At 42.5% G+C, this 144,179-nt stretch overlaps 4 protein-coding genes across 4 annotated transcripts; all 4 read right to left on the bottom strand.

The window, feature by feature from the left end:
- Positions 1-37,950: 37,950 nt before the first annotated feature.
- On the bottom strand, positions 37,951-101,778 carry LOC148314767 (uncharacterized). Its single transcript, XM_088287615.1, has 3 exons — positions 101,116-101,778; positions 89,084-89,513; positions 37,951-38,912 (listed from the first exon to the last, which is right to left on the bottom strand). Exons 1-3 carry the CDS (start codon positions 101,776-101,778, stop codon positions 37,951-37,953), a joined length of 2,055 nt encoding a protein of 684 aa, XP_088143741.1.
- A 3,287-nt stretch (positions 101,779-105,065) lies between these two features.
- Positions 105,066-109,104, bottom strand: LOC148314766 (uncharacterized). The gene is made up of 2 exons (XM_088287614.1): positions 109,101-109,104; positions 105,066-106,552 (listed from the first exon to the last, which is right to left on the bottom strand). Exons 1-2 carry the CDS (start codon positions 109,102-109,104, stop codon positions 105,408-105,410), a joined length of 1,149 nt encoding a protein of 382 aa, XP_088143740.1. The 3' UTR covers positions 105,066-105,407.
- A 2,794-nt stretch (positions 109,105-111,898) lies between these two features.
- Positions 111,899-143,192, bottom strand: LOC148314764 (uncharacterized; the record flags this gene model as incomplete). The annotated part of the gene is made up of 5 exons (XM_088287613.1): positions 111,899-113,385; positions 120,817-121,854; positions 127,920-128,061; positions 142,175-142,321; positions 142,658-143,192. Coding segments are annotated over 5 exons (3,007 nt in total), but the record flags the coding sequence as incomplete, so codon positions are not given.
- On the bottom strand, positions 126,593-127,829 carry LOC148314765 (uncharacterized). The gene is made up of 2 exons (XM_088287617.1): positions 127,807-127,829; positions 126,593-127,756 (listed from the first exon to the last, which is right to left on the bottom strand). The coding sequence occupies exons 1-2, from the start codon at positions 127,827-127,829 to the stop codon at positions 126,718-126,720; spliced, it is 1,062 nt and encodes a 353-aa protein (XP_088143743.1). The 3' UTR covers positions 126,593-126,717.
- Positions 143,193-144,179: the final 987 nt, after the last annotated feature.

Here is a 144,179-nt window from a genome sequence, read left to right as displayed (position 1 = left end):
TGAGGAGGAACAGGAGGAGTCTTCTGAAGGTTCCCGGGGACTAGTGATGGTTCCAGCGACACTGAGGCGTCGATGCGCGCGCCGAGCTTCCAGGGCAAACCCGTGTCAGTGAGCGTACTGCTTTAAGAAAGTCACGTGACCACTACCGGAATCGTGTCGACACGGCGGTCGCGCACCAAACTGTGTTTATAAGGAAGCGCATCTGTCAACAGGATGGACGCTCAAAACAAGCATCGAGTTATTGGCGCGTTACTCTGCGTTAAATATCTGCAAGATGGAAGACGTCACTGTTGATGCGCACTCAGAGGTGCAGCGCTATATGTCAGCAGGACACGTTGCACGTACGGAAGACCCGCTCTTATACTGGAAGTCCATGGAGGCAACGTTCCCTCATCTATTTCTATTAGCCACACAGGCGTTGTGCACACCGGCCTCTTCAGTGCCTTGTGAGAGGATTTTCTCAAAGGCGGGGGAAATTGCCTCAAAAAAAGAAATAGACTGAATAACAAAACGCTGGAGAAACTAATTTTTTTTAATAAAAATCTTTAATTCTAATGAGTCCATTGTCATTCACAACACTTTTACTTCGGCATTTAGACAGATTTTCACTTAATTTATCAACTGCGTCTCGAATATCAACGATTTTTTTTATGAAAGTATGTATATGTAAAAATAATGTGAATGCAAATGCCTAATCAATGGAATTGGATAAAATTAGTTTGACAGATCAGAGTCTGATGACCCGGTCAAATTTTTCCTGCAAGTCCACCAGGTGTCAGTATTCAGCCACACAGTGTCAACACAGTGTCAATACAATGTGTTACTGTGTCAAAACGATACAGGATGCCTCAACTACCCATCACTACCGAGGACTGCAAGAAATCTTCTGATAAGGCTGAGGCTGCAAAGCAGGCGGATACATCGAAGGAGCACAGACCTCAACCACCAGCAATTTCTGGGATTACTGAACCTCTTCGAAGATCAACAAGAGTTAGACGACAACCGGACAGGCTGATTGAAAATGTTTAATGTTGTGTTATTGTTGCTAAAATTGTTGTAGAGATGCTTGTTGTCATAAAAAAATGGATAGATATTGATAAGAAGTGAAAATAATTGATAACAAAACAAAAATATAATAAGAATAAAATAATAATAATAATTATTTAAAAAAGGCATAGGCATTGTTTAACCTTTGAAAGGGAGATGTAATGATAGCAGTTATATCATTAGTCACTAGTTGGCAGTATTGCCTGACGTGTGTTTGGTTACCAGACGAACAAGTGTGTACGCACATAGACGAGAATGCAAGTCAATAAATAAAGAGACACAAGCCTGCAGCATCACTGTACCAGCGTGACTTCTTAAGATAGAAGACGGAACATTACAGTAACCATTAAAAAAAAACGTATAGTAACCATAAAATTATTTTTAAAAAAACGTATCGTAAACATACTAAAGCTGTTGCTTTATGTTATTTACAAAGAATTTTTGTTTAAAATCCCCCTGGCTCTTCTTTTTGTCTTTTCTCTATTATGTACGTATTAGTAGCTGACCTTCCCACAACTCCCTGGCAGAAGGTAGGCACTGATTTTTTTTCATATAAGAGAACATTATCAGATTCCCAAGCGTGAAGAAGTCCTGAGTGACATGGCAGGTGCTAAGTACTTCAAATTAGATACATCGCATGGATTTTGGTATTAATAACTGTGTTTGGTTTGCTTTTGTGAATAGTCAAGTCAAGTCAAGTCAATTTTATTTGTATAGCCCTTAATCACAGACAGTCTCAAAGGGCTTTACATAGCCACAATCGACATCCCCGATCTTAACCCCCAGGAGGGCAAGGAAAAACTCACAAAACCTCATTAGGGGAAAAGTGAGAAACCTTGAGAAGGGACCACAGATGGTGGAATCCCCCTTCCAGGAGGACCAGGCTGCAATGGATGCCAACTGGGCAACATTTGACACATACAATGATGCTATGCGATAATAGATGAGATAATATAAGAGTCAATTGAATGAAGTGCTGCAGGAAGATGACTTCAGTGGAGTGGGTCCTCATCCAGGGCCGTAATATCCATGGCAGCATATCCGAAGATGAGCCTTCGATCTTGTACCGGTCAGTTGGTGTAAATAAAGTGAATAAAGATTTTACAAAAAACGTTTGAGTAAATATTTATCATCTCATCAATATTTGCACAACAGAGTACTGAGTTTCGAGATCCTCACAATAATAATTCTCAAAATTATATTTCTTAGCAATTTAGCTTAGTTAAGGGATATTTTATTGACAATCTAACATCACTATACAAAGACAGAAAAAAATGGTGGGGGGGGGGCGCGAATCTTTTTTTCTTCTTGGTAGGGGCGGGCGTGAAATAATTGAGAGGCATTGCTAGTATATGCAGACATTATATTCATACAATCTCGCAGCCCGAGTGAAACACAGCATTGTTGCAAGTTCGGGAGGAGAAACTTTAACGTCCCACTACTCTTGCAGCAGCGGCTTCTCGGGGCAAAGGCGGAAGTGACGTCACAGTTTACTCGCCAATGTGGCGTTATTTTAGTTATTTTGTTAATTTTTTTTATCAACCGAATTAAAATATTATATAAAATATATATTAAAATAGAACAGACATGGGTAAAAACAAACACAGAGGCAAAGAAATATATTTGAAAAATACGTGCTTAAAGCATGACGTCATAAGCAAGCGCGCAGCTTCCGAAGGACCTCGACCACATCCACACCGGAACAAAAACAGTCCACCGCTAAATTCTTCTGATTTAGTGTGGAACTAACTGTAAATTTCTCACAGAATGTCCAGTGCTACTCTAAAGGACTACGACATAATTCATTAAGTCTTTGTGTCCCGATAACCTCATCTTCGCGCGTTGATGCTTTTCGGCGTAGTTAGCTTAACTTGTTAGCTTGCTAGCCGCTAACGAAAAGAGGCACATGACTCATCGCCAAGCAGAGATCAAGTGCGGATTTTTTGGAATTATCATTTGAAAATGTGTGAAAGAACGACACCCAAGTACAAAGAGGAACTATGTGGAATAAAAGAAGAGAACGAGCAACATCTTCAACTGCTGGACGAAGTTTGCAACCAGCCTCGTGTTGTGCCAATCAAAGCAGGTTTGTACACGTCTTACTCTCATTTGCTTTGTAAAGAACGACTTTCTATCGTTAAAAATATACATCACAACATTAAGTTTTTGGGGGAAATCGTTCAAGGTTATTGCCGTTTTATTTTTAAATATTGCCTTTTACTATCCGGTTCGCTGAACATTTGTTTATGGCAAATGAAATCAGTGCAGAAAATAAATGCCAATAACCATTAGCTGGGGGTAAACTCCGTGTTTTTTTTCTCAGTTTAAAATTTGAACTGATTATTTAACATTTTACTTATTCCGGTTTTTAAATGTTGTGAAAGAAATTAAGTTTGTCATGTCATCATGTTTCAAAACTATGCTGACAAATGTAGTGTATGTTTATATCCACTGTTGAAGTTGAGCCACCGAGAAAATGAGAAACATTTAGTGAATGAATCTTCAAAGCCAAACTTACTCCAATGCGTGTTCGTTTTTTGTACTCAAGAAGAAAAGGGCCAAATAAAGACTCAACAACAGCTGATTAGGGTTGCGATATTTTAGTTTCTTCGATTTCTGGAGTTCAGGAAATAGTATCTGGGCGGCTTTTTCTTATTCTGACGAGAAACTGTACTCAGACGAGTACTATCGAAAAATGGCGCGCTGATCTCAGCCCAGCCTCACATTTTATAGGTTTCCTATGTCAAGGGTCATGTAGGTTGAATCGGTCGTCCTTGCTCCCTCCCCCGGTCCACGTCCAAGGCTGACCTTCTCGGGCAGTCTCTCCGTCTCTCCTGCTCACATTCCCCTGCAATCTCGTCAGTGTACAGATTGTGTGGTGTATGTTTTCCCAGATCAGATTATATTTTTGGGTCTTCTTGATAGCATCGCTGTGACGTCCTCCCCGGCCCAACTTGATATGTTTGTATCTTCTATGGCCTATGTGGAGAATGTGCTTTGAAGTATTTGTCCATGAAGTGCTATCTGGGGTGTCATCAGTTTGACCTGAGCAGACTGAATTTGTTTGTTCTGAATGAGAGTGTGGGTCATGAAAATACTATGTGTGTAATTTTGAGGTCTTACATTTAAACTTAGTCATACAAATTTAGCATATGAATGCATCAGTAAACACCATGACTACAATCCCAGTCAATCTTATCGATGCACTGTACTTCTACTTTCATTTGATAAATGATTTTTGTTTAATCAATGTTTAACATATTCAGTAAATATGAACCTGCTCAATTAAATAATTGACCTTCTGTCCCGTAAGTGTTTAAAATAATGCCAGCAATCATAATACAATCCTTCAATATTCATGTCAGGTGTGGCCATTCCCGATAAGAAGGGAAGGCCGGAGAGAGGGGACACCTTTCCCTTTTTGCTTTTTGGGGAGACTTCTTTTGACATCAGCGCGTGACAAAAATAACCAAAATGGCTGTGTCAGAGAATTTTTTTCCATCACCAATTCTGCCATGCTCGGCGACCTGTCCGGAGGGAAGCTGAGCCAGACCCACACATCAACAACAAAATATACCCCATTTTTGGCGTCACAAACAGGATTCTTGCTCCATTGATGGTCTCAAGGGTGCTGGGGCGCAGGCGTTCAACAGCCGGCCGGCTGAACTTTAGGTGAGATGCTTTTACTCACAATGGGTGTTGTGCGCCTGTGTCCAAGCGGTCGGGGCTTTTGGGGTCGTGAAAGAAAGCTTGTGCGTGTGGGTCTGCTGGCTGATTGGTCGTGGAAAATGTCCCTGTGTTAGTTTCAATTATTGTTTTAACAAGAGGCCTCTATAATGATTGATTAAGACATTAAAAGATGTCAAAGTAACCGCACTGTGAAAGAACATACGGAAATGTATAAAAAAATAAATAAATCAATGAAAAAAAATAATGATAGGAACTATGTAAATGGGGACTAGCGCGGGAGAAATGTGCAGAGGATAAAGAAAAGAAAGGTCTAGTGGTTAAAGAGATGAGAAATAAGAAGTGTAAAATTATAGCTATAAACAACATAGTTGTGAATAAGCTCAGTTTGAGCACAGACCCTGGCCAGGGTGTAAATTTTAGCGGGAAAATTATAAGCTGGAAATAGAAATAATGAAGAGAAGCACACTTCCACGTATCGTATTGGGCACTTTGTGGCATGGAACACAGTAAGGATCGAGACGTACCGTTGTGTGGAGAGCCTGGGGCTGAGCCGACAGTTTCGCTGGTACGTAGCAAGAGATACGCTGTTCAGATACGTACCCTGTGATTACTCGTGTTCTGGTCGGATAATTCTGTCAGGGTCTTGCCAGCGAAACGCTGGGAAGAAGGTGGCAGGACTCTCCAAACGCGGACACAGGAAAATCAGTTTAACAAAGAGTGTTTATTGATTCACAATAGTGGAAGTCCAATCATCAATTAAGGCAAATATATCTATCTTAGCATTACATCCGTCGATAAATCAGGAGAAAACACAAAGCGCTGGCGGAGAAAAACTCACACCAGGAAGGAGATAAACGACGGAACGAAAAGCGCTTGCACCGGCGAGGAAAAGGAAAAACGATCAACATAAATAGCTTGCCAAAAGGGCAAGAGGGAAAACCAATTGGAGAAAACGAGGAACAAAAAGAGACCGAGCAATAGCTGGCAAAACGTGGAACACAAAGAGATCGCAAGAGCAAAAATGCATGAACAAGAGAACAATCGATACCAGGGTCATGAACGTGAGCAGTGCAGGAAAATTATCCGACGCCGGGCAGTCAGTGTAGGTGACTTAAATAGTGTGTGTAATTAGTCAGTGGATGGATGTCAGGTGCGGCGCCGGTGGGCTGGTCTCCCGCTCGTGATGACGCGGGCGGAGTCGGTCGTCGGAGGAGACGCCCCTGCTCAGCTGAGAAACATAAACAAAAGTGCACATGGCAGGGAGGTGACGAAAACAACAACAAAACAGGCGTGACCGGCACGGGTCACGACAACCGGGGGAAGCAGTTAATCCAGCAGCCGACGCATGCAGCTCCCATTGCGTCTGCTCTTGCCATTTCCGCTGCTCCTGGGCCAGGTTCTGGTGACAGTGCCACAGCAGGTTTGTTGTCCGCACCTGCCGGTCAACAAGGTTACGTAACAGAAGTAGGGGTGGTTATAAACGTGGGTTGTGAGTGGGACGTGCTTTTGCTGTGGGTTGTGGGATTACTGGGTGATGAGTGGTCCAAACCGAGCCACTTCCTGAAATGTGTCAGCCTGTGGTCCAGCGCCATGCCTGACACAAAGAGCTCCTCTAGCACGGGGGCGCCACCGCTACCCCCTCCTCCGACAACGCTTCTATGGCTTCCAAATGCACACTTGACGCCTCAACCCGATTGGGACCACATTCCACGATAGGGGTGCCCGTGGAGCCTCTGCATTCAACGACCGGCAGGTCTTGGCATTCCGGTGACGATTGATGGACAACAGTTTTTGATGGTGGAACAAGATGTTCCACGCTTTGCAAGCTTGATGAGCAACAATGAGCAACAACACTGTCACCCTTGTGGGACTCTTGAGATTGGCCGAGTCCCTGCCCTGGACCAAACCCGCACCTGTGAAACACTGGAATTCAAGTGGGACTGAATTTCCAGAAGGGACTGAATTTGACTGTGCACTTCCGCCGGGGGAAGCATATGTTGTCCTCCGTTCCAGCAGATTAGGCAGCTCTGAGACCAGGGTGGTGTTTCAGCACCCATTACGAATTCCTCTGTTATGGAACATTTTCCGAATTTCTCAGCACTGTGGTAGACAATGAATGGGTCACTCTGAAGCGAAAGCTCTGTTTGCGTCTCTGCCAGAGGGGTCGTGGACCCGGGGTCTCACTGACGTTGTGCTCTGCTCCACAGCGTCTCCAATTTGTTTTTGCTATATCTGCGCCTTCCCCATTTGACAGAGTTAATGCCGGCACAGCTTGGGGGCAAAGGGGGGCATTCCGGCCATAATGGCTGGGATGAGGACTGCACTGCTCTTGGTGCCCTCCACATCCTGGAATGGACTCTTTCCTGTGGAAAATGGATTTCATTGGCATCTCTGGTGCTCAATTTTTGTGTGGAGTGTGTCTGCTTGTTGTATTTCAGGTGAAGTGTAGATGGAGTTGGATGCAGACTGGAATCTCACTTGGAGCAAGCGACGAGGAGGACTCCTATGAGGGTCATAAGATGTGGACGTGATAATCTGAAACAATACTGTTTGCAAGAGCTCGTCGGTGACGAGGGCTTGGCAGCTCTCGAGCGAGACGATGCCATGGGATTCTCACGCTGGAGCGTGGCCTCAACTATGTTTTTGCATATCATTTGACTCGTGTTTGTGTTTTGTATGTTAATGTGTCTTGTCCTATCATGCTTTTATTACGCTGTGGATTTATTCTGTTCTGTAACGGTGTTCCTTCATCCTACTTGCCTTGTGGATGCAGGTTCACTATAAAGTGTTAGCAAGGATCTCCCTCTTTCCCCCCACTCTTTCGAAGGGGGTTGGGGGGGGGGGGGGGTTCACCCGAGGTTTGGAGAAGCTTTGATGCCTCCATATGGACTGCACTGGAAATTGTTAGTCTGACTGCCGGTTTGCTTAAAGATCTATCATTGCGGGGGGATCTCCTTCGTGACCGAGGTGGTTGATTTGGGATTTTTTGGAATTATTGCTGGATTTATGTGTGGTCTTGCAGGAGGTGTTAGAGTGACACCAGGGAGCAATTTAAGATAAGATAAGATAAGATGTCCTTTATTAGTCCCACAATGGGGAAATTTGAGGTGTTACAGCAGCAAAGATATAGATCACACAGAGTCGGCGGCGTAATGTAGCCGTTAATGTATAACATTAGCAGCAGACATTCAGAAAAAGCATGCAAATATACACAGTATAAACGTATCTAGTGTAAGGAAACACTCCTAATGTCTGTCCATTATACAGAGGGGGAAACATTGTAATGATACAAACTACTGAATGATTGAAAATACTGCAATCATAAAAATGTTGCAATGATAAAAGTACTGTAATGGTAAGAGTACTGAAATGATAGAAAAGTACTGCATGATAGAAAATACTGCAAAGGTAAAAGTACTGTAATAGTAAAAGTACTGCAACGATAGAAAAATACTGCAATGATGAAAGTACTGCAATGATAAAAGTACTGTAATAGTGAACATCCTGCAGTGGTAGAAATACTACAGTGATAGAAGTATTGTAATAAGAATACTGTAATGGTAAACAAAATACATCATTGGTCAATATTTAAGTACACCCTTGGCTGAAAGTACAGTAGTAGTTAATATTGCATCCTAGGACTGCACAATTGCACTAATGCCCTCCCGTTTGTAGGCCTGACCCAATGTTCTTGTTAAAAAGTCTGACAGCAGTTGGCAGGAAGGAGCGGCGAAATCTCTCTTTGGTACAGCGAGGGTGTAAAAGTCTGTCACTGAAGGAGCTGTAAAGTGTTCTCAGAGTGTCATTGAATGGGTGGGCTGGTTTGTCCAGCATTGATGACAGTTTTGCCGTCATCCTCCTGCCCCCCACTGAGTCCACAGAGTCCAGGGAGCAGCACAGGACAGAGCTGGCCCTCCTCACTAGTTTGTCCAGTCTCTTTTTGTCTCGGCCCGAGATGCCTCCTGCCCAGGAGACCACTCCATAGAAGATGACTGATGAAACCACCGAGTCATAGAAGTTCCTGAGGAGTGTTCCCCGAACGCCAAAGGACCTCAGCCGCCTGAGTAGGAAGAGTCTGCTCTGACCCTTCCTATAGAGAGCGTCTGTGTTGTCGCTCCAGTCCAGTTTATTGTTCAGATGAACACCCAGGTACTTGTAAGTTGAGACCCTCTCAACGTCTGTTCCCTGGATATTCACTGGTGCAGGTGGAGAGTGCCGACGCTTGCGGAAATCCACCACCAGCTCTTTGGATTTCCCAGCGTTGATTTGGAGGCGGTTCTGCTGACACCAGTCCACGAACCCCTGCGTAACCCCTCTGTACTCCCGATCGTCATCGTCAGTGATGAGGCCGACAATCGCAGAGTCATCAGAGAACTTCTGCAGGTGACAGGTTGTGGAATTGTATTTGAAGTCCGAGGTGTAGAGGGTGAACAGGAAGGGAGCCAGCACAGTTCCCTGCGGCGCTCCCGTGCTGCAGAGGAGCACGTCAGACACACAGTCCTGTGTTCTCACGTACTGTGGCCGGTTTGTGAGGTAGTTGTGAATCCATGTGATGAGGTGGTGGGCCACTCCCGCCTGCTCCAGCTTGTCTCCCAATAAGGCGGGCTGGATGGTGTTGAAAGCACTTGAGAAATCAAAGAACATGATCCTCACCGTGCCCCCCGCCTTCTCCAGGTGGAAGAGTGAAGTGTGGAGCAGGTAGATGATGGCATCATCCACACTGATGCCAGGCTGGTATGCAAACTGGAGTGGGTCCATTGAGGAGCTGACCAGGGGGCGCAGATGGACGAGGACCAGTCTCTCCAGGGTCTTCATCAGATGAGACGTCAGCGCCACTGGTCTGAAGTTGTTGAGCTCCTTCGGATGGGGTGTCTTTGGAACCGGAACCAGGCAGGATGTTTTCCACAGCTGGGGGACTCTGCCCAGCTTCAAGCTCAGGTTGAACATGTGCTGGACGATTCCACACAGCTGGTCTGCGCAGGATTTGAGGAGCTGGGAGCTGATCCCATCTGGGCCTGCCGCCTTCCTCGCCTTCATCTTCCTCAGCTGGTTCTTCACCTGAGATGTTGTGAGGAACAAAGCTGAGCAGGAGGAAGTGGTGGTTGTCTGATGAGGCTGGGAACTGGAGCTTGTGGAGAGAGAGAGGGGCGAGAGAGGGGGAGAGAGGGTCTTGTTCGCAGTGGCAGGAGGGGTGGGTGGGGGCTGCATCAGGGAAGCCTGAGCGGGGTCAGACATTTGATCAAACCTATTGAAAAATAGGTTCAACTCATTTGCCCACTGAAGCCCCCCCCCTTCCGGGTCTTACCTGCTTGTCCGTGGCCTGAGATGGTCTTCAGGCCCCTCCAGACATCCCTGGCATTGTTCCGCTGCAGTTGTTCTTCCATCCGCATCCTGTAGGACTTTTTCCCCTCTCGGATCCTCCTTCTCAGCTGACGCTGCACTCTCTTCAGCTCGTCCTTGTCGCCTGAAACAAAAGCCCTCTTTTTCTCCTTCAGGAGAGCTTTAATGTCCGGTGTGATCCAGGGTTTGTTGTTGGAGAAACATCTTACAGTCCTGGTGGGAATGGTGTTCTCCATGCAGAAGTTAATATAGTCTGTAACTGTGTCTGTTAGACCATTAATGTCCTCACCGTGAGCTTCGCTGAATACCTCCCACACAGTTGTGTTGAAACAGTCCTTCAAGGCCTCCTCGGCTTCTCCGGACCATCGCTGAACTGTGCGTTTCACAGCTGGCTGCCTGCGGACGAGAGGTTTGTACACAGGCAGGAGAGCAACCAAGTTGTGGTCAGCTTTGCCCAGCGGGGGGAGGGGCAGTGACGTGTACGCCTCCTTGGTGTTGGCATAGAAGAGGTCCAATATTTTATTGTCTCTGGTTTGGCATGTTACATATTGTGTGAATGAAGGCAGAGAGGAGGAAGGAGAAGCATGATTGAAGTCACCAGAGATAAGGAACAAGGCATTTGGGTGCTGTGTTTGTAGCCTGCTCACAGCTGCATTCAGTACATCACAGGCTGTCTCACCGTTAGCAGAGGGAGGCACGTACGCCGCCACCGCGATCACATGACTGAACTCTCGCGGTAAATAGACCGGACGCATGCTAACAGCTATCATCTCAATGTCCCGACTGCAAAGTTGATCCTTAACAGTTATATGCCCAGGGTTACACCATCTATCATTAACAAACACAGCCAGCCCTCCCCCTTTTCTCTTACCGCTCTCCAGTGTCCTGTCCGCGCGTAGTATTTGGAAGCCGTCCAATTCCACGACGGCGTCCGGCGTTAGCTCTGTTAGCCACGACTCCGTGAACACCAGCAAACTAGCCTCCCGGACAATCCTCTCGTGCCGGGTTAGCGCTGTTAGCTCGTCCATTTTGTTGGAGAGGGATCGAACATTCCCCATAATAACGGACGGGAGGACGGGGTGATATCGTCTCCTCCTTGCCTGGCGTTTAGCCCCCGCACGACATCCCCGTCTCTTCCTCCTCAGCTCGCGGGGAATATCGGGTCTCGCTCCGGGAGCCCACGCGGGGTTAGCACGGAGTGCTAACAGCTGATCTCTTGTGTACACGATCGATCCGTAGCTCCGAGTTTCGTCTCCGGACACGATCGCGCAAAAAACAGCCCCCAACAGTAGTAAAACCACCGCAAGTTGGATGTCCATTGCTGAGGTGAGGTAAAAATAAAATAAAAAAGGGTAAAGGGAAAAAACACACGAAAAAGGCTCAATAGTGAGCCACGCTGCTGTAAACAGGCAGCCACTCGCGCGGCGCCGGAACCGGAAACGATGGAACCCGAACTTTTCTTCATTTTATTTCACTTTTTAGTTTATTTCCATTTTGTTCTTGAGGAGAGGAGGATCACGCTTTCCCATCGCAGAGTTGTCCTTTATCGAAGGAATGAAGTAAATTCCAAAAACGTCTATCAGCATATTCACACTATTACCAACATTGACAGGTCAATAGGATTATAACGTGATGGTTACAGATGAGCTAAAAACATCAGTAGTACATGTGTTAGCTTCATAATGGAACGAATATTGAATGGAAATGATATAATTATATACATTCTGAAACAGTTTTTATGAATTTAGATACTTGTGACGGCTTTATTGTCCCCGTGATGAGTTTGTACATATGGCAAAACACCAGAATACCACTAGAGAGTTTAGGGCCAGAGTTATTAAAATTAAGTTGGTGATACTGTAGGAATGATGCAAGCAAACGAAACAAGTACAATAATTAATGTGTTCATGTTTTTTTATTTTTATTCAAAACATTAACAGCCAAGAAGTCCATACTGCAGGATAAACCTGGGTGTGCCAGTGTTGGATCGTTTTTTCAATGGAGAGGATCTCCAAACAGACTTTCGCCTGAGCAGGGACTTATTCAGAGTGTTGCTGAACCTCCTGGACCAAGACCGACGACATGGATGGGGTGTCGAGATAGAGGTCCTTGTCTTTCTCTTCTGGCTGGCGAGTGGGGCATCATATCGGGTGGTGGCACGAGCATTTGGGATGCCGCGGTCCACTGCCCACTACATCATCCACCGGGTCACTGGGGAAGTGGTGGCTCTTCGCCACAGAGTCATCCACTTCCCCAACACTGCAGGAGACCTTCAGGCAGTGACCCAGGGATTTGCAGGGCTGGCGAAGCACCATGCATTTGCAAGAGCTGCTGGAGCAATAGATGGTTGTCATGTCCGAATCAAGCCTCCAAGTGGCCCTGATGGTCATGACTACAAGAACCGCAAGCTTTTCAGCAGCATAATCATGCAAGCTGTGTGTGACCATCAGAGTCGCTTTCTGGACATCTACATGGGCTGGCCTGGATCAGTCCACGACTCCAGGGTCCTCCGCCACAGCCCCCTTTACCAAAGAGGGCTGTATCCTCCTCCAGGGCACTTCATATTGGCAGATGGAGGGTACCCGTACCACACGACCACTCCCCGTCATCACTCCTTACAAGCGGCCGGTGCAGGGTGTGTGGGCCCGGCGCTTCAGAATGATGAAGGTGAGATTCCGGGCCATCTTTTTCCACACCCTGGAGGTGCAACACACCTTTGGCACAAAATAATCTTTAACTGAATCATCAAAGAGCACAGACACACAAACATGGCAAAATATGAGAAGATGGAAAAATAGATTCATATACAATGTAATGAATGGTTAATAAATCTATCCCATCTTTTGTAGTGACATGGCAGCCATCCCTGCAAACCCCCACGTAACGGATGATGTAGTGGACACTGCAACCGGTATGATGCCCCACTTCAAGTCACGAGAGGAAGATCAGGACTCCTCATTGTGCCCCATCCATGTCATGGGTCCTGGAAGAAAGGTTCCATCCATGCTCCAAATGAGTCCCTGCTCAGGCGAGAATTGGCAAAACAGCACTGACACACTCAGGTTTATCCTGCAACAGTTATGAACTGGGGAATGCTTTTTATTTACTGTGAATAGTTACTGTGAGTTATGATGTACTTAATTCATGCCTTGTTTGCCCACCAGTTTTTCAATGAATTAATAGTTTGTAAGCAAAACAGACATGGTGGAGTCTTCATATTATTGTAAAGGTTTTGGTCTTTCACAAACCTGGGCTTTTTCACTTTTGTCTGAAGAAGCTGATCTCAAGGTGTGACTGGGATACAAACTAGTTCATCTGTTTTGAAAGTACCCCGGTTTTTGTTTAATTTTAAATGAATGTTATCTAAATTTTAGTCTTGAACACCAAGCATTGATTTTTATTTTGATCAATCATTTTTTCCATTAAACTGAAAAACCTTCGTCTCCCTCCTCTCAGTTGCCCTTCCCTCCTCTGCCAACCTCTGTCTCTCCAATTCCTGTCTCCGCATTGCTAAATCGAGTCTGTAAAGTCTGATAATTTCATCCTCTCTCCTTCGCTTTCTCCCTCTCTGTCGTTGCTCTGGCTGTTGGCCTCGCTCTTCTTCTTCTTCTACTTCTTCTTCTTCTTCTTCTTCTTCTTCTTCCTCCTCCTCCTCCGCCTCTTGCATCACCCTGGCCTGACTTGGCCCTGGTATTTCCTCAGGGATGGAGGCAATTAGGACAGGGGGGGTGATGGACTCTGTCCGAGCACTCCATCCATAAGTTCGAACCAGGGCCAAGTATCGGCAGTAGCTCTCCCTGCCACCCTTCGCCAGTCCCTGGGTTTTTGCAATCCTTTATATGAAAAAAGATAAAACAATCATATCTTCATTTTCACACACAAGAAAAAAAAATGTGGACTTCCATACTTTATACTTCATTTTTAAATTACCCCATTTTTTTTTGCCTGCAGGGGCGTCACTTTGCCCTGCAGCTCAAGTTTTTTCACGATGGTCCTGTATTAAATAAATAAAAATGCATGCAAAAATAAAGGATGAAAAAAAGGATAAAAAAAGATGCAAACATTAGTCAGAAATCCTGGTGTTATGGGTAACATGCAGATTATATTATTCATTAATATCAGTAATTGGGGAGCACATTGTCGGGGGTACATGGAATTTATACAGGGCACATTCTGTGCTAGAATAAACAGCTGCGTGTTAGCGCAAATCTAATTCAAACACAAATGGCTGATGAATGGAATAAAATTGCTATAGTGGGTCTCGCCATTCTTATGCGTTTTCTTTTTGATATTTTGAGTTTAAATGGATGGAAATAAATAAGACAATAACCCGTCAAATATTTTTCCCGCTAGAAATTGTATTTTTGCCTCCATGCTGTGGCTGCGGAGAACTTGGCCCCTGTAAAGAGGCTGTCGTACTCCCCGCACAGCTTGATCAGCGCGGTCATCTCCTTGCTCCCTAAAACATAAGGAAAAGATTAAATAAAATAATGCTAACATGCAGAAATAAGGCAATTCAAATGTTTCAGCCGTACCTCCTATGCAATAGTTCTTAGAGCTACCTTAGTTATCTTTGGCCGATATCGCAACTAATTAAATTATCTTAATCTGGAGCTAAATATCCAAACATTGCTGCCCAATATTTCTCATGAGTGCTGTCTTAATATTACATGTAAATAACTGGTACTTACATCTGAAAGTGCACTCGGATGAGGCGGAACACGTGGCTTTGGTAGTTTGCATCTTGCGAGTGTAGAACGGCGTAGAGGAAGAGCGAGGATTTTATAGGGGCAATTTAGAGTGTTCAATCGGCCTGCCATGCATGTTTTTGGAATGTGGGAGAAAACCGGAGTACCCGGAGGAAACCCACGCAGGCACGGGGGGACATGCAAACTCCACACAGGATGGCCGGAGCCAGGATTGAACCCACGCCCGATGATGTCTCTCACTGTGAGGCCATCGCGCTAACCAGTCGGCCACCGTGCCGCACTGTAGAAACAATATAAGACAAAGTCGCTGCATGAGCTTTGACTTGATCAAACCAAATTTGTCTTTTTGTGTCCTGCAGACGTCAGTGAAAAATATCTCCGTTCTGTGAAAGAGGTGCCAGACCTGACTCGCATCAAAAAGGAGGGGGAGCAGATCAACAAGTCACCAGTGAACGTTGTCCCTATAAAGACTGACGATGAAAACAAGGATGAGAGTGAGGACAAGAGAGGGGCGGAGCCTCCAAGCAACAGTTCAAGTCATCACGTGACAACAGAAGGTGATGAAGACCACTGGGGGCCATCACAAGCACATAGTGAGGACACATTATCAGATGCTCATGACGATGATGATGATGGGCAAGCCAAAGGTGAAAGGGCATGTCACACTGACTCATTCACTTCAAAGCTGTCTTTAAAAGGGCACAGAAAAACACACAGTGGTGAAAAACCTTTTTCTTGTTCAGTTTGTGGAAAATGCTTCTCTCAAAAGGGAAATTTAACAGAACACACAAGAACACACAGTGGAGAAAAACCTTTTTCCTGCTCAGTTTGTGGCAAGAGTTTCTCTCAAAAGACAAATTTAACAACCCACACAAGAACACACAGTGGAGAAAAACCTTTTTCCTGCTCAGTTTGTGGCAAGAGTTTCTCTCAAAAGACAAATTTAACAATCCACACAAGAGCGCACAGTGGAGAAAAACCTTTTTCCTGCTCAGTTTGTGGAAAATGCTTCTCTCAAAAGCCAAGTTTAAAAGCACACACAAGAACACACAGTGGTGAAAACCCTTTTTCTTGCTCAGTTTGTGGTAAAAGCTATTCTCAAAAGTCAAATTTAACAAGTCACACAAGAATGCACAGTGGAGAAAACCCTTTTTCCTGCTCAGTTTGTGGAAAATGCTTCTATGTAAAGTCAAATTTAACAAGTCACACAAGAACACACACTGGAGAAAATCCTTTTTCTTGCTCAGTTTGTGGTAAATGCTTCTCTCAAAAGTCAAATTTAACAAGTCACACAAGAATGCACAGTGGAGAAAACCCTTTTTCCTGCTCAGTTTGTGCCAAGAGGTTCTCTCAAAAGTCGCATTTACGAAGCCACACAAGAACACACAGTGGAGAAAAGCCATTCAGTTGCAGCGTTTGTGCTAAAAAATTCTTTTCTAAAAAGGGTGCTGCGAGACACAATTGTGCTGGTGACAAAAGCAGCGATCCTTGAAGCTTAAAAAAAAGACAACAAAAAACTGAAGGAATTGACTCTTTGTGGTAAGATGTAAATGTGATTTTGAATGAAATATGATAAATTCAATTTTGCAAAGCTCTTTTATTGACATTAAGCCAATGTGATGAGTGTCAGAAGAACCAACGTGTCTGAGTGATGATCTTTTTTTTGTTTTCATATCAAACATGATTAATGAAATTAATTGTCTTTGCCTGGAACAACATTTGTTAACGTTATGCTTTTCAGTTGTCTTTTTAATCGTACCTAATGGAAAAGGTGTGAGAAGAAACTGTGCTTATGAAATCGGTGCCTTCCACAATCATCAATAAAATCACGTGTTCCACTTGCTCAACTGGCCTTCATTACGCTGTGTGAAAAGGTGAAAAACTGAACTAGAAGTTGAACTATAAAAAGAACCAGAAAGAGAAACGCAAATCGGCTCAGTTTCTCTCAAAGGTTTTGGTATGTCAGGAGTTGGCAACTTGATGGCGACTGGAGTCAGCGCTGGTTTTCTCGTTGTGTTTGGCTGGCTCGTATATGTATGGTCCATTGAAAAAAACTCACACTCTTCAAATATCCCCTCACATACATTTAATATTTCGCTTTCTGAATAAATTTCTGACGAGCTAAAACCTCTTTCTAGGTTGAGCTCTATCAAGTGTTTGGGGTTTGTTGCAAAGCAGAATCTCACTTTGGAAAAACTATAATTTTCTCAAATATACCAAATATTTTTTTCCCATGCTATATTATATTTTTTATACATTGGATTATTTATATAATGAAATAGGGAAATATTAAAATTGGCACTCACAGACCTAATTTAATTAATAAGAAATATAAAACATTTTATAAATATTGAACTCATTGAGAAGAGTCCTGATCTTGAAATAAATATTGAATTATAAAAAATACTAAAAAATTAATTCAATAACCCAACCCTGGATGAGCGGCAGAAAATGGCTGGATGGATGGAATAATTTAAATTGCATACATATTCAAATGAACAAATTTGTTCAGAAATATTCAAGAGTCAAATAAAACGGTTTAAATTAATATTGATATAATTTAACATTAAAATAATTTAATAAATATTGTGTTATTACATAAACAAGCTTAAATATAAATTCTAATAAATAAAAAAAAAAGTTGTGTATTTTTAAATGGCCTAATATAGATATGGGAAGTAATTCTCTTCATGAAACTATGAAGGGACTGGAGCTCACAGAAGTGACCAGTCTTGGTTCTGAAGTTCCGATGTAACCAGATACTGCCCTGAGAGAAAATAGGCCTGAGCATTGTTTATGGTGGGGGCAATTCTCTCGCCAGGTCAGTGACCTTCCAGGGTATGAGAGTAATTTAAGGTGGTCACGAGTAGACTGGTCGTATCAACGGGGAGACGCATCTGCTCTCCCTCTGGGGGACTTTTGGAGGGAAATCCCGAAGACTAGCGGGATGGGAATGCATATGCAACAAGGGAAAATTAGATATTCATGTCCTATTTGGGCATTCCCTGTAAGAAGGGAATGTCTGAGAGGGGGCTCGCACGTTTTTGGGGAGACTTCTTTTGACATCAGCATGTGACGAGAATAAAATCTTTTTTGAACCAGTTCTTTTCCATCACCAATCCAGCCTTGCTCGGCTGCCTCTCCGGAAGGCAGCAAGGACCCACACTTCAAAGACAAAATATACTACATATTGAAAGAAAAATAATACTCAAATATTGAAATAAGTATAGAATTGAATGAATTAACAACAAAGAAATAAATACCTCCTGGAAAATATAATTATTTTCAACATTTGTCAAAGCACAACATTTCGATCAGATTGAGTTCTTGCTTGCACATTCTTAATCGTATTTTTTTTACTTTTAACTTTTAAGTTACCGCAGTCATAGGACGCGCTGCCTCAAAGGGCGCAACACCTGTTGAGGGTGCTATTTCTGTCTTCGAAGCACACACTGGGGGCGCCGCCTTACAAGGCCGCTAGCTCAGCTGCTTTTAGCATAGCAATAGCTCGGCTGCTCGCGCTGACTCAGCCCATGGCAATTCACCTTGCCTCAATACCATAAGCAATCGCCACATTTCAAAGAGAGTTGCCATGATACCATTGACAATTACTACCATTAACAATGACTCTAACCAATAATAGGTATCATGGCAATAGTCTACGAGACTACGTCAGGGGAGGGACTTCACTGGTCACGACACTCCTTAGAGTCACGGTTTCAAAAAAAAAAAAAAAAAAACTCAGCATACAAGCAAACAATGAAACTAAGAAATAAGATTAACACAAAACGTATCTCTCATGCCATCAATATACCCAAAAGAAATAAAAATAACACAAAATGATTAGAGCAATGCCTTCTGGGAGCCACTCAGACTCAGCCAAATCACATGGCTGTTTAGAGAGATGTGCTGTTATGCTTTGGGCTTTTTGTCTGTTGTCTAAATCTGGGACGTTTCTTGCTTGCAATCACATAAATGATAAGACAGACTACAACATTGTGGACAGCCCTTTTGTCCAGCTTTCTCCCACACCATCACCCAAACACCATAGTCACATAATGTTCCGGTTCCGGCGCCGCGCGAGTGGCTGCCTGTTTACAGCAGCGTGGCTCACTATTGAGCCTTTTTCGTGTGTTTTTTCCCTTTACCCTTTTTATTTTATTTTTACCTCACCTCAGCAATGGACATCCAACTTGCGGTGGTTTTACTACTGTTGGGGGCTGTTTTTTGCGCGATCGTGTCCGGAGACGAAACTCGGAGCTACGGATCGATCGTGTACACAAGAGATCAGCTGTTAGCACTCCGTGCTAACCCCGCGTGTGCTCCCGGAGCGAGACCCGATATTCCCCGCGAGCTGAGGAGGAAGAGACGGGGATGTCGTGCGGGGGCTAAACGCCAGGCAAGGAGGAGACGATATCACCCCGTCCTCCCGTCCGTTATTATGGGGAATGTTCGATCCCTCCCCAACAAAATGGACGAGCTAACAGCGCTAACCCGGCACGAGAGGATTGTCCGGGAGGCTAGCTTGCTGGTGTTCACGGAGTCGTGGCTAACAGAGCTAACGCCGGACGCCGTCGTGGAATTGGACGGCTTCCAAATCCTACGTGCGGACAGGACACTGGAGAGCGGTAAGAGAAAAGGGGGAGGGCTGGCTGTGTTTGTTAATGATAGATGGTGTAACCCTGGGCATATAACTGTTAAGGATCAACTTTGCAGTCGGGACATTGAGATGATAGCTGTTAGCATGCGTCCGGTCTATTTACCGCGAGAGTTCAGTCATGTGATCGCGGTGGCGGCGTACGTGCCTCCCTCTGCTAACGGTGAGACAGCCTGTGATGTACTGAATGCAGCTGTGAGCAGGCTACAAACACAGCACCCAAATGCCTTGTTCCTTATCTCTGGTGACTTCAATCATGCTTCTCCTTCCTCCTCTCTGCCTTCATTCACACAATATGTAACATGCCAAACCAGAGACAATAAAATATTGGACCTCTTCTATGCCAACACCAAGGAGGCGTACACGTCACTGCCCCTCCCCTCGCTGGGCAAAGCTGACCACAACTTGGTTGCTCTCCTGCCTGTGTACAAACCTCTCGTCCGCAGGCAGCCAGCTGTGACACGCACAGCTCAGCGATGGTCCGGAGAAGCCGAGGAGGCCTTGAAGGACTGTTTCAACACAACTGTGTGGGAGGTATTCAGCGAAGCTCACGGTGAGGACATTAATGGTCTAACAGACACAGTTACAGACTATATTAACTTCTGCATGGAGAACACCATTCCCACCAGGACTGTAAGATGTTTCTCCAACAACAAACCCTGGATCACACCGGACATTAAAGCTCTCCTGAAGGAGAAAAAGAGGGCTTTTGTTTCAGGCGACAAGGACGAGCTGAAGAGAGTGCAGCGTCAGCTGAGAAGGAGGATCCGAGAGGGGAAAAAGTCCTACAGGATGCGGATGGAAGAACAACTGCAGCGGAACAATGCCAGGGATGTCTGGAGGGGCCTGAAGACCATCTCAGGCCACGGACAAGCAGGTAAGACCCAGAAGGGGGGGGGGGCTTCAGTGGGCAAATGAGTTGAACCTATTTTTCAATAGGTTTGATCAAATGTCTGACCCCGCTCAGGCTTCCCTGATGCAGCCCCCACCCACCCCTCCTGCCACTGCGAACAAGACCCTCTCTCCCCCTCTCTCGCCCCTCTCTCTCTCCACAGGCTCCAGTTCCCAGCCACATCAGACAACCACCACTTCCTCCTGCTCAGCCTTGTTCCTCACAACATCTCAGGTGAAGAACCAGCTGAGGAAGATGAAGGCGAGGAAGGCGGCAGGCCCAGATGGGATCAGCTCCCAGCTCCTCAAATCCTGCGCAGACCAGCTGTGTGGAATCGTCCAGCACATGTTCAACCTGAGCTTGAAGCTGGGCAGAGTCCCCCAGCTGTGGAAAACATCCTGCCTGGTTCCGGTTCCAAAGACACCCCATCCGAAGGAGCTCAACAACTTCAGACCAGTGGCGCTGACGTCTCATCTGATGAAGACCCTGGAGAGACTGGTCCTCGTCCATCTGCGCCCCCTGGTCAGCTCCTCAATGGACCCACTCCAGTTTGCATACCAGCCTGGCATCAGTGTGGATGATGCCATCATCTACCTGCTCCACACTTCACTCTCCCACCTGGAGAAGGCGGGGGGCACGGTGAGGATCATGTTCTTTGACTTCTCAAGTGCTTTCAACACCATCCAGCCCGCCTTATTGGGAGACAAGCTGGAGCAGGCGGGAGTGGCCCACCACCTCATCACATGGATTCACAACTACCTCACAAACCGGCCACAGTACGTGAGAACACAGGACTGTGTGTCTGACGTGCTCCTCTGCAGCACGGGAGCGCCGCAGGGAACTGTGCTGGCTCCCTTCCTGTTCACCCTCTACACCTCGGACTACAAATACAATTCCACAACCTGTCACCTGCAGAAGTTCTCTGATGACTCTGCGATTGTCGGCCTCATCACTGACGATGACGATCAGGAGTACAGAGGGGTTACGCAGGGGTTCGTGGACTGGTGTCAGCAGAACCGCCTCCAAATCAACGCTGGGAAATCCAAAGAGCTGGTGGTGGATTTCCGCAAGCGTCGGCACTCTCCACCTGCACCAGTGAATATCCAGGGAACAGACGTTGAGAGGGTCTCAACTTACAAGTACCTGAGTGTTCATCTGAACAATAAACTGGACTGGAGCGACAACACAGACGCTCTCTATAGGAAGGGTCAGAGCAGACTCTTCCTACTCAGGCGGCTGAGGTCCTTTGGCGTTCGGGGAACACTCCTCAGGAACTTCTATGACTCGGTGGTTTCATCAGTCATCTTCTATGGAGTGGTCTCCTGGGCAGGAGGCATCTCGGGCCGAGACAAAAAGAGACTGGACAAACTGGTGAGGAGGGCCAGCTCTGTCCTGGGCTGCTCCCTGGACTCTGTGGACTCAGTGGGGGGCAGGAGGATGACGGCAAAACTGTCATCAATGCTGGACAAACCAGCCCACCCATTCAATGACACTCTGAGAACACTTTACAGCTCCTTCAGTGACAGACTTTTACACCCTCGCTGTACCAAAGAGAGATTTCGCCGCTCCTTCCTGCCAACTGCTGTCAGACTTTTTAACAAGAACATTGGGTCAGGCCTACAAACGGGAGGGCATTAGTGCAATTGTGCAGTCCTAGGATGTAATATTAACTACTACTGTACTTTCAGCCAAGGGTGTACTTAAATATTGACCAATGATGTATTTTGTTTACCATTACAGTATTCTTATTACAATACTTCTATCACTGTAGTATTTCTACCACTGCAGGATGTTCACTACTACAGTACTTTTATCATTGCAGTACTTTTATCATTGCAGTATTTTTCTATCATTGCGGTACTTTTACTATTACAGTACTTTTACCATTGCAGTACTTTTACCATTGCAGTACTTTCATCATTGCAGTATTTTTCTATCGTTGCAGTACTTTTACTATTACAGTACTTTTACCATTGCAGTATTTTCTATCATGCAGTACTTTTCTATCATTTCAGTACTCTTACCATTACAGTACTTTTATCATTGCAATATTTTTATGATTGCAGTATTTTCAATCATTCAGTAGTTTTTATCATTACAGCGTTTCCCCCTCCGTATAATGGACAAACATTAGGAGTGTTTCCTTACACTTAGATACGTTTATACTGTGTATATTTGCATGCTTTTTCTGAATGTCTGCTGCTAATGTTATACATTAACGGCTACATTACGCCGCCGACTCTGTGTGATCTATATCTTTGCTGCTGTAACACCTCAAATTTCCCCATTGTGGGACTAATAAAGGACATCTTATCTTATCTTATCTTATCTTGTATAGTCTTGGTCACTTTGAAGCATAGATGACTCACACTTTGTCCAGCAGGATGTGCTAACATGCACTCCGAACAGCCCAATGAGTAAAAGGGTTGATGGTCGCGAGTGATACTTTGTCCATATAATGAGCGCAGTCGCCTTACAAGGCGCTTTGTTAGTTTAGGGGAAGATTTGGGACTTTTAAGTGCGCCTTATGACTGCGAAAATATGGTACTTCAGTGCATTTCACACCTGTGCCTTCAAAGAAGTCCTACTTCGTCCTACTTGAATGAATCCACATCAAAATACCATCATTTATGACACCACGGCTGGACAAATAATATCCAGAAACACACTCCCGCACCACTGAGTGAGTGTTGGACGATATAGCTTCTCTTGAAAGGTCCGACTTGAAAATGTCCTTGCAAGTGTATCTGAAATTAAATCCACACTTTTCCCTCCTTCGACCATTGTGGTTTAAAAAAAAGCAAGAATATATTTTAGATTTTCGAACGGTCGCCAATTACGACTTTCAATGTGTTGATTCGGCATAGTGCTGCCCCCTCACAAGTGAGTATCCAATCACAAAACGCGTTCATCACCCTCAGCATAAGGCCAGCGAGAAGGCTCACTGTAACCAACTCGTGATCTGATTGGCTATCGCAACCATCGAACAAATATGAAAGCTCATTGACTTTGACAGAAGAGATGCTCGCACAATTGCATATTCAGGCCTCGGAACGCATAATGCCCGCTCCCCGTATTGTGAAACCTGCCCGGCAACACGAGCGAGCGGAATTCTGATTGGATTCAAAACTCTCACCTAAAAATACAACGCTCAGCTATAATATGACATCAATGCGATGATTATGATCATTTTTTTTTATTGATTTTGTTCGGCCAACAGAGAAGGCCTTGAAGGCCCACCACTGAGTTACTTAATAGCCTAAATTAAACTTTACTTTCATCAATAGAGTTAAAGTTATGCTTTATTGTAGGATTTATGTAATTAATAGCCTTTGATGGACTTTAGTGTACTTAATGTAAACGGGTAACGCTGAAAAAACAAAACAGACAGCAATTCAAGTTTAAACCCATATACGTGAAATGCGCTTTAGAAATAAAGTATATTTTTGCACACATTACACCGACATTGAGTTCCTCCAGATCGACGCTGACCTCAGTGATGAAGAGAGCCAATCAAAAATCGCAACCCAAAACACAAGCACACAGGAAAAGGTGACAAACAAGAAAGCTGGCAATGTGAAGCGTGTGAAACAGGTGAGAAACCCAACAACATTTTACGTTTGTATTTCCATACGTTGTAACTTATGGACGGGAATAATTCTTCATTTCTACTTCTAACATAGCGCAACTGTTGGTCTGGTGAATGTATAATCTTGCGTTGAGCCGCCACTACAATGAGTTACGATTCTGATGCAGTGGGCCTCAACATAGTTTATGTCAGGTCAGGGATTTCGACAGGGGTCCCCGACTTATCAAGGGATGGATATACAGGAATGGGTCCCGGTTTAGACGAGATGGCGCCGAGAAGCAACATAAGGGGAGTCCACATCTGTTCTCGTCCTTGAGGGTTTTGGATGGCCATGTAAGGGCAAGTAGGATGAGAATGCATATGTAACAGGGGAGAACTGCATATTTATATCTTTTGTTAGCTTTCCATATAAGAAGGGAAGAATCGAGAGGGGGGCCGGGGGGGGCACACCCTTTTTTGGGGGAACTTCTGGCATCAGCCAATTTGACACCAATACAATCTTTTTCCAACCACCGGAGTGTTTCAGAAGTTTTTTTATATCACCACTCCAGCCTTGCTTGTCGACCTGTCCGGAGGGAAGCTGTGCCAGACCCGCACATCAACAACAATAATATACCACAAAGGTTAAAAGTCGTTGTTTATTAAACAGTAGATGGCGATAAAACCAGTCTAGTGTGGGGCACTCACGTCTTTTTTTTTCTTCCTCGATGTCCTCCTGACGTTATTAAACCTACTACACAAAAGAGATCCCATTTTCTTTGCACAATTTCTTCAGTGTTTCAATGTTTTTTTGCACCACCTTTCTGTAAATAAAACTGCATCAGCTTTAAATGTGACACAGTAGGGCACACCGTGATCACCTGACTTGGCTCAGTTCTCCAGTGTCTGCGGTGCACAAAATGTGCACCAGGGAGCCTCCAACTGCAGAGAGTTGCTTATGTTTCGGCACAATGCCGTTGTACGCTCCAACGTTGACGGCAGCACCGTCTGTGCACACATGCAGCGACCAGTTTAGCGGCCCAGTTATTCAAGCCTGCGTCTTCGAAAAGTCTCACTAGTCCGTCAGTTATGGCTTGTGCGGTTCGATCAGCACCCAGTTCAATTAGTCCAACGAAGTCTGAGGTAAGTTCGCCGTCACTGGACACCGACACGACGTAAACGATCTCCTGCTCAGTTTTTGTGATGTCCTCCGATCCATCAAAAAGCAGACCCAGGTCTTTGAGCAAAACGCACCTCTTTTATCAGCTATATGTGGATGTGAGTGGCAAATCTTGCACCACATTTCAATACGCTCATCATTAGCTTCAAGCCACGGCACATCTTGGAGCCACTTTTTTGAAAATGCTCTCTAGTTTGGCTCAGGCTCGCTTGGCTGTTTCTTTTTTGGTGGTGAAACACCCAAAAAGTTGCTTCAAGTCTGTTGTTTTTTTTTGGCATTTTTCACCTCGTTCGTTGTGCTTCTGATGAAATAGTGGATTGAGGGCAGTGTGTACAGGTACGCAAAGGCGCGTCGTGACGCACTTGACGTTCCGCATCCCTGATTTCTGTTGCGCATGCGTACCTGCGTACCAGTTTTGTGCACCCCTGGATATAAACGGATAGAGCACACAAATAAGGATGGCTCACAAAACAATAAAGAAACTTAAAGTAAATAGCACCTCATTGGCCACATTCACTCAAAAGGAATAAAGGTTTACAAATCTTCACACAAACGTGACTTGTCGTCTTGCCTTCTCTTCAGGGTACATTGCCTCTTCTGGCCATTGTGTGCATCTCTGCCCATGTCCCTAAACAACAGTTTATACATGTGGAAGAAAAAACAAGTTGCCCCCTTTACTACGATTTTAAACCAAAACACCTGACAATTATACCTTACTTAACATTTTAAACACAAAATAATGTCTTCATTCGGTGTACTTTTGAACCACATTAAACTATGAAATAAAGGAATGAAATAAATTAGATTGGCCTTTGACGGCAGCTACACTGTGTTTATATTTGGTTCCCTGGTTGCTTTCATTTCTTGTTGGTCCCTTGTCGCTTGTCGCTTGTCGCTGTCGCTCTCCGACGTTCTCGTCCCTGTTTTCTGACATGTCTTGTAGTCAAGCTTGGTTTTGTCAAGTCGTCTTTAGTTCTTTGTTCTGTTCTTTTTCACTTTTTGATATTGTAGCGACTTTGTAAATAGTTCAAGGGTTCTGTGTCTTCCTCTTTTCTGGGGAGGCTGTGAATGCAGCGGGGAAGAGACAGGGGTGAACGTTATGTTGTTGTCGTTGTTTTTTTAGTTTTCTGATCGGCGTGTTTGCGGCCAACAGCAGCTGTTTCTGGCTTAATAATAAAAGTGATCGCTGATGGACAAATCGGCCTGATTTATTATACAACGTTACACTGGTGTCAGAAGTGATAACGACAGTATGGCAACGAGTAAAGAAAGTTACGGCGGCCGCCCGCGAGTCAAGGAGGAGGTGGTGGACAATTCTTACGATGGCGCATGTGGCCGTGATATGAACCCCGAAAGTGTTTCGGAGCATGTTAACCACCTGAGGCGGACTACAAGGAAGCTGGCGTCCGATGCTGGTTTCGGCTCATTGAACGCTGGAGAAGGAGCAAGCGCGAATGACGTTGACAACCGCCATTGTCGTCATCAGCCTGTCAAGACTCCAAAATACTCCGGTAGGGCAGACTGGGAGGCTTTCCATGCCCAATTTGAACTTTTGGCACGGGCTGCTGGCTGGACTGAGAAGGATAAAGCACTGCAGCTGGCCATGTGTCTTACGGAGGAAGCTTTGTCCTGCTTGTTATTGCTCAGCCCAGCCGAGAGAGATGACTATGGCGCTTCGTTGGTTCCCTAAGATGGCGTTTTGGACAATGCAGTCAACCTAATGTTCTACGCTCGGAGCTCTCTAACAGGCAAAGACGGTGGTGAACCACTGCGTGTGTTCGCGAATGACATTGAAACCCTGTCAAGGCGTGCATATGCCCATATGCCGACTGATGTGCAGAGTAAGCTGGCCAGGGACCAGTTTATCCGGGCCATTACCCCAAGAGAACTGCGCATACAGACTCAACTGGCGCATCCCCGTACTCTTCAGGAGGCACTGGAGCTGGCCGTGGAGAGAGAGGTCATAGGGGACACCACACGGATTGACCATGTTGACGGCCATGTTGTGCACTCTGCCACACCGGTGAACCAAATCCAAGAGCAACCATTACGGGTGGATGAGCTGACTGAGCTTATTCGCACTAGCACACTGCAGTCGCCACGCAGTGGTGCTCGTTCCCGACGGGGCCCTCCAGTTTGTTGGGTGTGTGGCCAGCCTGGGCACATTAGCGTGCGGTGCCCCAAGAAGGCAGATGGCCAGGGAAACGGGCCGGGGTCTGTGTAGAGTGGACACCGCAGACCCCTGCACCTGTGTCCCAACATGCGTTGTTTCCTGGAGACTGAACCCAACCACAAAGATGGGGGAGAGGGGCTCCATTTTCCCCAGAAGCAGATGATACTGCAGAGTCTGTGAGGGTGGTTGGCTGGACCCATGCTGGGGATTTCTGCCATTTCCCCATTTCGCTTGGGGGGTCTCCTTGCGTAGCCCTCGTCGACACCGGCTCCACTGCAACACTGTTGAGGCCTGATGTATTCCCAGCCGTGGCACGATTGGAATCTACGTCAGTCAAGCTTCGAACTCTTTTTAATCGTACCTAATGGAAAAGGTGTGAGAAGAAACGGTGCTTATGAAATCGGTGCCTTCCACAATCATTTATAAAATCACTTGTTCCACTTGCTCAACTGGCCTTCGTTACGCTGTGAAAAGGTGAAAAACTGAACTAGAAGTTGAACTATAAAAAGAACACGAAAGAGAAACGCAAATCGGCTCAGTTTCTCTTAAAGGTTTTGGTATGTCAGGAGTTGGCAACTTGATGGCGACTGGAGTCAGCGCTGGTTTTCTCGCTGTGTTTGGCTGGCTCGTATATGTATGGTCCATTGAACATAACTCAAACTCTTCAAATATCCCCTCACATACATTTAATATTTCGCTTTCTGAATAAATTTCTGACTAGCTAAAACCTCTTTCTAGGTTGAGCTCTATCAAGTGTTTGGGGTTTGTTGCAAAGCAGAATCTCACTTTGGAAAAACTATAATTTTCTCAAATATACCAAATATTTTTTTTCATGCTATATTATATTTTTTATACTTTGGATTGCTTATATAATGAAATCGAGAAATATTAAAATGTAAAATTAGCAACGACATACAGACTTAATGCAATTAATAAGAAATATAGAAACATTTTATAAATATTGAACTAATTGAGAAGAGTCCTAATCTTGAAATAAATATTGAAATATAAAAAATACTTATATATTAAATTAATTCAATTACCCGACCCCGGATGAGCGGCAGAAAATGCCTGGATGGATGGAATAATTTAAATTGCATTCATATTCAAATGAACAAATTTGTTCAGAAATATTCAAGAGTGAAATAAAAAGGTTTAAATTCATATTGATATAATTTCGCATATTAAAATATTTGAATAAATATTGCAGTATTACATCAGCAATCTTAAATATACATTGAAATAAATTTTAAAAAAGTCGTGTATTTTTAAATGGCCTAATCTAGACATGGGAAGTAATTCTCTTTATGAAACTATGAAGGGACTGGAGCTCACAGAAGTGACCAGTCTTGGTTCTGAAGTTCCGATGTAACCAGATACTGCCCTGAGAGAAAATAGGCCTGAGCATTGTTTATGGTGGGGGGGATTCTCTCGCCAGGTCAGTGACCTTCCAGGGTATGGAAGTAATTTAAGGTGGTCACTAGTAGACTGGTCGTATCAACGGGGAGACGCACCTGCTCTCCCTCTGGGGGACTTTTGGAGGGAAATCCCGAAGACTAGCGGGATGGGAATGCATATGCAACAAGGGAAAATTAGATATTCATGTCCTATTTGGGCATTCCCTATAAGAAGGGAATGTCTGAGAGGGGGCTCGCACACGCGCGGAGCGCACACACGCACATGTTTTTGGGGAGACTTCTTTTGACATCAGCATGTGACGAGAATAAAATCTTTTTCGAACCAGTTCTTTTCCATCACCAATCCAGCCTTGCTCGGCTGCCTCTCCGGAAGGCAGCAAGGACCCACACTTCAAAGACAAAATATACTACATGTTGAAAGAAAAATAATATTCAAATATTGAAATAAGTTTAGAATTGAATGAATAAGCAACAAAAAATATATACCTCCTGGAAAATATTATTTTCAACATTTGTCAAAGCACAACATTTCGATCAGATTGAGTTCTTGCTTGCACATTCTTCAACAATCGAAATTTTTTTACTTTTAATTTTTAAGTTACTTCAGTGCATGTCACACCTGAGCCTTCAGTGAAGTCCTACTTTCTCCTTCTTGAATGAATTCCCATCAAAACACCATCATTTATGACACCACGGCTGGACAAATAATATCCAGAAACACACTTACGCACCACTGAGTGAGTGTAGACGCCAAATAGGGGTCAAATGTATGTGTGTATGACCTTTGTTGAGCACTGTGTGGCGCTCTGACTGATTACAGTGAACCCCCGCTACTTCGCGGTTCACCTTTCGCGGGTTCAGTGCTTCGCGGGTCTAAAAAATATTCGGGAGCATTGTAGTTTCGCCGAGCGGCACAAGGGGGCGCTGAAGCGGTCATGCCGCGTGTGTTTTTGTTTTTTCAGCTGTGTGGGCGTTCCTCCAGCGATCGTCTCGCGCCATGCCGTCAGCTGCCGAGAGACACGCTGATTACACTGACTATATTGTGATAATAAATATCTTTGTATCACCACCTTTTTTCCCGGGTCTGCGTTTGGAGAGTCCTGTTCAATCCTCCAGTTCTGCTGGAGGATCATAACATTCACAGGGCACACCGGACGGCGTACCAGCAGGTAAAAGTCGAAGTAATTAAATAAATACAAAAAGAAGTAATTGAATAAATACAAAAATAATGGCTGGGGAATAAAAAAATAATAAGTGTAGACGCCAAATAGGGGTCAAATGTGTGTGTATTACTTTTGTTGAGCACTGTGTGGCGCTCTGACTGATTATATAAAAGGGAAGAGGAAGAAGGTATGCCCAGGTACGGACTTAAAGGGCATACAGGTTTTTGACCGCTTGGGCGGAGCGTGTGCAACTTTATGGTGTTTTAGATTGATTTTAATATTGACGATTGATAAATAAATCTAACCTTTTAACAAGATACTCATGGACTCTTTGGTGAATAACATCGCAAGGCAATCACAGATAGCAAATCCGCCAGCGCGTCAAGCCAAGCCAATCTAAGCAAACAAACAGACAGTCAATACCTCACTAGCCTACTAGTATACTGGCTAGTTCACTGTCAAAAACCTGCCCAAACAAAGACTGTGTTGGAGGAAACGACGGAGCACGGCAGACGGCGTGGGACGATCAGGGAAGCCGGTGTGTGGAGGAGCAGCTGGGGTTGATCGACTTCGCAGGCAGCCGTGATGGTTGCTATCATGGCTGATCCAGAGGAGTGCTGCTGACCACCGAGTGGATTGGAGCACCGACGTCATCGTGTGGATTTACAGTTAAGGCGCCCAACGAGATGTATATGTAGCGCTACTCTGTCGATGGCCAATTGTGTGCACACTTAAAAAAAAGGTTAAAAATCCAATGCATTGGTAACGCTCCGTGCGTTAAAATTAATTCGAACGTCGCGGTTCAGAAATTGCGCTGGATCACGTGACTCACTGACCAACCTTCGCGTCATCACCGGAGCTGAATTTTGCGTTGCGTTCACTGCCAGCACGTACAATGGATGCCTGTGCTTCGGACATGGACACAAATAATGAAAATGAAGTACTTAATGATTCGGGAACTCAAAAACGTATTGTTAAATTAACAGAAAAGGGTTTGGTTGATAAACTTGAAAGGTTACAAAACAATAGGAAATGTAAACTTAACAATGCGAGTAAAGTTAGAAGCGAATTGAATGCATTCATGTCTCGTGGTGATAAAACCAAGGTGATAAATGGTCTTGATGAGTTGAAAGGGTTGTGTGTTGATGCTAAAAATGTACATGATTCAATGATGGGTTTGTTGTCTGTTGAAGAGGGTGAAAAGCACGAAATATGGTTTAAAGCCAAAATGATCCCAAACAATGAGTGTTTTTCAAGGGTCAATCTATGGCTTTCTCAAGGTTCAACACAAATACAAGAAATCATAAAAGAAACCGATAAAGGTTATGCTAATGATGAAATCTCTCCTGAAGATAGTGTGTCAAACGTGAGCAGCAGGGTTAGCAAAAAAAGTACCAAGTCCTCTGCTTCATCTGCTAAACTAAAGGCAGCAGCGGAAAGAGCTGCAGTGCTGGCTCGTGTGAAAATATTGGAACAACGACATGCTATTGAAGAAGAAGAAGCAAAACTAAGGAGAAGAATGGAGATGCTTGATTTGGAGGCGGAACTGGTGGCATTTGAAGCGCGGATGGACATTTATAATGCCAATGAAGAGGGCCAGTCTCAAGCGCAGTCAACTGTAAAGAAAAATGGAGCAATGAATGGACAAGGTTTAAACCCCACAGTCCAAGAGTTTAAACCTCATCATGATGATATGGAAACAGCACAACAAAAGGAGAGATTCAGGATGCCACAAATGGAAAACAAAACAACGGATGTGAGGCCAAAGAAATTGATTGCATCAAATATAAAGCAACAGCATAACCTCCTGGAACAAAGGAAATGGAACACAAATCAGGAGCACCCTTTGGTGGAGCAAGATGGAAAAGCAATGGAAGTAAAGGTACGGCCAACACAAAGTGATGCGCAAGCTCATTCATCAACCACTTCACAGGTTCCTGCAGACCTTTTGACCATTATGAGCAGACAAACTGAGATTACAGCAGCCTTAATGAACCAACAGCGTTCAATGACACTTCCACCAAGAGACATTCCAATATTTGATGGTGATCCATTGCACTACAGAACTTTCATTAAAGCATTTGAGCAAAGAGTGGAAAGTAAAGCAGCCGCAGCAGACAGTTTGTATTATTTGGAGCAATACACCCGAGGGCAACCTCAGGAACTTGTGCGAAGTTGTCAACACATGGCTTCAGATCGTGGTTATGCCGTGGCCAAGGCTTTGCTCCAGGATCATTTTGGAAATCCTTACAAAACGGCCACTGCATACATTAGTAAGGCTCTGTCATGGCAAGCAATAAAAGCAGATGACACAAAGGCACTGCACAGTTACTCCTTATTTCTACGCGGCTGCTGCAACATCATGGAGGAGCTGGAGTATGTGCAGGAACTGGACATGCCTGCGAACTTGAGGGCAATCTTGGCCAAGTTGCCCTATAAATTACGAGAACATTGGCGTGGCAAGGCTCATGACATCATGGAATCAACAGGATACAGAGCTGGATTTGTTGACTTGGTACAGTTCATAGAGCGGCACGTAAGAATTCTTTCGGACCCCTTCTTTGGAGATCTGCATGATTACAGCCCTAACTCAACATCAATAGGTCAAGGCAGGTCATATGCGGGCAGTAGAGTGAAGGGGAACGTGGTGGCCAGTACCGTGACTGAGACAGATCCTCCCAAGGTTAAGCAGCCACACTCCTTCGAAGACTATGAAAATGGCCGTTGTATTTTTTGCTCACTGGAACATTTGCTGGAAAATTGTAAGCAGTTTGGAAGAAAGAAACACATGGACAAGCTGTTTATTTTGAAGAAAAGAGGTTTATGTTTTGGCTGCCTTCGTCATGGACATGTTAGCCGTGACTGTGATATGAGATTGAAATGCGACATTTGCAAGCAAAATCATCCAACAGTGTTGCACATAAATAGACAGGCAAGTGCTCCTCAACAAGAGTTGGAAACACCAGAGCTTATTCCCATTTCTCACATGACTTGTGGACATACAGGGGCCGGCAATTGTCGCACCATGTTGTCAGTGCTGCCTGTTAAAGTAAAAGCTGCCAAAGGTGACTGTGTGATCTTAACATATGCATTCTTGGATCCAGGCAGCACCGGAACATTTTGTTCTGAACAACTGATGAATCGCTTGAACCTCTCTGGAAAGAGAACCCAAGTCCTGATACGAACAATGGGTCAAACAAAGATGAGTCATGCCTTTTCACTTTTTAATCTCGAGGTGGCCGGCCTGGAAAGCTCTCAGTTCCATCCACTGCCGGAAGTGCTTACACAGGCGCAAATGCCAGTCACTACAGACGATATGGTAACATCTCAAGACCTCCTTAAATGGCCGTATTTGTCAGGTATACAGGTACCGTCCATTCAAGCCAAGGTTGACCTGTTGATCGTGACCTGTTGATCGGGATCAATGCACCCAAGCTATTGGAGCCATGGGAAGTTATTAATAGTCAAGGTAATGGTCCGTATGCTGTCAAAACTGCGCTCGGCTGGGTGGTTAATGGCCCACTGGATGGGAATAGTAGGATGGAAGCTTCTGTCGTATCTGTGAATAGAATTGGTGTCAGCAGGCTGGAGGAGCTGCTAATGAACCAGTATAATCATGATTTCTGCGAGAAGCACATGGAAAGCCAGGAAATGTCAAGAGAAGACCAGCAGTCTCTCAATATAATGGAAACATCTGCCAAGTTACAGGATGGAAAGTATACTATAAACTTACCTTTTAAGAAGAAAGATGTCTTCTTACCAAACAATTTTGCTGTGGCCCAACAACGGTTACACGGTTTGAAGAAGAAATTTAAGTTTAATCAGCAATTCCATCAAGAATATGTGAAGTACATGACTAATACGATCACTTGCAATTATGCAGAACAAGTACCTGATGATCAAAGAGACCTTGATTCAGGAAGAGTTTGGTATATTCCCCATCATGGTGTCCATCATCCCAGAAAGGGAACACTGCGTGTCGTGTCTGACTGCGGTGCCACGTTTAAAGGCTTGTCCCTGAATACGGAGCTGCTGCAAGGGTCCCTTCTCACAAGCACGTTGATGGGCGTCCTCATGAGGTTTAGACAACAGCCAACAGCCTTCATGGGAGACATTCAAGCTATGTTCCATCAAGTCTGTGTGCCAGAGGAGGATCGGGACTTTCTACGTTTTTTGTGGTGGCCTAATGGAGACACAACACAACAACCAGTGCCTTACAGAATGATGGTGCATTTATTTGGAGCCATCTCATCACCAAGTTGCGCAGCTTATGCTCTGAGAAGAATGGCTCAAGACAATCAGTCTAAGTGCCTACCGGTTGTTATAGAAGCTGTTCAACAGAACTTTTATGTTGATGATTGTATGAAGAGAACAGCCACTGTCACCGAAGCTATCCAGCTGATACAGGGCCTCATTGGTCTCTGTCAACAAGGAGGCTTTGCTTTGGAAAAGTGGATTTGCAACAGTCATGTTGTTTTGCAAGCCATCTCTGAAGAATGGAGAGCCAAAGAGCTGAAGATGTTGGATTTGGACCATGACAAGCTTCTAGGAGAAAGAGCGCTTGGTCTTCAGTGGTGTGTGGAGACGGATGATTTTGTCTTTGGATTGGAAATAAAGCATCGGGCTCTGACCAGACGTGGGATGCTATCAGTCAACAGTTCTGTTTACGACCCACTGGGGTTCCTGGCGCCAGTGACCCTTCAGGCCAAAATAATGCAACAGGAGCTGTGTAGAAGGGGCTGCAGTTAGGATGATCCTTTGCCACAAGACATTTTAAAGCGATGGAGAAGGTGGTTGGAGGACTTGGGCCAGCTAGCTACATTTAAAGTTGACCGGTGTATTAGACCAGCTGGGTTTGGAGCTGTAAAGCAGGCACAATTACATAATTTTTCTGACGCCAGCGAAGGAGGCTATGGAACTGTCACATATGTTCGTTTAGTGAGTGACGAAAACCAAGTTCACATCTCTTTTCTCCTTGGTAGTGATTGGTCCAGCGACACTGAGGAGTCGATGCGCGCGCCGAGCTTCCAGGGCAAACCCCGTGTCGGTGCGCGTACCGCTTTAAGAAAGTCACGTGACCACTGCCGGAATGGTGTCGACACAGCGGTCGCGCGCCAAATTGTGTTCATAAGGAAGCGCTTCTGTCAACAGGATGGACGCTCAAAACAAGCATCGAGTTATTGGCGCATTACTTTGCGTTAAATATCCACAAGATGGAAGACGTCACTGTTGATGCGCACTCAGAGGTGCAGCGCTATATGTCCGCAGGACACGTTGCACGTACGGAAGACCCGCTCTTATACTGGAAGTCCATGGAGGCAACGTTCCCTCACCTATTTCTATGAGCCACACAGGCGTTGTGCACACCGGCCTCTTCAGTGTCTTGTGAGAGGATCTTCTCAAAGGCGGGGGAAATTGCCTCAAAAAAAGAAATAGACTGAATAACAAAACGCTGGAGAAACTATTTTTTTTAATAAAAATCTTGAATTACAATGAGTACATTGTCATTCACAACACTTTTACTTGGGCATTCAGACAGATGTTCACTTAATTTATCAACTGCGTCTCGAATATCAAAGATTTTTTGATGAAATTGCGTGTATGTAAAAATAATGTGAAAGAAAATGCCTAATCAGAATCAGAAATCCCTTTGTCATTGTGCTCAAGTGTGCAACGAGATTAGAGAGCTCCCCTCTCCAGTGCAATACAACAATAATTCAGTTAAATATATAAATTAGATAAGAGAATAATTAGTGTGATGGAAAGTAATACGAAATAGGATATATAAAAACAGATCACGTCGCTAATCAATGGAATTGGATAAAATTAGTTTGACAGATCAGTGTCAGATGACCCTGTCAAATGTTTCCTGCAAGTCCACCAGGTGTCAGTATTCAGCAACACAGTGTCAACACAGTGTCAATACATTGTGTCACTGTGTCGAAACGATACAGGATGCCTCATCTACCCATCACTATTGGTTAGAGTCATTGTTAATGATAGCGATTGTCAATGGTATCATGGCAACTCTCTTTGAAATGTGGCGATTGCTTATGGTATTGAGGCAAGGTGAATTGCCATGGGCTGAGTCAGTGCGAGCTATTGCTATGCTAAAAGCAGCTGAGCTAGCGCCTTGTAAGGCGGTGTGCCCAGTGTGTGTTTCAAAGACAGAAATAGCACCTTCAACAGGTGTTGCGCCCTTTGAAGCAGCGCGTCCTATGACTGCGAAAATATGGTAACTTAAAAATTAAAAGTAAAAAAATTACGATTAAGAATGTGCAAGCAAGAACTCAATCTGATCGAAATGTTGTGCTTTGACAAATGTTGAAAATAATTATATTTTCCAGGAGGTATTTATTTCTTTGTTGTTAATTCATTCAATTCTATACTTATTTCAATATTTGAGTATTATTTTTCTTTCAATATGTAGTATATTTTGTCTTTGAAGTGTGGGTCCTTGCTGCCTTCCGGAGAGGCAGCCGAGCAAGGCTGGATTGGTGATGGAAAAGAACTGGTTCGAAAAAGATTTTATTCTCGTCACATGCTGATGTCAAAAGAAGTCTCCCCAAAAACGTGCGAGCCCCCTCTCAGACATTCCCTTCTTATAGGGAATGCCCAAATAGGACATGAATATCTAATTTTCCCTTGTTGCATATGCATTCCCATCCCGCTCGTCTTCGGAATTTCCCTCCAAAAGTCCCCCAGAGGGAGAGCAGATGCGTCTCCCCTTTGATACGACCAGTCTACTAGTGACCACCTTAAATTACTCTCATACCCTGGAAGGTCACTGACCTGGCGAGAGAATTGCCCCCACCATAAACAATGCTCAGGCCTATTTTCTCTCAGGGCAGTATCTGGTTACATCGGAACTTCAGAACCAAGACTGGTCACTTCTGTGAGCTCCAGTCCCTTCATAGTTTCACAAAGAGAATTACTTCCCATATCTAAATTAGGCCATTTAAAAATACATGACTTTTTTTTCATTTATTTCAATTTATATTTAAGCTTGCTTATGTAATAATACAATATTTATTCAATTATTTTAATATGTAAAATTCTCAACAATTTAAACCTTTTTATTTCACACTTGAATATTTCTTAACATATTTGTTCTTTTGAATATGTGTGCAATTTAAATTATTCCATCCATCCAGCCATTTTCTGCCACTCATCCAGGGTCGGGTTATTGAATTAATTTTTTAGTATTTTTTATAATTCAATATTTATTTCAAGATCAGGACTCTTCTCAATGAGTTCAATATTTATAAAATGTTTCTATATTTGTTATTAATTGAATTAAGTCTGTATGTGATTTCCAATTTTACATTTTAATATTTCCCTTTTTCACTATATAAATAATCCAATGTATAAAAAATATAATAAAGCATGAAAAAAAATATTTGGTATATTTTTCCGAAGTGAGATTCTGCTTAGCAACAAATGCCAAACGCTTGATGGAGCTCAACCTAGAAAGTGTATTTAGCCAGTCAGAAATTTATTCAGAAAGCGAAATATTAAATGTATGTGAGGGGATATTTGAAGAGTTTGAGTTATGTTCAATGGACCATACATATACGAGCCAGCCAAACACAACGAGAAAACCAGCGCTGACTCCAGTCGCCATCAAGTTGCCAACTCCTGACATTCCAAGACCTTTGAGAGAAACTGAGACGATTTGCGTTTCTCTTTCTTGTTCTTTTTATAGTTCAACTTCTAGTTACGTTTTTCACCTTTTCACACAGCGTAATGAAAGCCAGTTGAGCAAGTGGAACGAGTGATTTAATTGATGATTGTAGAAGATACCGATTTCATAAGCACCGTTTCTTCTCACACCTTTTCCAATAGGTACGATTAAAAAGACAACTGAAAAGCATAACGTTAACAAATGTTGTTCCAGGCAAAGACAATTAATTTCATTAATAATGTTTGATATGAAAACAAAAAAAAGATCATCACTCAGACACATTGCTTCTTCTGGCAATGATCACATTGGCTTTGTGTCAATAAAAAAGCTTTGCAAAATTCAATTTCATCATATTTTATTCAAAATCACATTTACATCTTACCACAAAGAGTCAGTTCCTTCAGTTTTTTGTTTTCTTTTTTTTAAGCTTCAAGGATCGCTGCTATTCTCACCAGCACAATTGTGTCTCGCAGCACCCTTTTTAGAAAAGAATTTTTTCGCACAAACGCTGCAACTGAATGGCTTTTCTCCACTGTGTGTTCTTGTGTGGCTTCGTAAATGCGACTTTTGAGAGAACCTCTTGGCACAAACTGAGCAGGAAAAAGGGTTTTCTCCACTGTGTGTTCTTGTGTGTGCTTTTAAACTTGGCTTTTGAGAGAAGCATTTTCCACAAACTGAGCAGGAAAAAGGTTTTTCTCCACTGTGCGCTCTTGTGTGGATTGTTAAATTTTTCTTTTGAGAGAAACTCTCGCCACAAACTGAGCAGGAAAAAGGTTTTTCTCCACTGTGCGCTCTTGTGTGGATTGTTAAATTTGTCTTTTGAGAGAAGCTCTTGCCACAAACTGAGCAGGAAAAAGGTTTTTCTCCACTGTGTGTTCTTGTGTGGGTTGTTAAATTTGTCTTTTGAGAGAAACTCTTGCCACAAACTGAGCAGGAAAAAGGGTTTTCTCCACTGTGCATTCTTGTGTGACTTGTTAAATTTGACTTTTGAGAATAGCTTTTACCACAAACTGAGCAAGAAAAAGGGTTTTCACCACTGTGTGTTCTTGTGTGTGCTTTTAAACTTGGCTTTTGAGAGAAGCATTTTCCACAAACTGAGCAGGAAAAAGGTTTTTCTCCACTGTGCGCTCTTGTGTGGATTGTTAAATTTCTCTTTTGAGAGAAACTCTTGCCACAAACTGAACAGGAAAAAGGTTTTTCTCCACTGTGCGCTCTTGTGTGGATTGTTAAATTTCTCTTTTGAGAGAAACTCTTGCCACAAACTGAGCAGGAAAAAGGTTTTTCTCCACTGTGTGTTCTTGTGTGGGTTGTTAAATTTGTCTTTTGAGAGAAACTCTTGCCACAAACTGAGCAGGAAAAAGGTTTTTCTCCACTGTGTGTTCTTGTGTGTTCTGTTAAATTTCCCTTTTGAGAGAAGCATTTTCCACAAACTGAACAAGAAAAAGGTTTTTCACCACTGTGTGTTTTTCTGTGTCCTTTTAAAGACAGCTTTGAAGTGAATGAGTCAGTGTGACGTGCCCTTTCACCTTTAGCTTGCCCATCATCATCATCATCATCGTCATGAGCGTCTGATAATGTGTCCTTATTATGTGCTTGTGATGGCCCCCAGTGGTCTTCATCACCTTCTGTTGTCACGTGATGACTTGAACGGTTGCTTGGAGGCTCCGCCCCTCTCTTGTCCTCACTCTCATCCTTGTTTTCATCGTCAGTCTCTATACGGACAACGTTCACTGGTGACTTGTTGATCTCCTCCTCCTCCTCCTCCTTTTTGATGCGAGTCAGGTCTGGCACCTCTTTCACAGAACGGAGATATTTTTCACTGACGTCTGCAGGACACAAAAAGACAAACACACATTTGGTTTGATCATGTCAAAGCTCATGCGGCGACTTTGTCTTATATTGTTTCTACAGTGCGGCACGGTGGGCGACTGGTTAGCGCGATGGCCTCACAGTGAGAGACATCATCGGGCGTGGGTTCAATCCCGGCTCCGGCCATCCTGTGTGGAGTTTGCATGTCCTCCCCGTGCCTGCGTGGGTTTCCTCCGGGTACTCCGGTTTTCTCCCACATTCCAAAAACATGCATGGCAGGCCGATTGAACACTCTAAATTGCGCCTATAAAATCCTCGCTCTTCCTCTACGCCGTTCTACACTCGCAAGATGCAAACTACCAAAGCCACGTGTTCCGCCTCATCGGAGTGCACTTTCAGATGTAAGTACAAGTTATTTATATGTAATATTAAGACAGCACTCATGAGAAATATTGGGCAGCATTGTTTGGATATTAAGCTCCAGATTAAGATAATTTTATTAGTTGCGATATCGGCCAAATGTAACTAAGGTAGCTCTAAGAACTATTGCATAGGAGGTACGGCTGAAACATTTGAATTGTCTTATTTCTGCATGTTAGCATTATTTTATTTAATCTTTTCCTTACGTTTTAGGGAGCAAGGAGATGACCGCGCTGATCAAGCTGCGCGGGGAGTACGACAGCCTCTTTACGGGGGCCAAGTTCTCCGCAGCCACAGCATGGAGGCAAAAATACAATTTCTAGCGGGAAAAATATTTGACGGGTTATTGTCTTATTTATTTCCATCCATTTAAACTCAAAATATCAAGAAGAAAACGCATAAGAATGGCGAGACCCACTATAGCAATTTTATTCCATTCATCAGCCATTTGTGTTTGAATTAGATTTGCGCGAACACGCAGCTGTTTATTCTAGCACAGAATGTGCCCTGTATAAATTCCATGTACCCCCGACAATGTGCTCCCCAATTACTGATATTAATGAATAATATAATCTGCATGTTACCCATAACACCAGGATTTCTGACTAATGTTTGCATCTTTTTTTATCCTTTTTTTCAACCTTTATTTTTGCATGCATTTTTATTTATTTAATACAGGACCATCGTGAAAAAACTTGAGCTGCAGGGCAAAGTGACGCCCCTGCAGGCAAAAAAAAATGGGGTAATTTAAAAATGAAGTATAAAGTATGGAAGTCCACATTTTTTTTCTTGTGTGTGAAAATGAAGATATAATTGTTTTATCTTTTTGCTTCTTTTCAGATAAAGGATTGCAAAAACCCAGGGATTGGCGAAGGGTGGCAGGGAGAGCTACTGCCGATACTTGGCCCTGGTTCGAACTTATGGATGGAGTGCTCGGACAGAGACCGTCCATCACCCCCCCCCTGTCCTAATTGCCTCATTCCCTGAGGAAATACCAGGGCCAAGTCAGGCCATCCCTGAAGAAATACCAGGGCCAAGTCGGGCCAGGGTGATGCAAGAGGCGGAGGAGGAGGAGGAAGAAGAAGAAGAAGAAGAAGTAGAAGAAGAAGAAGAGCGAGGCCAACAGCCGGAGCAACGACAGAGAGGGAGAAAGCGAAGGAGAGAGGATGAAATTATCAGACTTTACAGACTCGATTTAGCAATGCGGAGACAGGAATTGGAGAGACAGAGGTTGGCAGAGGAGGGAAGGGCAACTGAGAGGAGGGAGACGAAGGTTTTTCAGTTTAATGAAAAAAATGATTGATCAAAATAAAAATCAATGCTTGGTGTTCAAGACTAAAATTTAGATAACATTCATTTAAAATTAAACAAAAACCGGGATACTTTCAAAACAGATGAACTAGTTTGTATCCCAGTCACACCTTGAGATCAGCTTCTTCAGACAAAAGTGAAAAAGCCCAGGTTTTTGAAAGACCAAAACCTTTACAATAATATGAAGACTCCACCATGTCTGTTTTGCTTACAAACTATTAATTCATTGAAAAACTGGTGGACAAACAAGGCATAAATTAAGTACATTATAATTCACAGTAACTATTCACAGTAAATAAAAAGCATTCCCCAGTTCATAACTGTTGCAGGATAAACCTGAGTGTGTCAGTGCTGTTTTGCCAATCTTCGCCTGAGCAGGGACTCATTTGGAGCATGGATGGAACCTTTCTTCCAGGACCCATGACATGGATGGGGCACGAGCAAGAGTCCTGATCTTCCTCTCGTGACTTGAAGTGGGGCATCATACCGGTTGCAGTGTCCACTACGTCATCCATTACGTGGGGGTTTGCAGGGATGGTTGGGGCAATAGATGGCTGCCATGTCACTCCAAAAGATGGGATAGATTTATTAACCATTCATTACATTGTATATGCATCTATTTTTCCATCTTCTCATATTTTGCCATGTTTGTGTGTCTGTGCTCTTTGATGATTCAGTTAAAGATTATTTTGTGCCAAAGGTGTGGTGCACCTCCAGGGTGTGGAAAAAGATGGCCCGGAATCTCACCTTCATCATTCCAAAGGCACGCTCAATAATAGAGCGTGCCTTGGAATGATGAACGTTGAAGCGCTGGGCCCACACACCCTGCACCGGCCGCTTGTAAGGAGTGATGACGGGGAGTGGTCGTTGGAGGTACGGGTACCCTCCATCTGCCAAGATGAAGTGCCCTGGAGGAGGATACAACCCTCTTTGGTAAAGAGGGCTGTGCCGGAGGACCCTGGAGTCGTGGACTGATCCAGGCCAGCCCATGTAGATGTCCAGAAAGCGACTCTGATGGTCACATACAGCTTGCATAATTATGCTGCTGAAAAGCTCGCGGTTCTTATAAGTCGTGACCATCAAGGTCACTTGGAGGCTTGATTCGGACATGACAACCATCTATTGCTCCAGCAACTTTTGCAAATGCATGGTGCCTCGCCAGCCCTGCAAATGCCTGGGTCACTGCCTGAAGGTCTCCCGCAGTGTTGGGGAAGTGGATGACTCTGTGGCGAAGAGCCACCACTTCCCCAGTGACCCGGTGGATGATGTAGTGGACGGTGGACCGCGGCATCCCAAATGCTCTTTCTTTCACACTTTCATTCACCAAAAATGTACTTTCCAATTCCACACAAAGACCGCTCCCTCTGCGCGTCCGCCTTGATTACACTGAGATTTGTGCTGGCAGAACCTTAATTTTGCCTCAATTTAGCCAGAGTATGCCAAAGTTTACAACTGTGGGTCTCTTGCTTTTCCCATTCAGTCCCCGCGATGTAGTTTCTCCTGTTCCTCCTGGACGTGGCTGACGATCCTGCACCTGTGACGTCAAACAGCTCATAGATGTGGACGTTAGCATTCTGGTATTTATGGAATGCTGTCTTGGCCCTTAAAAGTCGTCATGTCAGGGCTGGTGTCGCATAGTCATAAAACATCTGTCGTCCACCTTTGTTACATTTGATACACATCAGTTAATAAATCAGCTGCCGAACTATTTAATCCAACTTTATACTTGGCAAACCTCTCATCAATTGCTAGACATCTCCTGTTCTAAAGATTTTCTTTAAACATGATCAGAAAATGCTTCAAGTAAAACCTATCCCAAAAACCTAATCCTTTTGTGTCATGGTCCGTCTTATCCTGTCATGTTTTTGTTTTGTGTTTGCCCAGCTGGAGTGGGGGCGTTTCCTTCTAGCGCTTGTTCCTGTTCATGTCGTCATGGCTGGAGAGACACGCCCACCAGCCACGCACCTGTCACTCGTCAAGTCATTGATTACTGCACTATTTAAACACTCCACGCTGACTACTCAGCGTCGGAATATTCATCTTGCTCATGTCCCAAGTTGTGAATTCTAGACACCTCGTTATTGCATTCCGTGTCACTTGTTCCCGTTCATTGTTAGTGTTTCCGTTTTCTTTTATTGATTTTCTCGGTTGAGCTCGCTCATCAATTGGTTTTCCTTGCCCTTCTGTGGTAAGCGATTTTTGTTCATTTTGTTCCTTGCCTTTTGCAAGCCTTTTTCGTTCCCGTCGATATTCCCCTGGTGTCAGTTTTTCCACTCGCGTCTTTAGTTGCACTTTGTCGGTATTGCGTATGATTTTATATATATATAGTGTTCCTGTTTTTGTAAAAATAAATATCTTTGTTAAAATTCGTCTCTCTGTGTCTGCGCTTGAAGAGTCCTGATCCTATTTTCCAGCTGTGATGGAAAATACCATAACAAAATATTCCGACCATGGACTCTGCGGACACAGAGAAGATTTACAAGGCTCTGGCCAGCCAAGGACGATTGGTGGGACAGCAGGAGACTGAGCTTGCGGACCCCGCAACGCAGTTGGCCAGCTGGCCCACCGTTTTGAGAATTTCGATGCTCGCATAGGTAGCCTGCTGTCACGCACTGTCTCGGGTTCCGACCCGATTGCCTTTGCGACCGGAGCTCTCCCGCCCGGCTACCACAGTCGCGAGCCAAATTTACCTCACCCCTCCCATTATGGGGGGGAACCTGGCCTTTGTGGGTAGTTTATTCATTAATGTAGGTTAAATTTCGCTCAAGAGCCCCTCACGTATGTTCATGACAGCACCAAGGTAGCATTTATGATGAGTCTATTGACTGGCCAAGCTAGTGCTTGGGCCATGGCTGTGAGCAATGCCCGACCAGACCTCCGGTCTTCTTTCCCTGCTTTCCTGGCTGAGTTTCAGCGGGCCTTCCGTCACACAGTTGAGGGAAAGGAGGCTGGAGGTGAACTGTTAGATTGCACTCAGGGCAGCCGATCGGTGGCTGACTATTCCATTTCTTTACGCATTTGCACGGCGGAAAGTGGTTTTGATGACTGTGCCTTACGAACCGTGTTCCGCCGAGGAATAAACTCGGCTTTAAAGGATGAGCTCGCCGTCCGCGAGGTTACGGCATCACTGGAGGAGCTTATCAGCCTGGCGATCCGTCTGGACAAACGCCTGAGAGAGAGAAACCGAGAGAGAGGAGCAGAGCAGCTTCACACTGAGCCAGCGCACCCCCGGGTCCTAGTGCCTCTTCCTTCTGATGAACCTATGCAGCTGGGAGGAGGTCGGCTGGATGCGGTGGAACGACAGCGATGGCTCAGGTCGGGGTCTTGCTTCTACTGCGGCTTACTGGGCCACCGGGTGTCTTCATGTCCGACACGACCCTCACGCCGGGCACCACCACAGAAGCAAGGATAATTCTGTAAGTCGGCTATCCGCCACCTCGAGCACCCCGACTCCGGGGAAGAGAACTCAAGCCTCGAGGTCAGAGGACAAATGGACATACGACCTGGGGACACTAAAAGACTTGAGATGGACGGGGAAATTATTGGACTAAGTACTAGTATCCACATTCGTGCCCTCGTTGATTCGGGAGCAGATGATTGTTTCATTGACCCCAGCCGGGTTGGTCGCTAAATTAGGTTGCTCGGTCAGAGAATTAGAAAAACCGAGAGAGTTTGCGATCTCGACGGGCGACTCCTGGCGGATATTAAACGGGTAACGCAAACGTTAACCTTAAAATTATCAAGTAACCACGTAGAGAAATGGTCCTTTTTTTGTCATGCCCTCCAGAGCAGCCCCGATTGTTCTTGGGTTACCCTGGTTGAGGTCTCACAAACCGGTAATAGATTGGGGTAGGCTGTCTTTTGAAAATTGGGGCCCTTATTGTTATGCCCATTGTTTACGCTCAGTGGAAGAAGGACTAAGTACCCGTGCCACGCCACTTGAAATTATTTGCTTAGATAATGTTCCTGAAGTTTATCATGACCTCCGCTCCGTTTTCAGCAAAGATAGGGCTCAATCCTTAGCCCCGCACCTTCCATATGATTGCGCCATTGAGCTCCTTCCGAACTCGACCCTTCCTTCTGCTCGCCTGTATAAGTATCCCAGCCCGAGCAAACAGCAATGAAAGAATATATCACCAACTCCCTTGCGGCGGGATTGATTCAGCCTTCAAAATCCCCGGTGGGATATGGATTTTTCTTTGTAGAAAAGAAGGATAAGACATTACGCCCTTGTGTGGACTACAAGAGTCTGAACGATATCACATCGCGGTTAAAAATCGCTGTCCACTTGCGTTGCTGGACTCCGCTTTTGCTCCGTTGCAATCAGCAACAGTGTTTTCCAAATTAGATTTACGAAGTGCTTACCATTTGGTGAGAATACGCGAGGGGGATAAATGGAAGACAGCCTTCAAGACGTCCTTTAGGCATTTTGAATATTTGGTAATGCCTTTCGGATTGACCAATGCCCCCGCAGTTTTTCAGAGCCTAATCAATGACGTCTTAAGAGATATGTTGTTTTGTTTCTCTTGATTTCCGTGGAGAACACCAACGACACGTCCGGGCCATCTTGCAACGTTTACTTGAAAACAAGTTGTGCGTCAAGGCGGAGAAGTGTGAGTTCCACAAGAATTCAGTTCAGTTCTTAGGCTTTATTATCAAGAAAGGGCAGATTTAGGCCGATCCGGCCAAGACCCGCGCTGTGGTAGATTGGCCGACACCCACTAACCCTAAACAGCTGCAGCGTTTCCTGGGTTTCGCGAATTTTTACCGCCGCTTCATTTAGAATTACAGTCACCAAGCATTACCCCTCACTCGTCTCACATCCGTCAAGACAATCTTTATCTGGGATCAAAGGGCTGAAACCGCGTTCCGTGGCCTCAAACGAGCCTTCACCAACCCGCCTATATTGCGTCACCCTAACCCTGAGTTTCCTGTTGTTGTAGAGGTGGACGCTTCTGATTCAGGAGTGGGGGCGGTGCTATCTCAGCGTTCTCCAGTCGACCAGAGACTCCATCCCTGCGCCTTCTTATCCCGCCGGCTCAGTCCGGCTGAGGCCACTACGATGTGGAGAATCGGGAACTGTTGGCGGTGGTCCTCGCGCTTCAAGAATGGAGACACTGGCTAGAAGGCTCCATAGAACCGTTCACCGTGTACACTGACCATAAGAATCTCTCATACATCCGGACTGTAAAAAGACTTAATCCTCGCCTAGCACGTTGGTCCTTGCTCCTCAGCCGATACAATTACACCTTAACATATCTCCCTGGGTCCAAAAACACCAAGCCGGACGCCCTGTCACGCATCCATGATCCAGTGGAGGAAAGGCCGGGACCTGACAGCCTGGTGCCAGACCATTGCTTGGTGGGATCCTTGCAGTGGGAGATAGAGCAACAAATCCAAGGGGCACAGGACGATGCCAACAACCCGTCCGGGTGCCCAGTGGGCCGGTTATTTGTGCCGGCCCAACTTCGCACAGAAGTACTAAAGTGGGGCCAATCCTCCAAGGTGGCATGCCATCCCGGGGTTCGTCGTACCCTCGGGCTCATCTGTGCATCGAGTAAAGCAACGCATCAGCCTCCAGCGGGGCTTCTGCACCCTTTGCCAATACCTCCACGACCTTGGTCACACATAGCCCTGGACTTTGTCACGGGTCTGCCTGCCTCTCGGGGCAACTCCGTCATACTCACCATTGTGGATCGCTTCTCCAAGTCTGCTCACTTCGTCGCCTTGCCTAAGCTTCCGTCTGCCCTAGAGACGGCCAACCTGCTTGTGCTTCATGTTTTTAGGCTTCACGGAATCCCGACGGACTTGGTGTCCGACCGAGGCCCACAATTCGTGACCCGGGTGTGGAAGCGATTCTGCCGGTCCCTGGGGGCTACGTCAAGCCTGTCATCCGGGTACCACCCTTAGTCCAATAGACAGTCTGAAAGGACAAATCAGGACCTGGAAGCTGCTCTGCGGTGGATGTGTCTCGATCGGCCATCCTTGTGGGCCGACCATCTGCCATGGGTGGAGTATGCGCACAACACGCTGGTCTCGTCTGCCACGGAGCGCTCTCCCTTCATGACCGCCTATGGCTACCAGCCTCCGCTGTTTCCATCCCAGGAGGGGGTGGTGGAGGTTCCGTCCATCCAGTTCCATCTTAAGCGGGCGCATTGCGTCTGGAGGGAGGCCAGGGCGGCCCTGTCCTGCACCGCTGAGCGCAATCGGCGGATCGCTGACCGCCGTCTGCGTCCCGCCCCGGTCTACAAAGTGTTCTGTTCTGCTTCAGGGTTGCATTCACTCACACAATCGCTTGAACTTTCACATGATATATTGAATGCACCACACCTTACTTTCAGCATGTTTTGTTGTGAGTGTGGGACGCAAACCCCACTTTCTCCTTTTTATCATCACTCACCAGACATTAACACTCTACTTTCTTCTACACACCCTAACATTAAACCAATTGAGCATCATAAGACATAACCGGGAATTATAAACATGAGACACAACAACCCAGTAGAACGCAGCACAGAAAGGGCCACAAATTGCCACGGGACACACACAACGTATAGACAATTGCACAACAAATACATGTCACAATTAACATACAGACAACAGCACAAACACACAAAAGAGCAAGTGAACCACATTGGAACACCCCGAAATCAAGAAACTGTCAACAATATCGGAACACCTTAAAATCTATTCTATATTCCAGCAACCGGAACGCTCCATGCCTCGGTCAACCACGTATACCGTGACTGCCCGCTCTTTTACCGTGACTGCCCGCTCTTTTACCGTGACTGCGCACTCTTTTTTGAGGTTGCAGTGCGACCATCAGCTCGTCAGCTGTGCACTTCCCTCCACCGTGTATGCCTCTGCAGCGACAAATAATGGCGGTCCGAAAGATCCAATCTTTCCCAGCCTCAGGCCACTTATATACTATACTATACTAACTATACTGAGCGTCACTTTATTGGGATCGCCGTGCACACGTTCTGATAGTCAGCTGTGCAAATATATATATATATGTATATATATATACATACATATATATATATATATATACATATATATATATATATATATATACATGTATATATATATATATATACATATATATATATATATACATATATATATATATATACATATATATATATATATACATATATATATATATATACATATATATATATATACACATATATATATATATATATACATGTATATATATATACATACATATATATATATATATATACATATATATATATATATATATACACATGTATATATATATATATATACATATATATATATATATACATATATATATATATATACATATATATATATATACACATATATATATATATATATACATGTATATATATATACATGTATATATATATACATATATATACATGTATATATACATATATATATACATGTATATATATATACATGTATATATATATACATGTATATATATATATATACATATATATATACATGTATATATACATGTATATATATATATATATATACACATGTATATATATATATATATACACATGTATATATATATATATATACACATGTATATATATATATATATACACATGTATATATATATATATATACACATGTATATATATATATATATACACATGTATATATATATATATATACGTATATATATATATATATACGTATATATATATATATATATATACATATATATATATATATATATATACATATATATATATATATATATATATACACATGTATATATATATATATATACACATGTATATATATATATATATATACACATGTATATATATATATATATATACACATATATATATATATATATATATACACATATATATATATATATATATATATATATATATATATATATATATATATATATATATATATATACATATATATACATACATATATACATACATACAGTGGAACCTCGGTTCTCGACCATAATCCGTTCCTGAACCCTGTTCGAAAAGCGAATTGTTCGAACACCGAAACCATTCCTTTGCTGCTTGCATTGACTTTCTTTGGAGGCATGATTAGGGGCTAAAACACTTCGTACACCTATATAAAACGCGAGAGCAAAACGCAGCACGTCCACACGCGACAACAGTTGGTCACGAAGAGAGCAAGAGAGCGATCTACACCCGTACGCCGCTCAGCATCCCACCCTCGCGTTGGCACTCACGCGTCGTACCGGCGTTCGAACTCCGATGTTTGTTCGAACTGCGAACACTTTATATATATCAGGGTTCGCGGTTAACCACTTCCCGATTGCCCGGGGCAAGTGAAATCTGGCCACGGGCAAGGTAAAATTATGGGCAACTTGCCCGACCGGGCAAGCATTTTTTAAAGCAGCCAAATATCTTTAATTCCGACGAAAACTGTGACGTGATCTGTTTGTGTGCACTGTATGGTGATGGTTTAACCCAGACACCCCCTTATGTTGTGGTTTGGTCCATTGGCCTTATCGGGGGCAATGGGCGGGCGCTACAGGGATCAGTTAGTTCAGTGAATGTCGAGTTAAAGTGGACGACAATAAATCCCGCAGTATTGGAACTCGCTGTAGTTGCATCCTCATTTGAAGTTTGAAAAACACAACAAAAACCTACGATATTTCGGCCGAAAATTGACAGTCGGAAGTTTTCTTCCCTTCTGCGCATGTTTACAAGTGGCGACGAGTTCGTCCGAACATTTCGGATTCCTCTGACATGACTAAAATAGCTCAAATATTTTTAAGTAGACAATTCAGTTGTGAGTAAGGAAGGGAGTAATATTTGATTATTGGCTGTTAATTCATTAGCTCCATGATGTGACCTGACATAGTGTCAGTGACTGTGTTCTGTTTATGCTATGAAACTTATGGAGGCAGCGCCACAGGCACTGGTCCTAAAGGAATACACAAATTTCCCACACTCACAATTTACTCATGTGATTACTCAATTAATAGGCTCTCCTGGACTTAAAATTGATAATCGGGATTGCTGTCATATCGTTTTCCCAATTTATTTTAATTATTAAAACTACAATTAACGTTTTCAATAACTGCACAGGATGATACATGCTGTTGTGAGTAGGGTTTCATGGTTGATGATGAAAACAAGATTAATTTATGTTTATCAGATTATATGTTTATTTACATTTGTGGCGCACATTTTACAACCATAAACATTTTATTCTTAGAGAAAAAAAATTGTCACTTGGCCAAGTCGGGCACGTAATTTGGCCACTCGGGCAAGTCAAATTTTAGTGGCACTTGCCCTATGGGCAAGCAGTTTTTAAAGTTAACCGCGAACCCTGCATATATACACTTTACGCAAGTGTCCAAATTCACGTGGCCTCCGAGAACTAGCCTTATAATCTGTCCTCGTTTCCATGGAGTTTCCATGGAGACGGGCCCTGAGTGAAGGCTACGAGAATGCAACCTTCGCAGCCTTAAAATCCTCGCTCTTCCTCTACGCCGTTCTACACTCGCAAGATGCAAACTACCGAAGCCACGTGTTCCGCCTCATCGGAGTGCACTTTCAGGTGTAAGTATAAGTTATTTATATGCAATATTAAAACATCACTCATGAGAAATATTGGGCAGCAATGTTTGGATATTTAGCTCCAGATTAAGATAATTTTATTAGTTGCGATATCGGCCAAATGTAACTAAGGTAGCTCTAAGAACTATTGCATAGGAGGTAGGGCTGGGCGATAAACCGAAAATTTACCGTTACCGAAATTTAGTACAATGACCGAAATCATTTTGCCCATGTCGGTAAATTCGGTGTTTAAAAAAAAGAAAAAAGAAAAGCCTTTTCTGTCTGCGGCAATGTTCATGCCCCTTTAAGACCGCAACAGCGCCTCTAGTCACGTGACTCCAACAGTCTGCTCGAGAAAGAAAACAGACGTCGCTGTCGTAGCTGGGATTCAAATCCAGAAGCTTTTTCACCACCCACAACACAACCATGCTGTGCTGAAAGTTCAAAGTGAGAAGCAAGGTTCGACAAGTGACAACAGCCCATGAACGGAGGCGACACCATACGAGAGAACGTCTCAGAGGTGGACGCGATAGCCTAGCACATAGCTAAAGATAAAGCTCCTCTAGTTACAGAGGAGCGCACAGGATTTAAACGCTCCATGGAAGCCATATTTCCCGATATGGACAACATCGGGCCGGAAGCTTAGACATGTCAAGCATTTTGCATCTACATCCGACTTGTGGTCGGGTCGCAACATGGATCCCTGATTGAGCCTGACTGTGCATTACATAGATGACAAGTGGCGACTGCGCACCAGAGTACTCGAGACGGCACATTTTCCCCGATGATGCACACTTGTTTATTTGTCTTGCATTGACATTTTCTATCATTTTATTTAGCATTTTTTTATTTGACATTATTTACATCATGAGAGCATCTTGGCGCAATCTATTTGCAGAAAAAGATTTTGCAAGAGGTACCCTTTTTTTGTGACATTGTTCAAGTCATGCAAAGCAAGCTATTTTGGAATTTATACAAATGATTTTTGTACTTTTATTTTTCATTGAAAGTAATGTGTACCAGTTGGTCAATAATAAAAACAGTCAATATGCATTTCCTGCATTTATTTTGATTTTTTTTAGTCCACAGGGGGAATTTATCGTGTATTAATCGTTATCGAGGTAAAATTGGTCAATTTCTCGCGATATTGATTTGAGGTCATATCGCCCAGCCCTAATAGGAGGTACGGCTGAAACATTTGAATTGCCTTATTTCTGCATGTTAGCATTATTTTATTTAATCTTTTCCTTACGTTTTAGGGAGCAAGGAGATGACCGCGGCTGATCAAGCTGTGCGGGGAGTACGACAGCCTCTTTACAGGGGCCAAGTTCTCCGCAGCCACAGCATGGAGGCAAAAATACAATTTCTAGCGGGAAAAATATTTGACGGGTTATTGTCTTATTTATTTCCATCCATTTAAACTCAAAATATCAAAAAGAAAACGCATAAGAATGGTGAGACCCACTATAGCAATTTTATTCCATTCATCAGCCATTTGTGTTTGAATTAGATTTGCGCTAACACGCAGCTGTTAATTCTAGCACAGAATGTGCCCTGTATAAATTCCATGTACCCCCGACAATGTGCTCCCCAATTACTGATATTAATGAATGATATAATCTGCATGTTACCCATAACACCAGGATTTCTGACTAATATTTGCATCTTTTTTACCCGTTTTTTCTTCCTTTATTTTTGCATGTATTTTTATTTATTTAATACAGGACCATCGTGGAAAAACTTCAGCTGCAAGGCAAAGTTACGCCCCTGCAGGCAAAAAAAAAATGGGATAATTTAAAAATTAAGTATAAAGTATGGAAGTCCACATTTTTTTTTCTTGTGTGTGAAAATGAAGATATAATTGTTTTAATCTTTTTGCTTCTTTTCATATAAAGGATTGCGAGCGAGCGAGCCTGCGCATGTATTTTAAATGTTTGGATGAGGTGAACTACGCACATGTGCACAAAACTGTGCAGGGCCACCCGAGGTTCATTGACACTCACCCGACTACGCCAGTACAAAGTTCATAAATAATTAAGACCAATACGTACTTTTTTTTTTAACTTATTGTGTTTTATCCACTAAAAAGCCCTTTGAGACTGTCTGTGATTAAGGGCTATACAAATAAAATTGACTTGACTTGACTTAAAATTGATCAACCGCCATTAATGTTTTCGCCGCAGTGTGCACATATTTTAGATTCAAGCAGAATTCCTTCCATAAGGAATTGCTTGAACAAGATATAAAAAACAGTAAATGTAAAATGTTAAATAATCAGTTCGAATTTTATACTGGTTAAAACATGGAGTTCACCCCCCACTATTGGTTATTCTTTGGCATATATTTTCTGCACTGATGATTTGGCATAAACAAATGTTCAGCAAACCGACAAGTAAAAGGCAATATTTAAAAATAAAACGTTAATAACCTTGAACGATTTCCCCAAACAACTTAATGTTGTGATGCATATTTTTAACGATAGAAAGTCGTTCTTTACAAAGCAAATGAGAGTAAGACGTGTACAAACCTGCTTTGTGTAGCACAAGATGAGGCTGGTTCCAACCTTCGCCCAGCAGTTGAAGATGTTGCTCGTTCTCTTCGTTTTTTCCACAAAGTTCCTCTTTGTACTTGGGTGTCGTTCTTGCGCACATTTTCAAACGCCAATCTCAACAAATCCGCACTTGATCTCTGCTTGGCGATAACTCGTGTGCTTCTCTTTGTTCGACGAGACGAATGAAAGATGGCGTCGTTTTTTTTTTGTTTTTTTTTTAATAACAAACTTTATTGAACATTTTAAATAGACAGTACAACACAACAGTATCACAAGTTCACTTCAGGTATTAAACTAACATATACATTTTCATCTTTAAATATAATTTACAACGAAGGGTAATGAATGTAGAAAAACATGTATATTATAAAATAAAATAAAAATACACAGTAAAACAGGAACAATGTCTCTGGATATATGTAATTAAGGCTTTTAAAGGAAAAAGGCATTCAAAAATGTCAATATCTTGTTGCTTTTCTTGTTGTTAATTAATTTAATCGAGTTAAATATGGATTTCAATTCGATCAGGAAAGGGGTAAATCTGGGAGAGGATCTTGAGAATTTCTGTTTGTGGATAAAAATTTTTGCATAAAGAATGATGAAATTAATTAAGTATGCAAAATTGTTATCGTTTGGGTTACTATAATAGCAAACAATATCCTTCAGATTAAGAACACAGGGGGTTTCAGATGGTTTAAAGAAATGAAACGTTAAATCAGCCCAAAATTGCTTTGTGATCATCCAGTCAAAGAATAAATGAGATATTGTCTCAGTTTCATTCCCACAGAAAGAACAAATATTGCTCATATCAATGAATTTGGAAATTAAGGAATTAACCGGATATATATTATGTAAGATATTAAAATGTATCACCTTGGCTTTATTAGTAATACAGTATTTATAAGGTAAAAGCCATGCTTTTTTCCAATTTACGTCCATAATCTGAGAATTCCAAAAAGATTTCCCTCTGGGCACAATTTTGTTATTTTTTAATAGAATTCGACGTATATGCTGATTATTACATTTTATGTCTATTAATTCAATTCCGTCTAGTGTTAAAATAGAATCCGTAGGAACAGCTTTATTATATTTTAAGTGGTTTGCCATAAGATGAATCAGACCATTAGGAATGGCACGTATTACTAAATTAAAGATTTTGAAAGGAATTGGAAAGTTTTGTACAGACATGAATTGCTCATAAAATAGCATATTACCCAATTCATCAAATAAATTTAGGAGGTGATTAATTCCTTTTTCGTGCCATTTGGGAAGAAATAGAGACTTGTTTCGAACAAGTATATTGGAGTTGTTCCAAAGGAGAGTTTTGTGAGGTGAGAAATTGTGGACAAAGGCCAATACCCACGCAAGCAGGGCCTGTTGATAAAATTTGGAGAGTTTGAGAGGTAATTTGGTTGGCACAAAATTACATTTAAGAAGAAAGTGAAGTCCTCCAATTTTGCTGAAGATGTAATTAGGAATAAAATACCAGATTGAATTTGGATTCGAGAGACACTTTAGAGACAAATTAGCTAGTACTCTATTCTTGAGTTTGTGGAATTTATTTTTCCAAATGAAATCTAAAAATATCTTATTTATTTCAGTGACTGTTGACTCTTTCACAAAAAGAGACAAAGATGGATAAACAAGACGAGATAAACCTTCTGCTTTTGAGAGGAGTACTCTTCCCATTATAGATAAATCCCTTTGGAGCCATGAACCAAATATCTGTCGAGATTTTTTAAGTCTGTCTGAAAAGTTTAAATGCTGTCTAACTATAAGATTTTTAGATATGAAAATTCCTAAATACTTAACTGACGATTTCAAAGGGATATCATCCAATACATAATCTTCGTAGTCCTGTAAGGGTAGAATTTCACATTTGGTTTTATTTAGTTTTAATCCCAAAGCCTTGGAAAAGTCATCAATCAATGCTATAGAATGAGCTATCTGGTTTTTATCTTTTAGGAATAAGGCGGTGTCATCTGCAAGTTGAGAGATTCTAAGTTCCCTGCCAAAAATGGTGATCCCTTCCAGTATTCTGTCATTACGAATATAAATAGATAATAGCTCTGTAACAATAATAAACAAGAAGGGGGAAATTGGGCAGCCCTGCCTGACCCCTCTGTTGACAGAGAATCTATTAGATGTTTTCTGATTTACCATTACAGAGCTATTGATATCTTTGTAAAACATACGGACAACGTTAACAAAGTTGTTCCCAAAACCAAAAGCCCGAAGAGATTGGAAAAGAAATGTGTGTTCAACCGTGTCAAAGGCTTTATAAAAGTCCAGGAACAAAATAAGAGCCTTAGATTTGACATCATCTGCGTAATCTAGCAAATCCAAGACTAGTCTTATATTACAGCTGATGTGGCGATTTTTCATAAATCCTGTTTCTGCAATGATGGAGTTCAGGTCTTTCTTCAGCCTGTTTGCATAAACTAAAGCCAAGATCTTATAATCTATTGTTAATAGTGTAATGGGGCGCCAATTTTCTATTAATAAAGGATCTTTATTAGGTTTGGTAATAAGCGATATAACTCCTCGCTTCATTGTAGTTGTCATCTCTCCCCGACTGACGCACTCGCTGTACATTAAATTTAAAGGAACATTGATATGATCCCAGAAATGGACGTAGAATTCAACAGAGAGTCCGTCAATTCCGGGGGATCTCCCCTTTTTCATGGATACGAGAGCATCTTGAATTTCTGCCAAGGACAAATTTGAGTCACAAGATAATCTAAAATCCTCTTTGATCAGAGGAATACTGTGGACTTTCTTCATAAACCTCTCACAGTCGTTTTCGTTAAATTTCGTTTCATATAAATTTTTGTAAAATTTACTGATAAAATCAGATATCAACTTTTGATCTTAGGAGGGAGTTCCATCAATATTAAGAGCAGTAACTGAGTTTCTTTTAATGTTTCTTTTCTCAAGAGCAAAGAAATAACTAGTATTTCTTTCCCCATCCTCTAATCACCGGGCCCAAAATGCTCCTTCTGCCATATCTAAATATACTTGGTCCAATTGTAGTTGAATCTCTTTCAATTCAAGTTGTTCTTCTTCGGTTAGATTGTTATTTTTTAATAAATAGTCAAGCTTATCCAGCAGATCAGATTCATGGAGGTTTTTCTCTCTCTTTAATTCTTTACTTCTTTTTATAGAAACACAGCGGACCTTAAATTTGAAAAACTCCCATTTCCTACTAAAGTTGTTGTCCGCCCGATCATTTAGAATGTCATTTATTAAGGATTTGATGGAATTATTGAATGAATCGTCACTAAGTAAAGAGTTGTTACATTTCCAGTATCCTCTTAAACCAGGGTTTTCTTGGGTTTTACCCAATTTTAAAATTATTTGCATGTGATCTGTTAATGGGGCATATTGATGATAAACTTCTTTTACAAATTGAAGAATAGATGATGATATTAAAAATAAATCTATTCTAGATTTCAGTGTTGCATTTCTATTACACCAAGTGAATTCCACCACATAGGGGTTAAAAAAAATGGCCAAGCATCAGTCAGGGAGAGATTAGAGCAAAACAATGACACGAGGTTATTTGTTGATCTCTGGGATAATCTAGGAGGATATCGATCCTTTGTGTCGTCTGGGCACTCGTTAAAATCTCCACAAATAATGGTGACAGCTCCTTGGTATTTTTTGTTGAGGTCCTTTCGTTTTAAATTTATTAATTCAAATAATATTTTATTAAGACTGTGAGAGTTAAATCCGTATATGTTGCAAATGATAAATTTAGCATTGTCTTGTTTAACTATCAACAGAATCCATCTACCATCACTAGCAGATATTGTCTCAAGAACTTCTCCCTTGAATTTATGCAAGAAAATCAAGACCCCTGCAGAATGATTAGTGCCATGGCTAAAATAAGATAGATTCCCCCATTGTGTTTTCCAAAAATTAACGTCTGACTCGCCAGAATGTGTTTCCTGAAGCAAAATTAAGTCAGCTTCTGATTTTTTACAAAACAAAAAAATTGCCTTACGCTTAGTAATATCCCTCAGACCTTTAACATTTAAGTTAAGTATTGTAATTTAAGGACACAACATTAAGAGACTTAAACAAATGATCCATGAAAACAGAGTAGAACACTTGAAATTTTGAAATACCAGACAAGAAATGCGCTTTTAGAAAATAAAGATCTGAAGAGGTGGCGATTAACAACCATTTAAATTATCTAAGCATTTAGTAAAAGAACATGTTGCTCTCACAGCACAATCGGGAGTTAAACAAATTTGAAGAATAAAGGATCTAAAGTATGTGTAGACTATTTAGTGATTGAAGATGTCAGACAGTTGTAGGACGAGTGATTAGTGCAACAAAGTATAGGAATGGTTTGAAGAAAAAAAAGAGTTTCGTAATAATAAATAAATATATAAAAAGAAAATAAATAAATGAATAATAATTAAATAAAATGTGTATATTAATATATATAAATAAGTAAGACAGAAGATATATTAAAAAAAAAACAACAAACAAACAAACACACATACACGCACACACACACGCACATAAATATAAGGAACCTTTTGTAATCAAAACGAATCTTTTCTATAAAATTCAAAACAACCTTGTATTCCAAATATACTAGTGTAGAAATTAAATAAATTATAAACTATAAAACAACCAAATAATTAAAATAACAAATTATTTAAAATCAAGTTCACATTAAATAATAATTGTCTCCAAAAGGGGTCCCATGAAAGTCTGCACAGTCTCAAACATTCTACAGTTTTGTTCCGGATTAGCCCACTTTAGTAAAAAAGACCAATTTATTTTAAGTTACCTGTGGAAAGTCCATCTTCTTCCCATTTATGAAGACGAAAGGACCACGGAAAACAGCTTTTCCCCCTCTTTCTCTTGCTTTCTGAACCAAAGGCCAAAGCTTTATCCTCTGGGGACAAAGCTTCGGTGATCCTCAGCTTGTTGTCAAGAAGAAACTTGGAACCTCTCGCCTCCTTCCAAACAGCATCCCGGTGTCGTCGCAAAGCAAACAGGACAGTTGAGCGAGTCGAGCCGTCTGGACGTCTCTGTCCAATGCGGTGAACGATGTCAATCCCCTCCTTCAAGCAACCTCGGGTGGATGGTGCAGTTCCCTCCAGGATGGTGATAACTTTGGACCGGATATTCTCGTTGTCTTCTTCCTTTATTCCGTGAATCTTCAATGACCAGCGACGGCTGTAGCGATGGCTCTCTGCAATACTTGCTTTCAGGAGTTTATTTTCAGCCTGGAGTTTCTTAATTTCCTTCTCCATTTGTACTCCTTTTTCTTTTTGTTGTCTAACATCTAACGTTAGTTGTTGGACTGTCGCATTTAGTTTTGCAAGCTCTTGTGAAGTGGCCTCCGTTGTTTTCTCAATGGTTGAAATTTTCTGAAAGGTCTCATCGTGTTTAGCAGATAGAGCTTTAATTGCCGCTAGTATACCACCTTCATCTTCGCTTTGCTCTTTTCGGTGACGGTTTGTTTGGAGTACCGTTCTGGGGCATTTTAAAGCTTGAAAGTTCCATATTTCCATCAACTTCTTCCATTATTACCGCGGCAGTTGTGTCGTCGCTGGGCATGACTGAGGACTCCGCTGTCGACAAGTTATTGCTTTTCTTCCCTTTAACTCCCTTTCCCATCCAAAGAAAACGTGTCTCACTTCAAAATACAAGGTTGGATGCGTGAAAGCTTAAAAAAAATCAACTTGTACTTACATAACTTGGTGTTAATCACAAAAAACCTTGACTATCTGAACAACATACGTTCTCTTACGTCGCAGCCATCTTGGCTCTCTCCCTGCATTCGTTATTATTATTATTATTTTTTTTTTTTTTATTGCAAACTGCAGAAAATACAACAATTAGACAAATGTAAAAGTCATTCTAGTAAATCGAACAATTGAACAAGAAAACGATCATGAATATAGTGGAAAAGAATAATATAACTATTGTCAGGAGTCGCCTTGCGGCGATGAGGAGGTGGACCCAAGAAGCGAGGAAGCAGGGGTAGGTGAAGCTTTAAGGAGATTTATTGTGGAGCTTGGTGGGGACGAACAACGGGGCGTGGGCAAAGAAACAACACAGGCAACTGAACGAGACTAACTGGACGATGACAAGGACCAAACACGAGACGGGAACGAGCCAGGCGGACAGGGAACGAAGACAAGTACAACAACGGGAGCGAAGCGCAAGTCGTGAGAGTCCGAGGTGACGTGGCAACAGGAGGCAAACAGGGTAATGACCCGACACTGCGTTGTCGGTCTGGAAGGTTTAAATAGTCCGGGTACTTAGGGGAGCAGATGGGAAGCAGGTGCGTGATGATGACTAGGAACAGGTGCGTGATGATGACTAGGAACAGGTGCGTAGCTGGTGAGAACGAAAACAATAACAAAGGCACATGGCAGGGAGGTGATGAAAACAATAACAAAAGGCACATGGCAGGAAGGAGGGAAGAAAATAACAACAAAAACACTGACGTGGCAGACACGGGTCATGACAGTACCCCCCCCTCAAGGGACGGCTTCCAGACGTCCCAAACGAAAACAGTCAAAAATGAAACCAAGTCCAAGAACGAGGGTGGGCGGAAGGGGGCCGGTAGGTGGGACCAAGGCCCGCGAACTAGGCCGGTCTGGCGGATGTCCAGGGGGCCAGACCAGCGAGCCCCGACGGGGCCATTCGGGCGGACGTCCGGGAGGCGGGACCAAGGCCCGCGAACTAGGCTGGTCTGGCGGATGTCCAGGGGGCCAGACCAGCGAGTCCCGACGGGGCCATTCGGGCGGACGTCCGGGAGGCGGGACCAAGGCCCGCGAACTAGGACAGTCTGGCGGATGTCCAGGGGGCCAGACCAGCGAGTCCCGACGGGGCCATTCAGGCGGGCGTCCGGGAGGCCCGATCAACAAGTCCACCCGTGAACACTCAGGCGGACGTCCGGGCGCACCCGAGACCGGAACGTGGAGCGGCGGCTGGTCGTCCAGCCCCGCCGAGTCAGGAACGTGGAGCGGCGGCTGGTCGTCGAACCCCGCCGAGACAGGAACGTGGAGCGGCGGCAGGTCGTCGAGCCCCGCCGAAGCAGGAACGTGGAGCTGTGGCTGGTCGTCGAACGCCGGCGGGACGGGAACTTGGAGCGGCGGATGATCGTCGAGTGCCCGCGGGACAGGAACGTGGAGCGGCGGCTGGTCCTCGAACCCCGCCGAGACAGGAACGTGGAGCGGCGGCTGGTCCTCGAACCCCGCCGAGACAGGAACGTGGAGCGGCGGCTGGTCCTCGAACCCCGCCGAGACAGGAACGTGGAGTGGCGGCTGGTCCTCGAACCCCGCCGAGACCGGAACGTGGCACGGCGGCTGGTCCTCCAACCCCGCTGAGACAGGAACGTGGAGCGGCGGCGGTTCGTCGGATGCCGCCGAGGCAAGGGCGGCAGGCGGCGGCTGGTCATCGTCCACCGCTGAGGCAGGAATCTGGAGCGGTAGTGGATCGTCGGACGCCGCCGACACGGAGGCGAGAAGTGGCGGTGGTTCATCTGGCACCGCAGGGCCAGAGGCGAGTGGCGACGGCGGTTCATCGGACGCCGCCGAGAACGGGACTTGGAGCCGCGGCGGGCCGGGCGCAGCGGGGACCGGGACTGGTAGCGGACGCAGGGCGTGCTCCGCCGCGACAGGGACTTGTGACGGACGCAAGGCGTGCTCCGCCAGAACTGGGACTTGTGGCGGTCGCGGGGCCTGCTCCGCCGGAACAGGGACTGGGGGCGGACGCAGAACGTGCTCCGCCGGGATAGGGACTTGTGGCGGACGCATGGCGTGCTCCGCCGGAACAGGGACTTGTGGCGGAGGCATGGCGTGCTCCGCCGGAACAGGGACTTGGGGCGGACACAGGGCGTGCTCCGCCGGGACAGGGACTGGTGGCGGACGCAGGACGTGCTCCGCCAGAACAGGGACTTGTGGCGGACACAGAACGTGCTCCGCCAGAACAGGGACTTGTGGCGGACGCATGGCGTGCTCCGCAGGAACAGGGACTGATGGCGGACACAGGGCGTGCTCCGCCGGGATAGGGACTTGTGGCGGACGCAGGACGTGCTCCGCCGGAACAGGGACTTGTGGCGGACGCAGGACGTGCTCCGCCAGAACTGTGACTTGTGGCGGACGCATGGCGTGCTCCGCCGGAACAGGGACTGGTGGCGGACGCAGGGCGTGCTCCGCCGGAACAGGGACTTGTGGCGGACGCAGGACGTGCTCCGCCGGAACAGGAACTTGAAGCGCTGGCGAGGCGCCGGAGCGGGGGTCAGCAGCTCTCGGGAGGCCAGAACAGGCCCCAGCAGCTCGGGGGGAACCGGGACGGGGCTTATCATCTGGCGGGGAGCCGGAACGGGACTCATCTGCTGGCGGGGAGCCGGCACGGGGCGCGGCAGCTGGCGGGGAACCGGAACGGGGCTCGGCAGCTGGCGGGGAGCCGGGAAGGGGCTCAGCAGCTGGCGGGGAGCCGGGAAGGGGCTCAGCAGCTGGGGAGGAACCGGAACGGGGCTCAGCAGCTAGCGGGGAGCTGAGACGGGGCTCAGCAGCTGGCAGAGAGCCGGGATGGGACGCTGCGGCTGGAGAGGAGCCGGGACAAAGTTCAGTAGCTGGCGGGGGGGCGACAGAGGGCCGGATGCAGCAGTCGGTCCGGGCACAGCCGAACCGGGGGCCCTGATCCCTATCAGCCTGCCGCCATAGGGAATCAGGGGAATGGGGAACACGCGGGACCAAGGTTACAGGGGCTGGTGAACGCGAGCTAGGGGGTGCCAGGGGAACGTGAGCAGGTGCTAAAACCGATGGTGAACGAGGGGAACGACGTGGCCGTGATCTACGTGATTTGGGACGTGAAGTGCGCGAGGTGGATTGGGAGGTGGTCTTGGAAGACTCAAACGAAAAAGGTGTCAGGAATGGTTCGGGGGGGAAAAAGTGACTGGTACTAACTGTGTCCGGGTGGCGCTGAGCGTCTAACAAGGCGTAGATGTGGTCTGCATCGTACTCGTGATCCGAGTCGACAAAAACGTGCGGGGCATAGTGCTCAGAATCATCTGCTAAATCATTATCAACTAAAGCGTGAGTGGGTGAATTGGCCTGGTGATCAAAATTGTCGTCGTAATCGGAATCAATGGTACAGTGTGGAGGAAGGTCGGGAAGGAAGACGAGGGCGTTACCGTGAAAGGAAGACGAGGTACGGGGCTGGTCGGCAGGCTGGTGAGGGGCAGGCACCGGAGGCTGCACGGTCGGTGCAGCTGACGTGGGGGCTGCATGGGTTGCTGCAGCTGACGTGGAGGCGACGTGGGTTGCTGCTACGGACGTGGAGGCGACGTGGGTTGCGGCAGATGACGTGGAAGCGGGACGCCTTTCAGCCAGCTGTCGGTCGGCCAGCTGTGCCAGCCTCATGCTCTCCACCATCTTGACCTCCAGCTCCACCATCTGAGCTGTCAGCTCCATGATAGTCTCCCGGGGTGGTACCGCGGCGGCGCCCTTCTCCGCGATCGAGGCCACCTGCTCCGCTATCTGGGCCAGTCGTGCGCCCAACTCAGCGCGGCGGGAGTCCAAAAGGTAGGCGGTCTTTTCGAACAAGTCCTCGTAATCTGGGGAAGCGGGTAGCGTGGCAGACGTGGCGCTGAGCTGATCGGCGGGTTGGTGGGGGGGGTCCGTGCGGCGGTGTCCATGACGCCGCCGCGAGCCCCTCGCTGGGTCCTTTTTTCGAGGTCGGGTCATTCTGTCAGGAGTCGCCTTGCGGCGATGAGGAGGTGGACCCAAGAAGCGAGGAAGCAGGGGTAGGTGAAGCTTTAAGGAGATTTATTGTGGAGCTTGGTGGGGACGAACAACGGGGCGTGGGCAAAGAAACAACACAGGCAACTGAACGAGACTAACTGGACGATGACAAGGACCAAACACGAGACGGGAACGAGCCAGGCGGACAGGGAACGAAGACAAGTACAACAACGGGAGCGAAGCGCAAGTCGTGAGAGTCCGAGGTGACGTGGCAACAGGAGGCAAACAGGGTAATGACCCGACACTGCGTTGTCGGTCTGGAAGGTTTAAATAGTCCGGGTACTTAGGGGAGCAGATGGGAAGCAGGTGCGTGATGATGACTAGGAACAGGTGCGTGATGATGACTAGGAACAGGTGCGTAGCTGGTGAGAACGAAAACAATAACAAAGGCACATGGCAGGGAGGTGATGAAAACAATAACAAAAGGCACATGGCAGGAAGGAGGGAAGAAAATAACAACAAAAACACTGACGTGGCAGACACGGGTCATGACAACTATTAAGTAAAAATACAGATAGATTAACGGAGAAATAGAAACAAATAAAATAAATAAAGAATAAATAAAGATATTAGGTAACAACTTGCTTGGGGCTGAAAAAATAGGACTATATAAACACCTTCAAGTTTTTGCAGATCTCTATTGTTTTATGAGCCTTTTGTTTAAAAGAATATTTGATGGAATGGATGTACTGTTGAAAATCGTTGTAAAAAACAATAAAGCATGGTTTCTTTCCACGAAATTTACAGGAGTGAATATGGTATTTTACCATTATAATCAAAAGATTTATCAAATAAAATACATTTCTATTGTCCATGTTATCCTCAAAGAAACCAAACAACACATTTTTCCAAGCAATTCTTATATCACTTTCAATATTATTATGTATAAAATCACATAATTTCTGCCATAACAAATGAACATAAGGGCAATACCAAAATAAGTGAATAACAGATTCAGGGCACTTGTTACAAAAGCTACAGTCCGTGTTAATACCGATCTTAAATAGTTTGTTTATATACATTTTGGATGGGTAGAATTTATGTATCAATTTAAAAGATATTTCTTTAATTTTGTTTGTGATTAGATATTTGCTTGATTGGAGCCAGACTTTTTTCCACGGTATATCATTAACAAACATATTCCAGTGTGGAATAACATAGGGTAATGTTGTAACGTCTTTCTGGAGCATGTTCCTTATGAGCCTATTGTTATTAATGGAGCCGCTAAGTAAACACACCTTCCCCACGGTTATGGTAGTTGGGGAGAGATAATCTGTTTTGTAATAATCCAAACGCTTCTGACCTTTGAAAAGCATGCAAACACCAGTGGGGATGGCTCCAAAGACTTTGGCAAAATCACCAGGTGTCACAGGGATACGATATTTCCGAAGAAATTCCTCATATGTAAACAGAAGTCCTTCATTATTAAACAGCTGATCGACCCAGATGATTTTGTTTTGGAACCAGTACTCCAGAAAGAGTGACTTATGCTTATAAAGAATATCCTTGTTATTCCAGATCAAATATTTATGGGGTGAAAAATTGTGTTTGTAGATAAGTGACCAAGAAAGAAATGCCTGGCGGTGAAAAGCTGACAACTTAACAGGGATTTTATCAATGTTATAATTGCTGACAAGAAATAAATCAATACCACCCAGCTTTGATAACATATGGAGAGGAATAAGATTCCATATTGAGTCGGGGTTTTGATACATTTGCTTGATCCAATTGATCTTAAAAGTATTATTCAGTGTAAGAAAATCCAAAAAGTTAAGGCCACCAGTTTCATAAGAATTCATAACGACAGTCTTTTTTAGATAATGATGTCTGTTTTTCCAAATAAAGTTATATAGTATTCTGTCAATGTCTTTAAGGATCTCCTTATTGACATGTAATGCCATAGCCGCATATATAAGACGAGAGAGTCCTTCTGACTTGGCAAGCAAGATCCTACCTCTCAACGACAGATCACGAATAAGCCATTGGTTTAATTTGTTATGGGTACTTTTAATAATTGGAGAGAAATTTGTAGCGCATCTCATTTTTTGATCTTTTGTTATCAAGATACCTAAATATCTCACTTCATTTCTTATGGGAATGTTATACAGCTCAGAATTATCACAGTTTTTAATAGCAATAAGTTCACATTTTTTAACGTTCAGGCATAAACCGGAGGCCCTTGAGAATTCCCCGATGGTTTTGATAGCAATAGGAATTTGGTTTTCATTTTTCAAAAAAAGTGTTGAATCGTCTGCAAGTTGTGTCAGTATTAATTCTTTGCCGAGGAGAGAAATGCCTTCAACAGCACTACTTTGGATATGATAAGCCATCATTTGTGCCACGATTAAAAACAGATATGGAGAGGCAGGACAGCCCTGCCGTATACCTCTAGAGATTTTAAATCGAGGGGACGTGCCACCTGATAGTTTAATGGAGCTATTACTGTTTTCATAGAGAGTTTTCATAGCTGAGCAAAAATAATTACCAAAGCCAAATTTAATTAATGAATGAATTATGAACTGATGTTCAACTGTATCGAAGGCTTTATAAAAGTCAAGAAATAAAATAAAGCCATTAAGATCCAAAATATCAGAGTAATCTAGTATGTCCATAACTAGTCTTATGTTGTTTGTTATGTGTCGTTTGGGCATAAATCCTGACTGAGTCTCATCATTAAGAAAGTTCAAAATTCTTTTCAGTCTTCTGGCAAATATCAGAGCAAAAATTTTGTAATAATTATTAAGCAACGAAATAGGGCGCCAATTATCAATCAGAGTATTATCTTTGTTTGGTTTGGGAATTGGCGTCGTTTTTTTCCTTCGAGAAAATGGCAGTCTGTTCGTCACGAAGGCGGAAGAGCAGGCCACACCCCGCTGTGATATGATTGGCTGCTGGCTTTGTGGAGCAGTGTCACCAACTCACCGACAGATGTCGCCATTTGCGATGCAAATCATCGTTATCTTCTTCTAAACATAGAGAAAAACCTAAGATGCACATGAACAAACATTTTAGTTCCCAAATATGAACTTGAGAGATGTATTGAATTTTACTTTTGTTGCTGGTTTTGTTTTCACATCTGACACCATGTTGTTGGTTGGATAGTATTCCAAATGTATTTTCCTGTTATTAACAGTTGACATGATAAAGTGAAACTTTATGTCAACATATTTGCCTTTTTACAGGGTTTTTCACCAGGTTGTGATGTGATTGCGAATTTTAAATGAAAATATGTCACTCTTTTATTACTTAACTGTTATTGTGTTTGAAAATGATTTCGGTATTTATTTAAAGTACTGTAATATTTCATTATTCGTTTCAGTATTTATTAAACTACAATAATTCACTATTAATTTCAAGATTCATTGATCTGTTTTAGGAATAATTTAGTATTCAATGTTTAATAGTTACAGTATTTACTTTTTAAATTTTTGTTTCACCATTTTGTTCTTAATCTTATGGAAAATTATTTTGCAAGCACCAACACAAGGTTTTTAAAGATAACGATAAAGATGTCCTTCAATAGTCCCACAATGGGGAAATTTGAGTGTTACAGCAGCAAAGATATAGATCACACCGAGGCGGTGGTGCAATGTAGCCGTTAATGTATGACATTAGCAGCAGACATTCAGAAAAAGCAAACCTATGCGAATATAAACAGTATATACGTAAATACACAAATCCCCATGTGTATATACACACTTACATCCCACAACATTTACAAGTGTAAGGAAACACTCCGAATGTCTGTCTATGGTACAGAGAGAAAATTAATGAAATGCTGCAATGATAAAAAATACTGCTGTCATAACCCTTGTCGGTCATGTCAGTGTTTTTGTTATTATTTTCTTCACCTTCCTGCCATGTGCTCATTCTGTTTATTTAGTCAGCTGAGTGGGGCGTTCCCTCCAGCACTCGTTCCCCACCAGCCACGCACCTGTTCCCAGTTACCCTCACACACCTGATGTCCATCTGCTCCCCTAATTACTGGACTATTTGAACACCTCACTCCGACAACTCATTGGCGGTGCATTGCTCCGTTACGGACCGTCACGATCGGTCTCTGATCTCACTATAATATTTCTCAAAATTATATTTCTTATTAATTTAGCTTAGTTAAGGGATATTTTATTGACAATCTAACATCAGAACACTCAGACAGAAATATCATGGTGGTTGGGGGGCGCGAATCTTTTTTTTCTTGGTAGGGGTGGGTGTGAAATAATTGAGGAGCACTGCGAGTATATGCAGACATTATATTCATACAATCTTGCAGCCCGAGTGAACCACAGCATTGTTGCAAGTTCGGTCGGAGAAACGTAAACGTCCCACTGCTGGAGCAGCAGCGGCTTCTCGAGCCAAAGGCGGAAGTGACGTAAGAACTGCCTCGCCAATGTGGCTTCAATTTATTTATTTTGTTAATTTTTTCATCGACCGAATTAAAACATTATATAAAATATATTAAAATAGAACAGCCAGGGGTAAAAACAAACACAGAGGCAAAGAAATATATTTGAAAAATACGTGTTTAAAGCATGACGTCATGAGGAAGCGCGCATCTTCGACCTCGTCCACATCCACCGACCCGTCCACACCGGAACAAAAAATCCCACCGCTAAATTTTTCTGATTTAGTGTGGAACCGACTGTAATTTTCTCACAGGATGTCCAGTGCTACTATAAAGGACGTCGACATAATTCATTAAGTCTTTGTGTCCCGATAAACTCATCTTCGCGCGTTGATGCTTTTCGGCGCAGTTAGCTTAGCTTGTTAGCTAGCTAGCCGCTAACGAAAAGAGGCACATGACTCATCGCCAAGCAGAGATCGAGTGCGGATTTTTTGGAATTATCATTTGAAAATGTGTGAAAGAACGACACCCAAGTACACAGAAGAACTTTGTGGAATAAAAGAAGAGAACGAGCAACATATTCAACTGCTGGGCGAAGTTTGCAAGCAGCTTCGTGTTGTGCTACACAAAGCAGGTTTGTACACGTCTTACTCTCATTTGCTTTGGAAAGAACGACTTTCTATCGTTAAAAATATGCATCACAAAACATTTGTTTATGCCATATTAAATCAGCGCAGAAAATAAATGCCAAAGAATAACCAATAGTGGGGGTGAACTCCATGTTTTTCCCAGTATAAAATTTGAACAGATTATTTTACATTTTCAATTTTCTGGTTTATATCTTGTTCAAGCAATGACTTAGGGAAGGAATTCTACCTGACTCTAAAAAATGTGCGCACTGCGGCAAAAACATCAATGGCGGATGATCAATTTTAGTGGATAAAACACAAAATATTAAGTTAAAATAAAAAGTACGTATTGGTCTTTTTTTTTTTATTTATGAACTTTGTACTGTCTTGGTCGGGTGAGAGTCAATGAACCTCCCGTGGCTCTGCACTGTTTTGTGCACATGTGCGTAGTTTCACCCCATCCAAACATTTAAAATACATTGAATGCATCCATTCAGGGTTGCTCGGATCTCATCAGTGAACAAGCGCATGCAGCAAGGAATGCATCTGCATCTTTGGCTTACTGTGGGCTTAAAAAGGGAGTACGCCACAACCCCCTTTTCCACCAACAAGTCCAGGAACATTTAGTTCCTGGTAATAAAGTTCCTGTGGCCCAGGTGGTTTGCATCTCATAGTTCCTGGTAATTTTTGCAAATGACAATGATGACAATGGGAGGTGTTGTGTTACTTTGTTACTCATTACAGACACCCGATACCTGTTAAGCAACATTGCAGTTCCAAAATAATTCAGTGAATATAATGGTGTAGCTTCGTCGAATTTGAATACATATTGGATAACTTTAAAATATACAGTCATTATTCAAATATGTCAACATGAAAGTCAGAGTGAAAGTGTTGTTGCTTAATGCTTGTGTAGGGATTTTGACTCTTCAAACATAATGTTGTTTTAAAATTTATTTAAAACAGAAATTTTATAAAAAATAAAAAGGGGAATGTTGGAATGTACTAGCAGGCTAAATGTCAATTTGGGCAAAAAAAACCCAAACGTAAATCATGCAATAAATAGCGACTCTGATTCCAGGGCCCCTTTAATTCTTTTAGGCATCCAGATTATAATGGAAGCAAAAAAATACCCACGATGAAACTATCTCTAAATGCAAAAAGAAATACTTGTAAACATATTTCACTTGAATGATTTCTATTCTATCAATGACATTATGTTGCAATGGGCCTCAGGGTCTGCATCAATAAGTTAGGGTACCACAACAGGTGTTCCATCAGACGCACACAAGAGCCTGTGTGTGCTAACTTCAGCTCACTTCCAGAAACGTCTGTGACTATGTCAGGAATGAAATCGGGCATCAGCCGCAACGTGCTTCCTTTTTAAATGCTCGTTTATCACTGTTGTTGTGCTGCTAAAGTGAGGTTTACATCGTAGGACGTAATTTTGTGAAATGCCCCTATGGTCCGGTCCAAATCGGGGTCGCACGCATTGATTGGTGTTCGGCAGGCACAAGTCAAGATAGCGCGGTAGAAAATAAGACAAAGTCGCCGCATGAGGTTTGACTTGACCAAACCAAATTTGTCTTTTTGTGTCCTGCAGACGTCAGACAAAATGATCTCTGTTCTGTGAAAGAGGAGCCAGACTTGACTCACATCAAAAAGGAGGAGGAGGAGGAGGAGATCAACAAGTCACCAGTGAACGTTGTCCCTATAAAGACTGAAGATGAAAACAAGGATGAGAGTGAGGACAAGAGAGGGGCGGAGCCTCCAAGCAGCAGTTCAAGTCGTCACGTGACAACAGAAGGTGACGAAGACCACTGGGGGCCATCACAAGCACATAATGAGGACACATTATCAGATGCTCATCACGATGATGATGATGATAATGAGCAAACTAAAGGTGAAAGGGCATGTCACACTGACTCATTATCTTCAAAGTTGTCTTTAAAAGGGCACAGAAAAACACACAGTGTTGAAAAATCTTTTTCCTGCTCAGTTTGTGGAAAATGCTTCTCTCAAAAGGCAAATTTAATAGAACACGCAAGAACACACAGTGGAGAAAAACCTTTTTCTTGCTCAGTTTGTGGCAAAAGCTTTTCTTTTAAACCAAATTTAAAAACACATACACGATTACACACTGGAGAAAAACCTTTTTCATGCTCAGTTTGTGGAAAATGCTTCTCGAGAAAGGAAAGTTTAACAGAACACACAAGAAAACACAGTGGAGAAAACCCTTTTTCCTGCTCAGTTTGTGGCAAGAGTTGCTCGCGAAAGTCTGATTTAATAAATCACACAAGAACACACACTGGAGAAAAATCTTTTTCTTGCTCAGTTTGTGGAAAATTCTTCTCTCATAAGGCAAAATTAACAAGCCACACAAGAACACACACTGGAGAAAAAACATTTTCCTGCTCAGTTTGTGCCAAGAGGTTCTCTCAAAAGTCGTATTTACGAAACCACACAAGAACACACAGTGGAGACAAGCCATTCAGTTGCAGCGTTTGTGCTAAAAAATTCTCCACTAAACAGCATGCGGAGAGTCACAATTGTGCTGGTGAGAATAGCAGCGATACTTGAAGCTTAAAAAAAGACAAAAAAACTGAAGGAACTGAGTCTTTGTGGTAAGATGTAAATGTGATTTTGAATAAAACATCATGTATTGAATTTTGCAAAGCTTTTTTATTGACATTGAGCCAATGTGATCCGTGCCAGAAGAACCATTGGGTCTGAGTGATGATTTTTTTGTGTGTGTTTACATCAAACATGTAAAATAAATTAATTGCCTTTGCCTGGAATAACATTTTTAACATTATGCTTTTCAGTTGTCTTTTTAATCGTACCTAATGGAAAAAGTGTGAGAAGAAACGGTGCTTATGAAATCGGTTCCTTCCACAATCATCAATAAAATCACTTGTTCCACTTGCTCAACTGGCCTTCATTACGCTGTGAAAAGGTGAAAAACTGAACTAGAAGTTGAACTATAAAAAGAACAAGAAAGAGAAACGCAAATCGTCTCAGTTTCTCTCAAAGGTTTTGGAATGTCAGGAGTTGGCAACCTGATGGCGACTGGAGTCAGCGCTGGTTTTCTCGCTGTGTTTGGGTGGCTCGGGTATGAATGGTCCATTGAACATAACTCAAACTCTTCAAATATCCCCTCACTCACATTTAATATTATGCTTTCTGAATAAATTTCTGCAAAATACACTTAATGGGTCGAGCTCTATCAAGTGTTTGGGGTTTGTTGCTAATCAGAATCTCACTTTGGAAAAAAACTATCATTTTGTCAAATATACCAAATATCTTTTTTCATGCTGTATTATATTTTTTATACATTGTGTGCCGGAGCTTAGAGGACTGTATGTGTTTCACCTTAGGGGTGTTGCGGATGCCTTTACTACTTACTTGAATCTCCCAAATTACTCAAACCGAATTAACTCAATCCAACTGTGGTGTAGAGAGAGCAAGAGGAAACCAGATTCAACACTTTACACAATTTATTACAACCAAATAATTGAATAATCTTCACTTTATATGACTAAATATAGCAACATAAATTTAGTTGGGCGCCCAAATTAATGTTACTGAATGTTCTGGCCAACGTTGCCGCGGTTACTTATATTGAGGAGGAGAAACTGCTCCTCCGCTGGCGAGTGAGCGAGTGCACCTGCTTGTCGAATGGCCGGGAGGAGTCCAAATGGCGAGGGTGGGTGGCTGCCGCGATGACGGTGGATCCGGAAGACGCTGCCCAGTCCAGTTAATGCTCACAGTCCACCGCTGTTGACTGCGACACACCGCTAATGGCTTCGGGTGTCCTCTCTTCTCCGTCGTGTGAGCCAGCCTAGCTTGCTAACTCACGCTCGATGTCTCGACCGGCTGCCGTGCTGAGAACGCGCCTTCTCCTCTCGAAGCGTGTTCACAGTCTCCTGATTGCGGTCACACACTCGCCGTGGTCTCGCCGACCAACTCCTCACTTAAACTTTATCCGTGTCGTCTCACTCAACTGCTCCGTATTCGTAAAATGTCTCTCCAAAGTTTAACTCCCCGCGCGCGCAGTAACATTCTGTGCACTGTACACTCTCGCGAGACATACGGGAAACACAATCACAGTAAACTGCCGCAAAACAAACTAGTGCCTATTTAAACAGGTGAATTAAAGGCAGTAAACAAAATACAGGAAATTATATTAAACAAACTCCCATTATTAAACAAACATGCCCTCTTAACCCCTTACAAATCGCAGACCCTTCAGTACAGTGGGAGTGTAAAATTATGATTGGTATAAAAATTTCAGGGGATGATTAGCAATTAAGGAGAGGATTGGCGATGAAATTACTTGAGATAAAAAGTATTTGAAACCGAAACACAAAGGCTTTATTGAGCATGTGTCTCGCGAACATACGAAATGTGACTATTGGGAACTCTGAGTTGATTAGGAAATTGAAAGAAAAAAGTCAAAGCAAGCAGGGTGAAGAGTGTGGGGAAAGTGGTGGGAGCAGTTGGATGAGCAGGGGGAGTTGCAGATATGAGGTTGGAAAGATGGGGGTCGAGTGGCCGATGGACGGTAGCTGTTTGTGAGGGTTGGAGATGGGGAGGCGTGGCTGGGGTGCGGACAATATATATAAGATATATAATCATACGCAATACCGACAAAGTGCAACGAAAGACGCGGGTGGAAAAACTGACACCAGGGGAATAACGACGGGAACGAAAAAAGCTTGCAAAAGGCAAGGAACAAAATGAACAAAAATCGCTTACCGCAGAAGGGCAAGGAAAACCAATTGAGCTCAACCGAGAAGATCAATAAATGAAAACGGAAACACAAACAATGAACGGGAGAGATAATAGAATTACGCTTTTTTAAATTTTGATGACGTCATAGCCCCGCCTACAGAATTACGCTTTTGTCTCGTTGTCCCCGCCTACAGAATTACGCTTTTGTCCAAAATGGCCGCTATCCCCGCCCCTGTGTTAAAACTATCCAATCTCCAGCCACCTATTTCAAAATATTTACATATTCCCTGCCCCTTGAAGGTTTAATACCACGCCTACAGAATTACGCTTTTGTCGAAGTGGGCCCCGCCTACAGAATTACGCTTTTGTCGAAGTGGGCCCCGCCTACAGAATTACGCTTTTTGTCATTGTGATGACGTTGTATGTGTGTGTGTGTGTGTGTGGGCCAAGGGCCCCGCCTACAGAATTACGCTTTTTGTCTCGTTGTGATGACGTTGTGTGTGTGATTGGGCGGGGGGCTTGGCCCCCCCCCCCTCCCAAACTGTATGCTTCTTATGTTAAAAACAATGTGTTCCCTGCGTGCGTGCGTCCCCAACCCAAACTGTACTTATGTTATTCATATTTTAATATCTGAAGTATATAAAGCATCCAATGAAATGAGCTATATCTAATTAAATAAAATTAAATTAAACGAGTGAAATAATATGAGTTGAGAAGAGCAGGCGTTGTTTTTACCTTTGAATAAGATGTTTATTCGGTGGATATAGGTCATCCATATTTAAATATCTGAAGTATATAAAGCATCCAATGAAATGAGCTATATCTAATTAAATAATGTAGATGTATAAAATTAAATTAAACGAGTGAAATAATACGAGTTGAGAAGAGCAGGCGTTGTTATTACCTTTGAATAATATGTTTATTCGGTTGATATTTGCCCTTTTTGCAAACATGTCTGGACATATTCCCAGCGACATAAGTTTAAACATGGTATTGTGCAGGCTTGGGGGTTTGTCCGGGCAAGACGCCGGACAACCCTCCAAGCCTGCAGCAGCCTCAAGGTGTTTCAAAAGATAGTGAGTGGCGACATCCTGTCGATCGATGGGCAGCCGTGGGCATCCGGGCGACCACCCTCCTCCTTCTTACCTTTTTGTAAAATCTGCCGAGTCATGTTTACTTGTCTGGACATGTATCTGTTGGCTACATTTGGACAGTCAAACGCCGTCATTTATCCCGCCCCGGGCGAGAAAAATGAAGGGTGATGTCTCCACCCCTCCCGCCCCTCGCACCCTCCTATTTCCCTGTACGTCACATCCTTCCTACTGCCGGCAGCCCCCATGTCCTTTTTTGTAGTCCATACGCTGAGTAAAATAGCAACCAGCCTGGTTAAGAAATAGAATACAGCTAGGTTAAGAATATAGCACACAGCTAGGCAACCCTCATGTTTGTAGTTTATACAGGTAAGCAAAGAAATATTAGATATTAGAATATTATATATTATTATAGATATATATTATAGTATAAATATATATATATAATAAATAGCATGCTGCTAAGAAACAGCGTACAGCTAAGAAATAGTATGTAGTTAGGTTAAGAAACAATATACATTTAGGTTAAGAAAATAGAATACAGCTAAGAAACAACATGCGTTTAGGTTAAGAAATAGCAGCTAAGCTAAGATATCATTAAGGTATTTTTACCAATTATTTTACCTTTCAAGGAGGAACATCATCTTGTCTGTAGACATCCCCAAGTCATCTTTGCAACAAGCTTTGACATGTTTTCACGTATTTCTTATCTATATTTGGACAGACAGACGACCACCAAGTTGTGGTCGTGTTTGTAAGCATAAACAACACCGCCCGCCCCCCAGACCTAACAATACTAGCATTAAACGGTCAAATACACACACAATCACAACCGCTTGATTTAACAACAGATGATCGCATACACACGCAATCACAACCGCTCGATCTAACAATATTCGCGTTAAACGATCAAATACAAACATCAGAAAGGGACCAGATACACACGCAATCACAACCACTAGACCTAGCATTACTCACATCAAACAATAATGGACAAACAGCGGATGTTCATTTATCAGTCCCCTCATTAAATCAGCCGGGGGGAACACAGACATCAGATGGTCATATACCCCCAAACGATCGCGTACAAACGCTACCTATCGAACTAACATTATTAAACTCAGTTCTTGATTTACCAAGCGCGCAGAACACATCAAATGAACACGAACCAATGACAACTGATGATGTTGATTTCACAAACGCACCTGCCACGCCAGATGAGGACAACTCGCAGCCTGAGGATGTCACAAATGCACCTGCGTCGTCAGATGAAATCACAAACGCCCTATCCACATCAGATGAAATCACAAAAGCACCGGCCGATCCAAATGAAATCACAAACGCCCTATCCACATCAGATGAAATCACAAAAGCACCGGCCGATCCAAATGAACATGAACCCATGCAGATTGCTGAATTCACAAACGCACCAGCCACATCAAACGGTCAAACTCAAACTTCAGGTGACCATTTAAACAACCAATCGTTAGAGGATTCAGTTGAACAGAGAGGTGGACATCGGGTAATCATACGAGATCGTTTCAATAATACAGAACTCAGGATCCCGTTAAACATACCAGAACCCGTTGATAACACTGATTTTCCAGCATTTTACACCGCTATCATGGGCTCGATAAATGAACAGATGGATCACGCATTATCGAACGTATTGCCTGGGGATATGGTTCAATTGGAAGTGGTGGGGGAAAATGTAAATATACATGAGACGGTTCGCATGTCAGACGACCCCGACGTATGTGAAAACGCTGTTCAAAATCTGCTCGATCGACTCGTACAGTCTAACGCACAAGTCCTGTTTGATAGACAACTAGAGTTTGTCATCCAAATTGTAAGTGATATTCGCGGAGGTATGGGTCAAAAACGTCGAATAGGCAGTCTTTTGGATCATGAAATACTTGTTAAAAAAAGAAAGCATTTACTGGTGCCGAACAATCCGGGTGATACACAACTATGCTTTGCTACATCGTTAGCGCTTTTAATGGATAACTCATTGACGGAGCAAGAGATCTATCGACAAGCACTCGAGTATCAAAGAGCTGTTGGGATGGATGAGACGACCCCTGTTGGATTTAATGATATCAATAAATTCGAGACGCTTTTGGGTCGTAAGATTGTGGTTCTATATAGAAAAGAAGGAGAGTTTGGACCATTGATTCATTTCGAGACAGAATACCCCAAAACCGCAGATCCCTTGGTGATGTTTTTACAAAATCAACACTTTTACGGCGTGAAAAGTCCAGTTGGTTTGATGGGATGTAGTTATTTCTGTTGTTATTGTTACAAGGGTTACAATAATAAGAATCTACATCAATGCCCCGGACATTGTCATGTTTGCATAGACCCGACCTGTAAAACTCGGCCTCTGAAACCCATCCTTTGCAAGGGCTGTAATAAATCATGTCGAAACGCTGTCTGCTATGCCAAGCATCAAATAACCGGTGGAAAAGTTGGCAGCTTTTGCGATAGATACAAAAAATGTCCAGTTGTATGACATCGATTACTTCGGTTTCATCAAATCAGACACCGCGATGATTCAATACAGCGACAAAAAGAACATTCTTTCACGACCCTCCGACACCTCAAACATCTTTGTGGCTTGCTTTACAACAGCCCATGCAAGATTGTTCATGTACAGATTTTTGGAGCAGTTACAAGACAGGGTTCTATACACTGACACAGACAGCCTCATCTACGTGGTCAGGGATGGGGAAACGGCTCTAAAACTAGGCCAGTATCTCGGTGATCTGACTGATGAATTGGACGGTGACAGCATTCAGGAATTTGTTTCGGCCGGTCCTAAAAGCTATGCCTATCAAACTCGAGATACTAAAAAAACGGTGATGAAGGTTAAAGGTATCACACAGACGCACGAAAGCGGTCTAAACATCAACTTTGACAGTGTCAAAGACTTAGTGGAGGGATACATATCCAGCACGACGCATGGCAACGAACCCGACACGCACTCGCTTAAGACACCACAACACAGCATCGTCCGTGATAAAAAAGGGTTTCGCGTCAGAAATACTTCATTCGTCAAAAAGTTTAGGGTGGTCTACGACAAACGAAGACTTTTGCCGGACGGACGTAGTGTGCCTTTTGGTTATTAAGGGGAAAATGGAATTATCACAGGTCGAATTCGATCCGCGTCTCCAAGTGCCTTTTTCATGTTTGATCTCAGGGCCTAGCGGTTGTGGGAAAACATATTTTGTGAAACGTGTTTTGGAAGACTGTCAACATGTTATGAGAAATGTACCTGACAATATTGTATGGATTTATACCTCATATCAACCCTTGTACAACCAATTACAAAAGTTGATTAAAAACATAAAATTCCTAAAAGGTCTCCCAGAATCTTTTGATGACGAAGCCTTGTTCCCGTTACACCAGACTCATCTAATCATCCTTGATGATCTGATCTTCCAAGCATCGGACCATCCTGAAGTGGTGAAAATCTTTACCCAATATAGGCATCATAGAAATATGAGCGTCATATTGTTAACTCAGAATGTATTCCACCAAGGTAAATACAGTCGTACTATTAGTCTAAATAGTAATTACATGGTCTTGTTCAAAAATCCTCGGGATAAATTACAAACCAGTATTTTGGCTAATCAGATATTCCCTACGAAGAAAAATTATTTTTTAGAAAGTTTTGAAGATGCCACCAAAGACGCTCATGGGTATTTATTGGTGGATTTAACACCCACATGTCCAGAACAATACCGTTTGAGAACGGGTGTACTTCCTGATCAGTGGCCTACCGTCTACATTTCCAAAAATTGACATGTCCAAGCTTTTAAAAACAAACGCTCCGCAACTCAGGAACCTGTTTCAAGCCACGGCTAAGAGACGTAAAGACATACTAACCAGAGGTCCACCTTCTTTGATCAAGGTCCTCTGTGAAATTGCTTTCAATCTATTAAAGGGTCATATACCGCTTTCACCTTCACAGTTTAAGAAATTAAAAAAACAAAAGAAAATTATTAGACTATTGGCACGTAAAAAAACAAGTCTTAAGAAAAAACGCGCCTTTTTGACTCAAAGGGGTGGATTTATTCTTCCTCTGTTGGGAACAGTTGTACCCTTCCTAGGTAATCTTTTGGGTGGGTTAATCAACAAAAACTAGCCATCATGAGTTTGAAAACAGCCCAGAAAATGTTTCTTCTCACACCACAACAACTGGAACGTCTGAAAAAACCCGAACCTACCATCAGACAAACTGCCGAACAGGACATGGATGTGAAGATGAAGGCAGTTTTGGAAGATCAATCCTTGTCCCCTCATGAAAAAATAACAAGGTATCAGTCTTTACTTCATCGTTATTTAAGCCTTCTCAAACAAGGTGAAAAGGAAGAACGACCTCTGACCGTGTCTCTAACCCCTGAGGTTTTGAACCCTTCAAAGATTTCGAATGTTGAGGTACAAGACAAAATGGTGGGGAATGAAATCGAACCCTGGTTCGATATTCTGCATAACATTCCAACGCGTTATCGGAAAAACGCAGACTATGTTTTGAGAAAACTTAAGGATGCTGATAGAAGCTGGACCCCTCGTCATGAATTCATGTTTCAAGATAAGCCTATAAAAGGATCTCACATGACCGATTTACTCAGGCAGATTACTTTGACGAGTAAAAACATCGCGACTCGAACCCCTAGAGGCTGGAAGGAGTTTCTTCACACTCTACACGAACTCAATATTCCGGAGACCACCATCGTCAACCCTCACGCCCGTGACGAATTCAGACGGTTGAAACTCCGAGGTTCGTTAAGCTCTGATGATGACACAAACAAGAGGACATCCATTAGGAAGAAGAAAAAAACTAATAGAAAAAGACCCGCTCCTGTAAAGTGGGTGGGGTATTCCTCTTCATAAGTTTTAATGAAAAATCTAAAACCTTTGTATGTTTATACATGTGTTTTTATTCAATAAAATACATTTTAAATGATTACAGACAATGACAGGTTTGAAATTTTTTAAAAGAACACGCCGCTTGACCGGCACATGTCTTTTCCGCACAGGTTTGATAATGCTTTACAAAACTAGTTACCATGGCATCATTCTTTAACACATCATCCTTATAGCATGTTAACACATCCTGATAACTCAAACCACAGCCTCTATGTGTTAAATAATAGACGCAATGTTGACCACAGGTGATTGATAGCTCGTGTTGTAGACGTCTGTTATGATACAAAATACGATCGGAATGTTTTTTCAAAAAAGAGTTAATGTTTTGCGGATAATATTGAAATTCAGGAGGAAATCCAAAAGCGTCAAAAAAAGTACTGGTTCCATCTTTTTCCAACGTCAGAGCCAGCCAGTGTTCACCGGGTAAGTGTCGAGGATGTGTGTTGACGATGTAGAAGATTGGGGGGTTAGGCTGCAGCGAATTTATTTCATCCGAAGCGTAAACACCTCCAAATAAACGCCCTTGTAGACGTTTCATGAGTTGCTCCAGCTCTTTCCCGTTCATCAGTAATAATCCACTAATACCTGTCGTTTTGAATTTATTTCCAGGATGGAATCGTAGCAGGCGTACACAATAAGTGTGGTTGTGTGAGGGAGTGGGAGTCTAAATCTCATTTCTAACCTCAAACTTCCGCTGGAGACAGGTGCGAGAGCTCCTGAATCATCGTTGGGGTTTAAGTTAAAAACATACAGCGCATATCCACCGGAAAAATCCTCCCTGTTGATGCAAAGAGGTAAATCTTTCAAATGTCTTCCTGTCGCTGTAAACAAGTTATGAAGCTCTCGAACCGCGTTTCCCGCATTAAATTGGGGTTGGAAGGCTTTGGCTGGAATCTGTCTCCCTTCTTGACATAGCGCTAAATATTCCAAATGATGATGAGCAAAATTAAATGGATTCAAATCTTTTCTGCCCACAAAGGCGTTGTGGTTGACAAGCCCTAACACCACATAACGAGGTGTATGGCCGAGGAAAAGGTTGTCTTGTTGACATGTCCTGGAATGTTGGGGGATAGAATAAGTTTTCACATTAATTCTTGATAACGGATATAAAGCATTTTCTTTGTTGAGCGCCGCAGCATGACCGATAGAGTTGGCTGGTGAAACGGCGACTCTTTTCACAAAGAGGGATGCGCCCATGATTTTCAGATGATAGTTCATATCGGGAGGACTCATAAAACAAAATTGGTCGTTGGCTTTGATGAGTTTCACTCGTAGATCCACGTTATTGAGAAGATGTCTCTCACAAAAGAATATGTCGGTGTGTAGAAGTCCTATCACGGTGAATGGTCGGGAACCCGTCACAAATTCCGATCGGCGTATCAAACCTTTGTTAACAGCATCCCCCGTTAAGGCTGTTGAATCCATATGTCCTGGTGTATCTTTGTAAAACATAGCCGCTATACTAGCCAGTATACTAGTAGGCTAGTGAGGTATTGACTGTCTGTTTGCTTAGATTGGCTTGGCTTGACGCGCTGGCGGCTTTGCTACCTGTGATTGCTTTGCGATGTTATTCACCACAGAGTCCATGAGTATCTTGTTAAAAGGTTAGGTTTATTTATCAATCGTCAATATTAAAATCAATCTAAAACACCATAAAGTTGCACACGCTCCGCCCAAGCGGTCAAAAACCTGTATGCCCTTTAAGTCCGTACCTGGGCATACCTTCTTCCTCTTCCCTTTTATATAATCAGTCAGAGCGCCACACATTGCTCAACAAAAGTAATACACACACACATTTGACCCCTATTTGGCGTCTACACACCGGCCCCTAATTGACATGGTTCACAAACATGGCAATTCCTAAAATATATCCCCCCCCCCCCGAACATTTTAAATAAATTAGGTCTCACAGACTAAGCATAATTTGGAAATTGGTCTTTCAACTATATTGGATTTTGTTCTCAATTTTACGGATCTCACTAACCCAAGTGCATCTGCATAAACTTCCAAGACTCTCCCTAGAAGCCAGGATCCCCATGGAGCAGATGGATCCATAATGGTCACAATGTCTCCGACAGCCAGGTTCCTTTTCTTGTCATTCCATTTCTGTCTTTGTTGAAGCAATGGCAAGTACTCACGAACCCATCTCTTCCAAAATAAATCAGCAAGGAATTGGATTTGCTTCCACCTCCTTTTCCCATACTGGTCCTCAGCCGAAAAGACACCAGGCGAAATTGACGGCTTCCCTCGTAACAGGAGAATATGATTGGGCGTGAGTGGTTCCAAGTCATTGGGGTCATCTGACAGCTTGGTGATTGGTCTATCATTCAAGATAGCTTCTGCCTCACATAACACTGTTGCCAGTCCATCATCATCCAAGGTTTGTTGACGTAAAACAGAGTTTAGGACCCTTCTCACTGAACAAATCATCCTCTCTCAAACGCCGCCAAAGTGGGAGCACGGAGGTGGGTTAAAAGTCCAATTAACTCCAACTTGCGCAAGATGTCCTGTTATCGCTGCCTGATCCAAATTGGCTAGAAATATGCAGACCTTTACCAAGGATGACTGGATGCTTGGCCTCCTCTGGCATTGCACCTTTGCCTAGCCTACCTCCAACTCTTAGCAGCCCATCATCTAAGGTAGGTTCCAATTTACAGATAGGGCCATGGCGGCTCACACTCGAACCCTTTGCAAGAGCTTCTATTTCCAACTTAAACCTCTGATGCTGACAGTAACGGATGATGGAAATGTCAGCATCTTGTAAATCTTTTAATGCTAAAATGTGTCTTTGTGGCTTTCTGATGGGCTTATTACGTAACACGGTGACATTTCTTGAGGGAAGCAGCTGCTTGTTCCCCTTGCAATTTTCCTTCAACCATGATTTCAACTTTGAATACCCAGACGCTGCTCTTTTTAGCCTTCTCCAATCTGAGAAGAATAGGATCAGCTGATCTGTTGGTACAGGAGTGCACACACTGACAGCATGAGCTGCTGCCTCCTTCCTGACTTCTTTATCTTCCACGTCCAAAGAGACATCCAGCAGTGTCTGTGGCCACTGATCCTCTTCCCTCCACAGGTATTCTGGTCCTTCCAGCCATCTTCTGCTTTTCAAAAAGTCAGAAACACTCAGACCTCGCGACACATAATCAGCTGGATTCTCCCTTGTACCAACATCTCTCCATTGTGCAGGCTCAGACAAGTCTCGTATTACGGCAACTCGATTTGCAACAACTGTATAAAATCGCCGATCTTCATTGCAAACATACTTCAGCACGGATGTGCTATCGGTCCAAAACACAGACCTATTAAGGTGCATTCCAAGTCAGCCTTGATCATAGCATCCATCTTCACAACGAGAACAGCTGCAGACAGTTCAAGTCGGGGAATAGTCACAACCTTTAAGGGTGTTACTCTACCCTTGCCAAGGAGAAAGGATACGTGAACTTGGTTTTCGTCGCTCACTAAACGCACATCTGTGACAGTTCCATAGCCTCCTTCGCTGGCGTCAGAAAAATGATGTAATTGTGCCTGCTTTACAGCTACAAACCCAGCTGGTCTAATACACCGGTCAACTTTAAATGTAGCTAGCTGGCCCAAGTCCTCCAACCACCTTCTCCATCGCTTTAAAATGTCTTGTGGCAAAGGATCATCCCAACTACCGCCCCTTCTACACAGCTCCTGTTGCATTATTTTGGCCTGAAGGGTCACTGGCGCCAGGAAACCCAATGGGTCATAAACAGAACTGTTGACTGATAGCATCCCACGTCTGGTCAGAGCCCGATGCTTTATTTCCAATCCAAAGACGAAAGCATCCGTCTCCACACACCACTGAAGACCAAGCGCTCTTTCTACTGGAAGCTTGTCAATGTCCAAATCCAACATCTTCAGCTCTTTGGCTCTCCACCCTTCAGAGATGGCTTGCAAAACAACACGACTGTTGCTAATCCACTTTTTCAAAGCAAAGCCTCCTTGTTGACAGACAGCAATGTGGCCCTGTATCAGCTGGATAGCTTCTGTGACAGTGGCTGTGCTCTTCAGACAATCATCAACATAAAAGTTCTGTTGAACAGCTTCTATAACAACCGGTAGGAACTTAGACTGATTGTCTTGAGCCATTCTTCTCAGAGCATAAGCTGCGCAACTTGGTGATGAGATGGCTCCAAATAAATGCACCATCATTCTGTAAGGCACTGGTTGTTGTGTTGTGTCTCCATTAGGCCACCACAAAAAACGTAGAAAGTCCCGATCCTCCTCTGGCACACGGACTTGATGGAACATAGCTTGAATGTCTCCCATGAAGGCTATTGGCTGTTGTCTAAACCTCATGAGGACGCCCATCAACGTGCTTGTGAGAAGGGGCCCTTGCAGCAGCTCTGTATTCACGGACAAGCCCTTAAACGGGGCACCGCAGTCAAACACGACACGCAGTGTTCCCTTTCTGGGATGATGGACACCATGATGGGGAATATACCAAACTCTTCCTGAATCAAGGTCTCTTTGATCGTCAGGTACTTGTTCTGCATAATTGCAAGTGATTATATTAGTCATGTACTTCACATATTCTTGATGGAGTTGCTGATCAAACTTAAATTTCTTCTTCAGACCTTGTAACCGTTGTTGGGCCACAGCAAAATTGTTTGGTAAGAAGACATCTTTCTTCTTGAAAGGTAAGTTTATAGTATACTTTCCATCCTGTAACTTGGCAGATGTTTCCACTATATTGAGAAACTGCTGGTCTTCTCTTGACATTTCCTGGCTTTTCATGTGCTTCTCGCAGAAATCATGATTATACTGGTTCATTAGCAGCTCCTCCAGCCTGCTGACACCAATTCTATTCACAGATACGACAGAAGCTTCCATCCTACTATTCCCATCCAGTGGGCCATTAACCACCCAGCCGAGCGCAGTTTTGACAGCATACGGACCATTATCTTGACTATCAATAACTTCCCATGGCTCCAATAGCTTGGGTGCATTGATCCCGATCAACAGGTCAACCTTGGCTTGAATGGACGGTACCTGTATAGCTGACAAATACGGCCATTTAAGGAGGTCTTGAGATGTTACCATATCGTCTGTAGTGACTGGCATTTGCGCCTGTGTAAGCACTTCCGGCAGTGGATGGAACTGAGAGCTTTCCAGGCCGGCCACCTCGAGATTAAAAAGTGAAAAGGCATGACTCATCTTTGTTTGACCCATTGTTCGTATCAGGACTTGGGTTCTCTTTCCAGAGAGGTTCAAGCGATTCATCAGTTGTTCAGAACAAAATGTTCCGGTGCTGCCTGGATCCAAGAATGCATATGTTAAGATCACACAGTCACCTTTGGCAGCTTTTACTTTAACAGGCAGCACTGACAACATGGTGCGACAATTGCCGGCCCCTGTATGTCCACAAGTTGTGTGAGAAATGGGAATAAGCTCTGGTGTTTCCAACTCTTGTTGAGGAGCAGTTGCCTGTCTATTTATGTGCAACACTGTTGGATGATTTTGCTTGCAAATGTCGCATTTCAATCTCATATCACAGTCACGGCTAATATGTCCATGACGAAGGCAGCCAAAACATAAACCTCTTCTCTTCAAAATAAACATCTTGTCCGTGTGTTTCTTTCTTCCAAACTGCTTACAATTTTCCGGCAAATGTTCCAGTGAGCAAAAAACACAACGGCCATTTTCATAGTCTTCGAAGGAGTGTGGCTGCTTAACCTTGGGAGGATCTGTCTCAGTCACGGTACTGGCCACCACGTTCCCCTTCACTCTACTGCCCGCATATGACCTGCCTTGACCTATTGATGTTGAGTTAGGGCTGTAATCATGCAGATCTCCAAAGAAGGGGTCCGAAAGAATTCTTACGTGCCGCTCTATGAACTGTACCAAGTCAGCAAATCCAGCTCTGTATCCTGTTGATTCCATGATGTCATAGGCCTTGCCACGCCAATGTTCTCGTAATTTATAGGGCAACTTGGCCAAGATTGCCCTCAAGTTCGCAGGCATGTCCAGTTCGTGCACATACTCCAGCTCCTCCATGATGTTACAGCAGCCGCGTAGAAAAAAGGAGTAACTGTGCAGTGCCTTTGTGTCATCTGTTTTTATTGTTTGCCATGACAGAGCCTGACTAATGTATGCAGTGGCCATTTTGTAAGGATTTCCAAAATGATCCTGGAGCAAAGCCTTGGCCACGGCATAACCACGATCTGAAGCCATGTGTTGACAACTTCGCACAAGTTCCTGAGGTTGCCCTCGGGTGTATTGCTCCAAATAATACAAACTGTCTGCTGCGGCTGCTTTACTTTCCACTCCTTGCTCAAATGCTTTAATGAAAGTTCTGTAGTGCAATGGATCACCATCAAATATTGGAATGTCTCTTGGTGGAAGTGTCATTGAACGCTGTTGGTTCATTAAAGCTGCTGTAATCTCAGTTTGTCTGCTCATAATGGTCAAAAGGTCTGCAGGAACCTGTGAAGTGGTTGATGAATGAGCTTGCGCATCACTTTGTGTTGGCCGTACCTTTACTTCCATTGCTTTTCCATCTTGCTCCACCAAAGGGTGCTCCTGATTTGTGTTCCATTTCCTTTGTTCCAGGAGGTTATGCTGTTGCTTTATATTTGATGCAATCAATTTCTTTGGCCTCACATCCGTTGTTTTGTTTTCCATTTGTGGCATCCTGAATCTCTCCTTTTGTTGTGCTGTTTCCATATCATCATGATGAGGTTTAAACTCTTGGACTGTGGGGTTTAAACCTTGTCCATTCATTGCTCCATTTTTCTTTACAGTTGACTGCGCTTGAGACTGGCCCTCTTCATTGGCATTATAAATGTCCATCCGCGCTTCAAATGCCACCAGTTCCGCCTCCAAATCAAGCATCTCCATTCTTCTCCTTAGTTTTGCTTCTTCTTCTTCAATAGCATGTCGTTGTTCCAATATTTTCACACGAGCCAGCACTGCAGCTCTTTCCGCTACTGCCTTTAGTTTAGCAGATGAAGCAGAGGACTTGGTACTTTTTTTGCTAACCCTGCTGCTCACGTTTGACACACTATCTTCAGGAGAGATTTCATCATTAGCATAACCTTTATCGGTTTCTTTTATGATTTCTTGTATTTGTGAAAGCCATAGATTGACCATTGAAAAACACTCATTGTTTGGGATCATTTTGGCTTTAAACCATATTTCGTGCTTTTCACCCTCTTCAACAGACAACAAACCCATCATTGAATCATGTACATTTTTAGCATCAACACACAACCCTTTCAACTCATCAAGACCATTTATCACCTTGGTTTTATCACCACAAGACATGAATGCATTCAATTCGCTTCTAACTTTACTCGCATTGTTAAGTTTACATTTCCTATTGTTTTGTAACCTTTCAAGTTTATCAACCAAACCCTTTTCTGTTAATTTAACAATACGTTTTTGAGTTCCCGAATCATTAAGTACTTCATTTTCATTATTTGTGTCCATGTCCGCTGCACAGGCTTCCATTGTACGTGCTGGCAGTAAACGCAACGCAAAGTTCAGCTCAGGTGATGACGCGAAGGTTGGTCAGTGAGTCACGTGATCCAGCGCAATTTGTAGAACCGCGACGTTCGAAGTAATTTTAACGCACGCAGCGTTACCAATGCATTGGATTTTTTAATTTTTTTTAAGTGTGCACACAATTGGCCATCGACAGTGTAGCGCTACATATACCTCTCGTTGGGCGCCTTAGCTGTAAATTAGTGATGGGTCCAACGACATCGAGGCGTCGATGCGCGCGCCGAGCTTCCAGGGCAAACCCCGTGTCGGTGCGCGTACTGCTTTGAGAAAGTCACGTGACCACTACCAGAATCGTGTCGACACAGCGGTCGCGCGCCAAACTGTGTTCATAAGGAAGCGCATCTGTCAACAGGGTGGACGCTCAAAACAAGCATCGAGTTATTGGCGCGTTACGTTGCGTTAAAGATCCGCAAGATGGAAGACGTCACTGTTGATGCGCACTCAGAGGTGCAGCGCTATACGTCCGCAGGACACGTTGCACGTACGGAAGACCCGCTCTTATACTGGAAGTCCATGGAGGCAACGTTCCCTCACCTATTTATATTAGCCACACAGGCGTTGTGCACACCGGCCTCTTCAGTGCCTTGTGAGAGGATTTTCTCAAAGGCGGGAGAAATTGCCTCAAAAAAAGAAATAGACTGAATAACAAAACGCAGGAGAAACTAATTTCTTTTGAATAAAAATATTGAATTACAATGAGTCCATTGTAATTCACAACACTTTTACTTGGGCATTCAGACAGATGTTCTCTTAATTTATCAACTGCGTCTCGAATATCAAAGATTTTTTTTATGAAATTGCGTGTATGTAAAAATAATGTGAAAGCAAATGCCTAATCAGAATCAGAAATCGCTTTGTCATTGTACTCAAGTGTGCAACGAGATTAGAGAGCTCCCCCCTCCAGTGCAATACAACAATAATTCAGTTAAATATATAAATGGGATCAATAAGAGAATAATTAGTGCGATGGAAAGTAATACGAAATAGGATATATAAAAACACATCACGTCGCTAATCAATGGAATTGGATAAAATTAGTTTGACAGATCAGTGTCAGATGACCCTGTCAAATGTTTCCTGCAAGTCCACCAGGTGTCAGTATTCAGCAACACAGTGTCAACACAGTGTCAATACATTGTGTCACTGTGTCGAAACGATACAGGATGCCTCATCTACCCATCACTAACGTTAACAAATGTTTTTCCAGGCAAAGGCAATTAATTTCATTTAAATGTTTGATGTAAACACAAAAAAAATCATCATCACTCAGATACAATGCACTGATCACATTGGCCTTGTGTCAATAAAAGAGCTTTGAAAATTCAATATATCATATTTTCTAAATCACATTTACATCTTACCACAAAGAGTCGGTTCCTTCAGGTTTTTTTTTGTGTCTTTTTTTAAGCTTCAAGGATCGCTGCTATTCTCGTAGGGCTGGGCAATAAACCGAAAATTTACCGTGATCGAAATTTAATAAAATCATTTTGCCCATGTCGGTTAATTCGGTGTTTTAAAAAAAAAAAGAAGTCCTTTCTGTCTGCAGCTATGTTCATGCCCCTGTAAGACGGCTTGAGCGGCTGTAGTCACGTGACTCCACCCAGCTGAACAAGAAAGAAAACTGACGACGCGGTCGTAGCTGTCGATTCAAATCTAGAAGCAGCTGACACGGCTGAAGACGACGTAATGTTCGTTGAAATTGTTCCTGACTCGCTTGTCCCGAAAAGAAATTCCGACATCTGTCGTTAAGAAATGTTTTGGGTTCCAAAAAGACGATGTTTGAGCAAAAGAACATGAACTACAAAGTGCGTCGTAAGCACCTGAAACAGCGCGTCCAACCTTTTCTTTTTCACCACCCACAACACAACCATGCTGTTGACTTGGAGCTTGTGCTAAAAGTTCAAAGTGAGAAGCAAGGTTGGACCAGTGACAACAGCCCATTACGGAGGCGACACCATACGAGAGAACGTCTCAGAGGTGGACGCGATAGCCGAGCACATAGCGAAAGATAGAGCTCCTCTAGTTACAGTGGAGCGCACAGGATTTAAACGCCTCATGAAAGTAGCCGACGAGAGGTACGAAAATATTTGTTGCAAACCGTACTTCCCGATATGGACAACATCGGGACGGGTGCGGACACATGTCAAGCATTTTGCATCCACATCCGACTTATGGTCGGGTCACAACATGGATCCCTGTTTGAGCCTGAATGTGCATTACATAGATGACAAGTGACGACTGCGCACCGGAGTACTCGAGACGGCATTTTCCTAATGAAGCACACTTGTTTATTTGGCACTGGCATTGCATTGACATTTTTTTCCATTCTAATGAGCATTTTGTTTACGGGCGACTAGCTCCTTTGCACATGGCATTATTTATATTGTTTTCAACATACCTTTACATAAATCTAGGCCTTTGCAAATGGCATGACAGCATCTCGGCACAATCGATTTGCAGAAAAAGATTTTGTGAGAGGTACCCTTTTTCTCCTGTTCTTTGTGACATTGTTCAAATCATGCAAAGCAAGATATTTGGAATGTTTATACAAATGGTTTTTGTACTATTATTTTTCATTGAAAGTAATGTGTACCAGTTGGTTAAAAAAAAAAAACAGTTAATATGCATTTCCTGCATTTATTTTGATTTTGGGGGGAATTTATCGTGCATCGATCATTACCAAGGTGAAATTGCTCAATTTATCGCAATATTGATTTTAGGTCATATCGCCCAGCCCTATATTCTCACCATCACAATCGTGTCTCGCAGCATGCTGTTTAGTGGCGAATTTTTTAGCACAAACGCTGCAACTGAATGGCTTGTCTCCATTGTGTGTTCTTGTGTGGCTTTGTAAATGTGACTTTTCAGAGAAGCATTTTCCACAAACTGAGCAGGAAAAAGGGTTTTCTCCACTGTGTGTTCTTGTGTGATTTCTTAAATAAGACTTTTGAGAGAAGCATTTTCCACAAAATGAGCAGGAAAAAGGTTTTTCTCCACTGTGAGTTCTTGTGTGCCTTGTTAAAGTTGACTTATGAGAGAAGCTTCTGCCACAAACTGAGCAGGAAAAAGATTTTTCCCCACTGTGTGTTCTTGTGTGGCTTGTTAAATGAGCCTTTTGGGAGAAGCTTTTACCACAAACTAAGCAAGAAGGAGGTTCTGCAGTGTGTGTTCTTGTATGTTCTGTTAATCGGGACCTTAGAGAAAAGCTTTTACCACAAACTGAGCAAGAAAAAGGTTTTTCTCCACTATGTGTTGCTGTATGTTTTCTTAAATTGGACTTTCCAGAGAAGCGTTTGCCACAAACTGAGCAGGAAAAAGGTTTTTCTCCAGTGTGTGTTCTTGTGTGTTCTGTTAGATTTCCCTTTTGAGAGAAGCATTTTCCACAAACTGAGCATGAAAAAGGTTTATCTCCACTGTGTGTTCTTGTGTGCGGTTTTAAAGACAGCTTTGAAGTTAATGAGTTAGTGTGACATGCCCTTTCACGTTTAGTTTGCTCATTATCATCATCATCGTCACGAGCACCTGATAATGTGTCCTCATTTTGTGCTTGTGATGGCCCCCAGTGGTCTTCATCACCTTCTGTTGTCACGTGATGACTTGAACTGCTGCTTGTAGGCTCTGCCCCTCTGTTGTCCTCACTCTCATCCTTGTTTTCATCTTCAGTCTTTATAGGGACAACGTTCACTGGTGACTTGTTGATCTCCTCCTCCTCCTCCTCCGTTTTGATGTGAGTCCAGTCTGGCTCCTCTTTCACAGAACAGAGATCATTTTCACTGACGTCTGCAGGACACAAAAAGACGAACACACATTTGGTTTGGTCAAGTCATTCTGATTCAGATCAACCCACTCGTGTACAAACCTGCTTTGAGTGGCACAACACGAGGCTGGTTGCTAACTTCGTCCAGCAGTTGAAGATGTTGTTCGTTCTCTTCTTTTATTCCACAAAGTTCCTCTTTGTACTTGGGTGTCGTTCTTTCACACATTTTCAAATGATAATTCCAAAAAGTCCGCACTTGGTCTTTGCTTGGCGATAACTCGTGTGCTTCTCTTTGTTCGACCAGACGAATGAAAGAGCGACGTTCTTCAAAGTCGCACTGAAAGGACTTCCTGTTCGTCACGAAAGCGGAAGAACAGGACACACCCCGCTGTGATATGATTGGCTGCTGGCTGAGTGGCGCACTGTCACCAACTCACCGACAGATGTCGCCATTTGCGATGCAAATCATTATCTTCTTCTAAACATTGGAAAAACGTACGATTTAAATCGTATGAAAATGAACAAACATTTTAGTTCCCAAATATGAACTTGAGAGATGTATTGAATTTTACTTTTGTTGCTGGTTTTGTTTTCACATCTGACACCATGTTGTTGGTTTGATAGTATTCCAAATGCATTTCCCTATTATTAACAGTTGACATGATAAAGTGATACTTTATGTCAACATATTTGCACCTTTGCCTTTTTACAGGGTTTTTCAACAGGTTGCGATGTGGTTGCGAATTTTAAATTAAAATATGTATATATATAATATATTTTATTACTTAACTGTTATTGTGTTCGAAAATGATTTCGGTATTTAAGTACTTTAATATTTCATTATTCGTTTTAGTATTCATTAAACTACAATAATTCACTATTAATTACAAGAGTTATTGAACTGTTTTAGGAATAATTTAGTATTCAATGTTTAATTGTTACAAAATTTACTTTTTAAATTTTTGTTTCACCATTTTGTTCAATCTTAATCTTATGGAAAATTATTTAAGAAGCACCAACACAATGTTTTTAAAGATAAAGATAAAGATGTCCTTCAATAGTCCCACAATGGGGAAATTTGCAGTGTTACAGCAGCAAAGAAATAGATCACACAGAGGCGGCGGCGTCATGTAGCAGTTTATGTATAACATTAGCAGCAGACATTCAGAAAAAAGCAAACCTATGCAAATATACACAGTATATACGTAAATACACAAATCCCCATGTGTATATACACACTTACATTCCACAACATTTACAAGTGTAAGGAAACACTCCGAATGTCTGTCTATGGTACAGAGGGGAAATTAATAAAAATGCTGCAATGATAAAAAAATACTGCAATGATAGAAAATACTGCAATGATAAATGAAGGATTGTATTATGATTGCTGGCATTATTTTAAACACTTACAGGACAGAAGGTCAATTATTTAAATTAGCAGGTTCATATTTAGGGAATATGTTAAACATTGCTGAAACAAAAAGCATTAATCAAATGGAACTAGAAGCACGGGTCACAAGAATAACTGGGATTGTAGTCCTGATGTTTACTGATTAATTATATTATTCTCATATGCTAAATTTATAGTACTTAGTTTAAATGTGTGAACTTGAGTGAAATTCTCAGTAGTGAGAATAGATTTGCACACATAGCATTTCCATGAGCTGTCCTCACATTCACAGCACTTCATGGACAAATACGATGAAGCACATTCTCCACATTGGCTGTAGAAGATGCAAACAGACCAAATTGGGCACTGGAGGACTCACACAGACGCTATCAAAAGAAAAACACATTCCGAAAGACATAACAATTGGAGATCGGAGCACATGCACATACGCATACACACACAGAGACATATACATACACCTGCACATACACGCACATACACTTGCACATACACGCGCACACACCGACAAGATTACAGAAGAATGCCAGCGGAGAGAGAGACGGAGGGACTGCCCGCCGGAGAAGGCCAGCCTTGGCGCGCCAGTCTTGGGGACCAGACGGGAATCGACCATCATCAACTTATCCAGACGATGACTAACCTGGGGAGGACCTTCCCTTGGACGTGGAGCCGTGCCGTGGGAGGGAGCGAGGACGACTGATTCAACCGATTCAACCTACATTACCCTTGACATAAAAAACTCCTATAAAAACTGAAGCTGGGCTGAAAGATGGTGCGCATTTTTCGACTGTGCTCGCCCGAGTGCAATTTCTCGTGAGATTAAGAAAAAGCCGCCCAGATATCTGTCTTTGTACTATTTCCTGAACTCCAGAAATTGAAGAAACTAAATATCGGAACTCTAATCAGTTGTTGAGTCTTTATTTGACCCTTTTCTTCTTGAGCACAAAAAACGAACACGCATTGGAGGAAGTTTGGCTTTTAAAGGTTGATTTACTAACTACTTCTCATTTCCACGGTGACCCAACTCCAACAATAACATGACAAATATTTGTCCTCTCATCAATATTTGCACAACAGAGTACTGAGTTTCGAGATCATCACTATAATAGTTCTCAAAATTATATTTCTTATCAAATTAGCTTAGTTAAGGGATATTTTATTGACAATCAAATCTCAATATACAAAGACAAAAAAAAAATGGTGGTGGGGGGGGGCGCGAATCTTTTTCTTCGTGGTAGGGGCGGACGTGAAATAATTGAGAACCACTGCGAGTATATGCAGACATTATATTCATGCAGCCCGAGTGAACCACAGCATTGTTGCAAGTTCGGTAGGAGAAACGTAAACGTTCCACTGCTGGAGCAGCGGCGGCTTCTCGGGCCAAAGGCGGAATGACGTCGGACCTGATTCGCCAATGTGGCGTCAATTTAATTATTTTGTTACATTTTTTCATCAACCGAATTAAAATATTAAATAAATAATATATTAAAATAGAACAGCCAGGGGTAAAAACAAACACAGAGGCAAATAAATATATTTGAAAAATACGTGCTTAAAGCATGACGTCATAAGCAAGCGCGCAGCTTCCGAAGGACCTCGACCACATCCACACCGAAATAAAAACACCCACCGCTAAATTTTTCTGATTTAGTGTGGAACTGACTGTAATTTTCTCGCAGGATTTCCAGTGCTACTCTAAAAGACTACGACATAATTCATTAAGTCTTTGTGTCCCGATAACCTCATCTTCACGCGTTGATGCTTTTTGGCGTAGTTAGCTTAGCTTGTTAGCTAGCTAGCCGCTAACGAAAAGAGGCACATGACTCATCGCCGAGCAGAGATCAAGGGCGGATTTTTTGGGATTGGCGTTTGAAAATGTGTGAAAGAACGACACCCAAGTACAAAGAGGAACTTTGTGGAATAAAAGAAGAGAACGAGCAACATCATCAACTGCTGGGCGAAGTTTGCAACAAGCCTCGTGTTGTGCCACTCAAAGCAGGTTTGTACACGTCTTACTCTCATTTGCTTTGTAAAGAACGACATTGCATGCATCACAACATTAAGTTGTTTGGGGAAATGCGTTCAAGGTTATTGCCGTTTTATTTTTAAATATTGCTTGTCGGTTTGCCAAACATTTGTTTATGTCAAATGTAATCAGTGCAGAAAATATATGCCAAAGAATAACCAATATTGGGGGGTGAACTCCATGTTTTCCCAGTATAAAATTTGAACTGATTATTTTACATTTTCAATTTTCTGGTTTTTATATCTTGTTCTAGCAATTCCTTACGGAAGGAATTCAGCCTAACTCTACATAATGTGCACACTGCGGCGAAAACATCAATGGCAGTTGATCAATTTTAGTGGATACAACACAAAATATTAAGTTCTTTTAAAAAATCAAGTACGTATTGGTCTTTTTTATTTATGAACTTTGTACTGGCTTGGTCGGGTGAGAGTCAATGAACCTCGAGTGGCCCTGCACAGTTTTGTGCACGTGCGTAGTTTCACCTCATCCAAACATTTAAAATACATTGAATGCATCCATCCAAGGTTGCACGGTTCTCATCAGTGAACAAGCACATGCTCTAAGGAATGTGTCTGCATCTTTGGCTTACTATAGGCTTAAAAAGGGAGAACGTCACAACCCCCTTTTCTACCAACAAGCCCAGGAACATTTAGTTCTATCTCTAAATGCAATAAGAAATACTTGTAAACATATTTCACTTGAAGGATTTATTTTCTATCAATGTCATTATGTTGCGATGGCCCCCAGTGGTCTGCATCAATATGTTAGGGTCCCACAACAGGTGTTCCATCAGACGCACACAATAGCCTGTGTGTACTAACTTCAGCTCGCTTCTAGAAACGTCTGTGACGATGTCAGAAATGAAATTGGGGATCAAAAGGGAGGTTTACATTGTAGGATGTAATTTTGTGAAATGCCCTCATGGTCCGGTCCAATTCGGGGTCGCACGCGTTGCTCCGTGTGCAGCAGGCTCAAGTCAAGGTAGCACTGTAGAAAATAGGACAAAGTCGCCGCATGAGCTTTGACTTGACCAAACCAAATGTGTGTTTGTCTTTTTGTGACCTACAGACGTCTGTGAATATGATGTCCGTTCTGTGAAAGATGAGCCAGAATTGACTCACATCAAAAAGGAGGAGGAGGAGGAGGAGATCAACAAGTCACCAGTGAACGTTCTCCCTATAAAGACTGAAGATGCAAACAAGGATGAGAGTGAGGACAAAAGAGGGGCGGAGCCTCCAAGCAGCAGCTCAAGTCATCACGTGACAACAGAAGGTGACGAAGACCACGGGGGGCCATCACAAGTACATAATGAGGACACATTATCACGCTCTCCTGATGATAATGATGATGGGCAAGCCAAACGTGAAAGGGCATGTCACACTGACAGTTGGGTATGTTCTCACTGTGGGAAATCATTAACTTCAAAATTCTCTTTAAAACGGCACATAAGAACACATAGTGGAGAAAAACATTTTTCCTGCTCAGTTTGTGGAAAATGCTTCTCTCAAAAGACGAGTTTAACAGAACACACAAGAACACACACTGGAGAAAAACCTTTTTCCTGCTCAGTTTGTGCCAAGAGTTTCTCTCAAAAGTCAAATTTACGAAGCCACACAAGAACACAGAGTGGAGAAACCCCTTTTTCCTGCTCAGTTTGTGGCAAGAGTTGCTCTCAAAAGTCGCATTTAACAAGCCACATAAGAACACACACTGGAGAAAAACCTTTTTCTTGCTCATTTTGTGGCAAGTGTTTCACTCAAAAGTCAAGTTTAACACAACACACAAGAACACACAGTGGAGAAAAGCCTTTTTCCTGCTCAGTTTGTGGCAAGAGTCTCTCTCATAAGGCGCGTTTAACAGAACACACACTGGAGAAAAACCCTTTTCCTGCTCAGTTTGCGGAAAAAGTTTCTCTCGAAAGTCTACTTTAGTAAAGCACTCCAGAACACACAGTGGTGAAAAACCTTTTGCTTGCTCGGTTTGTGGCAAAAGCTTTACTGTAAAGTCAACTTTAACATATCACACAAGAACGCACAGTCGAGAGCAGCCTTTTTCCTGCTCAGTTTGTGGCAAGAGTTTCTCTCTAAAGGCAAATTTAACAAGCCACACAATAACACATAGTGGTGAAAAACCTTTTCCTGCTCGATTTGCGGAAAAAGTTTCTCTCGAAAGTCACAATTAACAGCGCACTCAAGAGCACACACTGGTGAAAAACCTTTTTCCTGCTCAGTTTGTGGAAAATGCTTCTCTGTAAAGTCAACATTAACAAGCCACACAAGAAAGCACGCTGTAGAAAAACCTTTTTCCTGCTCAGTTTGTGCCAAGAGTTTCTCTCAAAAGTCGCATTTACGAAGCCACACAAGAACACACAGTGGAGAAAAGCCATTCAGTTGCAGCGTTTGCGCTAAAGAATTCTTTTCTAAAAACGGTGCTGAGAGACACGATTGTGATGGCGAGAATAGCAGCGATCGTTGAAGCTTAAAAAAAAGACGAAAAAAAACTCAAGGAACTGACTGTTTGTGGTAAGATGTAAATGTGATTTTGAATAAAATATGATCAATTGAATTTTGCAAAGCTCTTTTATTGACACTAAGCCAATGTGATCAGTGCCAGAAGAACCATTGTGTCTGAGTGATGATGAGTTTTTTGTGTTTACATCAAACATTTCAGTTGTCTTTTTGTCATGTTTAAATGCCCTGACGCCTTTTGGGAGAGCTTACTGAAATAACTTACTAAAGGTAACGGCCGAAATAAAAAGATGGCTGAGAGGCCAGGAGGAACCAGACAATGGCGTTCATTTTCACCGGCCGGTGGGGGAAAGAGTGGGACAAAGCAGAAGCGAGCAGGCAGCTCCGCGTGACTCCTTCCTCTCTCTTCCTCCCTGCTCTGCTCTGATTTTATTAGCTTGACTCAAGAATCACCAGGAGACAAGAAATTAAAATACAAAGAAAGTCTGTTTAGACTAAACTAATCACCAGAAGACTCCAACAGGCAGGAAATCACAACTCACGGTGTAAAGGTTACTTTAACTAAACACATCTTCAGGATACAGTGTGTGTGTGTGTGTGTGTGTGTGTTAAAATAACAAGTAAGTGTCTATGTGTGTGTATTAAACATTAATGAGTGTATAAAAACATGATAAGAATACTCAAACTGATTACCTATCCTCAGCGCATCTTACATTTCCCCCCGTTTGTGGGTTTAAATCATGGCCTTACGGCTTTAAGACAGATCATCATAATGAAATCATACAACAGTGTGATTATCAGTGGAGGGGTGAAAACCCTCAGTAGGGACAAAATTCCCCTCCTCCCTTCCGGCGTGGAACGAGATCCTCATAATTTGATGACCATCAGGGAATAAAACATATATATATATATATATATATATATATATTAAAAAAACATTTCAATATGCCTAGTGAAAAAAAAAAAAAACTGTCTCCACGCAGAGCTTGTCCCTGAGGTGACTTGGTGGAGGCCCTTGCCTCGTGGTAGGATGGGACAGCCGTCCTAGCTTCCCGGATCTTCGTGTGTGGTGTATGTGTGCACTTGTTGGGTCAGGGGCAAAAAGGGTCCATGTGTTTTTTAGGTTTCAGTGTCCAGTTCGAGTTCATCATTCTCAACATCAATTTGATTGGAATGGTACGTTTGGGCAACAAACATATGATTAACCATAGTCTTTGTCATAGGAACAATGCAACATGAACAAACAACACATAACAAAATGAAAACTATGATTATCCCGATAAATTGTGTCCTTCAAATTTTTCATAGTGGTCATAACATCAATAATTGTTTCATTTTACTAAAATTTTAAATGCAGTAATGTTCTCCAATCAAGGCTGAAATTTCTTTGTTATGTACGTCATTAATGTCCAAACAATATCTAATCTTTTTGTTCTGTGGCTCCAACATTCGTATCTGTGGCTGGTTGTGTGGTTCTGATGTGCGTGTGGTCCGAGATTGTGACTCAGGTGGGCTCCTTTTCGAGGGATTCGCGTCGCTAGGCCTTTCAGCTTGCACTGCGACTGGTGGATCCAGTCGCCACGCCTCGCGACCTTTGCTGCCGCCGGGGTCACTGCCATCATCTGGCGAGGGCCATCTCAGCATTCACTTGTCCCAACGAAGTCGTTTCAACACCTTGAAGAAGATTTGGTCTCCCACACGGACGTGATTTCTCTGTGGATCAGAACACACTGACCAGTAATTGTGTCTTTGCATCTTTGTCAGTCAAACATGTCTTTCATGTGGACTGAGACCGATGTGCCAGTCGCTGGTGGTTCTGATGAACCTGAGAGTCCATGTGTGAAGCCATATAGGATTTCAAAAGGGGATAGTGTCCTTCCTTCGGCTGGCACTATCCTCATTGCTGTGATTGAAAAATAGTCTGACCATTGTCTTTTTTTTTCTTCTTGATAAGTCTGGCCTTAATAGTTCCATTAGTTCCATTAGTGTCCCATTTCGTTACAACATCATTCACAAAATGCATAATTTTCACTTTAAATCACTCTTGCAATTCCAAATGTCAGGATAATTTGATTACACAATACTTTTTCCAACTGTTTTAGCATCATCATATCTTGTTGGAAACAACTTAACCCATTTTGATAACATTAATTACAACCAAACAACATTGCATCTCAAACAAATAACACATTGTCTAAAAAAAGTTTTTTTGTTGAAAAGTCTGCATGTGGGAACAATTTCATATCATACTTCCCCTCTGTTGACACACGACTATCTGCTCGTGTGTCAATCATCTTATTCCTCTAATCAATGAATTAGGCACCCAGGATTTGCCATCTGCCAATTTGCTGATCCTGTCCTCAGCAATGTTTGCACCTTTGTTCCCCCAATGTGTGCATTCAATTAGTGGTGTATTTTTCCTGGCGTGATATCAAATTGTCAAGTTGACTTGCTGTGAGTGTGTGTGTGTGTGTGTGTTCATTTTCCTTTATAGTAATGCAGTGCCGACTTTGAGGTCATGCTTTGGGCTGCAGCCTTCGCTGCATTGTCAGCGAGGCAGTTTCCAATTGTAATTGGGTCATTTTATTAAGTAAGTTTTGCTTTTCAAATAACCATTTAGGCATGTTTTATGCACAACATTTCGTTTCCTGTTGTGGTTTTAAAAGCCCTTGTCTGCCCAATGTCGACAGAACACATGAACATTTATCTTGACTGTCAGTTCACATTGTAACCATACAACCCATACAAGATGGGAAACCCTAAATTTTAATTAGCTCACACCAGCTACGCTCTTCCTGCTTATCCTAACAATTTCTCTCTTACAAATGAACTGTTTTGTGACCTTAGTTCTCAAACGCTTCTATTCCTCACCAGTCCGGAATGTGCACCTCATTTCTTTCTTAACAGTCTGGAATGTGCACCTGGTTTTTGTGTCTTACACGCCTGAATCAGTGCAAAACATCATGCTGCTTGTCTTGAACATACAGAATTTAGTATCCCTTGAAACAAAATTTCCATTTGCAATCCCCAAAACAAAAAATGTTCCTCCAGTCGGGAGAAAAATGTCCATAAGGTCAAGTCGCGGTTTGGTGATAATTTGGAGCGGCTTCCACAGTCGTGTGGCGCCTTTTACTAGTGCGGGAAAAAGTGACGCTGGGCTGAAACGCACCGCACCTTATCAGTGTAATGTGTCCCTGTGACAATGAGGTCGCCGTGCAATGTGAATGTGGTGGACAAGAATGTAATTTTTTAATTCCTTAAGCAGCAGTCAAGACTGCTTGAACACACTCTGACGTGGCTCTTACCACGGGATCAAATTATTGTGACTAATATGCAAATGGATTCACTTTCCTGTGTTTCTGCAGCAACACAAGTCCATGAAGCCATTTTTGCAGTCACTGTTTGCTCAATGCTCATAGTAATTTGGTAGTGCGTTAAGATGCTTTGTCGATAGAATCTCCTTTTTGGTCTCATATTCACTTGAACATTATGTTTACTACACACTAGACATGACCTACAAAATTTTTTTAAAAAGGTTTGTTGTCCTAGCTGTACTATGGATATCAATCCCCCCTGTTGAGACATGGGAATTTCCATGACTCAATTTAGCAGTTAAATATCAAGTTGGTAGTGCTAACACATCGTAATCAATGAGTTCATGCTTGACAAGTTCAAAAGCTTTGTCAGCCTCAAATGTTCAAACAATTATTCTCTTCTTGCAAATATCATTGGCTTATCATAAATGATGTCCAGCAATGGTCGTGTGATTTCTGAGTAATTTGCAAATCATGAATTAAACACCTTTAAAAACATCATTAACTTCTCTGTTATTGGTTTTAATGCTCTGGCAATGTTTTTCCTTTTTGCTTATCACCGATAATGCGCCCTTTTAAAGTTTTGACGTCTGTTTGAATCCGCCCCTGCATATTGACTCTGATATTAAGGTCCAATTGTGTCAGTGCATCACGGCCTAATAAGTAAAATGCACGTTGATGTAGAACTTCTTCTACACACACTTTTTATGTTTGTTTTTTTATGTCACGTGATCCTCCATTGCTACCACAACTCGTCCTGAAAAAGTAATGTTTAAAACAGGACTTTCTGCTTTCTCCTTTTTTCTTCCTTTTGCTCAACACGTTCATGCTTTTTGTGCATAATTAAGGATTTTCTTTTCCATTTTACAAGTTGGCCAATTTAAATTAGGTTGTTTTATTTGAAAAGCCTGTATTTTGTTCTCATTCCTGTTTATTTGTCTTTCCCTTGGAGTAGTTTATTGGGCATTTCTTGGAGGTCTTCAGTACTCGATTGTGGTCCTGTGGTTATTAGGTCCAAGCTGTAGAAGGTGAAAGGGCCTCCTTTTCCTTCCAAGATCATCATTTGTTTGACTTCCTGTCCTCGTTTCATCACTGTAATTTTTTCTCCTTCTACAGTGAGAACGAGCTGGAGGGTTTTGATTAAGTCTCTTCCCAAAAGGTTGGATGGACATTCTGGAACTACGACTAACCTCTTGCCTCGATATAAACTTCCATCTTCATCTTCTATTGTGAGGGGTTTGGTATAAAACCGTTGCGCTGCCTTTCCTCCTACTCCTATCACCATGACAGCTTTATTTGACAGTTTGGTCCCTGCAGGTAGGGCCTTGATTACTGAACTTTCTGCTCCAGAGTCAACTATAAATTGTTTTGTTGTTTTCTTTGGGCCTAATTGTAGTGTTCTCATTGGTGGGTCCACTGTAGAGGCCATTCCAAACAAAACAGATAAATCTAGAACGACCAGTGGCGATTCTAATGTTACTTCTTCTTCATCTTCGCTATTGCTGAGCGGCCTCTGCTCAGGTTGTTCTTCGCCCTGTGGCTGGTAACTTACTAGTCACATGTTACCGGTATAGTCTTCCTCTGGTGTGGTCTTCCTGAATGTTTGACGGCAATCTCTGGCAAAGTGTCCTAATTTGCCACATTTGTAGCAGCTGTCATCTCTATTAGAAAACCGTCCTCGACCTTGTCCCCTGGCGCCAGAATATCTGCCGCGCTTTCGTCCTCGTCCTCTGTCCCCTTGACCTTAATAGTAGATGGGGGCGGAGGCCGCTGTGGAAAGGCCTTCCATCACGGCAGCCAAAGTGGTTGATGTGTTTCGCTCCTCCTTTTTCTTCTGGATTTCCTCGGCATGGGAGGCATATTCGATGAGCGTGTCAAGGTTTGCAGTTCGCCACCCAACGTGGTGTTTGCAGATGAAGTCTCTGGTGGATTCGTGGATACCATCTAGGAAGGCCGACTTCAAGAGGATTTGGTATGGGCTGTTGTCTGCATTGTCTTCCTGTAGGCCGCAATAGAGCCTGTAAACTCCAGATAACCTTTCCAAATACCGGCGGGCAGATTCCATGTCTTCTTGGCGGCATTGTCTGATCTTTGTGTTATCTGGTTGCTTCTTGAAGATTTTTCTTGCTTCATCAAACATGGCGCGGATTGCGTTTGCGAGCTCGGGAGCTCCAGGCTGGAGGGGCTGGCCTATGGCATCGTAAGGGTTGAAGGCACCTCTGATTCTGCCATATCTATATCCTAGGATCATTCTCATGCATGTTTCAAATTCTTTTCCATTCAGGTGGTAGCTATTCATCAGGTCGTGCATACTCTCAATCCATTTCTCCACATCCGCTTCGATTGGAGGAATTGATTGACAGGCCGCCTTCCATTCATCTTGGGTCCAGGGCCTGTAGACCATGATGGTAGGTTCATGTGGGTGGCCATTTGCATCATCAGTCCCAAAAGCTGGGTTGGCAACGGCCACCATCGGGTAGGTCTCTACACTGGGTAGCGGTGGGTAGAGGTTCGTGGCTTGAAAGACTTGTGCTCTTTCAGGGTAATTGAGTGATTTTTCCATCGGCTGTGCTTGAGCTCTCTTTTTCATTTGTTCCCTTGTTCCAGCCGCGGGGGGTCGCTGTGTGGAATCGAATGAGGCAGGAGGGGCCGTGTGTGAGGAGCGGGGAGTGCCATTTTTCTCCTCGCTCTCCAGGGGCGGCATCTCAACGTCACTTAGCTCCGTCTCTGGGGTTGTGGCCACCTGTCTTCCTGCTTGCGCGGCAGTGCGGGTTCGCTCATTGAACAGTGCACTTCCTCTCTTGCCTCTGACTCCGGTCTCGTCATCTTTCCTTTTCTTCATCTGATAAACTTTTTTCTCCTCTTTTGTTCTGATATCTTCCACTCTCTTCTTACTCTGTTCTACCAACTTTATGTTAGCCCTCAGTTGCCTGTCCACTGATTTAGTGTTTTCCCCCTTTCTTATCTTCCTCTTTCTTTTTCCATTAACGCACTTTTCACTGCTTCGAAATTTGCCGGATCTTTCAGACGTGGCTTAAAGTCATATTTCCTCACCCATTTCTCCAGAAATTGGCAACAATCCGGGTCATACCCGTTCATAAACTTCACATCAGGGTTTGCTTTCAACTCTTTTGCCACATTTTGACCCATTTTCCATTGTTGTCCGAAGTCCGCCGTCTCCACTCACACACACTCGCACACGCACTCAATCACCCCCCTCCCTTCCTCTTCACTCAGTCTCATTCACCACACACACACACAGCTGTACAGCACCAAATTCACGCACACACCTCTCAATCAAACAAGCAGTCTGCTTATCAAAGAAAATCTAAATAAAAACCACCAAAAATAATGCCTTATTATTCCCTAAATTTTAATGTGAAATTGTGAGTAGACCTTCTCCACAGATTGTCGATCATTTCCATTGTCGACACCGGAGGGAACCTCTAATTTTCGCGGAAACCTTGTTTCCCTTCTCTTAGGCTGTCGTCTTTTCTCTAAAATCTGCTCAATTTCTCACCGAGTTATGGCCCAATTCGCCACCTTCAACACCAGGGAAACACAACTCAATTTGTTCACCGTGCTACCCGTATCTCTAAAATTTGCTCAGTTTCAACGAGTTATGGTCAATTTGCTATCAATGAGTTATGGCCTAATTCGCTACCAATTATTTTTGTATAACTCCTTGGACTAGCACCATGCAGTTTTATTACCGTACTGACTAAACGGTCAAGGCCCGGCCTCTGCGCGTGCTTGTCTCACTCACCTCAATCACCCCCTTCCAATTGTTTTAATATTTTAAAATTTTAAAATGGTGGTACAAAATAATTTGAAAAACAATACCTGGTCTCCTCTGTATCAGCCTTGTCCGCTAGGGAACCGACATCCGGGCAGACGGCCGTAGCCGGAACTCGGAGGCCCGCTTTCTTTCAATGGGAAAGCGCTGACGTCAGATTCGGTGACGTCTAAAATATCCAGCAACGAGCGTCCGTCCAGGTGTGGCTCCCGGGTTTCGGCACCAAATAAATGTCAGGTTTAAAATGCCCTGACGCCTTTTATAGACTGAATTAACTTTGCAGAGACCCAGAGAAACACCAGATAAAGTTTTGTTTTTTGACCGTTCGCGAAGGGGAGAGGGGTCAGGCTGGAACGAACGTCTTGCTCTGTTCAAGCCTTTGCAACCTCTGACACTCACACCCTGCTCTGGCTTTTTTATTAGAAGAAGAAAACTCATCCCTCAGCAGACAGAAGATTAACTGACAATGGAGGTCTGTTTAGCCTAAACTAAATCACCAGAAGACAGGAGATTACTTAACAATGGTGGTCTGTATTAGACTAAACTAATCAGCAGAAGACAGAAAAACATCAATAACTAATCATCAGTAACTCTAGCAGGCAGAGAATCACAACTCACAGTGTAAAGGTCAGTTTAACTATACACATCATCAGGATACAGTGTCTGTGTGCGTGTGTGCTAAAATAACAAGTAAGTGTCTATGTGTGTGTGTTTAAACATGAATGAGTGTATAAAAACATGATTATAAATACACAAACTGATTAACTATCCTCAGCCCATCTTACAGGCATGCATCTGATCAAACATATTGAAAAATAGGTTTAACTCATTTGCCCTATTAAGGTCCCCCTCTTCTGGGGCTTTGGTTGTCCATAGCCTGAAATGGTCTTCAGGCTCCTCCAGACATCCTTGGCATTATTACTCTGCAGCTTTTCCTCCATCCACATCCTGGAGGACTTTTTCCTCTCTTTGATCCTCCTTCTCAGCTGACGTTTCTCTTCAGCTCTTCCTTGTCGCCTGACACAAAAGCCCTCTTTTTCTCCTTCAGGAGAGCTTTAATGTCTGCTGTGATCCATGGTGTGTTGTTGGAGAAACATCTTACTGTCCTGGTGGGAATGGTGTTCTCCATGCAGAAATTATTATAGTCTGTAATTGTGTTTGTTAGACCATTAATGTCCTCACCGTGAGCTTCGCTGAATACCTCCCACACAGTTGTGTTGAAACAGTCCTTTAGGGCCTCCTCTGCTTCTAAAGACCATCTCTGAACTGTGCCTGTCACAGCTGGCGGCCTGCAGACCAGAGGTTTGTACACAGGAAAGGAGAACCACCGAGTTGTGATCAGCTTTGCCCAGCTGGGGGGAGGGATAGTGATGTGTACACCTCCTTGGTGTTGGCATAGAAAAGGTCCAAGATTTTATTGTCTCTGGTGTGACAGGTTACATATTGTGTGAATGAAGGCAGAGAGGAGGAAGGAGAAGCATGATTGAAGTCACCAGAGATAAGGAGCAGGGTATTTGGGTGCTTTGTTTGTAGTCTACTCACAGCAGCAGTCAGTACGTCACAGACTTGAGTCTTCCCGGATGTCATACTGTTATAAAATGCGATTGGACGGTAAACAGCCAATCAGAATCAGCCCTAGTGTCCGACTCCTGATTGGTTAATAATTGTGGAACAGTTTGCATTGTAAGCTTAAAACTGTTTTGTACCGAAGAGGAGCGAGAAGCCGGAAGAGTTGCTCTTTTTGTGGAACCCACGCAGAGACAGTTCAACACCCGTCTTGGATCGGCTCATACTCAAGGACATTTTGGAAGGACTTCAATAAATGTGTCAGTTTATTTCTTTTTAAATACTTTTCTTTAAAGTGGGAAAATGTTTTCTGTTTCTTTCAGAAGTGTGATGCTGGCAGATGTTTTTTTCATAATTTATTTGCTAATAATATTTTTTTTATTCATAAATGTAAGTTTGGCAATCAGAAACCGATCTTTTCACACTGACACTGTTTTCTATATTAGACTTTTAAATGACTCTACTAACACAAAGGCTCAGGAAAAAAGGCCAGTTGAGCAAGTGATTTTATTGATGATTGTGGAAGGCAGCGATTTCATAAGCACAGTTTCTTCTCACACCTTTTCCATTAGGTACGATCAAAAACACAACTGAAAAGAATAAAGTTAACAAATGTTGTTCCAGGCAAAGGCAATGAATTGTATTTACATGTTTGATGGAAACAAAAAAATCATTACCCAGACACGTTGGTTCTTCTGGCACGGATCACATTGGCTTAATGTCAACAAAAAAGCTTTGCAGAATTCAATATTTCATATTTTATTCAAAATCACATTTACATCTTACCAGAAAGAGTCAGTTCCTTCATTTTTTTTGTCTTTTTTTAAGCTTCAAGGATTGCTGCAATTCTCACCAGCACAATCGTGTCTCTCAGCACTACGTTTAGTGGCGAATTTTTTAGCACAAACGCTGCAACTGAATGGCTTGTCTCCACTGTGCGTTCTTGTGTGGCTTCGTAAATGTGACTTTCGAGAGAAACTCTTGGCACAAACTGAGCAGGAAAAAGGTTTTTCTCCACTATGTGTTGTTGTGTGTTTTATTAAATTAGACTTTCCATAGAAGCTTTTACCACAAACTGAGCAAGAAAGAGGTTCTCCAGTGTGTTTTCTTGCGTGTTCTGTTAAATTTCCCTTTTGAGAGAAGCATTTTCCACAAACTGAGCAAGAAAAAGGTTTTTCTCCACTGTGCGTTCTTGTGTGGATTTTTAAATAAAACTTTCGAGAGAAGCTTTTGCCACAAACTGAGCAAGAAAAAGGTTTTTCTCCACTGTGATTTCTTGTGTGTCTTACTAAATGAGACTTTCGAGAGAAGCATTTGCCACAAACTGAGCATGAAAAGGGTTTTTTACCACTGTGTGTTCTTGTGTGGAGTGTTAAACTTGATTTTCGAGAGAAGCTTTTACCACAAACTGAGCAGGAAAAAGGTTTTTCTCCACTGTGTGTTCTTGTGTGACAAGTTAAATTTGACTTTACAGAGAAGCGTCTACCACAAACTGAGCAGGAAAAAGGTTTTTCTCCACTGTGCGTTCTTGTGTGGAGTGTTAAACTTGATTTTTGAGAGAAGCTTTTACCACAAACTGAGCAAGAAAAAAGGTTTTCTCCAGTGTGTGTTCTTGTGTGCAGTTTTAAAGACAGCTTTGAAGTTAATGAGTCAGTGTGACATGCCCTTTCACCTTTAGTTTGCTCATTATCATCATCCTCATAGTCACGAGCGCCTGATAATGTGTCCTCATTTTGTGCTTGAGATGGCCCCCAGTGGTCTTCGTCACCTTCTGTTGTCACGTGATGACTTGAGCTGCTGCTTGGAGGCTCCGCCCCTCTGTTGTCCTCATTCTCATCCTTGTTTTCAACTTCAGTCTTTATATGGACAACGTTCACTGGTGACTTGTTGATCTCCTCCTCCTCCTCCTCCTCCTTTTTGATGTGAGTCAAGTCTGGCTCCACTTTCACATAAAGGACATCGTTTTCACTGACGTCTGTAGGACACAGAAAGACAAATTTGGTTTGGTCAAGTCAAACCTCAGGCGGCGACTTTGTCTTATTTTCTACCGTGCTACCTTGACTTGTGCCTGCCGCATACGGAACAATGCGTGCGACCCCGATTTGGACCGGACCATGGGGGCATTTCACAAAATTACGTCCTACGATGTAAACCCCCTTTTGATGCCCGATTTCATTCCTGACATCGTCACAGACGTTTCTGGAAGCTAGCTGAAGTTAGCACACACAGGCTATCGTGTGCGTCTGATGGAACACCTGTTGTGGGACCCTAACTTATTGATGGGGGCCATCGCAACATAATGTCATTGATAAAATAGTAATCCTTCAAGCGAAATATGTTTACAAGTATTTCATTTTGCATTTATGGATAGTTTCATCGTGGGTACTTTTTGCTTTCATGATAATCTGGATACCTAAAAGAATTCAAGGAGCCCTGGCATCAGAGTCGCTATTTATTGTATGATTTACGTTTGGGTTTTTTTTTTACCCAAAATGACATTTATCCTGCGAGTAAGTTCCGGCATTACCCTTTTTATTTTTATAAAATTTCTGTTTTGAAATAAATTTTAAAACAAAATTACGTTTGAAGAGTAAAAGTTCTTACACATTAGCATTAAGCAAAAACACTTTCACTCTGACTTTCGTGTTGACATATTTGAATAATGACTGTATATATTAAAGTTATCCAATATGTATTCAAATTCGACTAAGATACACCAAAATATTTTAAGAGTTCACTGAATTATTTTGTAACCACAATGATGTATAACAGCCATAGGGTGTCAGTAATGAGTAACAAAGGAACACAACACCTCCCACTGATACATCATCATTGTTATTTGGATAAATTACCAGGAACTATGAGTTGTGGGGTAGATGCAAACCACCTGGGCCACAGGAACTTTATTACCAGGAACTACCGTATTTTCGCAGCCATAAGGCGCACTTTAAAGTCCCACATCTTACCCTAAACAAACAAAGCGCCTTGTAAGGCGACTGCGCCCATTATATGGACAAAATATCACTCACGACCATCAACCCTTTTACTCATTGGGCTGTTCGGAGTGCATGTTAGCACACCCTGCTGGACAAAGTCTGAGTCATCCATGCTTCTAATTGACCGTGACTTATACATTATGTGACTATGTTGTTTGGGTGATGGTGTAGGAGAAAGCTGGACAAAAGGGCAGCTGTCCACAATGTTGTAGTCTGTCTAATCATTTATGTTATTGCAAGCAAGAAACGTCCCAGGTTTAGACAACAAACAAAAAGCCCAAATCACAACAGCACATCTCTCTAAACAGCCATGTGATATGGCTGAGTCTGAGTGGCTCCCAGAAGCCATTGCTGTAATTAGCTAAGGCTGAGTGCCTCCCAAGAAGCCATTGCTATAATCTTTTTGTGTTATTTTTATTTCTTTTGGGTATATAGATGGCATGAGAGATACATGTTTTGTGTTAATCTTATTTCTTTGTTTCATTGTTTGCTTGTATGTTGAGGTTTTTTGGGGGGATTTGAAACCGTGACTCTAAGGAGTCTGGTGACCAGTGAAGTCCCTCCCCTGTCGTTGTCTTGTAGGCTATTGCCAAGACACCTATTATTGGTTAGAGTCAATGTTAATGACCTTGATTCCCAATGGTTTCATGGCATCGGTCATTGAAATGGGGCAATTGCTGATGGTATTGAGGCAAAGTGAGTTGCCATCGGCTGAGTCAGCGTGAGCAGCTGAGTTACTGCTGTGCTAACAGCAGCCTAGCTAGCGCCTTGTAAGGCGGTGGGCCCAGTACGTGCTTCAAAGACAGAAATAGCACCCTCAACAGGTGTTGCGCCCTTAGAGGCAGCGCGTAAATGTTCCTGGCCTTGTTGGCAGAAAAGGGGGTTGTGACGTTCTCCCTTTTTAAGCCCATAGTAAGCCAAAGATGCAGATGCATTCCTTGCAGCATGCGCTTGTTCACTGATGAGATCCGTGCAACCTTGGATGGATGCATTCAATGTATTTTAAATGTTTGGATGGGGTGAATCTATGCGCACATGCACAAAACTTGACTTACACCCGACGAAGCCAGCACAAAGTTAATAAATAAATAAATAAATAAGACCAATACGTACTTGATTTTTAAAAAAAAAACCATAATATTTTGTGTTTTATCCACTAAAATTGATCAACCGCCATTAATGTTTTCGCCGCAGTGTGCATATATTTTAGATTCAAGCAGAATTATTTCCGTAAGGAATCGCTTGAACAAGATATAAAAACCAGAAAATGTAAAATGTTAAATAATCAGTTCAAATTTTATACTGGGAAAAACATGGAGTTCACTTTTTTCTCCTCTTTTGTTCTGATATCTTCCACTCTCTTCTTACTCTGTTCTACCAACTTTATGTTAGCCCTCAGTTGCCTGTCCACTGATTTAGTGTTTTCCCCCTTTCTTATCTTCCTCTTTCTTTTTCCATTAACGCACTTTTCACTGCTTCGAAATTTGCCGGATCTTTCAGACGTGGCTTAAAGTCATATTTCCTCACCCATTTCTCCAGAAATTGGCAACAATCCGGGTCATACCCGTTCATAAACTTCACATCAGGGTTTGCTTTCAACTCTTTTGCCACATTTTGACCCATTTTCCATTGTTGTCCGAAGTCCGCCGTCTCCACTCACACACACTCGCACACGCACTCAATCACCCCCCTCCCTTCCTCTTCACTCAGTCTCATTCACCACACACACACACACAGCTGTACAGCACCAAATTCACGCACACACCTCTCAATCAAACAAGCAGTCTGCTTATCAAAGAAAATCTAAATAAAAACCACCAAAAATAATGCCTTATTATTCCCTAAATTTTAATGTGAAATTGTGAGTAGACCTTCTCCACAGATTGTCGATCATTTCCATTGTCGACACCGGAGGGAACCTCTAATTTTCGCGGAAACCTTGTTTCCCTTCTCTTAGGCTGTCGTCTTTTCTCTAAAATCTGCTCAATTTCTCACCGAGTTATGGCCCAATTCGCCACCTTCAACACCAGGGAAACACAACTCAATTTGTTCACCGTGCTACCCGTATCTCTAAAATTTGCTCAGTTTCAACGAGTTATGGTCAATTTGCTATCAATGAGTTATGGCCTAATTCGCTACCAATTATTTTTGTATAACTCCTTGGACTAGCACCATGCAGTTTTATTACCGTACTGACTAAACGGTCAAGGCCCGGCCTCTGCGCGTGCTTGTCTCACTCACCTCAATCACCCCCTTCCAATTGTTTTAATATTTTAAAATTTTAAAATGGTGGTACAAAATAATTTGAAAAACAATACCTGGTCTCCTCTGTATCAGCCTTGTCCGCTAGGGAACCGACATCCGGGCAGACGGCCGTAGCCGGAACTCGGAGGCCCGCTTTCTTTCAATGGGAAAGCGCTGACGTCAGATTCGGTGACGTCTAAAATATCCAGCAACGAGCGTCCGTCCAGGTGTGGCTCCCGGGTTTCGGCACCAAATAAATGTCAGGTTTAAAATGCCCTGACGCCTTTTATAGACTGAATTAACTTTGCAGAGACCCAGAGAAACACCAGATAAAGTTTTGTTTTTTGACCGTTCGCGAAGGGGAGAGGGGTCAGGCTGGAACGAACGTCTTGCTCTGTTCAAGCCTTTGCAACCTCTGACACTCACACCCTGCTCTGGCTTTTTTATTAGAAGAAGAAAACTCATCCCTCAGCAGACAGAAGATTAACTGACAATGGAGGTCTGTTTAGCCTAAACTAAATCACCAGAAGACAGGAGATTACTTAACAATGGTGGTCTGTATTAGACTAAACTAATCAGCAGAAGACAGAAAAACATCAATAACTAATCATCAGTAACTCTAGCAGGCAGAGAATCACAACTCACAGTGTAAAGGTCAGTTTAACTATACACATCATCAGGATACAGTGTCTGTGTGCGTGTGTGCTAAAATAACAAGTAAGTGTCTATGTGTGTGTGTTTAAACATGAATGAGTGTATAAAAACATGATTATAAATACACAAACTGATTAACTATCCTCAGCCCATCTTACAGGCATGCATCTGATCAAACATATTGAAAAATAGGTTTAACTCATTTGCCCTATTAAGGTCCCCCTCTTCTGGGGCTTTGGTTGTCCATAGCCTGAAATGGTCTTCAGGCTCCTCCAGACATCCTTGGCATTATTACTCTGCAGCTTTTCCTCCATCCACATCCTGGAGGACTTTTTCCTCTCTTTGATCCTCCTTCTCAGCTGACGTTTCTCTTCAGCTCTTCCTTGTCGCCTGACACAAAAGCCCTCTTTTTCTCCTTCAGGAGAGCTTTAATGTCTGCTGTGATCCATGGTGTGTTGTTGGAGAAACATCTTACTGTCCTGGTGGGAATGGTGTTCTCCATGCAGAAATTATTATAGTCTGTAATTGTGTTTGTTAGACCATTAATGTCCTCACCGTGAGCTTCGCTGAATACCTCCCACACAGTTGTGTTGAAACAGTCCTTTAGGGCCTCCTCTGCTTCTAAAGACCATCTCTGAACTGTGCCTGTCACAGCTGGCGGCCTGCAGACCAGAGGTTTGTACACAGGAAAGGAGAACCACCGAGTTGTGATCAGCTTTGCCCAGCTGGGGGGAGGGATAGTGATGTGTACACCTCCTTGGTGTTGGCATAGAAAAGGTCCAAGATTTTATTGTCTCTGGTGTGACAGGTTACATATTGTGTGAATGAAGGCAGAGAGGAGGAAGGAGAAGCATGATTGAAGTCACCAGAGATAAGGAGCAGGGTATTTGGGTGCTTTGTTTGTAGTCTACTCACAGCAGCAGTCAGTACGTCACAGACTTGAGTCTTCCCGGATGTCATACTGTTATAAAATGCGATTGGACGGTAAACAGCCAATCAGAATCAGCCCTAGTGTCCGACTCCTGATTGGTTAATAATTGTGGAACAGTTTGCATTGTAAGCTTAAAACTGTTTTGTACCGAAGAGGAGCGAGAAGCCGGAAGAGTTGCTCTTTTTGTGGAACCCACGCAGAGACAGTTCAACACCCGTCTTGGATCGGCTCATACTCAAGGACATTTTGGAAGGACTTCAATAAATGTGTCAGTTTATTTCTTTTTAAATACTTTTCTTTAAAGTGGGAAAATGTTTTCTGTTTCTTTCAGAAGTGTGATGCTGGCAGATGTTTTTTTCATAATTTATTTGCTAATAATATTTTTTTTATTCATAAATGTAAGTTTGGCAATCAGAAACCGATCTTTTCACACTGACACTGTTTTCTATATTAGACTTTTAAATGACTCTACTAACACAAAGGCTCAGGAAAAAAGGCCAGTTGAGCAAGTGATTTTATTGATGATTGTGGAAGGCAGCGATTTCATAAGCACAGTTTCTTCTCACACCTTTTCCATTAGGTACGATCAAAAACACAACTGAAAAGAATAAAGTTAACAAATGTTGTTCCAGGCAAAGGCAATGAATTGTATTTACATGTTTGATGGAAACAAAAAAATCATTACCCAGACACGTTGGTTCTTCTGGCACGGATCACATTGGCTTAATGTCAACAAAAAAGCTTTGCAGAATTCAATATTTCATATTTTATTCAAAATCACATTTACATCTTACCAGAAAGAGTCAGTTCCTTCATTTTTTTTGTCTTTTTTTAAGCTTCAAGGATTGCTGCAATTCTCACCAGCACAATCGTGTCTCTCAGCACTACGTTTAGTGGCGAATTTTTTAGCACAAACGCTGCAACTGAATGGCTTGTCTCCACTGTGCGTTCTTGTGTGGCTTCGTAAATGTGACTTTCGAGAGAAACTCTTGGCACAAACTGAGCAGGAAAAAGGTTTTTCTCCACTATGTGTTGTTGTGTGTTTTATTAAATTAGACTTTCCATAGAAGCTTTTACCACAAACTGAGCAAGAAAGAGGTTCTCCAGTGTGTTTTCTTGCGTGTTCTGTTAAATTTCCCTTTTGAGAGAAGCATTTTCCACAAACTGAGCAAGAAAAAGGTTTTTCTCCACTGTGCGTTCTTGTGTGGATTTTTAAATAAAACTTTCGAGAGAAGCTTTTGCCACAAACTGAGCAAGAAAAAGGTTTTTCTCCACTGTGATTTCTTGTGTGTCTTACTAAATGAGACTTTCGAGAGAAGCATTTGCCACAAACTGAGCATGAAAAGGGTTTTTTACCACTGTGTGTTCTTGTGTGGAGTGTTAAACTTGATTTTCGAGAGAAGCTTTTACCACAAACTGAGCAGGAAAAAGGTTTTTCTCCACTGTGTGTTCTTGTGTGACAAGTTAAATTTGACTTTACAGAGAAGCGTCTACCACAAACTGAGCAGGAAAAAGGTTTTTCTCCACTGTGCGTTCTTGTGTGGAGTGTTAAACTTGATTTTTGAGAGAAGCTTTTACCACAAACTGAGCAAGAAAAAAGGTTTTCTCCAGTGTGTGTTCTTGTGTGCAGTTTTAAAGACAGCTTTGAAGTTAATGAGTCAGTGTGACATGCCCTTTCACCTTTAGTTTGCTCATTATCATCATCCTCATAGTCACGAGCGCCTGATAATGTGTCCTCATTTTGTGCTTGAGATGGCCCCCAGTGGTCTTCGTCACCTTCTGTTGTCACGTGATGACTTGAGCTGCTGCTTGGAGGCTCCGCCCCTCTGTTGTCCTCATTCTCATCCTTGTTTTCAACTTCAGTCTTTATATGGACAACGTTCACTGGTGACTTGTTGATCTCCTCCTCCTCCTCCTCCTCCTTTTTGATGTGAGTCAAGTCTGGCTCCACTTTCACATAAAGGACATCGTTTTCACTGACGTCTGTAGGACACAGAAAGACAAATTTGGTTTGGTCAAGTCAAACCTCAGGCGGCGACTTTGTCTTATTTTCTACCGTGCTACCTTGACTTGTGCCTGCCGCATACGGAACAATGCGTGCGACCCCGATTTGGACCGGACCATGGGGGCATTTCACAAAATTACGTCCTACGATGTAAACCCCCTTTTGATGCCCGATTTCATTCCTGACATCGTCACAGACGTTTCTGGAAGCTAGCTGAAGTTAGCACACACAGGCTATCGTGTGCGTCTGATGGAACACCTGTTGTGGGACCCTAACTTATTGATGGGGGCCATCGCAACATAATGTCATTGATAAAATAGTAATCCTTCAAGCGAAATATGTTTACAAGTATTTCATTTTGCATTTATGGATAGTTTCATCGTGGGTACTTTTTGCTTTCATGATAATCTGGATACCTAAAAGAATTCAAGGAGCCCTGGCATCAGAGTCGCTATTTATTGTATGATTTACGTTTGGGTTTTTTTTTTACCCAAAATGACATTTATCCTGCGAGTAAGTTCCGGCATTACCCTTTTTATTTTTATAAAATTTCTGTTTTGAAATAAATTTTAAAACAAAATTACGTTTGAAGAGTAAAAGTTCTTACACATTAGCATTAAGCAAAAACACTTTCACTCTGACTTTCGTGTTGACATATTTGAATAATGACTGTATATATTAAAGTTATCCAATATGTATTCAAATTCGACTAAGATACACCAAAATATTTTAAGAGTTCACTGAATTATTTTGTAACCACAATGATGTATAACAGCCATAGGGTGTCAGTAATGAGTAACAAAGGAACACAACACCTCCCACTGATACATCATCATTGTTATTTGGATAAATTACCAGGAACTATGAGTTGTGGGGTAGATGCAAACCACCTGGGCCACAGGAACTTTATTACCAGGAACTACCGTATTTTCGCAGCCATAAGGCGCACTTTAAAGTCCCACATCTTACCCTAAACAAACAAAGCGCCTTGTAAGGCGACTGCGCCCATTATATGGACAAAATATCACTCACGACCATCAACCCTTTTACTCATTGGGCTGTTCGGAGTGCATGTTAGCACACCCTGCTGGACAAAGTCTGAGTCATCCATGCTTCTAATTGACCGTGACTTATACATTATGTGACTATGTTGTTTGGGTGATGGTGTAGGAGAAAGCTGGACAAAAGGGCAGCTGTCCACAATGTTGTAGTCTGTCTAATCATTTATGTTATTGCAAGCAAGAAACGTCCCAGGTTTAGACAACAAACAAAAAGCCCAAATCACAACAGCACATCTCTCTAAACAGCCATGTGATATGGCTGAGTCTGAGTGGCTCCCAGAAGCCATTGCTGTAATTAGCTAAGGCTGAGTGCCTCCCAAGAAGCCATTGCTATAATCTTTTTGTGTTATTTTTATTTCTTTTGGGTATATAGATGGCATGAGAGATACATGTTTTGTGTTAATCTTATTTCTTTGTTTCATTGTTTGCTTGTATGTTGAGGTTTTTTGGGGGGATTTGAAACCGTGACTCTAAGGAGTCTGGTGACCAGTGAAGTCCCTCCCCTGTCGTTGTCTTGTAGGCTATTGCCAAGACACCTATTATTGGTTAGAGTCAATGTTAATGACCTTGATTCCCAATGGTTTCATGGCATCGGTCATTGAAATGGGGCAATTGCTGATGGTATTGAGGCAAAGTGAGTTGCCATCGGCTGAGTCAGCGTGAGCAGCTGAGTTACTGCTGTGCTAACAGCAGCCTAGCTAGCGCCTTGTAAGGCGGTGGGCCCAGTACGTGCTTCAAAGACAGAAATAGCACCCTCAACAGGTGTTGCGCCCTTAGAGGCAGCGCGTAAATGTTCCTGGCCTTGTTGGCAGAAAAGGGGGTTGTGACGTTCTCCCTTTTTAAGCCCATAGTAAGCCAAAGATGCAGATGCATTCCTTGCAGCATGCGCTTGTTCACTGATGAGATCCGTGCAACCTTGGATGGATGCATTCAATGTATTTTAAATGTTTGGATGGGGTGAATCTATGCGCACATGCACAAAACTTGACTTACACCCGACGAAGCCAGCACAAAGTTAATAAATAAATAAATAAATAAGACCAATACGTACTTGATTTTTAAAAAAAAAAACATAATATTTTGTGTTTTATCCACTAAAATTGATCAACCGCCATTAATGTTTTCGCCGCAGTGTGCATATATTTTAGATTCAAGCAGAATTATTTCCGTAAGGAATCGCTTGAACAAGATATAAAAACCAGAAAATGTAAAATGTTAAATAATCAGTTCAAATTTTATACTGGGAAAAACATGGAGTTCACCCCCCACTACTGGTTATTCTTTGGCATTTATTTTCTGCAATTTGGCATCAACAAATGTTCAGCAAATCGGCAAGTAAAAGGCAAACGGCAATAACCTTGAACGATTTCCCCAAACAACTCAATGTTGTGATGCATATTTTTAACGATAGAAAGTCGTTCTTTACAAAGCAAATGAGAGTAAAACGTGTACAAACCTGCTTTGTGTAGCACAACACGAGGCTGGTTGCAAACTTCGTCCAGCAGTTGAAAAAGTTGCTCGTTCTCTTCTTTTATTCCACAAAGTTCCTCTTTGTACTTGGGTGTCGTTCTTTCACACATTTTCAAATGATAATTCCAAAAAATCCACACTTGATCTCTGCTTGGCGATGAGTCATGTGCCTCTTTTCGTTAGCGGCTAGCTAGCTAACAAACTAAGCTAACTACGCCGAAAAGCATCAACGCGCGAAGATGAGGTTATCGGGACACAAAGACTTAATGAAATATGTCGTAGTCCTTTAGAGTAGCACTGGACATCCTTTGAGAAAATTACAGTCAGTTCCACGCTAAATCAGAAGAATTTAGCGGTGGCTGTTTTTATTTCGGTGTGGACGGGTCGGTGGATGTGGTCGAGGTCCTTCGGAAGCTGCGCGCTTGCTAATGACGTCATGCTTTAAGCACGTATTTTTCAAATATATTTCTTTGCCTCTGTGTTTGTTTTTACCCATGGCTGTTCTATTTTAATATATATTTTATATAATATTTTGATTCGGTTGATAAAAAAATCTTACAAAATAACTAAATTAACGCCACATTGGCGAGTCAGCTCCTACGTCACTTCCGCCTTTGTCCCGAGAAGCCGCCGCTGCTCCAGCAGTGGGACGTTTACGTTTCTCCGACCGAACTTGCAACAATGCTGTGGTTCAATCGGGCTTCAAGATTGTATGGATATAATGTCTGCATATACTCGCAGTTGCTCTCAATTATTTCACGCCCGCCCCTCCCAAGAAGAAAAAGATTCGCGCCCCCCACCACCATTTTTTTCTGTCTTTGTATATTGATGTTAAGTTGTCAATAAAATATCTCTGAACTAACCTAAATTGATAACAAATATAATTTTGAGAACTATTATAGTGATGATCTAGAAACTCAGTACTCTGTTGTGCAAATATTGATGAGAGGACAAATATTTGTCACGTCATGTCATTATCCTCACTGCTTATCCTGTGCAGGGTCGCGGGAGGGTGCTGGGGCCTTTCCCAGCTGACTTCGGGCGAAAGGCGCACCAAACCCTGAACTGGTCGCCAGCCAGTCACAGGACGGACATAGACACCGTCACTGAGAGGGAACTGAACCCACGGTGCCTGCACACAACTCAGGCGAGTGTACCACTACACCATCAGTGACATGATACATATTTACGAATACGTTAAAAAAAATTTTTTTATTAACATTAACAAACATTTCTGATTTTGTTAACACATCTGCCACCATGTTGTCGGTTGGACAGTATTTCTTACCGATTATCCTGGAAAGCAGGGGTGGGCAAACCACGGTCCGGGGGCCACATGCAGCCTGTTCAATGTTTTAATCCGGCCTGCCGAACTTTAAAAAAATTAAATGAATAAACCTTGTTCATGTTTTATTTTCTAAATACTGTGGTTTTTCAAAGACATATACTGTTTTAATGCTTTTTTTCCACTTTCATTTAAAATTAAATGTATTTTTTTTTCTCAGATGACGTGAGGGCACCAAAACACTTTATCCATCTGCTCCTGGTCCGGCCCGTCTGTCAAATTTTAGAACTCATTGTGGCCCGCCAATCAAAAATTATTCCCGCCCCTGCTGCAAAGGATCACGGGAGCCTATCCCAGCTGTCTATGGGCGAAGGGCGCACAACTCCCTGAACTGGTCGCCAGCCAGGAACAAGGCAGACATAGACACTGTCACTGAGTGAGAACCGAACCCACGATACCCGCACACAAATCAGGCGAATGTACCACTACACCATCAGTAACTATCCCAAATCTATTTTCCCATTATTAACAGTTGTTGTGATAAAGAGATCCTTTCTGTCAAGTTTGCACCTATGCCTTTTTACAGGCTTTTTCGACAGTGCTATGGTGCCTTGATTGTCCGAAAAAACAATAGGTTGCTCTTTATTTTTTGCATGTGATGTTTTCTTTCTCCCAAGGGGACATTTCACATGGATTGAGCTGTTAAGTCACTAAAAAAGTAAAAGAAAAACAATAATGAAGATTCTTTAAGAATATGCAAGAAAGAAATCTTTCAGATCAAAATTTCACATTGTGGTTTGACAAATGTTGATAAATTATATTTTCGATGAGGTTTTTGTTTGTTGTTTATTCATTTAATTGTATACTCACTTCAATATTTAAGTTTTTTTTTTCTTTCACGTTTTTTTACCTCTTTCAGTATTTAAATCGATTTTCATGTAATTATTTTAGCTTGCTTATGTATTACTCCAATATGTATTAAAAAATTTCAAAATGTAAAAATTCTATAAATAATTTTAAATACTTTTATTTCAATCTTGAATATTTGTCCATTTAAATATGTGTGGAATTATTTTAATTATTTATTGAATTAATTCATACTTAAAATTTCATTTATTATTTTTTATCTTTCAAAATTTGGACCCTTCAATTTGTCCAATATTTAGTAAATAATTCTATTTTTATTATGAATTTAATTAACTCTGTACCCATCCATCCATTATCTATACCGCTTCTCCTCACTCGGGTCGCGGGGGGTGCTGGAGCCTTTCCCAGCTATTTTCGGGCAGTAGGCGGGGGACACCCTGAACTGGTTGCCAGCCAATTGCAGGGCACACAGACACGAACAACCATCCGTGCTCAGACTCATACCTAGGGGCAATTTAGAGTGTTCAATCGGCCTGCCATGCATGTTTTTGGAATGTGAGAGGAAACCGGAGTACCTGGAGGAAACCCACGCAAGCACGAGGAGAACATGCAAACTCCACACAGGATGGCCGGAGCCGGGATCGAACCCGCGCCCGATGCTGTCTCTCACTGTGAGGCAATCGTGCTAACCAGTCGGTCTGTATATGGTTGCGAATTTTAAATTTTTCCCTATTTTATTGAAATGTTAGAGTGTTAAAAATTATTTCAGTGTTTATTTAATTACTTAAATATTTCATTATTGCTTTCAGTATTCATTAAACTACGGCAATTCACCTTTCCAATTCAGACAGCCGCAGCAACGAACTGCGTGATGGGGATCATCTCCGTGGTGACAAATAAACGTTGACTCCAGTCGCCATCAGATTGCCAACTCCTGACATTCCAAAACCTTTGAGAGAAACCGAGACGATTTGTGTTTCTCTTTCTGGTTCTTTTTCTAGTTCAACTTCTAGTTCAGTTTTTCATCTTTCCATGATTGTGGAAGGCACCGATTTCAGAAGCACCGTTTCTTCTCACACCTTTTCCATTAAGTACGATTAAAAAGAAAACTGAAAAGCATAATGTTAACAAATGTTGTTCCAGGCAAAGGCAATTAATTTCCTTTGCATGTTTGATGTAAACACACAAAAAACTCATCATCACTCAGACACAATGGTTCTTCTGGCACAGATCACATTGGCTTAATGTCAATAAAAAAAAGCTTTGCAAAATTCAATATATCATATTTTATTCAAAATCAAAATTTACATTGTAGGATTGTATTACGATTACTGGCATTATTTTGAACACATACGGGACAGTATGTCGATAGTTAAAGTTAGCAGGTTCATATTTACGGAATATGTTAAACATTGATGAAACAAGAAGCATTTATCAAATGAAACTCGAAGCATGGGTCACAAGAATGACTGGGATTGTAGGCCTGATGTTTACTGATTTATTATATTATTCTCTTTATAGTACTTAGTTGAAATGTGTGAACTTTATTGAAATTCTCAGTAGTGAGAATAGATTTGCGCACATAGCATTTCCATGACTTGCATTCACAGCACTTCATGGACAAATACGATGAAGCACATTCTCTACATTGGCTGTAGAAATGCAAACATACCAAATTGGGCACTGGAGGACTCACACAGACGCTATCGCAAAAAACACATTCCGAAAGACAGAACAATTGGAGATCGGAGCACACGCACATACACACTTGCACATACACGTATACCTGCACACACATGCACACCGACAAGATTCCAGAGGAATGCCAGCGAGGCGAGCGACGGAGAGACTGCCCGCCAGGGAAGGCCAGCCTTGGCGTGCCAGTCTTAGGAACCAGACGGGAATCAACTTATCCAGACGATGACTAACCTGGGGAGGACCTTCCCTTGGACGTGGACCCGTGCTGTGGGAGGGAGCGAGGACGACTGATTCAACCTACATTACCCTTGACATAAAAAACTCCTATAAAAACTGAAGCTGGGATGAAAGATGGCGCGCATTTTTCGACTGTGCTCGCCCGAGTGCAGTTTCTCGTGAGATTAAGAAAAAGCCGCCCAGATATCTGTCTTTGTACTATTTCCTGAACTCCAGAAATTGAAGAAACTAAATATCGGAACTCTAATCAGTTGTTGTTGAGTCTTTATTTGACCCTTTTCTTCTTGAGTACAAAAAAACTAACACGCATTGGAGTAAGTTTGGCTTTTAAAGGTTGATTTACGAAACCACTTCTCATTTCCATGGTGACTGAACTCCAACATCATCTTTCCACAAAGAGTCAGTTCCTTCAGTTTTTTTGTCTTTTTTTAAGCTTCAAGGATCGCTGCTATTGTCACCAGCACAATTGTGTCTCTCAGCTTGCTGTTTAGTGGCGAATTTTTTAGCACAAACGCTGCAACTGAATGGCTTGTCTCCACTGTGTGTTCTTGTGTGGCTTGTTAAATTCGCCTTTTGAGAGAAACATTTTCCACAAACTAAGCATGAAAAAGATTTTTCACCACTGTGTGTTCTCATGTGCCTTACCAAATTAGACTTTTGAGAGAAACCTTTTCCGCAAACTGAACAGGAAAAGGGGTTTTCACCACTGTGTGTTCTTGTGTGGATTGTTAAACTTGAATTTTGAGAGAAGCTTTTTCCACAAATTGAGCAGGAAAAAGGTTTTTCTCCACTATGTATTCTTGTGTGACTTGTTAAATTTGCCTTTTGAGAGAAACTCTTGCCGCAAACTGAGCAAGAAAAAGTTTTTTCTCCACCGTGTGTTCTTGTATGTCTTTGTAAATGTGACTTTCGAGAGAAACTCTTGGCACAAACTGAGCAGGCAAAAGGTTTTTCCACACTGTGTGTTCTTCTATGTTGTGTTAAAGTTGACTTAACAGAGAAGCTTTTGCCACAAACCGAGCAGGAAAAAGGTTTTTCTCCAGTGTGTGTTCTTGTGTGGCTTCGTAAATTTGACTTTACAGAAAAGCTTTTGCCACAAACTGAGCAGGAAAAAGGTTTTTCTCCACTGTGTGTTCTTCTATGTTTTGTTAAAGTTGACCTATCAGAGAAGCTTCTGCCACAAACTGAGCAGGAAAAAGGTTTTTCACCACTGTGTGTTGTTGTGTGTTTTGTTAAACTTATCTTATGAGAGAAACTCTTGCCACAAACTGAGCAAGAAAAAGGTTTTTCACCACTGTGTGTTCTTGTGTGTTCTGTTAAATATGTCTTTTCCGAGAAGCATTTTCCACAAACTGAGCAGGAAAATGTTTTTTCTCCAGTGTGTGTTCTTGTGTGTCTTGCTAACGTTGCATTTTGAGAGCTTTTACCATGAACTGAGCAAGAAAAAGGGTTTTTACCACTGTGTGTTTTTTTGTGCCCTTTTAAACACAAAGTTAATGAGTCAGTGTGACGTGCCCTTTCACCTTTAGCTTGCCCATTATCATCATCATGATCACCATCATCATCATGATGAGCATCTGATAATGTGTCCTCATTATGTGCTTGTGATGGCCCCCAGTGGTCTTCATCACCTTCTGTTGTCACGTGATGACTTGAACTGCTACTTGGAGGCTCCGCCCCTCTCTTGTCCTCACTCTCATCCTTGTTTTCATCTTCACTCTTTGTAGGGACAACGTCCACTGGTGACTTGTTAATCTCCTCCTCCTCCTTCTTGATGTGAGTCAAGTTTGGCTCCTCTTTCACAGAACGGAGATCGTTTGCACTGACGTCTGGAGGACACAAAAAGACAAATTTGGTTTGGTCAAGTCAAACCTCATGCGGCGACTTTGTCTTATATTGTTTCTAGTACATTCCAACATTCCCCTTTTTAATTTTTTTTAATAAAATTTCTGTTTCTAAATAAATTTGAAAACAAAATTACGTGTGAAGAATCAAAATCCCTATGCATAAATTAAGCAACAACACTTTCACTCTGACATATATGAATAAGGTGTATTTTAAAGTTATCCAATATGTATTAAAATTAGACTAAGATACACCATAATATTATTAGAGTTCACTGAATTATTTTGTAACTGCAATGATGCTTAACAGCCATAGGGTGTCAGTAATGAGTAACAAAGTAACACAAGACCTCCCTCTGATACATCATAATTGCCATTTGCATAAATTATCAAGAACTTTGAGTTGCGGGGGAGATGCAAACCACCTGGGCCACAGGAACTTTATAACCAGGAACTAAATGTTCCTGGACTTGTTGGTGGAAAAGGGGGTTGTGACGTTCTCCCCTTTTAAGCCCATAGTAAGCCAAAGATGCAGATGCATTCCTTGCAGCATGCGCTTGTTCACTGATGAGATCCGTGCAACCCTGGATGGATGCATTCAATGAATTTTAAATGTTTGGATGAGGTGAAACTACGCACACGTGCACAAAACTGTGCAGGACCACCCGAGGTTCATTGACCAAGCCAGTAAAAATTTCATAAATAAATAAGACCAATACATACTTGATTTTTTCAAAAACTTAATCCATTGTGTTATAGCCACTAAAATTCATCAACACCATTGATCTTTTTGCCACAGTGTGCACAGTTTTTAGAGTCAGGTTCAATCATTCCATAAGGAATTGCTTGAACAAGATATGTCAGAGTGTTTGTCAAAAACGAGACAAGCCTTGATAAATGAATCACCCAACCAAGATTGTCTTTGTCACTTGCGAGGAGCAGTCCACCAAAGAGAAAAGCTTTCCCGCTCCTGTGCGGCGTTTTATTGAAGCACAGCAAAGCAAATTGTAAATGCAAACTCATAAAGAATGGAAAAACATGAACACTTTGACATTGTCATATGTCAAATGTTAAATAATCAGTTAACATTTTATACTGGAAAAAAACATGGAGTTTACCCCCCCCCCCCCCACTAATGGTTTTTCTTTGGCATTTATTTCCTGCACTGATTTAATTTGGCATCAACAAATGTTCAGCAGACCGGCAAGTTAAAAGCAAAAAATAAAAATAAAACGGCAATAACCTTGAACGCATTTCCCCAAATAACTTAATGTTGTGATGCATATTTCGAACGATAGAAAGTCGTTCTTTACAAAGCAAATGAGAGTAAAACGTGTACAAACCTGCTTTGTGTGGCACAACACGAGGCTGGTTGCAAACTTCGCCCAGCAGTTGAAGATGTTGGTCGTTCTCTTCTTTTATTCCACAAAGTTCCTCTTTGTACTTGGGTGTCGTTCTTGCACACATTTTCAAATGATAATTCCAAAAAATCCACACTTGATCTCTGCTTGGCGATGAGTCATGTGCCTCTTTTCGTTAGCGGCTTGCAAGCTAACAAGCCAAGCTAACTACGCCAAAAAGCATCAACGCGCGAAGATGAGGTTATCGGGACACAAAGACTTAATGAATTATGTCGACGTCCTTTAGATGAGCACTGGACATCCTGTAAAAAAATTACAGTCAGTTCTACACTAAATCAGAAGAATTTAGCGGTGGACTGTTTTTGTTCCGGTGTGGACGGGTCGGTGGATGTGGTCGAGGTCCTTCGGAAGCTGCGCGCTTGCTAATGACGTCATGCTTCAGACACGTATTTTTCAAATATATTTCTTTGCCTCTGTTTCTGTTTTTACACCTTGCTGTTCTATTTTAATATATATTTTATATAATATTTGAATTCGGTTGATAAAAAAAAAATAAAAAAAATAAATTAACGCCACATTGGCGATTCAGCTCTTACGTCACTTCCGCCTTTGTCCGGAGAATCCGCTGCTGCAACTGCAGTGGGAGTTTACGTTTCTCCGACCGAACTTGCAACAATGCTGTGGTTCACTCGTAGGCTTCGAAGTTAACTTTAAAAACTGCTAGCCCATAGGGCAAGTGCCACTAAAATTTGCCTTGCCCGAGTGGCCAAATTACTTGCCCAACTTGGGCAAGTGACAATTTTTTTTCTCTTGCCCAAAGATTAAATTACCTTGCCCTGAGTGACTTTTTGGATGACAAAGTGTCTGATTACAAATTGCATGAATTTTTTTTTTCGGACAGTGCCTCGAAAGAATTACAACAGAATTACAATTACACAGTCTTGTTTTCATAGCATAAACAGAACACAGTCACTGACACTATGTCAGGTCACATCATGGAGCTAATGAATTAACAGCCAATAATCAAATATTACTCCCTTCCTTACTCGCAACTGAATTGTCTACTTAAAAATATGCGAGCTACTTTAGTCATGTCAGAATCCGAAATGTTCGGATTTGAACGAACTTGTCGCCACTTGTAAACATGCGCAGAAGGTAAGAAAACTTCCGACTGTCAATTTTCGGACGAAATATCGTAGGTTTTTGTTGTGTTTTTCAAACTTCAAATGAAGATGCAACTCCAGTGAGTTCCAATACTGCGGGGCAGTGCGGCACTATGCCGAACCAACACACCAAAAAGTCGTAACTGGCGACCGTTCAAAAATCTGAAATATATTCTTTCTTTTTTTAAACCACAATGGCCGAAGGAGGGAAAAGTGTGATTTTTTATTGCAGATACACTTGCAAGGACATTTTCAAGTCGGACCTTTCAAGAGAAGCTATATCGTCCAACACTCACTCAGTGGTGCGTAAGTGTCTTTCTGGATATTATTTGTCCAGCCTTGGTGTCATAAATGATGGTATTTTGATGGGGATTTATTCAAGTAGAACAAAGTAGGAATTCCCCGAAGGCACAGGTGTGAAATGCACTGAAGTAACTTAAAAAGTAAAAGTAAAAAAAAAAAAAAATTACGACTGTTTAATAATGTGCAAGAAAGAAAAATGTTGACAAATGTTGCAAATAAGGATATTTTCCAGGAGGTATTTATTTCTTTGTTGTTTATTCATTCAATTCTATACTTATTTCAATATTTGAGTATTATTTTTCTTTCAACATGTAGTATATTTTGTCTTTGAAGTGTGGGTCCTTGCTGCCTTCTGAGAGGCAGCCGAGCAAGGCTGGATTGGTGATGGAAAAGAACTGGTTCGAAAAAGATTTTTTTCTCGTCACATGCTGATGTCAAAAGAAGTCTCCCCAAAATCGTGTGCGTGTGTGCGCTCCGGCACGTGCGAGCCCCCTCTCAGACATTCCCTTCTTACAGGGAATGCCCAAATAGGACATGAATATCTAATTTTCCCTTGTTGCATATGCATTCCCATCACGCTAGTCTTCGGGATTTCCCTCCAAAAGTCCCCCAGAGGGAGAGCAGATGCGTCTCCCCTTTGGTACGACCAGTCTACTCGTGACCACCTTAAATTACTCTCACACCCTGGAAGGTCACTGACCTGGCGAGAGAATTGCCCCCACTATAAACAATGCTCAGGCCTATTTTCTCTCAGGGCAGTATCTGGTTACATCGGAACTTCAGAACCAAGACTGGTCACTTCTGTGAGCTCCAGTCCCTTCATAGTTTCATAAAGAGAATTACTTCCCAGATCTAAATTAGGCCATTTAAAAATAGTTTTTTTTTTTAATTTCAATGTATATTTCAATTGCTTATATAATACTACAATATTTATTCAATTATTTTAATATGCAAAATTATATCAATATTAAATTAAACCTTTTTATTTCACTCTTGAATATTTCTGAACAAATTTGTTCATTGGAATAAGTATGCAATTTAAATTATTCCATCTATCCAGCCATTTTCTGCCGCTCATCCAGGGTCGGGTTATTGAATTAATTTTTTGTATTTTTTATAATTCAAGATTTATTTCAAGATCAGGATTCTTCTCAATGAGTTCAATATTTATAAAATGTTTCTATATTTGTTATTAATTGAATTAAGTCTGTATGTGATTTCCAATTTTACATTTTAATATTTACCTATTTCACTATATAAATAATCCAATCTATAAAAAATATAATAAAGCATGAACAAAAATATTTGGTATATTTGACAAAATTATAGTTTTTTTCCGAAGTGAGATTCCGCTTAGCAACACACCCCAAACGCTTGATAGAGCTCAACCTAGAAAGTGTATTTAGCCAGTCAGAAATTTATTCAGAAAGTGTAATATTAAATGTATGTGAGGGGATATTTGAAGAGTTTGAGTTTTGTTCAATGGACCATACATATACGAGCCAGCCAAACACAGCGAGAAAACCAGTGCTGACTCCAGTCGCCGTCAAGTTGCCAACTCCTGACATTGCAAAACCTTTGAGAGAAACTGAGACGATTTGCGTTTCTGTCTGGTTCTTTTTATAGTTCAACTTCTAGTTCAGTTTTTCACCTTTTCACGCAGCGTAATGAAAGCCAGTTGAGCAAGTGGAACAAGTGATTTTATTGATGATTGTGGAAGGCACCGATTTCATAAGCACCGTTTCTTCTCACACCTTTTCCATTAAATACGATTAAAAAGAGAACTGAAAAGCATAATGTTAAAAAATGTTGTTCCAAGCAAAGGCAATTAATTTTATTTACATGTTTGATGTAAACACCAAAACAAATCATCATCACTCAGACACAATGGTTCACGTTGGCTTAAAGTCAATAAAAAAGCTTTGCAAAATTCAATATATCATATTTTATTCAAAATCAAAATTTACATCTTACCACAAAGAGTCAGTTCCTTCAGTTTTTTGTTTTCTTTTTTAATAGCTTCAAGGATCGCTGCTTTTCTCACCAGCACAATTGTGTCTCACAGCATGCTGTTTAGTGGAGAATTTTTTAGCACAAACGCTGCAACTGAATGGCTTGTCTCCATTGTGTGTTCTTGTGTGGCTTTGTAAACTTGACTTTACAGAGAAGCGTCTACCACAAACTGAGCAGGAAAAAGGTTTTTCTCGACTGTGTGTTCTTGTATGTTTTGTTAAATTTGCCTTTAGAGAGAAGCATTTTCCACAAACTGAGCATGAAAAAGGTTTTTCTCCACTGTGCGTTCTTGTGTGGATCGTTAAATAAAACTTTCGAGAGAAGCTTATGCCACAAACCGAGCAAGAAAAAGGGTTTTCGCCACTGTGCGTTCTTGTGTGGATTGGTAAATCATACTTTTGAGAGAAGCTTTTGCCACAAACTGAGCAGGAAAAAGGTTTTTCACCACTGTGCTTTCTTGTGTGACTTGTTAAATTTGATTTCCGAGAAAAGCTTTTACCACAAACCAAGCAGGAAAATGGTTTTTCTCCAGTGTGTGTTCTTGTGTGGCTTGTTAAATTTGCCTTATGAGAGAAGCATTTTCCACAAACTGAGCAAGAAAAAGATTTTTCACCACTGTGTGTTCTTGTGTGAATTATTAAATGAGACCTTCGAGAGAAACTCTTGCCACAAACTGAGCATGAAAAAGGTTTTTCTCCAGTGTGTAATCGTGTATGTGTTTTTAAATCTGGCTTAAAAGAAAAGCTTTTGCCACAAACTGAGCAAGAAAAAGGTTTTTCTCCAGTGTGTGTTCTTGTGTGTTTTGTTAACGTTGCGTTTTGAGAGAAGCCTCTGCCGCAAACTGAGCAGGAAAAGGGTTTTTCACCACTGTGTATTCTTGTGTGACTTGTTAAATGTACCTTTTGAGAGAATTCTTTGCCACAACCTGAGCAGGAAAAATGTTTTTCTCCACTGTGCGTTCTTGTGTGCCTCACTAAATAAGAATTTCGAGAGAAGCTTTTGCCACAAACTGAGCAGGAAAAAGGTTTTTCACCATTGTGTGTTTTTCTGTGCCCTTTTAAAGACAGCTTTGAAGTGAATGAGTTAGTGTGACATACCCTTTCACCTTTGGCTTGCCCATCATCATCATTAGTATCATCATCATTGTCATGAGCGTCTGATAATGTGTCCTCATTATGTGCTTGTGATGGCCCCCAGTGGTCTTCATCACCTTCTGTTGTCACGTGATGACTTGAGCTGCTGCTTGTAGGCTCCGCCCATCTGTTGTCCTCACTCTCATCCTTGTTTTCATCTTCAGTCTTTATAGGGAGAACGTTGACTGGTGACTTGTTGATCTCCTCCTCCTGCTCCTCCTTTTTGATGCAAGTCAAGTCTGGCTCCTCTTTCACAGAACAGAGATCGTTTTCACTGACGTCTGTAGGACACAGAAAGACAAATTTGGTTTGGTCAAGTCAAACCTCAGGCGGCGACTTTGTCTTATTTTCTGCCGTGCTACCTTGACTTGTGCCTGCCGCATACGGAGCAATGCGTGGACCCCAACTTGGACCGGACCATGGGGGCATATCACAAAATTACGTCCTACGATGTAAACCTCCCTTTAGCAGCACAACTGTGATAAACGAGCATTTAAAAAGGAAGCACGTTGAGGCTGATGCCCGATTTCATTCCTGACATAGTCACAGACGTTTTTGGAATATGTATTCGAATTCAACTAAGATACACCCTAATATTTTAAGAGTTCACTGAATCATTTTGGAACTGCAATGATGGTTAACAGCCATAGGGTGTCAGTAATGAGTAACAGAGTAACACAAGACCTCCCACTGATCCATCATCATTGTCATTTGGATAAATTACCAGGAACTATGAGTTGTGGGGGAGTGGCAAACCACCTGAGCCACAGGAACTTTATTACCAGGGACTAAATGTTCCTGTGCTTGTTGGTAGAAAAGGGGGTTGTGACGTTCTCCCTTTTTAAGCCGATAGTAAGCCAAAGATGCAGACGCATTCCTTGCAGCATGCGCTTGTTCACTGATGAGAACCGTGCAACCTTGGATGGATGCATTCAATGTATTTTAAATGTTTGGATGGGGTGAAACTACGCACACGTGCACAAAACAGTGCAGGGCCACCCGAGGTTCATTGACTCTCACCCGACCAAGCCAGTAAAAAGTTCATAAATAAATAAGACCAATACGTACTTGATTTAAAAAAAAAAAAAACTTAATATTTTGTGTTTTATTCACTAAAATTGATCAACCGCCATTGACGTTTTCGCGGCAATGTGCACATTTTTAGAGTCAGGCGGAATTGCTTCCGTAAGGAATTGCTTGAACAAAATATAAAAACCAGAAAATGTTATTTTGTTATTTTAAATGTAAATTTTATCCTGGGAAAAACATGGAGTTCACCCCCCACTATTGGTTATTCTTTGGCATATATTTTCTGCACTGATTACATTTGACATAAACAATTGCTCAGCAGACCTGCAAGTAAAAGGCAATATTTAAAGATAAAACGGCAATAACCTTGAACGATTTCCCCAAACAACTTAATGTTGTGATGCAAATTTTTAACGATAGAAAGTCGTTCATTACAAAGCAAATGAGAGTAAAACGTGTACAAACCTGCTTCGTGTGGCACAACACGAAGCTGGTTGCAAACTTCGTCCAGCAGTTGAAGATGTTGCCCGTTCTCTTCTTTTATTCCACAAAGTTCCTCTTTGTACTTGGGTGTCGTTCTTTCACACATTTTCAAATGATAATTCCCAAAAATCCGCACTTGATCTCTGCTTGGCGATGAGTCATGTGCCTCTTTTTGTTAGCGGCTAGCTAGCTAACAAGCTAAGCTAACTACGCCGAAAAGCATCAACGCGCGAAGATGAGGTTATCGGGACACAAAGACTTAATGAATTATGTCGTAGTCCTTTAGAGTAGCACTGGACATTCTGTGAGAAATTTACAGTCAGTTCCACACTAAATCAGAAGAATTGAGCGGTGGGTGTTTTTATTTCGGAGTGGACGGGTCGGTGGATGTGGTCGAGGTCCTTCGGAAGCTGCGCGCTTGCTAATGACGTCATACTTTAAGCACGTATTTTTCAAATATATTTCTTTGCCTCTGTGTTTGTTTTTACACCTGACTATTCTATTTTAATATATATTCTATGTAATATTTTAATTCGGTTGATAAAAACAATTTAACAAAATAACTAAAATAACGCCACAAAATCGAGTCAGCTCCGACGTCACTTCCTCCCTATGCCCGGAGAAGCAGCTGCTGGAACAGCAGTGGGACGTTTACGTTTCTCCTACCGAACTTGCAACAATACTGTGGTTAAATCGGGCTGCAAGATTGTATGGATATAATGTCTGCATATACTAGCAGTGCTTCTCAATTATTTCACCCCCCGCCCTTTCCAAAAAGAAAAAGATTCGCGCCCCCCCCCCCCCCAATTATTTTTTCTGTCTTTGTATATTGAGATTAGATTGTCAATAAAATATCACTTAACTAACCTACATTGATAAGAAATATAATTTCGAGAACTATTATAGTGAGGATCTCGAAACTCAGTACTCTGATGTGCAAATATTGATGAGAGGACAAATATTTGTCATGTCATGTCATGATCCACACCGCTTATCCTGAACAGGGTCGCGGGAGAGTGCTGGAGCCTATTCCAGCTGACAACGGGCGAAAGGCGCACAACACCCTGAACTGGTCGCCAGCCAGTCACAGGGCAGACATAGACACCGTCACTGAGAGGGAACTGAACCCACGCTGCCTGCACACAACTCAGGCGAGTGTACCACTCCACCATCAGTGACATGATAAATATTTACTTATACGTTTTTTGCCAAAAGCTTTATTAACATTAACAAACACAGTTATTAATACGTACATAATATAGAAAAGACAAAAAGAAGAGCCAGGGGGATTTTAAACAAAAATTCTATATGAATAACATAAAGCAACAGCTTTAGTATTGTTGGAGTTGAGTCACCGTGGAAATGAGAAGTATTTAGTAAATCAACTTTTAAAAGCCAAACTTACGCCAATGCGTGTTCGGTTTTTGTACTCAAGAAGAAAAGGGTCAAATAAAGACTCAACAACTGATTAGAGTTCCGATATTTAGTTTCTTCCATTTCTGGAGTTCAGGAAATAGTACAAAGACAGATATCTGGGTGGCTTTTTCTTAATCTCACGAGAAACTGCACTCGGGCGAGCACAGTCAAAAAATGTGCACCATCTTTCAGCCCAGCTTCAGTTTTTATAGGAGTTTTTTATGTCAAGAGTAATGTAGGTTGAATCGGTTGAATCGGTCGTCCTCGCTCCCTCCCACGGCACGGGTCCACGTCCAAGGGAAGGTCCTCCCCAGGTTAGTCATCGTCTGGATAAGTTGATTCCCGTCTGGTTCCTAAGACTGGCATGCCAAGGCTGGCCTTCTCCGGCGGGCAGTCTCTCCGTCTCTCTCCCCGCTGGAATTCCTCTGTAATCTTGTCGGTGTGCATGTGTGCAGGTGTTTGTATATGTCTGTGTGTTTGTATGCGTACGTGCATGTGCTCCGATCTCCAGTTGTTATGTCTTTCGGAATGTGTTTTTCTTTTGATAGCGTCTGTGTGAGTCCTCCAGTGCCCAATTTGGCATGTTTGCATCTTCTACAGCCAATGTGGACAATGTGCTTCGTCGTCTTTGTCCATGAAGTGCTGTCAGTGTGAGTGCAGGTCATGGAAATGCTATGTGTGCAAATTTGTTCTCACTACCCAAAATTTCAATAAAGTTCACACATTTAAACTAAGTACTATAAATTTAGCATATGAGAAAAATATAATAAATCAGAAAACATCAGGACTACAATCCTAGTCATTCTTGTGACCCGTGCTTCTAGTTCCATTTGATAAATGCTTTTTGTTTCATCAATGTTTAACATATTCCGTAAATATGAACCTGCTAAATTAAACAATTGACCTTCTGTCCTGTCAGTGTTTAAAATAATGCCAGCAATCATAATACAATCCTTCATTTACCATTGCAGTCGTCTTATCATTGCAGTATTTTTTATCATTGTAGCATTTTATTAATTTCCCCTCTGGAACATGGACAGACATTCGGAGTGTTTCCTTACACTTGTAAATGTTGTGGGATGTAAGTGTGTATATACACATGGGGATTTGTGTATTTACGTATATACTGTTTATATTCGCATAGGTTTGCTTTTTCTGAATGTCTGCTGCTAATGTCATACATTAACGGCTACATTGCACCACCGCCTCTGTGTGATCTATATCTTTGCTGCTGTAACACTGCCAATTTCCCCATTGTGGGAATATGAAAGGACATCCTTATCTTTATCTTTAAAAACCTTGTGTTGGTGCTTGTTAAATAATTTTCCATAAGATTAAGATTGAACAAAATGGTGAAACAAAAATTTAAAAAGTAAATTCTGTAACAATTAAACATTGAATACTTAATTATTCCTAAAACAGTTCAATGAATCTTGAAATTAATAGTGAATTATTGTAGTTTAATGAATACTAATACAAATAATGAAATATTAAAGTACTTAAAGAAATACCTAAATCATTTTCGAACACAATAACAGTTAAGTAATAAAACAGTGACATATTTTCATTTAAAATTCGCAACCACATCGTACATCGCAACCTGTTGAAAAACCCTGCAAAGGTGCAAATATGTTGACATAAAGTATCACTTTATCATGTCAACTGTTAATAATAGGGAAATACATTTGGAATACTATCCAACCAACAACATGGTGTCAGATGTTTTAACAAAACCAGCAACAAAAATAAAATTCAATACATCTCTCAAGTTCATATTTGGGAACTAAAATGTTTGTTCATGTGCATACGGTTCAAATCGTACGTTTTTCCAATGTTTAGAAGAAGATAACAATGATTTGCATCGCAAATGGTGACATCTGTCGGTGAGTTGGTGACAGTGCTCCACACAGCCCGCAGCCAATCATATCACAGCGGGGTGTGTCCTGTTCTTCCGCTTTCGTGACGAACAGACTGCCATTTTCTCGAAGGAAAAAAACGACGCCATCTTTCATTCGTCTCGTCGAACAAAGAGAAGCTCACGAGTTATCGCCAAGCAAAGACCAAGTGCGGATTTGTTGAGATTGACGTTTGAAAATGTGTGAAAGAACGACACCCAAGTACAAAGAGGAACTTTGTGGAATAAAAGAAGAGAACGAGCAACATCTTCAACTGCTGGGCGAAGGTTGGAAGCAGCTTCGTGTTGTGCTACACAAAGCAGGTTTGTACACGTCTAACTCTCATTTGCTTTGTAAAGAACGGCTTTCTATTGTTAAAAATATGCATCACAACATTAAGTTGTTTTGGGGAATGCGTTCAAGGTTATTGCCGTTTTATTTTTAATTATTGCCTTTTACTTGCCGGTTTGCTGAACATTTGTTTATGGCAAATTAAATCAGTGCAGAAAATAAATGCCAAAGAATAACCAATAGTGGGGGGTAAACTCTGTGTTTTTTTCCCAGTTTAAAATTTGAACTGATTATTTAACAATTTACATCTTCCGGTTTTTATACGTTGTGAAAGAAATTAAGTTTGTCATGTCATCATGTTTCAAAACTATGCTTACGGGTTAATAGAAGGTCACAAAAACATGGACCTCTTAAACAGGAAAACGTGAGTTCAGTGGTAAAAGAGTTGTGTCTATGCTGGCAGTTTAGCAGGAAGCCACAAAAACAGATGCACGTCTTGAACCGTGTTTGACAGGAAACCGTCTCGCTCGCATTTAACAGAATTGTGACCCAAACATGTCTTGTAAGCTGAAACCGTTCGAACAACAGGAAGCGTGTGGACGAGTGTGATAAAGTCAAAGTGTTCATGTTTTTCCATTCTTTATGAGTTGACATATACAAATTGCTATGCTGTGCTTCAATAAAGGCCGCACAGGAGCGGGAAAGCTTTTCTCTTTGGCGGACTGCTCCTCGCAAGTGACAGACAGTCTTGGCTCGGTGATTCATTTGTGCAGGCTTGTCTCGTTTTTTACAATAACTTCTCTGGCATATCTTGTTCAAGCAATTCCTTAAGGAATGATTCAACCTGACTCTAAAAACTGTGCACACTGCGGCAAAAAGATCAATGGCGGTTGATGAATTTTAGTCGATAAAACACAAAGTTTTTTTTTTGTTGAAAAATCAAGTACGTGTTGGTCTTATTTATGAAATTTTTACTTGCTCGGTCAAGGAACCTCCGGTGGCTCTGCACTGTTCTGTGCACGTGTGCGTAGTTTCACCTCATCCAAACATTGAATGCATCCATCCAGGGTTGCATGGATCGCATCAGTGAACAAGCGCATGCTGCAAGGAATGCATCTGCATCTTTGGCTTACTATGGGCTTAAAAAGGGAGAACGTCACAACCCCCTTTTCTACCAACAAGTCCAGGAACATTTAGTTCCTGGTAATAAAGTTCCTGTGGCCCAGGTGGTTTGCATCTCCCCCGCAACTCATAGTTCCTGGTAATTTATGCAAATGACAATGTTGTGTTACTTTGTTACTCATTACTGACACCCTATGGCTGTTAAGCATCGTTGCAGTTCCAAAATAATTCAGTGAACTCATAATATTATGGTGTATCTTAGTCTAATTTTGATACGTATTGGATAACTTTAAACTATACCGTCATTATTCAAATATGTCAACATGAAAGTCAGAGTGAAAGTGTTGTTGCTTAATGCTTATGTGTAGGAATTTTTAGTCTTCAAACGTAAATTTGTTTTAAATTTGATTTAGAAACAGAAATTTTATAAATATAAAAAGGGTAATGTCGGAACTTACTCGCAGGATAAATGTCATTTTGGGTAAAAAAAAACAAACAAACGTAAATCATGCAATAAATAGCGACTCTGATGCCAGGGCCCCTTTAATTCTTTTAGGGATCCCGATTATAATGGAAGCAAAAATACCCACGATGAAACTTTCTCTAAATGCAAAATGAAATAATTGTAAACATATTTCACTTGAAGGATTCCTATTTTATCAATGACATTATGTTGCGATGGCCCCCAGTGGCCCCCATCAATATGTTCGGGTCCCACAACAGGTGTTCCATCAGACGCACATGATAGCCTGTGTGTGCTAACTTCAGCTAGCTTCCAGAAACGTCTGTGACTAAGTCAGGAATGAAATAGGGCATCAGCCGCAACGTGCTTCCTTTTTAAATGCTCGTTTATCACTGTTGTGCTGCTATAGGGAGGTTTACATCGTAGGACGTAATTTTGTGAAATGCCCCCATGGTCCGGTCCAAGTTGGGGTCGCACGCATTGCTCCGTGTGCGGCAGGCACAAGTCAAGGTAGCACGGGAGAAACAATATCAGACAAAGTTGCCACATGAGGTTTGACTTGACCAAACCAAATTTGTCTTTCTGTGTCCTGCAGACGTCAGACAAAATGATCTCTGTTCTGTGAAAGAGGAGCCAGACTGGACTCACATCAAAAAGGAGGAGGAGGAGGAGGAGATCAACAAGTCACCAGTGAACATTGTCCCTATAAAGACTGAAGATGAAAACAAGGATGAGAGTGAGGACAACAGAGGGGCGGAGCCTACAAGCAGCAGCTCAAGTCATCACATGACAACAGAAGGTGATGAAGACCACTGGGGGCCATCACAAGCACATAATGAGGACACATTATCAGACGATGATGATGATGATGATGATGGGCAAGCCAAAGGTGAAAGGGCATGTCACACTGACTCATTATCTTCAAAGTTGTCTTTAAAAGGGCACAGAAAAACACACAGTGGTGAAAAACCTTTTTCCTGTTCAGTTTGTGGCAAAAGCTTCTCTCGAAAGTCTCATTTAGTAAGGCACACAAGAACGCACAGTGGAGAAAAACCTTTTTCTTGCTCAGTTTGTGGCAAAAGCGTCTCTCGAAAGTCTCATTTAGTAAGGCACACAAGAACGCACAGTGGAGAAAAACGTTTTTCCTGCTCAGTTTGTGGTAAAAGCTTCTCTCAAAACTCAACGTTAACAAGCCACGCAAGAACACACAGTGGAGAAAAACCTTTTTCCTGCTCAGTTTGTGGCAAGAGTTTCTCTCAAAATTCAGGTTTAATATACCACAAAAGAATACACAGTGGAGAAAAACCATTTTCCTGCTCAGTTTGTGGAAAATGCTTCTCGAAAAAGACATATTTAACATATCACACAAGAACACACAGTGTTGAAAAACCTTTTTCCTGCTCAGTTTGTGGCAAAAGCTTCTCTCAAAAGTTTGATTTAACAATCCACACAAGAACGCACAGTGGAGAAAACCCTTTTTCTTGCTCAGTTTGTGGCAAAAGCTTTTCTTTTAAGACAAATTTAAAAACACATACACGATTACACACTGGAGAAAAAACTTTTTCCTGCTCAGTTTGTGCCGAGAGGTTCTCTCAAAAGTCGTATTTACGACGCCACACAAGAACACACTGTGGAGACAAGCCATTCAGTTGCAGCGTTTGTGCTAAAAAATTCTCCACTAAACGGAGTGCTAAGAGACACGATTGTGCTGGTGAGACTTGCAGCGATCCTTGAAGCTTAAAAAAAAGACAACAAAAAACTGAAGGAACTGACTCTTTGTGGTAAGATGAAAATTTTGATTTTGAATAAAATATGATACAGTGGAACCTCGGTTCTCGACCATAATCCGTTCCTGAACCCTGTTCGAAAAGCGAATTGTTCGTACACCGAAACCATTCCTTTGCTGCTTGCACTGATTTTCTTTGGAGGCATGATTAGGGGCTAAAACACTTCGTACACCTATATAAAACGCGAGAGCAAAACGCAGCACGTCCGCACGCGACAACAGTTGGTCAGAAAGAGAGAAAGAGAGCGATCTACACCCGTACGCCGCTCACCCCCCACCCTCGCGTACGCACTCACGCGTCATACCGGCATTCGAACTCCGAGGTTTGTTCGAACTGCGAAGCAAGAATTTCTCTTTTTTTTTGTTCGAACTCCGATTTGTTCGACCTCAGAGTCGTTCGAGAACCGAGGTTCCACTGTATATTGAATTTTGCAAAGCTTTTTTTTTTTTTTACATTAAGCCAATGTGATCCGTGCCAGAAGAACCATCATGTCTGAGTGATGATTTTTTTTTTGTTTTTATATCAAACATTAAAAATGAAATTAATTGCGTTTGCCAAGAAAAACATGTGTTAACATTATGCTTTTCAGTTGTCTTTTTAATCGTATTTAATGGAAAAGGTGTGAGAAGAAACTGTGCTTATGAAATCGGTGCCTTCCACAATCATCAATAAAATGACTTGTTCCACTTGCTCAACTGGCCTTCATTATGCTGTGTGAAAAGGTGAAAAACTGAACTAGAAGTTGAACTATAAAAAGAACCAGAAAGAGAAACGCAAATCGTCTCAGTTTCTCTCAAAGGTTTTGGTTTGTCAGGAGTTGGCAACTTGATGGCGACTGGAGTCAGCGCTGGTTTTCTCGCTGTGTTTGGCTGGCTCGTATATGTATGGTCCATTGAACAAAACTCAAACTCTTCAAATATCCCCTCACATACATTTAATATTTCGCTTTCTGAATAAATTTCTGACTAGCTAAAACCTCTTTCTAGGTTAGAAATCAGAATCAGAAATCAGAAATCCCTTTATTGTCATTGTACTCAAGTGTGCAACGAGATTAGAGGGCTCCCCTCTCCAGTGCAATACAATAATACAGACAAATATATAAATTAGAAAAATAAATAAGAGAGTGCAATGGAATTTAGTACTGAATAGTGTATATAAAAACACATCACAATGCTGTTCTGCAAGGTAAGGGTGTTCTCGTGTGTGTGTGTGAGAGTTCAGAATGGAGATGGCTCTCGGAAGAAACTGTTTCTCAGTCTATTGGTCCTCGATTTGATGCATCTGTAGCGCCTGCCAGAGGGCATCAGGTCGAACAGGTGTGAGTTTGGGTGGGTATTGTCTTTGACGATGTTGAGAGCCCTTCTGAGGCACCGGGCGGTGTAGATGTCCGACAGTGAGGGGAGAGGGCAGCCAATAATCCTTTGCGCTGTTTTGACTGTCCTCTGGAGCCTCACTCTGTCCGCCTCAGTGCAGCCGCTGTACCAGGTGGAGACACAGTACGTCAACAGGCTCTCGATGGACGAGAGGTAGAAGGCCAGCAGCAGCTTCCTGTCCAGGTCGAATTTTCTGAGGACTCTCAGGAAGTGCAGACGCTGGTGGACCTTCTTGACCACTGCTGTGGTGTTGTGACTCCAAGAAAGGTCATCGGAGATCTGTACTCCCAGGAACTTGAACGTGTGGACCCTCTCCACACACACGCCTTCGATGCAGAGGGGGGGCGGCAGCGTCTTGTTCCTCCTGAAGTCGACGACAATCTCCTTTGTTTTAGCAGTGTTAAGGTGCAGTCTGTTGTCCTTGCACCAAGCTGTCAGTCTCTTTACCTCCTCTCTGTAGGCTGTCTCGTCACCTTCCGAGATCAGACCGACCACTGTCGTGTCGTCAGCAAACTTGACGATGGTGTTGTTGCCGTGGGCCGGGCTGCAGTCGTAGGTGTAGAGGGCGTACAGGAGAGGGCTCAGCACGCATCCTTGAGGGGAACCGGTGCTCAGCGTACGGGTGGAGGACGTGTAGGGGCTGAGCAACACAGTCTGGGGTCTGTTGGTCTGAAAGTCCTTAATCCAGATGCGTGTGAGGGCAGGGAGGCCGAGAATGTCCAGTTTGGCAACGAGGATGTCCGGGATGATTGTGTTGAATGCCGAGCTGAAGTCCACAAAGAGCATCCTTGCATAGCTCTGCTGTTGTTCCAGGTGGCCCAGCACAACATGCAGAGCAGTGTCGATGGCGTCCTCAGTGGATCTGTTGAGCTCTATCAAGTGTTTGGGGTTTGTTGCTAAGCAGAATCTCACTTTGGAAAAACTATCATTTTGTCAAATATACCAAATATTTTTGTTCATGCTATATTATATTTTTTATACATTGGATTAGTTATATAATGAAATAGGGAAATATTAAAATTGGCAACCACAGACTTCATTCAATTAATAAGAAATATAGAAACATTTTATAAATATTGAACTCATTGAGAAGAGTCCTGATCTTGAAATAAATATTGAATTATAAAAAATACTAAAAAATTAATTCAATAACCCAACCCTGGATGAGCGGCAGAAAATGGCTGGATGGATGGAATAATTTAAATTGCACACATATTCAAAAGAACAAATATGTTCAGAAATATTCAAGTGTGAAATAAAAAGGTTTAAATTGTTGATAATTTTACATACTAAAACAATTGAATAAATATTGTATTATTACATAAGGAAGCTTAAATATACATTGAAATAAATAAATAAAAAAGTTGTGTATTTTTAAATGGCCTAATTTAGATATGGGATGTAGTTCTCTTTATGAAACTATGAAGGGACTGGAGCTCACAGAAGTGACCAGTCTTGGTTCTGAAGTTCCGATGTAACCAGATACTGCCCTGAGAGAAAATAGGCCTGAGCATTGTTTATGGTGGGGGCAATTCTCTCGCCAGGTCAGTGACCTTCCAGGGTATGGAAATAATTTAAGGTGCCTTCAGTGAAGTCCTACTTTGTCCTACTTGAATGAATCCACATCAAAATACCATCATTTATGACACCACGGCTGGACAAATAATATCCAGAAACACACTTACGCACCATGAGTGAGTGTTGGACGATATAGCTTCTCTTGAAAGGTCCGACTTGAAAATGTCCTTGCAAGTGTATCTGCAATTAAATCCATGCTTTTCCCTCCTTCGGCCATTGTGGTTTAAAAAAAGCAAGAATATATTTTAGATTTTCGAACGGTCGCCAATTACGACTTTCGGGTGTGTTCATTCGGCATCGCGCCGCCCCCTCACAAGTGAGTTTCACAAAACGCATTCATCACCCTCAGCATAAGGCCAGCGAAAAGGCTCACTGTAACCAACTCGTGATCTGATTGGCTATTGCAACCGTCCAACAAATATGAAAGCTCATTGACTTTGACAGAAGAGATGCCCGCACAATTGCATCTTAAGGCCTCGGAATGTATAATGCCCACTCCTGCTATTGTGAAACCTGCCTGGCAACACGAGCGAGCGGAATTCTGATTGGATTCAAAACTCTCACCTAAAAATACAACGCTCAGCTATAATATGACATCAATGCAACGATGATGATCATTTTTTTTTTTATTGGTTATGTTTGGCCAGCTGAGAAGGCCTTGAAGGCCCACCACTGAGTTACTTGATAGCCTAAATTAAACTTTACTTTCATCAATAGAGTTAAAGTTATACTTTATTGTAGGCGTTATGTAATTAATAGTGAAGGATTGTATTACGATTGCTGGCATTATTTTAAACACGGGACAGAAGGTCAATTATTTAATTTAGCAGGTTCATATTTACTGAATATGTTCAACATTGATTAAACAAAAAGCATTTATCAAATGAAAGTAGAAGTGCAGTGCATCGATAAGATTGACTGGGATTGTAGTCATGGTGTTTACTGACTCATTCATATGCTAAATTTATATGACTTCGTTTAAATGTAAGACCTCAAACTTGAACACATAGTATTTTCATGACCCACACTCTCATTCGGAACAAACAGATTCAGTCTTCTCAGGTCAAACCAGATCGCACTTCATGGACAAATACGACAAAACACATTTTCCACATAGGCCATAGAAGAGACAAATATATCAAGTTGGGCCGGGGAAGACGTCACAGGGACGCTATCAAGAACACCCAAAAACATATAACAATTTGATCTGTGAAAACATAGACCACACAATCTGTACACTGACGAGATTACAGGGGAATGTGAGCAGGAGAGACGGAGAGACTGCTGCCTGCCCGAGAAGGTCAGCCTTGGACGTGGAACGTGGAACGGGGGAGGGAACAAGGACGACCGATTCAACCTACATGACCCTTGACATAGAAAACCTCCTATAAAATGTGAGGCTGGGCTGAGATCAGCGCGACATTTTTCGATTATGCTCGTCCGAGTACAGTTTCTCGTCAGATTAAGAAAAAGCCACCCAGATACTATTTCTTGAACTCCAGAAATCGAAGAAACTAAAATATCGCAACTCTAATCAGCTGTTGTTGAGTCTTTATTTGACACTTTTCTTCTTGAGTAAGATAAGATAAGATGCCCTTTATTAGTCCCACAATGGGGAAATTCGAGATTCAAACCCAGGCCTCCTGGGGAGACTGGGTCCTGAACGCGGCGCCTTAGACCACTCGGCCATCCAGGCAGCCACAAAAAAAAACTAACACGCATTGGAGTAAGTTTGGCTTTTCAGGTTCATTTACGAAATATTTCTCGTTTTCTCAGTGGCTCAACTCCAACAGTTTTGGTGACCCCGCCGTGATTTTCTCAAGGAGGGAGTCCTTGCGGCTTGTTCTTCACACTCTACAATATTCCAGGCCTGGACAATCAGCACAAAGGTAGGGGAGAGCCTGTTTATTCAAAGGCTCCTGATTTGTTATATTGCAGAGTGGAAAGACGTGGCCGATTATTTTTAATTTTGTCAGTGTTTCTGGATATATTGTTTCTGGACTTCAGGAATGGTTGCATGCTTTGTATAGAATGTAGATTGCGCATGGATTACTAGTAATATTGGAAGCGTACGCAGGTGAAATAAGTAGGGGGCTCGGCCGGCAACAGAAATTAGCACCCGCAGTCAAAAAGGGGGGCTCGTGCTCTGGCAATCGAAGAAGGGGATGCACAGCTGACTATCAGAACGTGTGCACGGCGTTCCCAATAAAGTGACGCTCAGTATAGTTAGTATAGTATAGTATATAAGTGGACTGAGGCTGGGAAAGATTGGATCTTTCGGACCACCATTATCTGTCGCTGCAGAGGCATACACGGTGGAGGGAAGTGCACAGCTGACGAGCTGATGGTCGCACTGCAACCTCAAAAAAGAGTGCGCAGTCACGGTAAAAGAGCGGGCAGTCACGGTATACCTGGTTGACCGAGGCGTGGAGCGTTCCGGTTGCTGGAATATAGAATAGATTTTAAGGTGTTCCGATATTGTTGACAGTTTCTTGATTTCAGGGTGTTCCAATGTGGTTCACTTGCTCTGTTGTGTGTTTGTGCTGTTGTCTGAATGTTTATTGTGACATGTATTTGTTGTGCAATTGTCTATACGTTGTGTGTGTCCGTGGCAATTTGTGGCCCTTGCTGTGCTGCGTTCTACTGGGTTGTTGTGTCTCATGTTTATAATTCCCGGGTCTAAGTCTTATGATGCTCAATTGGTTTAATGTTAGGGTGTGTAAGAGAAAGTAGAGTGTTAATGTCTGGTGAGTGATGATAAAAAGGAGAGAGTGGGGTTTGCGTCCCACACTCACAACAAAACATGCTTAAAGTAACGTGTGGTGCATACAATATATCGTGTGAAAGTTCAAGCGATAGTGTGAGTGAATGCAACCCTGAAGCAGAACAGAACACTTTGTAGACCGGGGCGGGACGCCGACGGCGGTCAGCGATCCGCCGATTGCGTTCGGCGGTGCAGGACAGGGCCGCCCTGGCCTCCCTCCAGACGCAATGCCCCCGCTTAAGATGGAACTGGATGGACGGAACCTCCACCACCCCCTCCTGGGATGGAAACAGCGGAGGCTGCTAGCCATATGCGGTCATGAAGGGAGAGCGCTCCGTGGCAGACGAGACCAGCGTGTTGTGCGCATACTCCACCGATGGCAGATGGTCGGCCCACAAGGATGGCCGATCGAGACACATCCACCGCAGAGCAGCTTCCAGATCCTGATTTGTCCTTTCAGACTGTCCATTGGACTAAGGGTGGTACCCGGATGACAGGCTTGACGTAGCCCCCAGGGACCGGCAGAATCGCTTCCACACCCGGGACACGAATTGTGGGCCTCGGTCGGACACCAAGTCCGTCGGGATTCCGTGAAGCCTAAAAACATGAAGCACAAGCAGGTTGGCCGTCTCGAGGGCAGACGGAAGCTTAGGCAAGGCGACGAAGTGAGCAGACTTGGAGAAGCGATTCACAATGGTGAGTATGACGGAGTTGCCCCGAGAGGCAGGCAGACCCGTGACAAAGTCCAGGGCTATGTGTGACCAAGGTCGTGGAGGTATTGGCAAGGGGTGCAGAAGCCCCGCTGGAGGCTGATGCGATGCTTTACTCGATGCACAGATGAGCCCGAGGGTACGACGAACCCCGGGATGGCATGCCACCTTGGAGGATTGGCCCCACTTTAGTACTTCTGTGCGAAGTTGGGCCGGCACAAATAACCGGCCCACTGGGCACCCGGACGGGTTGTTGGCATCGTCCTGTGCCCCTTGGATTTGTTGCTCTATCTCCCACTGCAAGGATCCCACCAAGCAATGGTCTGGCACCACGCTGTCAGGTCCCGGCCTTTCCTCCACTGGATCATTGATGCGTGACAGGGCGTCCGGCTTGGTGTTTTTGGACGCAGGGAGATATGTTAAGGTGTAATTGTATCGGCTGAGGAGCAAGAACCAACGTGCTAGGCGAGGATTAAGTCTTTTTACAGTCCGGATGTATGAGAGATTCCTATGGTCAGTGTACACGGTGAACGGTTCTATGGAGCCTTCAAGCCAGTGTCTCCATTCTTGAAGCGCGAGGACCACCGCCAACAGTTCCCGATTCTCCACATCGTAGTGGCCTCAGCCGGACTGAGCCGGCGGGATAAGAAGGCGCAGGGATGGAGTCTCTGGTCGACTGGAGAACGCTGAGATAGCACCGCCCCCACTCCTGAATCAGAAGCGTCCACCTCTACAACAACAGGAAACTCAGGGTTAGGGTGACGCAATATAGGCGGGTTGGTGAAGGCTCGTTTGAGGCCACGGAACGCGGTTTCAGCCCTTTGATCCCAGATAAAGATTGTCTTGACGGATGTGAGACGAGTGAGGGGTAATGCTTGGTGACTGTAATTCTAAATAAAGCGGCGGTAAAAATTCGCGAAACCCAGGAAACGCTGCAGCTGTTTAGGGTTAGTGGGTGTCGGCCAATCTACCACAGCGCGGGTCTTGGCCGGATCGGCCTAATTCTTGTGTAACTCACACTTCTCCGCCTTGACGTACAACTTGTTTTCAAGTAAACGTTGCAAGATGGCCCGTACGTGTCGTTGGTGTTCTCCACGGAATTCAAGAAGATTAAAATGTCATCAAGAGAAACAAAACAACAGACGTTCAACATATCTCTTAAGACGTCATTGATTAGGCTCTGAAAAACTGCGGGGGCATTGGTCAATCCGAAAGGCATTACCAAATATTCAAAATGCCTAAAGGACGTCTTGAAGGCTGTCTTCCATTTATCCCCCTCGCTTATTCTCACCAAATGGTAAGCACTTTGTAAATCTAATTTGGAAAACACTGTTGCTGATTGCAACGGAGCAAAAGCAGAGTCCAGCACCGCAAGTGGATAGCGATTTTTAACCGCGATGTGATATCGTTCAGACTCTTGTAGTCC

The sequence above is a fragment of the Idiotropiscis lumnitzeri genome, unplaced genomic scaffold (assembly GCF_059441095.1).
Source record: "Idiotropiscis lumnitzeri isolate Australia: NSW breed Sydney's pygmy pipehorse unplaced genomic scaffold, RoL_Ilum_1.0 HiC_scaffold_234, whole genome shotgun sequence".
Taxonomy (NCBI): domain Eukaryota; kingdom Metazoa; phylum Chordata; class Actinopteri; order Syngnathiformes; family Syngnathidae; genus Idiotropiscis; species Idiotropiscis lumnitzeri.
Note: the sequence above shows the minus strand (reverse complement) of the source record. Positions and strands in the feature narration are given on the sequence as shown.

Excerpts from the sequence above, each read along its gene's own strand:
- LOC148314767 (XM_088287615.1), bottom strand. The coding sequence starts at position 101,778 with ATGGAAAAATCACTCAATTACCCTGAAAGAGCACAAGTCTTTCAAGCC. Across the intron at positions 89,514-101,115 it reads ACTTCATCTGCAAACACCAC|TCCAATTTAAGAAAACATAC; the intron begins GTTGGGTGGCGA and ends TTCTCTGGAAAG. Across the intron at positions 38,913-89,083 it reads TGAAAAGTCACATTTACAAA|AACACACAAGAACACACAGT; the intron begins GCCACACAAGAA and ends GAAATTTAACAG.
- LOC148314765 (XM_088287617.1), bottom strand. The coding sequence starts at position 127,829 with ATGGGCAAGCCAAAGGTGAAAGG. Across the intron at positions 127,757-127,806 it reads GGCAAGCCAAAGGTGAAAGG|AAAAACACACAATGGTGAAA; the intron begins GTATGTCACACT and ends AAAAGGGCACAG.